At 50.5% G+C, this 138098-nt stretch overlaps 7 protein-coding genes and 1 pseudogene across 13 annotated transcripts; 3 read left to right on the top strand and 5 right to left on the bottom strand.

Annotated features, from left to right (window-relative positions):
* The first annotated feature begins 16632 nt into the window (after positions 1–16632).
* Positions 16633–21680, top strand: CTSF (cathepsin F). The gene is given in 14 exon segments (XM_032414840.1): positions 16633–16974; positions 17171–17269; positions 17557–17682; positions 17685–17795; positions 17924–17999; positions 18588–18701; positions 18824–18969; positions 19057–19153; positions 19234–19314; positions 20047–20166; positions 20253–20317; positions 20416–20506; positions 20951–21009; positions 21091–21680. Coding segments are annotated over 14 exon segments (1470 nt in total). The 5' UTR covers positions 16633–16764; the 3' UTR covers positions 21166–21680.
* A 121-nt stretch (positions 21681–21801) lies between these two features.
* ACTN3 (actinin alpha 3) lies at positions 21802–34935 on the bottom strand. The gene is made up of 21 exons (XM_032414821.1): positions 34789–34935; positions 31050–31164; positions 30759–30878; positions 30357–30443; positions 30187–30274; positions 29632–29710; positions 29466–29547; positions 28639–28724; positions 28221–28313; positions 27516–27746; positions 27241–27388; positions 26014–26164; positions 25315–25423; positions 25078–25218; positions 24649–24831; positions 24049–24183; positions 23774–23953; positions 23227–23373; positions 23073–23138; positions 22173–22331; positions 21802–22089 (listed from the first exon to the last, which is right to left on the bottom strand). The coding sequence occupies exons 1-21, from the start codon at positions 34933–34935 to the stop codon at positions 21931–21933; spliced, it is 2706 nt and encodes a 901-aa protein (XP_032270712.1). The 3' UTR covers positions 21802–21930.
* Positions 34936–35808: 873 nt separating this feature from the next.
* Positions 35809–42218, top strand: ZDHHC24 (zinc finger DHHC-type containing 24). The gene is made up of 3 exons (XM_032414994.1): positions 35809–36130; positions 37440–37717; positions 40884–42218. Exons 1-3 carry the CDS (start codon positions 35850–35852, stop codon positions 41177–41179), a joined length of 855 nt encoding a protein of 284 aa, XP_032270885.1. The 5' UTR covers positions 35809–35849; the 3' UTR covers positions 41180–42218.
* Positions 42219–44947: 2729 nt separating this feature from the next.
* LOC116638947 lies at positions 44948–45108 on the bottom strand (annotated as a pseudogene).
* Positions 45109–47966: 2858 nt separating this feature from the next.
* On the bottom strand, positions 47967–66283 carry BBS1 (Bardet-Biedl syndrome 1). Of its 3 annotated transcripts, none has more exons than XM_032414536.1 (17): positions 66192–66283; positions 65777–65853; positions 65643–65677; positions 62781–62953; positions 62620–62666; positions 62440–62478; positions 62248–62320; positions 60020–60151; positions 59404–59510; positions 57771–57891; positions 57448–57606; positions 56051–56120; positions 55457–55615; positions 52635–52768; positions 51538–51672; positions 50794–50880; positions 47967–50563 (listed from the first exon to the last, which is right to left on the bottom strand). In XM_032414536.1, the coding sequence occupies exons 2-17, from the start codon at positions 65833–65835 to the stop codon at positions 50477–50479; spliced, it is 1617 nt and encodes a 538-aa protein (XP_032270427.1). In that variant the 5' UTR covers positions 65836–65853; positions 66192–66283; the 3' UTR covers positions 47967–50476. The 3 variants fall into 3 exon arrangements, with proteins under 3 accessions (XP_032270427.1, XP_032270425.1, XP_032270426.1); XM_032414534.1 differs by having other exon boundaries at positions 62781–63053; positions 66192–66277; XM_032414535.1 differs by lacking the exon at positions 66192–66283 and adding an exon at positions 63314–63408 and having other exon boundaries at positions 62781–63053; positions 65777–65830.
* A 662-nt stretch (positions 66284–66945) lies between these two features.
* DPP3 (dipeptidyl peptidase 3) lies at positions 66946–106726 on the bottom strand. 4 transcript variants are annotated; one of them, XM_032414451.1, is made up of 18 exons: positions 103244–106726; positions 101910–102187; positions 91744–91833; positions 91063–91200; positions 90521–90595; positions 89811–89904; positions 86822–86952; positions 86579–86709; positions 86445–86503; positions 83011–83205; positions 82721–82833; positions 82307–82399; positions 80838–80900; positions 80616–80740; positions 80381–80501; positions 79093–79272; positions 70291–70453; positions 66946–67484 (listed from the first exon to the last, which is right to left on the bottom strand). In XM_032414451.1, the coding sequence occupies exons 1-18, from the start codon at positions 103293–103295 to the stop codon at positions 67312–67314; spliced, it is 2274 nt and encodes a 757-aa protein (XP_032270342.1). In that variant the 5' UTR covers positions 103296–106726; the 3' UTR covers positions 66946–67311. The 4 variants fall into 4 exon arrangements, with proteins under 4 accessions (XP_032270342.1, XP_032270343.1, XP_032270344.1 ...); XM_032414452.1 differs by having other exon boundaries at positions 101910–102184; XM_032414453.1 differs by lacking the exon at positions 103244–106726 and adding an exon at positions 102940–103230.
* A 97-nt stretch (positions 106727–106823) lies between these two features.
* Positions 106824–115555, bottom strand: PELI3 (pellino E3 ubiquitin protein ligase family member 3). 2 transcript variants are annotated; one of them, XM_032414455.1, is made up of 8 exons: positions 115433–115555; positions 114140–114289; positions 113533–113604; positions 111374–111503; positions 110626–110727; positions 109642–109836; positions 109132–109320; positions 106824–107828 (listed from the first exon to the last, which is right to left on the bottom strand). In XM_032414455.1, the coding sequence occupies exons 2-8, from the start codon at positions 114286–114288 to the stop codon at positions 107259–107261; spliced, it is 1407 nt and encodes a 468-aa protein (XP_032270346.1). In that variant the 5' UTR covers position 114289; positions 115433–115555; the 3' UTR covers positions 106824–107258. The 2 variants fall into 2 exon arrangements, with proteins under 2 accessions (XP_032270346.1, XP_032270347.1); XM_032414456.1 differs by lacking the exon at positions 113533–113604.
* A 10096-nt stretch (positions 115556–125651) lies between these two features.
* On the top strand, positions 125652–129447 carry MRPL11 (mitochondrial ribosomal protein L11). The gene is made up of 5 exons (XM_032414175.1): positions 125652–125855; positions 126217–126312; positions 126894–126987; positions 127074–127233; positions 128403–129447. Exons 1-5 carry the CDS (start codon positions 125733–125735, stop codon positions 128506–128508), a joined length of 579 nt encoding a protein of 192 aa, XP_032270066.1. The 5' UTR covers positions 125652–125732; the 3' UTR covers positions 128509–129447.
* Positions 129448–138098: the final 8651 nt, after the last annotated feature.

Below are 138098 nucleotides of genomic sequence, written 5' to 3'. Positions count from 1 at the left end.
CAGGGTCGTGGGATCAAGTCCTGAGTCGGGCTCTGAGCTCAGCTCGGAGTCAGCTTAGGATTCTCTCCCTCTCCCTCTGACCCTCCCTGCTGTGCTCGCTCTCTTTCTCTCCAAAATGGATAAATGAATCTTTAAAAAAGAAAAAAAAGGCAATTTAAATCATACTAGCTAACACTTATATAGTGATTATTAGGCACCAGACTTAGTTCTAAACATTTTACACACAGTAATTGATTTAGTCCTCATGGCAATGCAATGAGGTAGGTACTACTATTATTTCAAAGTCCAGATGAGGAAACTGAGGCACAGAGTGGTTATATGACTTGCCCAAGGTCACACAACTAGGGACATAGTCTAAATTCAGACCCAGGGGTCTGACTCCCAAATACATACTTTTAACCACTATACTGTTTCTTATCATAAAATCTAGAAAACAAGTCTGCCCAGTTGAAGGCCATGGATGATTCTGTATATGATCAAATTTCTGACTTTCATTTTTGCCTGTACCCTGAGGAAATCTGGCTCTCAGTCAACCTGATTCCCAGAAATGACTCTGAGGCCCTCAGCATGATTCTTTCAGGTCTAGAGCCCTTTGCCTGAGCCTCTCCCGAGGGCCAGATGCTCTGCCTGGGGGAGGGAGGTGGGAAACTGGAGGAAACCAGAGAGACCCACTCCCTGTTGCTGAGGAGTTTAAAGTTTAGTGGGGAAGATAATTTCAATAATGTAGCAAGTAAAGGGCACAGTGGGACCCCACAAAAAGGACATTCAACAGAGCTGGGGGTGATGGGATCGAGCCCCACATGGGGCTCCCTCTCCAGTCAGGAGTTGGCTTCTCCTTCTATCTCTCCCCCCACCCCCCACTTGTGCTCTCTCTCTCTCTCTCAAATAAATAAATAAAATTTTAAAGATTTTGTTTATTTATTTGACAGAGAGATAGAAAGAGCCAGAGAGCACAAAAGGGGGGTGGATGAATGGCAGAGGGAAAAGGAAAAGCAGGCTCCCCGTCGAGCAGGGAGCCTGATGCAGGGCTCAATCCCAGGACCCTGAGATTGTGACCTGAGCCGAAGACAGATGCTCAACCAACTGAGCCACCGGGTACCCCAATAAAATCTTTAAAAAAAATACAGACAGGGATGGGGCACCTGGGTGTCTCAGTCGGTTGAGCATCCAGCTCTTGGTTTTGGCTCAGGTCATGATCTCAGGGTCCTGAGACTGAGCCCCACATCAGGCTCCATGCTCAGTGCAGAGTCTGCTTGGGATTTTCTCTCTCTCCCTCTGCCCCTCCCCCTGCTCTTTCTCTCTCTCAAATAAATAAATAAATAAATAAAAATCTTAAAAAAACGCAGACAGGGCTCTCCCATGTTCTGGTGGGTGAGACACAGCAGTCGTACAGGTAAAACAAATTGTATGTGTTATGATGACAAATGTTATGAGGGAATAAAAGCAAAAAGGGCAATAGAAAGTTCAGAGAGTAGCAATTTAAAATAGGGGATCAGAGGAGGGAGTATTTGAGCAAAGACTGGAAGGAGTGGGAGGAGCCCTGTGATATCTGGGGAAAGAACATTCTAGGGGGGAACTCATGTAAGTGCAAAAGCCCTGAGGTAGGTGTGTGCCTGGTGGGTCTAAGGAGGCTGGTGTTGCTGAATGGCGTGAACCAGGTGGAGAATGTTTGGGAATTAGGTCGGAGAAATAATGGGGTTTTAACAGGCTTTAGTCAGAGAGGTGACATTTGGCGGCGCCATGGGTGATGGTTAGCAGGCTGCCAGGCTGGAGGTGGGCAGACGAGGGAGCACAGCCACTGCATTGGGATGATGAGCAGGAGTGGAGTGTTTCAGAAGCAAATTTGGCAGCATCTGGTGATGACTGGGTGTGGGGATGAGGGCAGAGAGTCAAGTGCACCTCCTGGGTGTGTCTGGCTTGGGCTCTGGTGAAGCCCTTCTTGAGATGGGGAGAGGAAGGGTTTGGTGGGAGTGGGGTGGGATGGGGGTAAGGGAAGATGTTGAGTTCAGCCCTGAAAAGGTTAAGTTTGAGGTGCCTGCCAGGCATCCAAGTGGAGATCCAGGGACACGTGTTTTTTCATAGACTCTGACAGAAACTCTGCTAAAGATAGGAATCGTCTTTGAACAGCATGCTTATCCACATATGCCTTGTGTAGCTCCTCTCATATCTCAAATCTGTAATTTTCTAGGCTATTTTTAAAGTGAAAGTATCAATCTGGGACCTAAAATACATGTAGAAATGATTGGTTTAAAATTTTACCAAGGCTAGGGGCGCCTGGGTGGCTCAGTCGTTAAACGTCTGCCTTCAGCTCAGGTCATGATCCCAGGGTCCTGGGATCGAGCCCCACATCGGGCTCCCTGCTCGGCAGGAAGCCTGCTTCTCCCTCTCCCACTCCCCCTGCTTGTGTTCCCTCTCTTGCTGTGTCTCTCTCTGTCAAATAAATAAATAAAATCTTTTAAAAAAATAAACTTTTACCAAGGCTATACTTTTTTAAAAAGCTTAATACGAAGTTCACCCAATACCTAATACCACTGAGTCGGGCATTGCTATGACTAAATGTTTGCGTCCCCTACAAACTCATATATTGAAGCTCTAACCCCCAATGTGCTGGTATTTGGAGGTGGGGCCTTTGGGAGGTAATTAGGGTTAGATGGGGTGATGAATGAAAGACAACTCACAGAATAAGAGGAAATATTTGCAAATTACATACCTGCTAAGGGAATTGTATCTAGAATATATTTTTTTAAAAATCTCTTACAACTCGATAATGAAAAGACAACCCAATTTTAATTTTTTTAAAAGATTTTATTTATTTATTTGACAGAGAGAGAGAGAGCACAAGCAAGGGGAGTGGCAGAGGGAGAGGGAGAGGAAGAGGCAGGCTCCCCGCTGAGCAGGGACCCTGTCGTGGGACTCAATCCCAGGACCCTGGGATTATGACCTGAGCTGAAGGCAGACGCTTAACCGACTGAGCCACCCAGGTGCCCAACAACCCAATTTTTAAATAGCATTTGAGAACATTTCTCCAAAGAAACGATGCTCAATATCATTATTCATTTGAGAAATGCAAATCAAAATTACGATGAGAAACCATTTCACAAACATGAGGATGGCTACAATAATAAAGGGACGACAACAAGTGTTGACAAAGATGTGGAAAAACTGGAACCTGCGTCCCCTGCTGGTGGGAATGTGAAACACGGCAGCCACCGTGGAAAATGGTCTGGCGGTTCCACAAAGTGTTAAACACGGAGTTACCGTGTGACCTGGCAATTCCAACTGGTAGGGATACACCCAAGGGGAATGAAAACAGATGCTCGCACAAAAATTTGCACATGAATGTTCATGGCAGCATTATCTATAATGGGGCATCTCAATGTAGTGATCTGAAGGGGCACCTGCACCCCAAAGTTTATAGCAGTAATGTCCACAATAGCCAAACTGTGGAAAGAGCCCAGATGTCCATCGACAGGTGACTGGATAAAGAAAACGTGGTGGATATATACACAATGGGATATTACTCAGCCATCAGATAAATGAAAACTTACCATTTACATTGATGTGGATGAAACTAGAGGGTATTATGCTAAGCAAAATAAGTCCATCAGAGAAGGGGAAGAGAGGAAAAAATAAAACAAGACGAAATCAGAGAGGGAGACAAACCATAAGAGACTCTTAATCATAGGAAACAAACTGAGGGTTGCTGGAGGGGAGGGGGGTGAGGGGATGGGGTAACGGGGTGATGGACATTAAGGAGGGCATGTGATGTAATGAGCACTGGGTATTATATAAAACTGATGAATCACCGACCTCTACCTCTAAAACTAATAATACATTATATGTTAATTAATTGAATTTAAATTAAAAAATATATATTATTATAATGGGGTGTTTCCGTACAATCGAATGCTATTCAGCAATAAGAAGTCACCATGCACTGACATTCTATCATGGATGAACTTTGAAGACATGATGTCCAGTGAAAGGAGCCAGGCACAAAGGGACACATCCTATATAATTCCATTTATATGAAATATCCAGAATAAGCAAATTCATAGAGGGAAAAAGTGGATTAGTAGTTGCCGAGGGCTGGGGGAAGACTGGGGGAAGTGGGGAATGACTGCTAATGGGTATGGGGCTAATTCTGGAATGATGGAAATATTCTAAAATTATTGTGGTGATGGTGGCACAACTCAGAATATACTAAAAACCATTGAGTTATATACTTTAAATGGGTGATTCATATGGTATGTGAATTATGTCTCAATAAAGCTGTCACATTAAAAAAAAAAAAAAAAAAGTGGTAGAGATTGGGCAACTCCAGAGCCTGTGTCCTTCTGTTACTACATGGGGAGGGGAGAATGAGACAACAGAAGATCCCTTTTGACATTGGTGCCCCCTTCCCTCTACCAGGGCCCAGTACTCATTGACTGTCTAGAGGTCCCCACTACCGACTGCATTCCCCCCCCCCAAGACTCTCCTCCAGTCTCCTAATTTGTGTCAGCTCTTACCTCTGAACTCAGCGAAGAGACTAGAGCACTGGTGTGCGAGGGAAGAAGAAAAACCAACCTTACAGAGCACCAACAATGTGCTGGACAAGTCACTGTGTCAGGTAGGGAGTTTCCCACAATCCTCTCATTTAATGCTCATGAGGATCCCCTAAATCTCAGAGCTCATATTCTTTTCGCAGAGCCATGCTGCCTTGAAGGCAGTGACCTGAACCAACCTTATTTCTGCCATTTAGGAACTTGGGCAGATCGCTTCTCTTGGTTTATATCTGTCAGCTGAAACGGTGGCTGCGGACCATCTCCAAGGTCCGCTCCAACTCTGACCTGCTCAGTCTCTATAAACGAGTCAAAAAAAGCTACTCACAAAAGTGTGACAGATTCATAAAACAAGAACTAACGTTTTGAAGGGTTCACTACACGCCAGGCCCTGTCCTGACAGTGTTTCAGGCATGAACTCTTTCTAACCTGCGTCACACCAACATCGGCCCCTGTTTCAGAGATGAGGACGAGAGGTACCATGGTTGGGTTCCAGGGTTCATAGCACGATTCAGGGCAAGAACACGGGCTCTCGGGGAGCTTTGCTGCAGCCCTTAGACAACTTAATCTCTCAGTCTCAGAGGCCACGAGCTCAGAAGAGCTAGGCTCTGGTGACAGAGGAGCTCTCCCTGAAGCCCAGGACTGGCTCAGGTGTTACTGGGAAATCTGTTTATAGAAAGATACCCGCTGAGGACCAGGATTTGGCCCTGGGGGAAGGAGGCTGCTGCCTGGAGTCTGGAGCCAGCCTGAGGACAGGGGCAGGGAGGAGCATGGCCAGAGGGCTTCCCAGGGAGGGGGGAGGAGGCTGGCACTGAGCTACACTGTGGGCATGAAAGGGACCCCGGCCCCCAAGGCTCTGGACCAGGACTTGGGGATGGGTGTGCTCTGTGCTTCTCCCCAGCAGATGGAAGCCAAGTGACTGTCATTTCGCACGGGTCTGTATTCCCCCCGACCCCAGGAGAGTCTCTACGCTAGCTAACCCCACACCACCTGTGGACGGCTTGGCCTACGACCAGTCCCACCATACTGTCCGATGCTGGTTTTCCTCGGACAAGTTGGTTTCTTACAGCGCTTGCACACAGACTCCCGCACTCGCTCCCCCAACCCCCACCCCACAAATGGTGGTACTGGCCTAGACTTGGGTCTAGTTTCAGATTTTTTTTAACTCTTTTTTTTTTTTAAGATTTTATTTATTTGAGAGAAAAAGAGAGAACATGAGCGGGGGCCGGGGGGGGGTTGGGGAGAGGGAGAAGCAGACTCCCCGTTGAGCAGGGAGCCCGATGGAGGGCTCCATCCCAAGACCCTAGGATCGTGACCTGAGCTGAAGGCAGGCGCCCTAGTTTCAGATTTTAAATTGCTGTACTTCATTTGACCAAACCCTGCAAAATAACAACTTGCTTAAAGCAGAGATTTAAGTGGTTTCCGTTGAGGAAGTCTTAAGACGTCAGCCCCTCCTAGGCCTGAAGGCCTCAGATCACCTGCAGATGACCTTTTTTAAATTAAAAGGTAATTCCTGCGAAGGGTGTAGCGCACCGCACCGAGTAAGCACTGGCTCTGCGTTGTTATTATTTCTGTGATTGGTGACTCTTCTTAGTTGTGCAACAGTGAGTTAAGGTCATTCTGGGGTTAGGGTGTAGCAGGAATCTTTTGAGGCTCTCCAAAGCTGCTGTAGCCTGGGATTTTGGCCACAAAGTAGGGAGGATATGAATCAATTTATGCAGGAAGATCTGGAGCACTTGGGGGCGGAGGCGGGAAAGGTCGGTACCCTGACCCTTAGCCTGATGATTCAGCCAGGGAGACCTGGAAGTGGACCATAGCTGCTCGCTCAAGGCTGAGTGAGCTCTCAGGCTGAGAGACGGCCCCTGAGATAAATTCACCTCCAGGAAAAGAGTTGGGGCTCAAGACCTGGGGCCCAGAATCGCCAGCCAGCCAGCCAGCCAGCCATCTGGTCATTCAGCAAATACCAGAGCAAACCCACTAAGGGTCAAGGCAGCATCATTTTTTGACCCTTGTTGGTCTTAGTTCCTCACCTCATACCTTGTCACATCTGCTCAAATGCGCCCATGTCCCAAATTAAATAATATTTTGCTGCAAAATGTTTTGAAAGGAATGTTATAGTTTTGCTTTTGAAATTATCTGACTTCATGTAACTTGTTTAAATTCTGATTTGCTGTGGTGTTTTTAAGCACTCATCCTGTATACTCCAGATGGTCTTGGGTTGAGAGATTATAACTCAAAAATCCTTCTTGGTTATACTGAAATATTTATGAATATCAAGTTCAGCAATATGGTTCACAAAATGACTTTATTCTGTAGGCATTCAGTTAAATAGAAAGCAATTTTTACTTTTTAGAAAACTTCGGATTCAGTAAAAGTTTCTGAGATAGAGGGAGGGGGGCTCCTTTAGATGCGGTGGCCCTACTCTGAAGAAATAGTGTTTAGGTGGAGACTGGACAGTTGGGAAGGAATGTGATGTCTACAGGGCAGAAGTCTCTCCAGGTAGAAGGAACAGACAGTGCAAACGGGGAAGCACTTAGCTTGTGGACAGGGAAGGGGCGACTTGTGGCAGGGGCATAGTGAGGGGAGGCAAGAGAGGCATGAGATGAGTTCAGACAGGAGTGAGGGACCAGATCATGCCCAGCCTAACAGGTCATGGGATGGAGCTTGGATTTCATTCTAAGTGCAGGATGTCACTTAGGCTGGGCTCCCCCGGGAGCAGATTCTGAGATGGATATTGGCAGGCAGGATGTCTGTTAGTGGGTGCTCTCAGGATCAACACCAAGGAAAGAGAGGGAAAAAAGGCAAGACTGGGCAGAGAGAGAGGTTGAGCTGCTATGCAGTCTCAGTGGATACTGTTCCTGACCCTGCAGGGGGTTCTGAAGCTAGGGTGACCCTTCAGATTTGTCATTAGGTGGCAGCTGCCTGGGGACGGGGAGCACGACAATCCCTGAGGAGCTGACAGGGAGGGAAGCACTCCCAGTAGCTGGACACCAAGTTCATTCACAAAGGGGGATCTGGTCTGCACATCATAGCCCACACTCGGTCCCATTTATGCTTAAGGAGGTCCCTCTGGCTGCCGCATGGAGAGTAAATTACTGGGGGCAGGAGTGGATCCAATCAGGCAAGCAATGATGGTGGCTTGATCATGAGCGGCCGCCATGGGAATGGAGGTAAGTGGATAAATTGGGAGATATTGGGAGGTGAATCCAGAGCACTTGAAAATGGGTTAGATGTGGGACATGGAAGGGAAGAATCAAGGACACTTCCCACCTGTGGACTGAACCACTGGGGGAATAGTGATGCCCTATGCTAAGATGGCGGATTCTGGAAGTGTGGCGGGGATTAAAACGATATGCAGTTTGGGCCAAGTTTGAGATCCAAGAGTGGACGTCAAGAAGCTTAGTGTGAAGCTCAGAAGCCAGAACACTGCTTTAATTTTTAGATGCGTGTAGGGGATGTGAATTCGGGCTAATTTTCATCCAGTGATGCCAGACTCCCCTCTGGCCCTGCCTCCCCGGCTCAGGGATTGTACTTTGGAAGACAGTGGCTGCGTAGGAGGTGAGCGGGCACAGGGATAGTGTCCCGTAACTTCTTGTAGGGATCTCGGCACTCGCAATGTCCAGGACCGAACCTCAAGAGCGCCACCGTGTGGCGGTGATGAGTCACAACGGCAGTCCGAGACTCCAGGCCCCTGAGTGGTGCGGGAGGAGGTCTGCCCACAGCCAGAGCCTCACACGCCCAGCCCCCATCACTCGCTATTTCGGACTGAATAAATCAGTGAGGATTCTGGACAACTTAGAGCCGGGAGGGAGAGGAGGAGCCTCAAAATACAGACATAGCTAGGCAATGGAGTTTGAGGAATTATTTAAGAAAGATACAAGAGTTTTAATATGAGTGCCATACAGAAATGGATTTATATGGTAAATGAATTTGAAGCTACCATTCAAGGAGCGCGTATGAGAGGCTGCGTGATCTCATTCAGTCTACAAGGACGCTGAGGCTCAGAGAGGTGAAAAGATGTGTCTCAAGTCACGTAGTAGTCAGCTTAGCCTACCAGTGGATCTCAACTGAGTCAGATCCAACAGGCCATTTAACAACAGATATTTTGCGGCGCCCTGTCTACACCCCCAGCATCTAGATAGTGCCTCCTGCATAACATGCACTGGCCTGTGTTTGTTAAATGAACGAAATGAAATTTATAGATATTATCCTACCTACCCACATAATTTTAAAAATCAAGGGAAAATAAAATGGAAATAATTTGTGCTATAGAAATCTGCATTTCGGGGCGCCTGGGTGGCTAAGTCGTTAAGCGTCTGCCTTCGGCTCAGGTCATGGTCCCAGGGTCCTGGGATTGAGCCCCGCATCGGGCTCCCCGCTCCGTGGGAAGCCTGCTTCTCCCTCTCCCACTCCGCCTGCTTGTGTTCCTGCTCTGCTATCTATCAAAAAAAAAAAAAGAAAAGAAAAGAAATCTGCATTTCCGCATGTACATGCCCAGTCAGGATCACAAGAGAAGATATAACTGAATCGATCGTTGTGAACTGAGTAGCTCCGGAGACACAGTCTCCTGAAATGGTGAATGCCCTTTGTAAAGATCTGGACTCATACGAGGAAAATTCTCTTGATTTACCCTTCAGTAGCATTTTTGAATAATTCAGTGTATACTAAAACACATATAACAGGCGTTAAGGTACTTGGTGCAGATAATTAGAAACAGGTTTTTCCCACTTACTTAAATGACCGGTGGTACATTAGGAAGTTGTGTAGGACATGGAACAATTCTTGGTAATGTGGATCCATCCCAAACATTGAAGGACGTTAGGAATCTCTGGTCCCTATCTGCTAAGGACAAGAAGAGCCCCATCAATGTGATAACCAAAAATACCCCTACAAATTTCCAATTCCAAATTTCCAGGGACAGCAGATGTCCCTTTGAGACTTCTGGTATGTTAAAAGCCCAAATGTCTACACTTAGCTCTGTTGATCTTTCCCTCTTTCAGGGGCCCTCCCAAAGACCTGGGCTTCAACACTCTTACTTCTCATGCCTCCCTTTAGGATTCTCTCTGCAAGTGGTTTTTGGTTTTGTTTGTTTTTTTGTTTTGTTTTGTTTTTGCTAGAAGGTTAGAACTGATGTGATAAATGATATAGTTTCGGAACATAGGTGAGGTTTGGTGGGGTGAGGTCCAGAGTTGACAGCCAAGAAAGAATTCTTGAGATGTCCTGGGTGCAAAATGGTGGTTTTATTAAAGCACGGGGACAGGACCCGGGGGCAGAAGGAGCTGCTGCATCGGGGTTATGAGGCGTGACTGATTATATACTTGGGAGTTGGGGCTAAGGAAAAAGGGAGGTTTTCAAACAAAATTTTGTATGCTAAAGAGGACCTACAAAATATGGGAGGCCTTGCCATGATCAAGTTAAGTTTGTTGCTCTCTCTAGCAAAACATTAACATTAAAGACAGTTGGGAGTTTCCTTCTGGAAGTTAGGTTATTGATAAGAATGCTTTTTCTTGTAAATCACGAAGACATTTGTAAACTGAGGGAGACACAGATCTTGCGGGACTGTGAGCTCTATGAGTTAATCATTTGTTTTTCCTTCCCTTAGCTTTAGGGCAGCCAGGAGTGCCTAAGAAACGTCAAACATATGCCGCCTGGGAGGGCGAGATTGCGGGATGTCAGTTTGTGCTTTGCGCTCAGCTTGCCTTCTGCTCCCTCATCGTAAATGAGGTACAGTTCTATCTTCCTATTTCTACAAAAAAAGACTCAGAGAGGTGAAGTAACTTACTCAAAGTCATGGAGCCAATCTGAAGTGGCAGAACTAGAATTAGAACCCAGGTCAGTCAATCTGACTCTAAAGCCTGGGATTTTACCATCTTTTCTAATCCTTTGTCACTGTCTTCCATTTCCCAGTCCCAGAAGATTTCTGTTATGGTGGGAACCAAGGCTCAGAGGGGTCTGGAATGTGCTGAGACCATACAGTTGTTAATCATCGTTCTCATAAATCAGGTCAGCATTTGCGGAAGGAAACCCCGCTGTTCGCTCCCCTGTCCTAGGAAGGTCTGTCCCATCTGGCCATGACTTGGGTATTGCTTCATCTCCTGGATATTTTCATTTCTGGGCAGCATTTGCCTCAGTGTAAATGGTGCAAACCTTCTCAGACCCTAGGGGCAGAAGAGAGTGAAATAAACCCCTTAGTCTGGGACTTAAGAATGAGCTGCAAGCAGCTACCATTTCATTGAAAACTCAGGTCTTAAAAGACGTGCTGCAAATTTTACACACCATCTTAAATATTTTGGGGGCATACCCTAATAGAACATACATTTTTAAAAAATGAAAAAAAAGGGGGTGCCTGGGTGGCTCAGTTGGTTAAGCATCTGCCTTTGGCTCAGGTCATGATCCCAGGGTCCTGCTCAGCGGGGAGCCTGCTTCTCCCTCTCCCTCTGCCCCTCTCCTCTGCTTGTGCTCTCTTTCTGTCCCTCTCTCAAATAAATAAGTAAAATCTTAAAAGTAAATACATAAAAATAAGATTAAAAAAATAAATAAAATGAACTTCATCCCAGTGTAGAAAATCATGTATGAAGGCGTACTTTTGCAAACACGAGTGCTCCTAAGATTCATCACGTATTCCAGATTCCTTACCTAGACCTCCTGAAGCCGAACCTGGGACCTTGCATTGTCAATTCCTCTCCCACCCTTCCCCCACCCCGTTGCTCCCAGGTGACCCAGCCCTTAGTCCATTTAGCTTGCTTGGAGGAACAATGCTCCCTTTATGCTCTGGCTTTCAATAGCCCTCAGGGTCTGCAGAGGCCAGTTTGAGAAGCAGAATCTTTATTGGTATTAGAACTGGATTCAAACCCTGCTTCCCTTATTTACCATTTCTGCAACTTAGGGAAGTTACTGATTCTCTTGTTGCCTGGGTTTCCTGTCTCAAGGGGGCGGTTGTGGGGTTACATGGGCTAGTGCAAGTACATAGTGAGGACACTGAGGGCCTAGCACATAGTTAGTGCTCACTTAACGTTAGCCATTATTTTTACTGTTAATATTTTGGTGTGCCGGGCACTCTCCTGGGAAACGCCTGTGGCAGGCAGGCACTAAGGTGATCCCCATGATCCCAGCCTCCTGGGATTCACATCTTTGTGTAGTCTGCCCTGTAGAGGCCGCTTTTAGGCAACAGGCTTGAGCAAAGGAATATAGAAAGGGCCCACAGCAACCACCACTGAGCTGAATACACCCACCTCCATAGGCCCTAACTGACCAACGGGCTACTTACAGCCAGGCACGGTTACCAAAAAAGGGAGAAGCCCCTATAACCCCTCACCTTCCTCCTTTAAATACGACCCCCACCCACGGCTTTGTTGCAGTTTCTGCTTCGCTGTCCCGTCCTCCGCTCCCTTGCTGTATTCATACACTTCTATCTCCTTTGTCCCACCTCGGGTTCACCGCCCACACCCCAGCTTCCTCCCTATCCAGCAGGGAGAGACACCACATTCCCCCCTCCCCTTGGGTGTGAGAGGGATCTGTGGCTTGCTTCTAAAACCGGTAAGAGTACACCACAGCAGGGCAGAGGTGATAGATACATGATAACGTGTACGTGATTATTTACAATCATTACAAGATTGTAACATCCTCACTTCCCCTTACTGGCTTTGATGAGGGAGCAGAAAGCTAGCTGAAGACAAAGCACGAGCTGACACCCTGCGACCTCCCCCCCTCCCACTCCTGGGTGGGACCTGTGTCACATTCTTCCAGGAATCTCCCAACTATCTTATTGTTAATACCTTGCTAGAGGGGAAAACAACCTTAACTTGACAAAACGGCAAGGCCTCTGGTGTCTTGTAGGTATTTTGTAGGTTAGTCCTCTTTAGCATGTGAAAGTTCTTTTGAAACCTCCCTTTTCCTTACTTCCCAACTCCGAGTATATAATCACCACTCCTCAAGACCGAGTGCAGCAGTTCTTTCTGTCCCCCGGGTCCTGTCCCCGTGCTTTAATAAACCACCATTTTGCACCAAAGACGTCTCAAGAATTCTTTCTTGGTCGTTGGCTCCGGACCTCACCCCACTGAACCTCACCTATATTCCAAAACCACATTAGCTTTGAGGAAGCAAGTCCATGTTGGGAAGGCTCGCGTGGCAAAAAACTGAGGACAACTGATTGCCAATCAGACAGCAAACAACTGAGGCCTCGGTCCAGCAGCCCTCAAGGACCTGAATGCTGCCAATAACCACTGAGCTTCCAAGCAGATCCTTCCCCAGGCCAGCCTCCTAGGACACTGCAGCCTTGTGAAGCAGGCTTGTGATTCATTTTGTAATGTTTCACACAGTAACAGGTAACTAATACACCACCCCTCACCTTCCAATCTCTTTGCTCCTGCAATTCTGTCCCCTTTCTCCTGAATCATCAGTATCTCCCTTAACATTTGGTCACTAACACCAACCCGTAAGCATGCTCTAGGGTCTGCCATCTTTTTTTTTTTTTTTTTTTTTAAGATTTTATTTATTTGTCAGAGAGAGCACAGCAGGGGGGGTGGCGGCAGACAGAGGGAGAAGCAGGCTCCCTACAGAGCAGGGAACCCAATGCAGGACTTGATCCCAGGACTCTGGGATCATGACATGAACCAAAGGCAGCCGCGTAACCGTAGAATCTGCCATCTTAAAAGATACTCTTCCAGTGCCTCTTACTTGGCTAGTTATCACCTCGTTTCTCTACTCTCCTACATGGCAAAACTTCTTGACATCCTTGTCTCTAGCCGTTGTCCACATTTCTCAAATTCTCCCCTCAACCCACCACTCTTAGTGAGGTCTCTAGTGACCTACATGTCACCCAATCCAAAAGTCACGTCTCTCTCATCTTACTCGCCTTCTCGGTGGCATTTGACACAGCCAGCCACCTCTTCTTGCTTGAAATACACCCTCTCCCACTTTGTGGACACGACCTTCTCAGTCCTCCTCCCCACTCAATGTCCACTTCCTCCCAGTCTCCTCTGCTACCTCCCTCTTTCCTACCCAGCTTCTGAATGTTGGCATGCCCCTGGTTTTGGTGCCGATAGGCCACGTCCAAGGACCCAGAGGGGGTCCCGCAGGACCAGCCAAGAGGGTCCCTGGCTTCACACAGGATGGAAATCAAACGCGAGCTGGCTGGAGGTGAAAGCAGAGTTCATTGAAGACACAGAGAGAGCAGAAACAGGTGGAATGTCCATGAGCCTCGGAAAGGAAGAAGAGTGAGTCTTTGGGGGTCTGGAGTTTTTATTGAAGATGGCGGTCTGGTGTCCTCCGTAAGTCACTTATACCTGGAGCCAGGGGTCTTGGCGTTAAGGTATTTGGAGTCAGGGGTCTTGGAGAAGTTTACGACCCCGCCCAGTCACTCCTTAGATGTTATCTGTTGTGCTGGAAGACTCCAAAGAAATTATTGACTCCTTGGGCACCTGGGTGGCTCAGTCAGTTAAGCGTCTGCCTTCGGCTCAGGTCATGATCTCAGGGTCCTGGGATCGAGTCCTGCATCAGGCTCCCTGCTCAGTGGGGAGTCTGCTTCTCCCTCTGCCTCTCCCACCCCCCCACTCCTCCCACCCCCACTTGCGCATGCTCTCTCTCTCACAAAAATAAATAAAATCTTAAAAAAAAAAAAAAGGAGGGGCACCTGGGTGGCTCATTCAGTTAAGCGTCTGCCTTCGGCTCAGGTCATGATCCCAGGGTCCTGGGATGGAGCCCCACATCTGGCTCTTGGCTCAGCAGGGAGCCTGCTTCTCCCTCTGCCTTTGCCTCTCCCCCTGTTCATGCTCTCTGCTCTCTGTATCTCTGTGTCTCAAATAAATTAAAAAATAAATTTAAAAAAAGAAGAAAATGTCTAAAAAGAAATAGAAAAAGAAAAGAAATCACTGACTCCTTGACCTTCACCCAGAGGACATACATTAAGGCCTGTGTAAGTCAGGGGTGCAGAAAAAGGAGCAAAGAAAAAAGCCCAAGCTTTTTCTCTCATGGGGTCCCCTCAGTTTCCCTGTCTCGGTTTCAGTTTCCTACTTAGAAGGTAAGTTGTGAGAATTGCCCAAGGTAACATGTGCACCTTAAAAAAATATCCCACCCCCTATTAATTATCGTTACGCTCTCTCCCCTCACTCTGGTGACAAAATGAGCCACCCTCTTCCCCATACACTCTTCAGGTGGTTCCGACATTCAGGGAACAAACTCTGAGAAAGATGACTGTTTCCCGCAAAAGCCAGTGTGGATCTCCAGAAACCTGGATCTAAGAAAAGTCCACTGCCTCTGCTGGGGACTCAGTAATCCCTATTTTTTTTTTTTAAAGATTTTATTTATTTATTTGAGAGAGAGAATGAGACAGAGAGAGAGCATGAGAGGGGGGAGGGTCAGAGGGAGAAGCAGACTCCCTGCTGAGCAGGGAGCCTGATGCGGGACTCGATCCCGGGACTCCAGGATCATGACCTGAGCTGAAGGCAGTCGCCCAACCAACTGAGCCACCCAGGCGCCCAGTAATCCCTATTTTTAATTCATTCAGCTTCAGACCTTTCAGGAGATGAAGTGTGTGTGAGCGTGGGTATGTGACCTGCCACAGACGCTAGTAGGGGGCCTGGGTTAACGATAGCAGGCATTTCCGAGATGCTTCACACCATTTATCTTTCTAGAAAATGAAGCTGTGCATTAAATAACAGTTGGGTGACATCATGTCCACTCCAGGGCTTGCCGAAGGAGTCATTGATTCATTCAACAAACATCTATTAAGCAGGCAGTAAGTGTGTTGGGCGCCGTGCTAGGTGCCGAGGAAGCGGCAGCGAACAGGACGACAAGGTCCCTGCCCTGACCAGCTCCTGGCCTACCGGAGGACAGCCACAAGTGAAAAGGAAATTGCAGCCCAGTGTGAGAGGAAGTTCAGGAGCTAGGCATCTAGGAGTACAGAGGCAGTAGCCCAGCCAGGGGCAGTGGGGGTGGGTCAGGGAGGGCTTCCTGGGGAAGTGTCCTCTACACTGCGAAATGAAAGGTGTCTGGGCATTGGGCAGAGGGAAGAACAGTGTGAAGTTTTCCGAGGTGTGCAAGAGCTTGAACTTCTGAGGAGTTAACAAACAGAGGGAGGCTGACATTTCAAGTGCACAGCACAGGACCGACTGGATGGCACTCGAGGGGCTTTCTTTAGACGCCGCATTAAGGACCTGGGATTGTCTCCTGTAAGAGACACAGATGGTGCCCCAAAGAGCTTAAACTGCATAGCAGGGAGAGATAAGCACCTGCTGGAATCCTTCAGGCCATCCCGTCTCAGAGCTCAGCCGGGATGGAGCTCAAAGCCAGCTCTGGTCTCGCTCCAGCACTTATTTCTGCGTAGCTGTCACTTCACCTTTTTAGATAGACCTCTGCTGCTGTTAACAAGTAAGGTTTGGACCGGGTGACATTTACTATTAGTTCTCCGCACTCTCTAAGCCTAAACGAACTCTCCATCCCCTTCTGGGATTTTCTCAATTCCCTTAAACTTCCTCTTCCCTGCTTCCCTCCCCAGCTGGGAACACCTTGCAGGGCAATTTCTCTTTCTCATCTGTCTCTCCACTAGAGTGCGAGCTCCAAGCCGGCAGCACCATGCCTAACGCATCTATTCATCTATCTTCTTGCTAGGCCCCGGCACACAGCTGTGAAAGCTTGAATAAACCGAAGCACAGTCCTACACCCGGCACCTTGCTTCAGTGGTTACCGAATGCTTGCGTGTTTGTGTTAGATCCCACAACAGCCGGAGGCTCTGCCAGTCCAGGGGATCCCACCTGCCATTTTGCTGACGAGTGGAGGAGCCTCTAAAGCCAACTGTTAGTTACTATCGTCATTCCCAGGCCAGTATCCTTTCCCCTCCCTAAACGTCTCTAAGACCTAAGAGGATTATTCCAAGACTGCAGCTCGGCCCGTGTGTCCACAGACCTACCGAACTGCTGCGAGACTGCAGGGTGCCCACCCCACCCCACCCCTCCCCTCCCCACCCCTCCCCTCCCCTCCCCTCCCCACCCCACCCCTCCCCCGCTTTGGCGAGGACTCGCCTGCGCCGCGCGCGCGCCCCACGTGCCTCGCGTAAATAAGCGAGTGCGCAGGCGCACCCGGCCCGCGTCCACTGGCCGGCGCCCCGCCGCCCCGGGAGCAGGGGGAGGGACGCCGGCCCCTCTGGCCACGGGCTGCTCCGCCCCGTCAGTTGGTCCGCGCGTCTGTCGGTCGGTGCGTACGGGCCTCCGGCTTCGCCCTCGCAATGGCACCCTGGCTGCCGCTGCTGTCGCTGCTGGGGCTGCTCCTGGGCGCCGCTCCCGCCCCGCCCCGCCGAGCAGCCGACGCTCAGGCCCGGGAGGCGGCGTACCCGGAGCTGCTGGGGCCCGCCCGCTTCGCCCTGGAGATGTACAACCGCGGCCGGGCAGCCGGGACGCGGGCGACGCTGGGGGCCGTGCGCGGTCGCGCCCGCCGGGTGAGGACGCGCCGGCGGTGGGGGCTTCCCGGGGCCGGTGCGCGGGGGCCCTGGTCGGAGGGTTGGGAACTTTGGCCTGGACGCCGGAGAGACGAACTTCTGGCGCTCGGGAAAGGGACGGGGGTAGGGCGGGGCTGTGGGAAGGACGGGCTGGGGAGGGAGTGGACGCGCCTGCCTCACCCGCCCCTCCATCCAGGCGGGCAAGGGGTCGCTGTACTCCCTGAAGGCGACCCTAGAGGAGCCTCCCTGCAATGACCCCACGGTGTGCCAGCTCCCTGTGTCCAAGAAAACGCTGGTGAGTGATAGGGCTCTTGTGATTCCCCCGCTCCCATGATGAGTTTGGGTCAAGTGTTGAGGAGGCAGCAACTACCCCACCCTGAGTCATTTCCCAAGGCTCTGAGGGCCAGAGACTAAAATGCCCTAAGAGTGGGCATGACAGGGTGCTGACTGCCTCACTCTGCACCGTGGGGGTGATCGCCTTGTTCCTTGGAGGTGGTCTTCACATGAGGCCCTTCCAGCGCCATCTGGCCAAGGCCGAGCTCCCATCCCAACACCCAGACTGGCTTCCTCCTCTCCCTTCAGCTCTGCAGCTTCCAAGTCCTGGATGAGCTAGGAAAACACATGCTGCTGAGACGAGACTGTGGCCCAGTGGATACCAAGGTTACAGGTGCTGGGAGAGCCCAAGGAGGCTGGCATAGTTCAGACCAGACTTCACGCAGGGTTCAACCTTGATTTCTTCTCTGTTCCAACCCTATTCAGATGACGAAAATGAGACTTTGAGTTCAGTCCTTCCACTGTTGAACAAGGAACCCCTGCCCCAGGTGAGGCGCCCATCTCCATCTGGCAGCTGGCTGCTGCTTTATTTCCTCTTCTCTTTCTCTCCCCCTGGCCTGGGCTCCCTGGTGGATCTGTGAAGGATTCCTTGTAAAGACCCCTGTGCCCTTTACAGGATTTTTCTGTGAAAATGGCTTCAATCTTCAAGGAGTTCGTTACCACCTATAATCGGACATATGAGACGAAGGAGGGTGAGGACCCAGCCTTGGCTGTACCTGGCCCAATCAGATCAGGACCTTCCCCCCACTTGGTACCTTGGTGTTGGGGAGGGGAAGGACACACGAGGCAGAGCATCCACTCAGGGACCCCTTAAATCCCCAAGTTCTTGCCCAGCCTCACAGGACTAGACCTCTACCTCAGGTACCTGGCCCCTTCTCCCATCTGTTTTTCTTATCAGAAAGCATGGGTCTTCATCATTCTGGATAGAATGGGAAGGGGTAAAGGCCAGATTTTCTCTGCTGGTGCCTCCACCTCCCCAGCATGATAGTCTTTTTCCCATGACCCCCTGTCTGAGGATGCCCTTTGGAGCCCATTTTGGTTATGCCTTCACTCCTGGGATACCATCAATTCAGTGTGGCCCCAAAAGTTGTTCCCACCTCCCCCTCATCACTTGCAGGTCTGGACCTCTCCTCACCTCCAGCCCTCCCCAGAGTTCTGTCCTTGAAAAGAGCTTCAGGCCTGATCCAGAGCCCACCTACTCCCCAGGGAAACCCAAGTGCCTTTCCTTTTATCATCTGCCTGGGGTCCAAGCCTTTCCTCTCCTGCTCCTTGGTTCTCAGAAACCCAGTGGCGCATGTCTGTCTTTTCCAACAACATGATTCGAGCGCAGAAGATCCAGGCACTGGACCGTGGCACAGCTCAGTATGGGATCACCAAGTTCAGTGACCTCACAGGTAGAAGTGGTGTCCAGAGCCCTCATGGAGCCTGGAAGAGTCAGGGTCTGCTCCCAAGGCCCCTGATCAGGGCTGCTTTATACTCTCCCCCGCCCCCATCCCCTGCCCGCCTTTACCCACAGAGGAGGAGTTCCGTACCGTCTACCTGAATCCCCTCCTAAGAGAGAACCGCGGCAAGAAGATGCACCTAGACAAGTCCGTTAGCAGCTCTGCCCCACCCGAGTGGGACTGGAGGAAAAAGGGGGCTGTCACCAAAGTCAAGGACCAGGTTGGACCCCTAAGAGGCAATGGTGGGACATGAGGACTGCACTGAGGTTGAGAGGGGACCCAGCCCGTCTCTGCCCCTCTCTTGCAGGGCATGTGTGGCTCCTGCTGGGCTTTCTCAGTCACCGGCAATGTGGAGGGCCAGTGGTTCCTGAAACGGGGGGCCCTGCTCTCCCTCTCTGAGCAGGGTGAGCATCCCACTCTACACCCTTGCCCCCCCGCCCAGCCCCTCCAGAGGGCTCCTCAGGACCAGCCTTCTGTCTCCTAGAGCTCTTGGACTGTGACAAGTTGGACAAGGCCTGCCTGGGTGGCTTGCCCTCCAATGCCTACTCAGCCATAAAGACTCTGGGTATGCATTCATGGGATCGGGAGGGGCAGTGGGACTTAGCATGAACTGGGTTCAGGTCTTAATGCTGACCCTTAATGAAGACCTTGAGCAAGTCAGCTCTTTGACTTCATCTGTGAAATGGGGCTCATCTTGCCCACTTCATAGAATTGCTCTGAGTATCAAGTGAGGAGGTAATACATAAAGTCCTTGATGCATAGCAGGGGTCTTGGTGTTTTTGCTGCTTGGAGGTCCATATTTCTGTAATACCACTGAGTCAGGTAGCAACACATCTCACCCTTGAGAGGAGGTAGTGACTTAAACTGGCAGTTCAATTCAGTGGTGGGCCTCAGCGGCCATGGGATGAAAGGCTGAGGGACTGGGGTGGCTGTACGGAGACTGGGAGCCTGGTGGGTCTGGGCCACACTGGGAGCAGACTTGTCTGAGCAGGACAAGCAAGCCAAGATGAAGAGCCCCAGGGGTGCCGGGATGAGTAAGGATCAGAAGTTGGGCATCGAGTCCCATCCCCCGCCATATTTCTCCCTGATTCTTCCCTCAGCCCCCTTAGTCTCTGTTTTGTCATCTCTAGAGGGAGGCTGTTGTTCAGAGGGCATGGCCTTGGTCTGGGGCGGGCAAGGACCTTAAGACCTCACAGAAGGGGCTGGGTGTAGCCCCTGGCTAGGAGAAGACGAGTGTATGGTACACGGGGGTCCATATTTTCTCTCCCCACCCCATCCCACCCCCACCATTCCCCAGGAGGGCTGGAGACAGAGGACGACTACAGCTACCGCGGCCACGTGCAGACCTGCAGTTTCTCCGAAAAGAAGGCCAGGGTCTACATCAACGACTCAGTGGAGCTGAGCCGGAATGAGGAGAGTGAGTGAGGGCCAGGGTGAGGGTGGGGACAGACCAGGTGGGGCTGGGGCCTGGCTGTCCCTGACGCCGTTCCTCGCCTTTCTCAGAGCTGGTGGCCTGGCTGGCCAAGAAGGGCCCCATCTCTGTCGCCATCAATGCCTTTGGCATGCAGGTAAGGCCCCAGCTCGGCTGCCCCTGCCTGTCCCTTGCCAGCTCCCTTCCCGCTTCTCCTTGGAGGTGGCCCCTACTCTTTATTCTCCCCACCCCCAGTTCTACCGCCACGGGATCTCCCACCCGCTGCGGCCCCTCTGCAGCCCTTGGCTCATCGACCATGCTGTGCTGCTCGTGGGCTACGGCAACCGTGAGTTCCACTGACCCCCTTTCTGCCCACCCCCCTCAGATCACGGGCAGAGGTTGAACCGCAGCCTCTCAGGACCTCTGGAGAGGGAAATTGAGGGAATTCCTGGGAACCCTGTCCTTACCCCTGCTGCGGTCCATGGGCCAGGCAGGAGTCATCTGTTCCCTCTCTGGATGGGAATGCTGAGGCAGTGGAAGGTTGAACTGTTACAAATAAATGACCTGCTAGAGGCGGGGCGGGGGTGGGGGGGTGGGGTGTGTGTGGTGCTGGGTGCCCTCCCCCACCCAGAGCCACACCAGGTCCCCAGGAGGGTGGCAGGTCGGCCTGTCTGCCTTTCTGCTCCTTTCGCAGTAGGCCGCAGCAGATAGTGGGAGAGCGCAAAGGGCTGGGGGCCCTGACTGGAGAATTGGGGGCCCCTGACCCCCTGCACTCTGCACTGCTCCCCAGGCTCTGGCATTCCCTTCTGGGCCATCAAGAACAGCTGGGGCACTGACTGGGGCGAGGAGGTGAGTGTTGTGTCCTTGGCCCCGGCTCCCCAGCCCCACCTTGCCCTAGCGCACTCACCAGCCCCCCTGCCTTCCCGCCAGGGTTACTACTACTTGCATCGTGGGTCCGGGGCCTGTGGTGTGAACACCATGGCCAGCTCGGCAGTGGTGAACTGAGGAGCACCGGCTCAGGACCTGGTGCTGACCAGAGCAGCCCCTTCCTCAGCCTGACCTGCGTGTCCAGGCGCCTTCCCAGGAGGCAAGCTGGCTGAGGGACAGGCACCGGGTACCTCAGGGTGAGCAAAAGGCCCTGGGCTAGGGCAACACCCCTACCCCTTTTCACCCCACCCCTACCCTGAAGTTCCCCAACGGCACCTTTGTTGATTTGTGGTAGCTAGAAGGCTCTTGGGGTAAAGGATGATGTCCTGGCAGCTGAAGCTGGCTGGGGCAAGAACCTTGGGCTCGGGTCAGGAGCAGGCTGGAAGAATTACGCTGGTCATAAACCCAGCTTCGTCCTCAGCAGGCTCTGGCTTTCTGCCCTGCCTTTCCTCTGTCTGATGCTCTAACTTTTCTGGTTCCCCCTGGATTTGGGGACAGTGTTTCTTTCCACATCTAGAGAAATTATTGTAACTTCCTTTTTCTAACAGCAATAAAGAGGTGTCCTAGGCCCCACTGTGGTGTGAGTGCTCGGTACCTAAGGGCAAAGAGGGGTGGTAGGGACTCCTGGAGGGTTGAGGTTGGGCAGCTGGTCCTGCCCAGGAGCCTGAGGACCCAGCTTCTGCTTCGGGAACTGAAAAGAGATGGAGAGACTCTCATGGATCGGTCTTTATTCAGAAGGACGTGGCTGGCCATTCTCTGAGGCCCTTGCTCCAAGAGATGGATGGGATCAGCCAGAGGGAGCTCCCTCTCTCCGACTCATGTAGAGAAGCGTAGGGATTGAGGTCAGAGGTCACTCTCCCCGTAGAGGGCACTGGAGAAGGCCATGTAGTCCAGGGCTCCACCCGGAGCCCCGGAGCCCTTGTAGGGTGTCATACGACGGATGCAGTACTCGGCCTGCTCAGCGGGGAGTTCCCGCCGCAGCTCTTCGGGAGTGATGTAGTTCTGGGGGAGAAAAGGTTGTTGAGGACCCACAGATCCTGTTCCCTGTCCCAGCCCGCCAGCCCCCTCCACCACCTGGGACTCACCTTATCTCCTGCCAGGATCTTGAAGGAGGCCACAACTTGCTCAGCTGTGTCGGTCTCAGCTGTCTCTCGGGTCATGAAATCGATGAAGGCCTGGAAGGTCACGACGCCGGCTGCGTTGGGGTCCACCATGGTCATAATGCGAGCAAACTCCACCTCTCCCTGCAGGGATAGAGGCCAGGCACCGTGCCCATCGTGGGTGCTAAAGCCAGAAGGCTCCTCATGTCCCCTCCTAGGGACTGTCCAGCTTTGGCTTGACAACCCGGGTTACAAAGTGCTCTCTTCCCTCCATAGACTGCCTCAGCCTTAGCTCTGGCTTTATGGGGAGTCCTTTCTATTAAGCTGAAGCCTGCATCCTGCCCCTGGCAATGCCCCCTATTGCCCTTTGACCCTGATCTTTTTCTCTGGAGCTCTCTGTAGTGCAGTTTCTCTGGGTAGAAACATTGCAAGCTCAGGCTTTCAAGTCACATACGACCAAGTCCCAATCCTAGCTGTGTTCTTTTTTTTTTTTTTTTTTTTAAAGATTTTATTTATTTGATAGAGACACAGTGAGAGAAGGAACACAAGCAAGGGGAGTGAGAGAGGGAGAAGCAGGCTTCCCGCCGAGCAGGGAGCCCGATGCGGGGCTCGATCCCAGGACTCCAGGATCATGACCTGAGCTGAAGGCAGACACTCAACGACTGAGCCACCCAGGCACCCCCCTAGCTGTGTTCTTGAGCAAGTTAATTTACCTCTCTGAGCCTTTGATAGCCCCTGCGTGAAATGGGGTCATTCTGCCTAGCCCCAGTGGGCGTGATGAGGGGGAAATGAAATGCATGTGAAGGTGAGAGGGATACAGTAGGTGATCACGATGTAGGGGAGAGGCACTGATGGGACTCCTGCAACGCAGTTGGGGGCACTCACCAGGTCATAGCCCATGGAGATGAGGCAAGCCCGGAAGTCGTCAGGCTCCATCACCCCGTTCCGCTTCTGTGGCGCATGAGTAGGTATCAGACTTGGTCATCCAACCCCACCAGCCCCCAGGTCCACCACCCCACAGAGCTGGGCCCCTGCTGACCCGGTCAAAGTGGTTGAAGGATGCCCGGAACTCGTTGAGCTGCTCCTGGCTCAGGCCCTTGGCATCTCGGGTCAGTACCTGGTTCTCCACCTCATTGATAGTGCGGGCAATGGAGGTGAGCAGCTGCTCCCAGCCTACGCGGATGTGCTGGAGAACGGGGGGGCAAGCCAAGTCAGTGGGCGGCCGGTGCCTGGCCCCTCGTTCTAGCCTCACTCCCCGTCCATGTGTGACCCTGGGCAGGTCTTCCCCCTGTTGGGCGTGAGTGTCTGCCAGCAGCCCTTCCTGCCTTGACATTTGATGACTTACTGTGTATTAAGTGTTGATCACCCAGTTGTGGCCAGTCCGGGCCTGGCTTCAGACTGCTACGTGACTCTGGACGGGTCACTTTCCCTCACCTGATCTCAGTGTCCCCGTGGGCGCACTGGGGGACCTGGCCAAGCTGAACCAGGGCCCCTCCTGGGGCAGACGTGCCGGGCCCAGCCATGGCTGCCCCGGGCTTCCCCAGCCAGTGCCGCCTCCCCGCCCCTTCTAAGCAGGTGCCTCTCACCTCCATGCCGTAGACTGTGTGCTTGTTGTCGAACACCAGGCCCTCCTGCAGCAGCTGGTGGTCACCCTCCAGCCGGTCAATGTTGCTCTTGTAGTTGATGATGTTCTGCTCCTGTTGCCGCAGCCCAGCCATCTGTTCTTCCAGAGAGCTGGCCGTCCCCGTGGCTAGGCGGCCCACCTCCTGTCGGGGGCCCGGGCAGGATGAGAGCTCCCAGCTCCCTGTGGCCCCGGCCCTGGCCTCGCTCCCCCAGGTGGGCCCCACCATCCGAGCCGTACCTCCACCTTCCCCTGGATCCAGGGCCCAATGGCATTGGCTTGAGCCGCAAACTGTCGCCGGAGCCTCTCGTTGAGCTGCTGCCGGGCGAGTTCTTCCTGCAGTGTCTGGTCACGGCTGGGCACCAGCTTCCGGACCTGGGAGGAAGGGTGCTTGTGCCTGGGGCAGCTCTGGGAGCCAGAAGATGGCTTTGAGGGGACATGGGCTCCAACCCCTAGCAGAGCCCCGGCTACTCTGAGCCAAGAGGTCTGGGCTTACGTGGACAAGCTCTGGGGCAAGTCACACGACCTCTCTAGGCTTGTTTCCTCGTCTGTAAAATGGGGCCGGTGATTTACTGTAGTGGTTTTATAAAGATGTCCACACCCCAGGCTTAATTCCACTTCACATCGGGCCCGACAGGAAAATGCTGCTTAATTAAGGCCATTTTGCAGCAGAGGCCATGACAGGCAGGGTGACCTATCCAGTGCCCCACAAAGGCTGTGACAGACCCCAGATCCGAAGGTGGACTGGAGTCTCCATAGCTTGGGACACGTGAGGTTCCGGGGTGGTTAGAAAGCACAGGAGTGGGTGAGAAGCAAGGAGAGGTCCCAGGCACCACTGACCATGTCCCACTTGGTGTTGATGTCCTGTGGTGTGAGGGTGATGTAGGGATTGGTGGAGCTGGGCCGCAGTCCGTATGTTTGGCAGATCTTCTGGATCTCACCCTGGATACCCAGGATGGCTCCTCGCTCTCGGTCAGCCTCTGGCAGCGTAGCCTTGAATTGCTCATGTGCAGTCAGCAGGCTCTGGGAGCGACAGGCAGGACCCATGAGCAGCACCCTCCACTTCCCACGGGCAACGGCGACGGCAACAGTGTGCTGCAGGCCACCCGGTGGGTCTGCTGCGGGCCTCCTGTCTGCCAGCCCAGCATTTGGGAACTGCGGTTTCCCAACCCCATTCCCCAGGAACCCAAAGAAAGGGCTGATGGGGTTCTAGGCCCGCTTCCCTGTCCCCCCCCAGGCCCCCTCCCCACTTGGAACCCCCACATCCACCTGGGTCTCCTCCACCGAGTGCACCAGCCACACGTCTTGCAGGTCCTCCACGGCCCCATCCAGCCAGTTGTTGAAGGGTGCTGCCCGCCGGGCAAACTCCAGCTGCAGCTGGTCGATGGTCTCCAGGAGCTTCTCCATCCGCTAGGGGCCACGGGGGTGGCGAGTCAGCAGCCTGCCCAACGGGCCCCTCACCAGCCTCTGGTCTCCAGCCCCCAGCTCCCTGGCCCCCAAACCCACCTCCAGCGCGTCCCTCCTCTTCTGGGTCAGTGTGCCCAGGTTGTCCCACTGGTCGCAGATGGCCTGGCAGCGGCTATTCACTGAGGCTGCCTCGTGGTAGTCCAGCTCACTGGGGGCGAGGAAGGGGATGACAAGGGGGTCAGACCACAGCCTAGATTTCCTCCTGTCTGCCCTCCTGGGACTGGAAGCTGTGCCCCAGGTGGTGAAGGCGCAAGGCAGCCAGGGCAGGTGTGGGTGAAGCAAGGCATTCCTGGGGGGTGGAAGTGGGGGTTCCAGTACATTCCTTGGGTAGGGGGAGCCTGCGGGTCCTCAGCTCCAGTCCTCTGGGGAGCTTCGATAGGGAGGGGGAGTGGGATTGTGCGAGAAGGGGCGGGTTTACAGGAGGAGGTGGGGAAGCCAAGGCTGATGGGGAGATTTTGAGCTAGCAGGCCAGGGCCTGAAGCTGAAGGGGGTGGCCAGGTTAGGGGTAGGCCACGGGGGTGGGGCCGGCCGAACACGGGTAGGGAAGAGTGTGGACCCCGCGATGGGGACAGGGTTACTGGAGGAGGGACGGAGCAAGTAGTGAGGGGGAAAGATGTGGAGGGAGAACTGGGGAGAACGAAGTTTGCGGAGGGCAGTGGGGAGCAGGGCGGGCGAGGGGAGAAGCCAGGTAGGGTAGTTGTCCCCCGGGGGGCGGGACCAGCAGCGGGCCACGCCTACTTGAGCTCCTGGGCCAGCGCGGCGATGTGCTCCACGCGGTCCTGGTGCGCCGCCAGGTCGCTCTCAAAGGCTTCGTGGCGCCGCAGCAATGTCCGCACCTCCTGCAGGGAGGCCGACTGGTAGTCTTGCTGGCTCAGCATATCCTCCTTCCCTACTCGGAGAGAGGCCCGGCTCAGGTCACCCACCGGCGGCCGCGGCGGGAGCTGGGGTTCGAGCTGAGCTGGGTGACCTTGCGGAGTCCTCCCTCATCTGTGAAATGCAGGTGATTACACCTGCTCAGCCTATCCTCAGGGTCTGTTCTGCGATGCCAGACTGATAAAGTTAAGTGAAACTCCTGTTCTGGGCATGGCCTGTAAATGGCTTCAGCGTCCCTGATCCTGCACGTCTGAGGGTGGCCCTGGTACAGTTTGGGTCTTACTGGATCGCAAACTACTTCCCAATGACTCTGAGCCCAGTGAGCCCCCGACCTGGTTTCCTTAGCTCACCAGTTTCCCCAGAGCCTGGCACAGTGCCTGGCACTTGGGAGACCTTCTAGGAATATTTGTTGGATGAATGAATGATGAATGTAAAAGTGCTTTGAGAATGAATTACATTACACAAATAAAACCATAATAATAATCGCAGCCCCTGCTATTTATTGAATGCCTCTGCATTTTGCAGAGACGCTAACAGGCTTAAAGATTCAGAAACCTCCTCAGAGTCCCATAAATAGCTGTATATTTAAGGAATTCTTGTTATAGCAAACCATTGTTATCCTTCATGCCCATAATCCATTATTAACGTTTGTTCATTATTTTTAGGCAGGGCTCGTTTATTTGTAGGATTAAAATCCCTGATAGAATACAGAATGAATGTTTTCATATAGAGTGATATATCTGACTCATGCAGTTTCTGCCATCAATATGCTCTGAGTCCAACATAAGTGCTGTTAAGGTTGGGGACTCACCTGCCACAGGTACAAATAAAATGCTACATGACCAATTAATCAGAGCAGACCTACAGAAGGCCAGAGCCAGGAGACAGGGGCCGAGTTTACAGATGAAGAAACTGGGGCCCAGAGAGGAGCAGTGACGGCTGCATAGCAAGTCAGGGTGGTTCTAGAAAACAGGTCCACCTTCCCAGCAGAACACCTACTCCTGACCTGTGCATTTTGCTAGGACCCCCACCACCATCATACCAGTCTCCACCCACCCCAGGACAGACTCAAGCCCCATGAGGTGTACCTACCCCGGGTCCAGGCTTCGTGCAAAGAGGCCTTCTGTTGGAATTTCTCCGCCAGGTGCTGGAGCCTCTGCAGGCGCCGGATCTCCGAGAGCAGCCAGTCCTCATAGCCCCTCTCCACTTGCTCCAGCCCACGCCATGCGTTGGCGATGTCCTGTGGGGCCGGCAGAGGCACCTTCCAACATGGTTTGCCCATTGTACAGGTGGGGACAGAGAGCCCCATGTCACCCGGAGGATGTGGGCAGAATGGGGGGGGTCACCCCCTCCCTGGCCTGGCTCACCGAGACGAGCTTGCCCTCGGAGGGCATGAAGGCGGGCCGGTGGCTCAGCCGCAGCTTGGTCTGCAGCGTATTGAAATTGATCTCCAGCTGGCACTTCTCCTGCACCCGGGGCGGCTTGTGCAGGCGCCGGTAGTCCCGAAAGTCCTCCAGCTTGCGCTGCATGGCACTCATGCTGGGCTCGCCCACACGGTTCTCCAGCCATGGTATGGTGCGGCGGATCCATTCCAGCAGCTGCCAAGGCCAGGCAGGTGCAGCACAGAGAGTTCTGAGCTGGCCTGCTCACCCCGCCCACCCCTCGCCACCCACACCCAGGCTGTGGCCAGAAGGCCAGGCCTCAAGCAGAATGGGGGGTCCCCACTAATCAGGGAAGGAGTCAGATGGTCAATGTCTGAGCCTGGTCAGGAAGCAGTATAGGCTGGCACAGAGCAAAGGGCCAGGAGATTGCCTAAATATGGGTGAACAGATAAAGGGACGAGGGAACGCATGAATGAATGAGTTCAGGAATGAACGAATGAGTGAATCCATGAATGACCAGGAGCTTGGATAGGCAGAAGGGGCAGGAGATGTGAAGATTGCAGGAGGAGGCAGGAGCAGGCCAAGGCCACTGTGAGGTGAGGGAGGCTCCACAGGCCCAGGCCTGGGCTGGCCAGGGTTGGGAGAGCACAGGTATAGGAAGGGGAGGGACTTCTTTGGCCTCAGACTCACCTCACTGGCAAGCTTCTCGTACTCCTGCATCAGCTTCTCATTCTCCTGGTTCACGGCCAGCACCTTGCAGATCCTATTGGCGGCTGTCTCTGCCTGTTGTGGGAGTTGGAAAAGATGGGCACTAGAACCAGCCGCTGCAGACACCCCAACCCAGCCTTCCTCTGTAAAGCCCTTAAAACCTGGGTCCATGCAAATAGGGCAGCACATCTTTTTAGATGAGGAGGGAGCTTCCAGGCCAGAAGCCTCTGCTCCTGAGTTCCCCAGAGACTGAGTATAGGCAGATGGGACAGTGGCACTCCCACCCACGTGGGACCCAGCACCTCCAAATGTTGGGATGCTACCACGGTTGGGCCCCTTGGTCCACACGCCCAGCCCAGGCAGCAGCAGCAGCGGGGAACGGGGCGGGGGGGGCCCTTACCTGCTCAGCCCCGGCAAAGGCATGGTAGAAGCAGGAAACGTAGGTCATGATGGCCTTCTCATCAGGCTTTGGGGTGTTCACGATGTCTAGGGGACAGCAGTGAGGTATTTATTGGCCAAAGCCAGGCTTGGAGAATGGGCTCACGCCCCTAACCAGGCAGAGAGCTCCCTTGAGACGGGAGGGGTGGAGACATCTAGTCACAGCCAGAGATGCCAGCTACCCCAAACCCAGCGTCTGCCTCTTCCCTGAAGCCCTCTCTGATCACCCCAGGGCCCAGGAACATGTTCTCTATGGGGTGAGAAAGGCGCGAGGGAGCGGGTGAGTGAGCAGACGCTGCAGCCCCCGAGAAGGACCAGCCCACGCTGCCTGGTGTCTCTAACCATCCCATCACTCTGTGGGTCCATCTGTCTGTCTTTTCCCCAAGTTCTCATCCATTGATGCCCACACATCTAGGGCACCAGACACAGTGGGTGCTCAGAAAACGTTTTCTCTGCCTCAGTTGACTAAAGCCTTGCTTGGGCAGAAGGACAAGAGGCAGGACCTGCCCCTAAGGAGCTCCCATGCTCCCAGGTGACCCAAGTAACTGAGATATGAGGCAGAGGGTGGTGCCATAAGGGAAAAGGCAGGAGAGGCTGCTTCCACTGGTTGGACAGGGGCAGGGGAGCAGGATAGAGGGCTCCTGGAGAGAGGGGCCTGGGACAGGAAGGATTTTTACTAGAGGGTAGGTGGAGGGGGAGAGCGTTCCAGGAGGAGGGAAGAGCAGGGGCAAAGAGGTGAGGGCTGTACCATGCCTCTGGTCAGTAAGTGGGGTCCTCGCTTCCTCTCACCTTCTGCATCCAGCATCCTAGGGATGTCCAAGTACTTCTCTGACACCTCGAAGGCAGTGTTTAGGTTGCCAATGGGGTCATCCTAGGTGGGAGGGAGCAGGGAGAGGTGAAATGTCGGCCGCGGGCAGAGGCTGGGGAGTCGGGGCTGGGGGCGGCAGAGGCCTACCTTGCGCAGTTTGGCATAGTCGATGAGGTCGGGGCGGTGTCGGTGGATGAGAGCACAGAGGGCCAGGCCATCCTTCCAGCTGGACAGGGAGAAGGGCAGTCAGGCCTGGATTCAAGCTGAGGCTGTGTCCCACCCTCACTCCAGGAGCATCCCCATCAGGACAGCGTCGTCAGTAAAATGCAGTCGTCTAAACTCCTTGGCTTGGCATCGGAGGCCCTTCATTACCAGATCTAGACCGTCTCCTCCAAGCGCATCGTGATTCCTTCCCATACCCTGTGCTTGGGCCACACCAGTATCTGGATGTTTTTGGCAGCCAGGTTTTGGCTCACAAAGTTCTCCCTGGCTGGCATGCCCTTCCAGGACGTCTCCAACGCGCGCGCTCAGGGATCCTCCCTCCCCCTCCCGGATTCCGTTCCACGTGGGCTGAGTCCTCCCACTCTCGGCCACCGTTCCGGGAGCCTGGCTGTGCGGGGCCCTTTCGCGGGGCACGCGGCAGGGAGAGCCCAGCGGGGGCGCGCGCGCGCGTGCACGCGCACATGCCGGCCGCGGACAGACCTGGTGTGGAAGTTCTGCACGTTGACGTTGCGGTACGGTGCTGTTTTCCGCTGGCACCACAGAAGCAAGCCTTCCTTGGCGGAGGTTTCTGGGTGGGGATGCGGGCAAGTGTCGGCTGGGGAGGGGTCTGGGCCAGCCCTCTCCCCCCGGCCAGCTTCCCCGCCACTCACCCTCCACAGAGATGTCCTGGATGGCGAAGCGGAGGATGATGGTCCAGATCATGCCCAGCGTCATCTTCAGGTTCCCGTCGACAATCTCTGTAGGGTGAGGAAAGGGGACAGGTTCCATCTGGCGTTCAAGGCCCGTGCTGCCCCAGCTGCCTCCCTCCCCTGCTCCATTCCTTGGCCCTTGACCCCCGTGCCAGAGCTCGGACTTAGTCATTGTTCAGTCATGGACACCTGCTACTCCCGGGTCCTGAGCCAGCACTTAGGGCACATTTGCCCCTTAACAGTCCCTCCCATGAGGCATGGACAGTTAACCCCACAGTTGAGAAGACAGGCTCCCAGAAGTGGCTTGCTGACGTCAGGACGGCCCTCCCCCAGCCCCAGGGCCTCCCCCTGCCACCCCCTCACCTTCAGCACCGATGGACACCAGCTTAACTCCCTTGCTGGCAATGAAGTCCAGGGCCTTGTTGACATTGGCGATTTTGTGGAAGCGCATCTTGCCTTTGTCTGGCCTGGGCAGCCTCTCTCCTGGGTGTAAAAGGCGGGGTCAGGGGTCAAAGGTCACAAGAAGAAGCTGAAGACATTGTCCTCAAACTTCCCCCTCCCCCACCACGTCCACTCCAGGTTCTCTCGTGTTTCCCCAGTTCCCTGGATTCCCCTAGGTCCTGGGGTCCCCATGCCTTGATTTGCACTCCTCACCTGAAATGACCTCCAAGAGCAACATGAGCTTGAGGCCATTGCGGAAATCCTCCTCCATGTTTTCAATCTGGGTGCCAGCCTTGCGCAGGTGGGAGTTGCACCAGGCAGTGAAGGTCTGGGGGCAGAGACAGCACTGAGACCCTAGCCTTGGGTCTGGGGGACATCGGGGTAGGTCTCAGAGCCCCCGCCCCAGAGTCGAGTCCTGGCTCAGCCACTGACTTGCTGTGCATCCAGGACCCAGTCCTTTTTCTCCCTGAGCTTTCGTTCTCCTGGAAAAGGACACATGGGCTCTAGGGCCCGCACAGTCCCAGTTTAGACTTGGGGTATGCCAGCTTTGGCCCGTCTCAAGCACTGGAGGGGTTTTTAGAAAATTGTAAAGCATATGCTCCAAAGTGTGGGGACCCTCTGACACACAAGGGCCAATGCAGGGTGATAACTGCTCTTCTAAGGCCTGCAAAATTCTGGACCAAAGCCTACCCAGTTCTGAGGGTTTTGCCTGAGGGATTGTGCACCTGTATTACTGTCCTCTCAGGCCCACTGACCGCCCAGGGCTGTTGTGAATTGGCCTCCAAGTAGAACGCGAGGGTACAAGAGCTTTGCAAGTCATGGAGGACCAGCTGGGCGCAAGGACCAGCCTGACCCAGTGCCTGGAGGTGACTGCCTTCCCCTCTCCCTAGAGTCAGCCTCAGCCTCAGCCTCCATCTGGGACGGGAGGGCTGCTATGCAGCTCTGTCTCTATTGGGGGTGGGGGTGACCTGAAGCCTGATAATACATTTCCACCAACCTACGAAGCCCTCAAGCCCTGCGTTCGGCCATCATCTGTAGGGTCCTTGGTAGAGTCTATACTTGGGCTCCAAGCCCGGCTGAGATGCTCACTCACTGTGACCTGGAGTATGCCCTTTGCCCTTTCTTGGGCTCAGTCTCCCCATTTGTATAATTAACTGGCCAGACTTCATGATGTCCCAAGGTCCTTCTTCCTCCAATCTGGTAGGATTCTAGAATTCAGAGTATTCCCCCCACCACCAAGCAATTAATCCTGGGAGATGACCCTGGAAGTTATTTGGAATTATTTCCCTCACCCAGCTTCCCTTCCTGAGACCAGCTTTTCAGCTGCCCTAGAAGCTGGACATGAAAGATGATGCTTTAAATATGTGAGGGACTGTCATTGCTGAGGAAAGGGAGTGAGCTTCCTATCACTGGAGGTGTATAAGCGAGTGCTGAACACTACTCGATGGGGCCCCAAGCACAGGAGAAGGTAGTTGGATTCTCCGTAGTTCCCTCCAGCCCTGGAGTCTGAGATGCTCTGGGTCTAGATAAAGCAGGGGGAAAGGCAGGACTGGGTGGGGCTTCCATGGTGGAGGAAAGGGCATCCTTCCATTTGACAAACACAACGTAATAAGATGTAGTCCCTGCCCTATAGGAGCTCGCAGTCAATCAAAAGGGTCGTGTTGGTCTGAGAAGTGCTGGGAGAGACTAGTGTCAGGGAGAAGAGGGATTCAGATCAGGTGGGGGACCTCTTGGGGAAGCTAATATTTGATCTGAGCTGCAACGGAAAAGCAGGAGTTATTCGGACAGAGAAGGGCAGGCAAGGGCATTTTGCAGCCACACAGGCAAATGCTCAGCAGTGAGAAACAGCTGCTAGGTCTGTGGGGTTACAGTTATCTGGGTGCCACTGGAATGAAGCTGGGGGTGTTGGGGTATAAGTGGTGAGAGGCAGGCCGGAGGGGCGGCAGGGGCCAGGTCATGCACGATCTTGGGTGCTAAGCCAGGGAGTTTCAACTTGATCCTGAGGGCAACAGGGCATCAGGGAAGATTTTGGGCAGAGGGAGGTGGGCAGAACCGTGTTTTAGAAATCTCTTTCTGGTGGCAGAGTGGAGGCAAATGGCTTGGCAGAGCAGGAGGGAGAAGTGAGAAGGTGGCGACTGGGATGGGGTGAGGGGGTAGGGGGGAGAGGCGGGGAGGAAGGGTGTCAGGAAGGGTCAGAGCGATGGGATAGAAACACTCTTCCTTGCTGAAGTATAAGCTTCCTAAGGCAGAGGACTTATTTTGTTTCCTGCTGAAGTCCTGACACCTAACACAATGCCTGGCCCCGAGTAGGAGCTCCCTAAGAAATACTGAATGAATGTTTTGGGATGAGGTTGAATGAAGAGGACTCAGGCATCAGGCAGGAGCTGGAGGGAGACACCAGGGGGAAGGGCAGGTGTAGGGCGGGGCTAAGCTGAGTACAGAGATGCTCAGGCTGGAGGAGAAAGAAACTCCGGAATGGCCAACTTCCAGGGATGCTGATTAATTTACAGAGCATCTACGGTTGTGCAGCCGTTGAATGAATGGATGAAGTGGGTGGCCGTAGGTTGGGTTGGAAGGGTATTCCTGATATTTTGTTAAATGATGCAGGCAAGTCACAGACTAGTGTGTGTCTCCTGAAGGGCATGTGGACCTGGATCTGAGGGAAACCTGGTGGGTGCCAAGCAGATGGCAGCTGGAGCCAGGGGCAGGGATGACATCACTGGGAGACTGCCAGACCCAAGGACCGCAGCCCTGCTTGGAGACAGGTGCAGGAGGAACTAGAGGGGAAGCATGTCACCCGGGGCGCTCCAGCCTAGTCAGCTGAGCCTCCCGGACTCTGGGGTCATCTCCTGTCATCTAACCCAGTAGAAGTGCTCTGATTCTAAATCCTGGGATTCTCAGATCCTGCAGATTCCACTGAGCACTCCTGTTCCCTGCCCTTTCCTGGAGTCACACACTGTTGGCAAATGCTCAGCAGGGTCCAATGACTTCACGGCATCCTCCCTCCCCCTGGCCTGCCACTCCCCAAAGTCTCCTCACTCCAGCCCGGATCATTTTCTCTTTTGGGAACCCAGGTGTCCTGCCCCCTCCACTTGGGAAAGTCTGGGAGTGAAAATAGATCAGGGAGGGGGCCCCAGTGCCCTACAAGGCTGGGCCTGGGCAGCAGCTGCCCATGTGCCCCACTCCAGCTTCCCCAAGCCGCTGCCTCAGCACAAAGTGTCCATCTGGCCGGAGAGTCAGGTTACTGTGTAAGGGGACCCAGGCTCCCCTCCTCCTTGATCTTGTGGCCTTTTCAGCAGACTTAGGGCCCCTGGGTTGGGGGGGGGTATCTTGGGAAGGAGTGGGGGTGGGGCAAGCAAGGGGCAAAGACCCTCAGGTTGTGGGGGGGTGGGTCCTGTTTTCTGACAGTATATGATTTGGGTCCTATCTCTGCCCCTTTCCGGGCCTCAGTTTCCTCATTTGACAATTGGGATGGAGTGGCAATGAACCCCAGGGTGGAGAGAATAGAGAGGAGAGAGTGGGGAGGGGTCTGGGATGGTTCTCTCCTTCCCCACACTCCCAAGTCCACTAGGTGCCGGCTGCAAGTCCTCAGGGTGGGGTCTAAGATATTTAACTAGAGAGTCAGGGGCCTGGGGAGAAAGATTATTTTCCCGACACCCCCCAAACTTGGATCTCCTGGGCTTCACCCAACCCCTTTTCGCCAGCAGAAGTGGGACAGTGGGCCCAGGGTAATGAACTCCCGGGGGGTGGGACCCCAGAAACTCTCCTTGTTATCCTAAACCCCTCATGAGGGCTCCCAGCCCTCTCTTCCAGCTCTGGGAGACAGCGGAGGACTGATGGGCCGAGCTCTGGGTCTAGACGGACTCGGCCCCCGACTTGCTGAGTTGCCAAGGACAAATCGCCCGGCTTCTCAGGCCTCAGTTTTGCCATCTGGAAATGGGTGAGCACTCACTTTCCGCTGCTGCTTCTCCCAGGCCGGGTCGAGCAGTAGGTCGCGGTCCCAGTCCTCCTCCTGTTCCATGTACTCGCCGCCCCCGCTGACGCCCACGAAGGGCCCCTCCCCGACCCCCAGACCCTCGGGCTGCATCACCATCATCATCTTGCTCGGGCTCCTGGCTCCGCTCCGCTCGGCGCTCTCCGGAACACCGGGGCCGCGTTAAGTAGCGCCCGGCCCAGCCCCGGATCGAATTCGCGCTAAATATGGGGGAGGAGGGTGGGGCCGGATGGGGGCGAGGGCGCTCGGGTCGGGACCAGGCAAGAGGTTGCCCTGGGACCAGAGGACTGCAGGATTTGGGGGCGCTGGGGTGGATCCCAAGGCGAAGATTCGGGGTTCCCGTTCTGGCTCCGCCTCTTGGGCGCTGTGTGACCGTGAGAAAGCCGTGGCCCTCTCTGTTTCCTCACGTGTGCAACGGAGATAACGATAATAGTAGAGACTGGAGACCGCTCTAGAAGCGGTCCCTTAGGCCTCCTCCTGACCCTCTCCTGGTGCCGCGCAGGTGGGAAACAGAGAGCCCTATCCCCATTTCACAGTCAGACACACCGAGGCGCCGACCTGTTTGAATGTTTTCTGGGGTGATGGAGACACTCGAGCATGGGGAGGGGTTCCAGGCCAGCTGGATGAGGCGATGCAGGGCTATTAATATCGGGGCGGCTGGGGGCTGAGGGGGAATGTGCTGAGCCGGGAAACCCCGACGCCACCGAAGACTGCAACTCAATCCTCCAAACCGGCTAGCGAGACCAGAGGGCGGGGCTTCTGCGGGAGGGGCGGGGCTCCGCGGCTGGGCGTGGCTATAACGTGCTGCCCTACCCGGCTCTAGCGCCAACGGGATTCCAAGCTCGTCCGTGGCTCATGCGGCCGTCCAATCACATGCCTGCATCTGCCGGCAGCTCCCGGTGACTCGAAACTCCCTTCGGAGCTTCTATTGGTCGTAGCAGGCGTCCGTCTGCCACTATCCCCGCCCCAATACGGAAGCGGAGGGGTACTCGGGATCCGACAGCCGGTGGGTCCAGGCCATGGGGCAGCTCTGGGCGGTGGGGAGCGCGGAGGGGGCGCCCGCGCGGCTGCCTCTCGTGCTCACTGCGCTGTGGGCCGCGGCTGTGGGCCTGGAGCTGGCCTATGTGCTGGTTCTGGGTCCCGGGCCGCCCCCGCTGGGACCCCTGGCTCGGGCCTTGCACCTAGTGCTGGCCGCCTTCCAGCTGCTCAACCTGCTGGGCAACGTGGGGCTCTTCCTGCGCTCGGACCCCAGCATCCGGGGCGTGATGCTGGCCGGCCGCGGTCTGGGCCAGGGCTGGGCGTGAGTGGGGCGCGGGATCTGGGGGCTGGCGCGGCGGTGGGGGGGGGGGAAAGCAGGAGCCTTGGACAGGGGGAGGTGCCCTAGAACCAGAAGATATTAGAACCAGATTACAATAGGATCTGCTTGTTAGAGCCAGAACACTCTTTTACAGCCTGGGATGGTAGATCCAGAAGAAATATCATTCATTCACTTACAAATATTTAATGAGCACCTACTATGTGCAAGGTACTCTTCCGGCCACTGAAGGTTCAATAAAATAGATTCCTGACCTCCTGGAGCTGATTTCAGTGGGGGAGGAGGCAGATGATAAGCTACAGGCATAATAAATAAGGAAATTATATAGAGTGTTAGAAGATGGTGGTATGGAAACAAAAAGTAGAGCAGGGTAAAGGGTGTGCAGGTTGCAGTTTTAAATAGGGTAGTCAAGGTAGGCATTTGAGCAAAGACTTTAATTTAAGGATGTGGGGGAGTTAGCCATGTGGGAATCTGGGGGAGAGTGTTCCAGGTAGAGGGGACGACAGTGCAAAGACTGAGGCAGTTATGTGCCTTGCATGTTCAGGAACAGCAAGAAGGCCAGTGTGGCTGGTGTGGAGTGAGAGAGGGAGGGGAGGGAGGGTAGAGATAGAAAGACCTTGTGGGACATTGAAGGTTTAGCTTCTTACTGGCAGTGAGATGGACAGCCATTGTAGGGTTTTGACTTAGATTTTTTTTTTTAAAGATTTTATTTATTTGAGAGAGAGAGGGCATGAGAAGGGGGGAGGGTCAGAGGGAGAGGCAGGCTTCCCGCTGAGCAGGGAGGCGGACATGGGACTCAATCCTGGGACTCCAGGATCATGACCCGAGCCAAAGGCAGTCGCTCAACCGACTGAGCCACCCAGGCGCCCCTTGACTTAGATTTTTAAGGATCAGCCTGGCTGCTGGGGTGAGACCATACCAGGAGGAACCAAAGCTGGAATCAATCAGGGAGAGTCGTTAAGAGTCTCAAGCAGTAATCCTGGGGAGAGTGCATGGTGATTGGGACCAATGTGGTGACCGCGGAGGAAGTGAGAAGTTTGCCCCTGGATGTTAGAGGCCAGAGAAAGGCCTTAGGACTGGGGTGTCTGAGCTGCAAGAGCCCTCGGACCCGCAGTGCTAGAACTGGAAGGGCCCAGGCAGGGGTGTTCGGCCTGCGTTTATGTATGATGGAGCTGAGGCTTACTGAGGGCAGTGGCCTGCCTGCTTCCCCAGGCTGGGCTCAGAGGCCGACCGGGCATGGTAGGGGGCGCTCAGAGCTGCTGGCAGAACTGACGCTGTGGTTCCTTCCCTGCAGTTACTGCTACCAGTGCCAAAGCCAGGTGCCGCCCCGCAGTGGGCATTGCTCCTCCTGCCGCGTCTGCATCCTTCGCCGGGATCACCACTGCCGCCTCCTGGGCCGCTGTGTGGGGTTCCGCAACTACCGGCCCTTCCTGTGCCTGCTGCTTCATGCTGCGGGCGTCCTGCTGCATGTCTCTGTGCTGCTGGGCCCTGCCCTGTCAGCCCTCCTGCGAGCCCACGCGCCCCTCCACACCGCCGCCCTCCTCCTGCTGCCCTGGCTCATGCTGCTCACAGGTGGGGAGCTTGGGAGGCGTCCACAGACGCAGAGGCCCTTGCAGTGGGCCATTCTGGTGGGGGGTGGGATTTCCCGCTGGTTCTCCTGGTGATGTCCGGGGATCCCAGTTCCAATGTCATTTATGGGGGGTGAGGGCAGCCTGAGATTCAACTGGGTGTGCAGTACAGTAAAATACTGGGCCTTGACCCAGGTACAGAGTTCTGGCTAGGAGAATCAGGCAAGGATTCTAGGTGTTGGCAGAGAAGGAAGGACTGGTGGGAGTTGGGGGGCGGGGGTTGGGATGGGGAGGGAGCATTCTAAGTGGGGGTGCATTCTAAGTGAGGGTTGCAGACAGAACAAAAGCGTGGAGGTTGGGCAAGGAGTAGGTTCAGACTGGATGGTGGAGACCCTCCCTGAATGCTGGTGTGAGGAGAGAGCCCTGACATGGCTGGACAGTAGGGAGCCAGTGAAAGCTATAGGCAGAGGGAAGTTCCAGTCTTCGGAAGCTGGGAGGGGAAGACATGGATCAGGAGGCTGAGAGGCCATGTTCTGGATGACAGATTTATTCCTCTTTCTTCTGACACCCTCCCCTCCCTGAGATAAAAGCCCCACTGTTTTTTATACTCTTTGTTGTCTCCGCCTGAAATGCCTTCTCTCCCCTGACCCCTTCCTCCTGACCCCTCCATGGTCCCCTCTGTAACCTTGTCCTGCAGTGACTAAACTCTCTGAGTACTCTGAGTAGTCGCTGTGTCTCGTCCTATCCAAGCCCAGCTCTGTCCCTACAGCCCGGAGGGGTGGGCGGGGGAAGGGCCTTGGGAGGCCCAGTGGGCTTGTCACCGTCTCGCTCTGACCACACTGGCTCCCTGAGCAGCCCTCCTCTGCCTCCTTGATGACCCTGTTTCCACTGAGACACAAGCCCTCCAGCCGCACCTCCCTGCGCCCCGCCCCTCTGCAGCCATCGCCTTCTCCAGCCCTGGGCCCTGCTGAAATCGTGGGCATCTGGAAGTCTGGGCTAATGGCCCTCCCAGTGCCCAGTTGGTCAGCTTTTGACCTTCTCTCCATTTGACTTCCTTTACTTACTCCCACATCCACCCTACACCTTGTCAGAAGCCAAAGCGTGTCACCTCCCAAATCACGCCATGAGCCATTCACCCCTCTCCGTCTGCTCCCCACCTCCTCTCCTAGCCAGCTCTCACACTTCTACCCCATGAGCTCCTGCCCTCACCTTTCCGTCAACACTTTCCCTCTTCACTGCCCCCACATCCAGCTTAGAATCCTCATTTCCACCATTCTCCTGCCAACATCTCAACCCTCTTGGCTCTGTCTTCCACGGTGCCTTCCTGTCTTCTCTGAGTCTGCCGCTGGTCGCTGAGAGCTGGTACTTGGTGGCAGTTGGTCCCATGCCACATTCATGGCGCTGCTGACCCCAACAGGCCTTCAGTCATGGGTGGCCATCCTGGTTTCTCATAAGCTTGCTCCCCCGAATGACTGCAGCTCCAACCTTCCCACTCTCCTGTTCTCCAAGCCCCCACCTCTCTTGAAATCCATCACAGAAAATGAGATGTCAGTGGGTACATCCAGAATTGTCTCATCCTCAGATCCGGAAGCCAGGCTGACTGCCCCCAGCTTCTCCTGGTGTCTGGCCCTTCCTCCCTGCTTGGAAGCCTCACTATGGCCTGCTTCTCCTCCTGCTGACCCAGTCCCCCTTCCACTGGCTTTCTTCGGCTTTTCCCACCTGTACAAACCCTCTCTTCACCCCACATCCTCCTCCTCCCTACCTCTTGCCTCTTGGCTCTTCTCTTAGCAGCCAAGCTTGTTGAAGGACTTACCTGGGCTCATAGGCTGCTTTTCCTCACCTCCCACTCACTCCTGTACCTGCTCCAAACTGGCTTCTGTCTCCCCTCCCCTTCCTGAGAATGCCTCGGTCGCCACAAAGCCCAGAGGACCCTTTTGAGTTCTCTTTGCTTCACGAGACCTTTCTGCCTCATTAATACTGCTGGCCTTCAACCTCCTGGAAAGGCTGTACCCTGGGCGTCTCCAACAACTCTTACTGCAGGGTTTCCTCCTAAATTTTTGGTTTCCCTCTCTTTTCTTGATCGGGTCCCAAAGGACCTGGTTTCCTGATGCTGAGGGCGTGGCGCTGCTCCCATCCCACTCTACACTCTGGCGGGTCTTGGAACTGCCAACCACCTGCAGATCTGCGTGTTGGGCCTGGGCTTCTCTCCCGAGCTTCCAGAACCATCCACATACTCGTCTCACAGGCATCTCTCCATCCTGCCTCAGGACCTTCAAACAGAGTGTTTTCTCCCCTCTTCACCTACCAAATACCTCCTTCAGATGCCACCCAAGATGTACTTAATTAAAGCAGATGAAATCCACTTCCTTTAGCCTCCTAATAAGTCAGCTTGGCATTTCCCCACATAGCCTCTCTTTTTTAATGAAGTAGAATTCATATAACATGGAATTCATCATTTTAACCACTTCCTAGTATATCATTCAGTGGCATTTAGTACCTTTACAATGTGGTGCAACCATCACCACTATCTAATTCCAGAACATTTTCATCACCCCAAAAAGAAACCCTATTATACCCATTGAGCAGTCACTCCCTACTCCTCCCTGAGGCCCCCAGCTCCTGGTAACCACTCATCTACTGTCTGTCTCTGGATTTGCCTGTTTGGGACATTTCACAGAAATGACATCATCTATGTGCCCTCTGTGTCCGGTGTCTTTCACTGAGCAGAATGTTTCATGACATCCTGTAGTTCATTAGTTCAGCAGATACTTAGTAGCTACTGTGGGCCAGAAGGTGCTGTACTTTCCCATTGGAACACACATCACATCCGTAATTAAGTAACTGAGAAGTCGTCTCTTAACTACTTGTCTGTGAGCTCCCTGGGGTCAGAGCTGGTGTCCACCGTTCATCCTGGTGCCTGCCACCGCGTCTGGCACGTGGGAGGTGCTCACAAGTTTGTGATGAATGCAAGTCGGATGTTGGGCAGAGGGCTGCGTCTGCCCAGGTCACCGGCGTGGGCTGGCCCGGGAGTAGCCACTCAGCGTTGACTGAGCAGAGGAAATGAGCCCTGCTTCGTGGTGGAGGGTAGGGAGTGGAAGAAGGGCGGGAGCTGAGCTTTGGGAGGGCTGAGCCCACGGCTGCCCCCTGACCCTCTTGCTTTCTTCTTGCAGGCAGAGTGTCTCTGGCTCAGTTTGCCCTGGCCTTTGTGACCGACACGTGTGTGGCAGGTGCACTGTTGTGCGGGGCCGGGCTGCTCTTCCATGGGATGCTGCTGCTGAGGGGCCAGACCACATGGGAGTGGGCTCGGGGCCAGCACTCTTATGACCTGGGCCCTTGCCACAACTTGCAGGCGGCCCTGGGGCCCCGCTGGGTCCTCGTCTGGCTCTGGCCCTTCCTGGCCTCCCCATTGCCTGGGGATGGGATCACCTTCCAGACTGCAGCTGATGCGGGCCTCGTGGCTTCCTGACTCCAGAAGGAGCCGGAGCTGTTCAGGGAGAGGGTAGCAGGAAAGGAGGCTCCTAACTCCTTTCGGGCCCATCCCCAGCCTCCCGTCCCGTCCTTGGCCTTGCCCCTGCCCAGCCTGGACTCCAGTGTCCAGGGCTTGGGTCCTGCAACTCTGCCTCTGTTGGCCCCCCGAGTAGAGTGGACAGTTGGTAAGGGGCTGCTTGGCCAGCCCAGTCACCCCTTTGCTGGGTTAATAAAGCGCCCACTTGGTTCTTGGACTCTCTCCATCTTTCTGGGTTTCTGGTCCCTTGCTGTTGCCCAGGCTGCTGTTTCTGGTTTCCTCTGATTGTCACGCATGGGAACCACAGAATGCCTGAGGGCTTAAGGGACCAGGGCTCTTCCTGTGGCTTTGGTGTGGGGGGCTGGGGCACCAGCAGACCAAGGTGGCGTGTGGTGATCCAGGGAACGAGAATCCAACATTCTTTCCCAGGTTCAGTGCTTTGTGGTTAGAAGCCTCTCCATAACACTCACTGTGCCTCCCTCTGGCTACTCTGGTACCGGGGGGCAGCAATTATGACGGTTGATGTGAGAAGATCATGGGGCAGTGAATGGAGGAGTCAGGATTTGAACCCAGATCTTTGTGCTTTCTCCTTCACCCTTGCACAGCTGAGGAAAGTGAGTAGGAAAATCGAGGCAGAGAAATCAGGTGGATGTTCAAGCATCTGCAGGATGGTGCTCAGAAGGCTAAGCTCTTCCTCTCTGAACTCTTCAGAAGCTACCTGTTAAACATTTTTATTTAAATATAGTAAATAGACTTCCAGTTAAATGTAGCAGGTTTAAACACATGGGTTTACCTCTGTTTCCTTTTAAAATCTAAAATGATAGTAAAGACATGAAACAGATATAAATTTACAAGGACAAAGAAAATAGAAGGGAGACAGGAATAGATCAAAGAGCCTGATGACATTCTGAAAGATGGGAAGTGGATGGGGGCTCATTTCCTCTCTTAGCAGAGAATTGGAAGTTAATTCCTAGAGGGAGGGGCCAAGAGGCAGCCAAACTGCCCCCCCCCCCCCCCCCCCCCGCCCCCAGGGCCCTGGAGAGGCTCAGGAACTCTCCTGGCACCATGGAAGGCAGGGTTTGGGACTTACAGTAGGGACTGACCCAAAGTCTGTATGAGGAGCAGCTAATTGCCCCTTCCCCCACCCCGGGGCCCCCTTGCAGCCAAGCAGCTACCCCTCTGAGGTACAGTTGGGGGCTATTCGAAGAAGCTTTGGGTCTCAGGGGAGGGTTGGGGGTGAGGGGCTGGACCAAAAATGGGGTTAAGTGAAAAAGTCTACAGATGCTGCCTTGGGTGGTGGAGATGTCATCCAAGGACATGGCAGGCTTGTCACCCAGGAACCCTCAGAGAAGCCCATCCTTCTGAGAGGCCCTGCCCATACCCACAAACCTTTGAGCTGCTAGGACTTCTTTGTTTTCCCAAATGGCACTTTGTTTTTCCCAAATGGCATGTTCAACTGCTAGTTCTTAATGGTTAGGAAAGTGGTGTGCCTGGCACTTTGTGCTGTACGGAAGCATGGGCCGACTTCTTGTCTCCTCCTCCGCTTTCTATTGTTTTTATTAAATAGTAAGGAGATGCAAGAAAATATTTATAAAATAAATTCCCTCCTTCCCCCCATTTAAGAAACGGATACTACTTCCTTTGAAGTCCCCACTGTGCCCCTCCCCGGTGGAGAAAACACTGTACTGTCTGAATCATTCCCTTGCTTTGCCTTGTAATTGTATTACCTAGGTTTGTATTGGTTTTGCATGTTTTTGAATTTTATATAAATGGAATCATACTGTGCTTATTCTTCTGTGACTTGCCTTTTCACTCATTATTATGTTTCTGAGATTTATCCAGATGAACGTGTAGAGCTGTAGGGCATTCCTTCTCCTTGCTGTATAGTGAGCCATTGACTATACCACAACTTATTTTTCCACTGTCACCCCTACTGTAGGACTCCCTAAGATCTATTCTTGGTCCTTGCTCTTTCATATACATTTTAGAATCCACTTGTCAAGTTCCACCAATAAAAAATACCTTTGAGATTGTGAATGAAACCCAACTGAATCTAAAGATCAACATCCATATGAAATTGAAATTGCATTTTTCAGTTCATGAACATGGCGTGTCCATTAAATGTTTTCAATAAAGTTATATACTTTTTCTCATAAAGATCATGCCTTTTTTGGTTAGATTTATTATTATTATTATTATTTAAGGATTTTATTTATTTATTTAATTGACAGAGAGAGAGAGGGAACACAAGCAGGGGAAGTGGGAGAGGGAGAAGCAGGCTTCCCGCTGAGCAGGGAGCCCAATGCGGGACTCGATCCAGGGACTCCAGGATCATGACCTGAGCCGAAGGCAGTCACTTAACCAACTGAGCCACCCAGGCGCCCCTAGATTTATTATTATTATTATTATTTATTTTTTTTAGAGAGAGAGAGAGAGTGCACGAGTGGGGGGAGGGGAGGGGCAGAGGGAGAGGGAGAGAGAGAATCCTAAGCAGTCTCCATGCTCAGGATGGAGCCCGATGCAGGACTCAATTTCACGACCCTAAGATCATGACCTGAGCTGAAATTGACATCCAGACGCTTAATGAACTGAGCCACCCAGCATGGGTTTCTTTTTAAATAGATGCCCCTTAAGTTCCCTTCTAGTCCAAATATGTTAATAATTTGTATTCTTTTACTTTCAATTGTTTTGTCTCTTGAGATCAGCCTATAGATGGATTTTTTTTTTTTTAAAGATTTTATTTGAGAGAGAGAGCACGAGTTTGGGGAGGGAGGGGCAGAGGGAGAGGGAAACGCAGACTCCCCGATGAGCAGGGACCCTGACATGGGGCTCAATCCCAGGACCCTGGGATCATGACCTGAGCCGAAGGCAAACACTTAACTGACTGAGCCACCCAGGCGCCCTGTAGATGGAGTTTTAAAAATCTAGACAAGACTGTCTTCCAGTTGAAACATTTGGTCATTTATATTTATTGCAATTAATGTACTTGGGTATATTTCTACCACTTTATTTTGTGCTTTCTGTTTGTCTCACTTTTTGTAGTTTTTAGTTTTTTACCCTTTTTATAATTAAAGTTACTTTTTGCTGGATGCAGAATTCTAGGTTAATAGTTATTTCCTCTCAATGTTAAAAATATTATTCTGTCTTTTGGTTTCCATTGTTGCTGTTAAGTCAACTGTCATCTATTGTTTTTCCTTTGAAGATACTTTTGTCTCCAATGCTTTTAGGATTTTTTGTCTTCAGTATTCTGCAGTTTACTGTGATGTGCGCAAGTGTGGTTTTCTTTGTATTTACCCTAAAGAAATTCTTTGGGTTTCCTGATTCTATGAATTGATGTCTTTCATCAGTTCTAGAAGATTCTTACACTACATGTATTTTCTCTGTCCCTAGTGAAGCTCTGATGAGACCCTCCTATTCCATCCTCACATTTTCTATCTCTGTTTCTGGCATTCTGGATAATTTCTCCAGCTCTACCTTCCAGTTAAGTCTTTCTTCAGCTGCAAAACCAATCTATTGAGTTTTTTTCTTTTTTAAGTGGTTGTGCCCATTCACCCATGAGTTTTACGTGTCAAATATTTTATTCTCGTTTCTAGTTCTGTTTGGTTCTTTTTCAGATTTGCTTGGTCATTTTATATCCTCTCTTGCTCTCTACTTATATTTCAGGGTTTTTGTTTTTGTTTTGTTTGTTTGTTTGTTTTTGCTTTAAATATATTGAAGACACACATCTTACACTGTTTAGTAATTCCAATATCTTAAGTCTTTGAGGCCTGAGTACGTGGGCTATTGTTTATGGTGGCTCCTCTTCACAATGTCTTTTTTTTTTTTTCAATTAGCAATAATTGCGCCTCAGATAAATCTCATTGGCTACGATACTGCCACTGCGCAAAGCTATGTCTTTTTTTTTTTTTTTAAGATTTTATTTATTTGACAGAGAGACACAGCGAGAGAGGGAACACAAGCAGGGAGAGTGGGAGAGGGAGAAGCAGGCTGAGCAGGGAGCCCGATGCGGGGGTCGATCCCAGGACCCTGGGATCATGACCTGAGCCAAAGGCAGACGCTTAACAACTGAGCCACCCAGGCGCCCCCACAATGTCTTATTTTCTTGCAATTTGTGGGTTTTGACTGTGAGTTCCTTTTTCTTGGCATTTTATCAAGGGGATTGTTTTTGAGATTGGGTCAACAGTCAGTAAATTCCTCCAGAGAAGATAGGTGTTTCTCAGTCATCTGATGACAAATCCTGCACCACTTTATACTAAATTTTCAGCTATGGGTCTTTTGGACCACCCAGGTATTGTCAATTTAGGTGTAAACCTATTCAGGCTGGCTGTGGTTAAAAAAATCTCAGGAGAGGTTTTTCTCCTGCTTCTACCTTGCACTTGGCTTGGAGATAGACAATTACCCTGCTGGTTCTGATGAGATTTCCCAGAACGAGCTTTTGGTTTTGTTGATTTTCTCTGCTAATTTCTGGTTTTCAATTTTAATTGATTTCTGCTCTAATTCTTTTTTTTTTTTTTTTTTCCTGCTTACTTTGGACTTATTTTGCTCTTATTTCCCAAGGTGGAAACTTAAATTATTGATTTTAGATCTTTCTTTTCTAAAACATGCATTCAATGCTATACATTTCCCTTAAAGCACTGCTTTGCTGTGTCCCACAAATTTGGTAAGTTGTGTTTTCGTTTTCATTTAGTTCAAAAGATTTTTAAATTTTTCTTGAGATTTCGTCTTTGACTCACTTGTTATTTAGAAGTGTGTTGTTGGGACGCCAGGGTGGCTCAGTCAGTTAAGTGGCTGCCTTCAGCTCAGGTCATGATCCCAGGGTCCTGAGATCGAGTCCTACATCGGGCTCCTTGCTCAGCAGGGAGCCTGCTTCTCCCTCTGCCTGCCTCTCCCCGTTTGTGTTCTGTCTTGCTCTCTGACAAATAAATAAATAAAATCTTTAGAAGTGTGTTGTTTCGGGTGCCTGGGTGGCTCAGATGGTTAAGCGTCTGCCTTTGGCATGGTTCATTATCCCAGGGTCCTGGGATTGGATCCCACATGGCACTCCTAGCTCAGCGGGGAGTCTGCTTCTCCCTCTCTCCCTGCCTCCCCCTGCTTGTGTTCTCTCAGTCTCTCTCAAATGAATAAATAAAATCTTTTATTATTATTTTTTTTAAGATTTTATTTATTTGACAGAGACACAGCGAGAGAGGAAACACAAGCAGGGGGAGTGGCAGGGAGAGGGAGAAGCAGGCTCCCTGCTCAGCCGGAAGCCTGCTTCTCCCTCTCCCACTCCCCCTGCTTGTGTTCCCTCTCTAGCTGTCTCTCTCTCTGTCAAGTAAATAAATAAAATAAAAAATAAAAAATAAAAAATAAAAACAGTTCCAGAGAAGAGCTGAAAGTTAAAAATCCCTCAGAAAATAGAAAGACAATATGAGAAAAGAGAAGAAAAACATGATCAATCCTGTTCTCTCTGGAATTAACCATTTATCAGGTGGTGCTGGGTTCAATGAGAATTCCAGAGAGAACAGAGAAAATGGGAAAAAATCACTCAAGAAAACAAAATTTTGTGGGAGTGAAGGATATACATCTCCACCCAACAGCACAACGAATAATGGCACACAGTCAGGCACGTCCTGACATTTCAGAACCTCAGAGAAAGAGAAGGTCAGGAGCAAAAATAGCATGGAACTTCTCAACAGCATTACCAAAAATGTGAACACAAGGGAATACTGCCTTAAAAATGATTTTCTTGTGTGAAAATTATTTTCAACTTCAAATTTTATGACCTGCTATCACACGTGTATGAATGGAATAAAGATTTCTTTAGACCATGTTTTAAAATTTTTAACTCTAGTGACTTTTTAGAGAAGGTACTTGTGGATATGCGTCACCAAAGGAGGGGTAAAAGATCTATGAAAGATGAAGACATGGGGCTCAGGAATCAGAGGATCAAAATCAGGAGAAATGCTCTGCAGCAGTTCCAGGGAGCAAACAGTCCTCACTGAGCCAGGGGATGAAGGAAAGCGTCCGGATAAAAAGAGGAACCGTAGGGGAAGAACTAACAATTGGTATATACAAAAAACTAAGCAAATGAAACAGAAGAATGGCAATTTTTAACTCAACGAAAAATTTAGAAGTAATTTAATTATATCCCAATTTTGACTCTGCAGTGGGTAACTTTCACATAGTAATATAAATAGCTATTTAAACAGTGAGTATTGATTTACCTAAAAACGGGGGAGAGAAGGGAGCAAGGTCCTGTCACAGGAGAGCTCAAGCCTCATCTGTTACAACAGAGAGCCGACAGGTGGTGTCTAGAATGACAAGTCAAGCAAGAGTAGTATAAACAAATATATTTTTTTCCTTAGCTAGAGAACATGAGCAGGGGGCAGAGTAGGAATAGAGGGAGACAGAGAATCTTTTTTTTTAAAGATTTTATTTATTTGAGAGTGTGAGCGAAAGAGAGCACAAGCAGGGGGAGGAGCAGAGGGAGAGGGAGAAGCAGACACCCCGCTGAGCAGGGAGCCTGATGTGGGGCTCAATCCCAGGACTCTGGAATCATGACCCAAGCTGAAGGCAGACACTTAACTGACTGAGCCACCCAGGCACCCAGGAGAGAAAGAATCCTAAGCAGACTCCTCACTCAGTGTGGAGCCTGACACAGGGCTCGATCTGACCCTGAGATCATGGCCTGAGCCAAAAATCAAGAGTTGGATGCTTAATGAACTGTGCCACCCAGGTGTCCTGAAGCATATTTTTTAAAATAAATAGCTAATGGGGAACCTGTCTGGCTCGGTCAGTGGAGCATGTGACTCTTGATCTTGGGGTCGTGAATTTAAGCCCCAGATTGGACTCAGAAGTTACTGAAAAAAATAACAGCTAAGAGAACTGAAAATGATTGTAGTAAGAGAGCAGTAGTGGGGAATGGGGAGAGGTTATTTTCTTGTTATAAACTAACTCCATAGTACTAAGTAGGTACATGTAAAAGATACCAACTCCCCTCATCCGTAATGTCCACAATCTCTTGAAGCTCTAACTAGTGAGGACACTGGGTACCATGCACTGTCCCTGATTTCATATTGCTTTATGTATACTTGTCCACATCGACACAGTTCACATCGGTATGTAGTATTACATCATACAAACTCTCATTAGGCGCTGGAAGTCTCTCCATTTTCATCATCATGAATAGCTACGAACAGAATCCAGATCACACTTTTTGTTCCAAGTTCACATAGTCATCACTTGATTGGGGTAGAAGAGATTCTACGGTCATGTGGCCCAGCACACAACCCTGTGAAGCCCAGCCCCAGTGACAAAGGGCTCATTACCTTGTAGGGCAGGCCTTTCCATCTCTGATAAGCTCTCTCAGGAAGTTCTTCAGGTTAAGTTGAAATCTCTCTGACTGACAGTGACACTCCCTTTATTATTCTTTCCATTTCCAGGTTAAACCTCTTGCTTGTTCTAACTGTGCCTCACTTGGCTTGATCTAGAGACCCTTCACCATTCTGATCCAGTTGATCTATGTCTGCGAGTGGCCAGACTGTGCACAGAGGAGGGGGATGGGCTCTTTCTTTGGTCCAGACCCCATGCTTCTCTCTCTAAGTAGGTTCCACACCCAGCTCGGAGCCCAACGCGGGGCTTGATCTCACCACCCCGAGATCAAGACCGGAGCTGAGATCCAGAGTAGGACGCTCAACCAACTGAGCCACCCCCCTCCCCCAATGCTTCTCTTAACCTGGCCCCAGAATGCATTCCTTGGAAGAGTTAGGGAGTGGGCTGTGAGCTGTGTCACCCCAATCCCTCACTGGTGTCCTGGACACAGAGGCTATTGCCTGGCCACGGCAGTTAGGTGGGGCCCTTGGTATCAAGGGCAAAAGCTCTGCAGTTACTCCTGTTAAATATCCCCTTTCTGGAGTCGTCTCCTCATCTCCTCTAGAGGCTGCTCAGCTCATAGGATGCTAGAGCTGAATCTGGTCAAACTGCCTCATTTTACATGTGGGGAAACTAACCCAGAAGGATTTGGTTACTTCCTACAAGCCTGAGATACCTACCACATGCTAGGCTGCACCTGGTCAGACAGAGGAAGATACAGGTCCTCAAAGAGCAGGGTTCCTGGCTCACAAAGTGGCTCAGGGCGGCCCTGGTAGCACGAGCCTAACAGAGGCTGAGAGTGGGCCAGGCAGACCGGCCAGGGCTCCCGGAGGCACCGAAGGCCAGGATTGTGGGTCTCTGGTCCTTGTGGTCTAAATATGTGCCTTCCCTCAGGGTTAAGCCTCACTCAATGCCTCTGGTCCATGCCTTTCCAGCTCATTCTCTCACACTATGGCCCTGCCCAGTGAACTTCCCACTTACGTGACTGACCTGGGCTCCAGGGCATAGAAGAGCTGTTCCGGGCTTCTGCCTCCTGTGCCGCTTCCCCAGGATTCCAGAAACACCTCTCCTGTGCACCCTAGCCCCACCTCTGCTCTAACTGGGCCTTCCTCTCCTGGGATGCCCTTTCTGGGCATAAAATCCAAGTCAGGGGCAGAAGCTGTGTGGTCTTCAGAAGCCTTGTGGGGGCGGGGGTCACTAGCTCCCTGCATGGGCACTCTATGTCTTCCTGCACCAGTTCCTCCCTTGGCAACCCTCATGGAGCATCACAGGCCTGAGACCTTGGTTGAGCCCAAATTTCAGGAAAGCCCCCTGTGGGGAGGCAGCTATTCCCTGAGCCCCCTGAATAGAAAGAGGGGGTCCCTTGTTTAGCTCACAAGGAGAGATCAGAGCATGTGTTTTGCCTGTAAGCTGAGCTAGCATCAGCCAAGCCTCTGGAACCCCAGGCAGCAACAGAGGGCTCAGTGTTGCCCAAGAAAAGCCTCTGATTATCCCAGGTCAGGCTGTAGCCAATTCTGGCCTGGGCCTGCAGCCACACACGAGTAATGTGACTAAGGAAAGCAGCAAAGGAGAAGACTGGGCCTATGCCCCTCATCACACATTAACCACTTCAGAGATATTCCTTCGGACCTGGTGTCATTTCTGGAGAAAAGTGGGGAGGATGCAGAGAAGTCCCCTGGGATTTCCTAAGGGGGAAGGAGCTGAACCTCACTGACCTGCTTCTATAGGTCACCCAGCAGTCAGGGTGGTGAGAAAGGAGACCCTTCGAGGAGAGAAGGAAACTGTAGCCCCAGCACACTGCTGCTCGGGGAATGGGCCTGGGGCCACTGGCTCTGCCCAGCTCAGTGCAAGGGGCTGGATCTTCCTGGTCCTGATTCCGCAGGGGCTTCAACACCAGTCCGGGGGTCAGGCAGCTGCCAGCCCCTCGCTCACGGGCATGTTGATATGGGCGCTCAGCAGGGGTGCGCTCTGGCCTTCACGGAGCACCAGCACCTACAGAGGAGGTACCCACGGCAGTAGGGGCAGGCCCCTTGTCCTCCCTGCCCCCTGCAAACACAAGCCTGGCCTGGTCTGCACTGGGCCCAGTCACAGGTGACCAGTGGCTGTAGCCTACTCAAAGGGGACGGGGCTGCAGATACCCACTCTGAGCCAGCAGCCACCCGGGGGCCTTGTCCACCTCACTCTCACTGTCCTCCCCCTTGTAGTACCAATGGGCCACCTACCTTGATAATGTCTGAGATGCCCTTGTCACTGAGACTCTCCACAAAGGTCTCCAGGGGGTAGCTGAGTCCTGGCACCAGCAAGGGGACCTGAGTTTGGGGACAAAGAGGTAAACACTGTCTCATGCCTGGACAGTGTTTAGCAGATTCCAGGGCGCTCTCATGCCTGCTATAGAAGCTGAACAATCCAGGGGGCAGGGCGAGCAGGGCTGACAGGCCCATTCACGGGGCATGCGGTTCAGTGAGGGGAGTGGACGCTCCAGGACCACATGTATGTCCAGGATTAAACCCAGACCTCTTGACTCCCAACCAAGTCCCAGAGTCTTTCTCAGTTTCTGGTCCTCCCAACTTAGGGTCAAACCTGGACCCTGGTGGGAAAGCAGGCCCTTCACTGTGGAAAATTCTCCTTGGGGCAGAGAGAAGCTCCCACTCCCACTGCAGGTATGGCTGTGAGGCAGGATGGGCTCTGGGATCCCAGCACCAACAGGCTCCTGAGAGAGGCCCAGGTGGGAGCCTGACTCTAGCTGTTCTCCCAGAACCTTCTGTGTGGCTCCCCAAGACCTCTCTCAGGCAGCGAGGCAAGGCTTGGGCATTCTCCCCAGAGATCTCTGTCATACGCCAGCCTGGTCTGTGGCTGTAGCCACCCGCCAGTTCCCTCACCACTGATCTGTTCTGGCTCGGTGGGCACCTCCTCAGGCCCCGGCCTGGTCTTTCTCACGCCATGTCTCAGTGAGGTGGGCCCAGTACCTTGAAGAAGGCCCGGGGCAGGGCATAGAGCACCTCGTTGTACAGGAAGCAGACCAGGAGCCCCAGGATGGGTCGGGCTGCTGAGGTGTTCTGCAGGTGAAGTGTGAGCTTAAAGGTGGGGCCCAGGCCCTGAACCTGTGGAGAAGGTGGGGTGGGTGGAGAAAGCCCTTAACCAGCAGCCCTGGGCACTGAATCTGATGTGCCCTGGTCCTGCCCTCCGGCCTTCTCATCAATGTCCTCGTGTCACCTTCTTCCCCACCTGCTCTAATGCTTTGTCCTGCCCCTCATCAAGGGGCCCCTGGGAAGCACAGAAGGCTGGCTCCTGCCTGTACGGGGATCAGCAAAGGCCCAGAGAGGGGAAGGGGCTTGACGCAGGCCACTGAGCAAGTCGGTCGGAGGCAGAGCTGGCCCGGGGGTGCATGCCCCACTCCCACCCGTGGACTCACCACTGTCCCTGCCCCTGTCTTCCCAGGCTCTCTCCACTGCCCACTCTCGTCCTGTGGTGGCCACAGTGACTTCGTTTTCCTCTCTCTTAGCCTCAGTTGCTCTGCAGCCTCCTCCTCTCTCTATCTATCCACTTCCTTTAGGGAAAGAGAAATCGGAAACCCAGTGGGTCAGACGGCACACCTCCGGGACGCACTGAGCACTGGCCAGAGCCCAGATGACCTCTTGGTCACTTGTGTCTGAGTGCAGGGGCTCCTCCTGCTGTGCCTGGGCCAGTCCCAGGACCTCCCTTCCCTGTACCAGGCAGTCCTAACACCTCAGGCTGCCCGCGGTTACTGGAATCAACAGCTTTTTTCCTCACACCATTGCTGTGAGAGTCCCTCCAGTCCTGGGAAGAAACGTCCCAAGGTGACTACTTGCGTGCTCTGCCCCAAATCTGGGGGCTTGTCTGAGGCACAGCACGGGCCAAAGGAGCTGGAGGGTATGGCCCACTCTGCGGCTTGGTCTCTGGGCCTAGGGGAGGTGAGAAGCAGACACAAGGCCTAGTGGGCTCAGAATTGGCTCTGGGGCTGAGGGGTTCCTACTCACCCTTGACCTCTGCCCCTCTGGCCCTGAGGTGGCCTGATTCCCCCCACACCTGGGTATTCACTCACCACAGCGTGCAGCTTGAGGGGCTCCCGGGCCGTCACAGACACAGGGTTCAGGCTGGACTCGAGGGCCTGCACATAGGCACGGGCGGCCCGGAGGCGCAGCAGGTAGAGGTCGGTCTGGAAGGTCCGGTGCATGGCTGAGGAGAGGGACACAAAGGGCTGGTGCTGGAGGTCAGGAGGGTAGGAGGGGCAGAGGTGGGGGAGAGGGGTGTCCTGCGTGGGCAGCTGCTCAGACACGCAAGAGGAAGGCCGGGTCTGCGGGGACGGGGAATTGGGGAAAGGGAGGACAGAGTGCAATAGCCTGGCCTTCCAGTGACACAGGATGCTCTGGGCCACACGCTGCTCCCTCCTTCCTGATTTCCTACCACCACGCTACCCGCACGCACAAGCCCAGTCTCCTGGATGGCTCCTGCGATTCTGCCTTAAGGGCTGGTACCCCCTTGAGTCTTGTTCTCCATCCTCCTCCTCTGCCCTGCCCCAGTGTGAGCACCCCAATGAGGAAAACCTCGAGCTCCTGAGGGCGGGGACTCGTCACTACTGAGTCTGCAGGGCCCCACTTGGGCCCGACCCACGTCCACTCTCAACACTGTGCGCTGCATCTCCCGCTGCTTGGTGCCTGGGCCCGCCTCCTGCTGCTAACTGCCTAATGGTCCCCTCCATCCGGACGTCCCACCAACACCTGACACTCAGCACTGCGGAAACCCACCTCATCGCCTTACCTCCGTCACCACGTCCCCATCCACCAAGTTACCCAGGTTCTGCCCTCACGGCTAGTCATTTGCCAAGGCCTGAGGCCTCTTCCTCAAAGCCGTCTCCAGAGCCTGTGCCCCCTCTGTTCCCGCCGGGACACTTCCAGACTTCGCACGCTCGTTTCCCAGCCTGTTCCTGTTCCTTTCCTTGTGTGAGGGGCCTTCTACCACTCAGAAGTTTTATGTCTTTATGGTACCCCACCCATTAATCTTTCCTTTTTCCTCTGGTACTTTTACAACTTATTTTTAATTTACCCAGAATGAACGTTTGTGTTTGGTTTGAAGTAGAATTCTGTTTGTTTTTCTAGAAGCAAGTTGTCCTAATCATGCTTTTTGGACAGTCTCTCCTCTCCCCCGCTAATCTAAAATGACACCTTTAACACATACAGACCTTCCACATGGAGGAGGGTCTGTTTTTGGACTTTCTAGATGTGCCCTGGATCGGCGGCGGTTCCTGTAGTCCTACCACACCTGCCAATTCCTACAGCTTCAAAGGTCATTCTGCTGACCAGCCCTCATTCTTAAATCCCCCCCAAATTTCTTAGATTTACTCTTAGATTCAACTGGCCAAGTCCTCAAAGTAAACCCTACTGGGATTTTCCCTGTAACATCACTATGTTCCTAGATTAATTTTAGAAGCTATTAATTAATCAATCAGTAGCTTTAAGGCATTGGGTCTTGCTACCCTGAGACTTGGGAAGTCTCATCATTGAAATATTCAGGTGGTCTTTTATGTCCTAGAGAGTTCTGTAACTTTCTTTCTTAGACTGCCATTTTCTTTTGTTAAATTTATTTCTACGGGGGCGCCTGGGTGGCTCAGTTGGTTAAGCAACTGCCTTCGGCTCAGGTCATGATCCTGGAGTCCCAGGATCGAGTCCCGCATCGGGCTCCCTGCTCGGCAGGGAGTCTGCTTCTCCCTCTGACCCTCCTCCCTCTCATGCTCTCTGTCTCTCATTCTCTCTCAAATAAATAAATAAAATCTTTAAAAAAAAAAAAAAAAAAAAATTTATTTCTACGGATTTTCTTGCTATTGTGAATGGAAACTTTGCATTATATTTTCTGACTGGTTACAGTTGGTATATACCAAGTTATTGATTTTTGGTATATTTTATATTTGGTCACCTTAGATAAGTTCCTAATTATTTCTCAAATGTTTCAATTGCTTCTCTTGGATTCTCTAGGCTACAAGAGCCTGCTAGCTCTTTTATCCTCATAGTTATCCCTTAAAAGTATAAGCAAGGTCCCTTTATGAGATAGAGATGGTTGAGTTACTGTATTTTTATGTTTGACATCTTTCCCAGCCCCCACCACCTAGAATCAACCAATATCCTAGCTTTGCATTCCAGGCCCTTCCAGAGCCAGCTCTGACCTGCCTTGCCAGTCTGTGCTTTGGCCATCCAGCCTTCCTGCACGGCGCCTGTCACTACACGGCAGCTGTTGCTTGAATCCAGCTAGGGTCCTGTGCCTCTACTCACACCTTGGCCTGGATCTCCTTTCCTCACCCCTTTTGGCTGGTGGACTTGTAATCATTTCAGGGCGAAGTCCAATGTCACCTCTCTCTGAAGCCTCGCCCAGGCTCCCAGGCCAACTTCCTCATTCCTGTGAGCCTCACCAGAGACCCCTTCTACACCCACCATGCAGCGTGAAATTAGCGAGGGAGACTGAGCTCCTCAAGTCGGGCCTAGCCTATTTCAAGGCACCTGGCAGAACGCCTGGCATAATCCCAGGTATTGAATGAATGGAAGAATGAGTGCAAGAGTGGATAAAACCGAGGAGGAAAAGGAAGAACCCTGGTCCAATTCTATTTCTCTCATGAGAATTTCTGCATCTAGAAGCAACTGTTCTCTCCTCTGCATTCACAGGGTGCTCGCCCTCACCCACAGCGTCTTCTACCGTGAGACAGGTATTGTAGGCAGAGTATACCTCCTAGGCTGTCTCTGGACTTCCAGAGGCAGGAGACCTGCCTGGCTGCTCAGGTCTCCCAGTGCTTAGGGCACGAACCAGGGAGGGTTCACCCGTTTCTCGCTGCTTCAGAGCCACAGAGAAGGAAGAGGAAGGACCTGGTCTGAGTCTCACCAGTGCCAGCCTCCCGCTCTCGCAGTGTCTGATCCACATAAAGCCGGGTCTTGCGGGGCACACTGAGTTTCATCGCCTGGGCTGGTGGGGGGCCCGCCACACCTCCTGCTTCCACAAACACCGCTGTACGCTTCAGGATCTTGATGATCAGGCCACCGCCTAGGAAAGTGGACAGACAGAAATAGATCTGTCCTTCCTAGTTCTACCCAATATTCCCAGTCTGTCCTCCCCAAACCATCTGCCTCAGATAGAGCCATCTCTGTCCATGTCTGTCTTCTTGCCGAGATTCTGGGTTTCTAGAAGGAATAAAGTGTGTCTTAACAATGTCCTACCATTCATTCAGCACTTACTTATTGACTGTGATGTTCCTGGCATCGTGGCAAGCTCTGAGACTGGGGGGACCTGGAGACACTGGCCCGTGAGTAGCGCAATCACACTGATGATGAGTCAGCCCCAGACAGGACATGTGTCTGCAGGCCTTGCTTTCCAAACCCAGGCCTGCCTGTGCTTCACAGCCACCTCTTGCTTCCCAGGATCTGGCCCGTCACCTTGGTGCCTAACTCGAAAACCCCTGCCAGGTCTGAGTCCGCTCACCCCGAGTAGTCATGATGAGGGTGTTATCCTCCCGCCCGTAGCGGCCAAAGCAAAGGCTGGTCACTGCATCCTAGGATGGAGACACCAGAGTTTAGGGGGGGAAATATCTTGGAGAGGAGAGCAAGACTGGGGTGGGGTGATAAGTTTGGGAGACCCAAGATATGATATGATGAAGAGATGTGAGGTAAGGCCTGGGGCAATGCTGCCTCCGAAATATTCCCTGTATTTCTCATCTGCCTTCCAACCTCACTGCTACGGCCAGAGTTCCAGAATAAATGTCACCGGGCTTCTGGGGTCAGCTTTCTAATAGGCCCTCAGCCTAGTGTTTCTTCCCAGTCTGTCCTTCACATTTCTGCCTTTCAAAAATACAAACATGATCATGTCTATTTTCTGCCAAAAAACTTCCAATGGCGTTTGTCCTCCTTGTTAGAACAATTCAAGGCTTTCCACATCTGACTCCAACCTGCCTTTTCTGTTCTCCTCTACCATTTCCCCAAACCCCACCTCACCTGTCTCCCAGAAGCCTGCGGTCTAAACCAGCGGCTTTTAAACTTGATACTGTGACATAGGGCACTTTATACATACATATACACAAGTTCACATGTGATATACTCTGAGCTTTCTTTTTTCTTTTGCTGGTTGTGACCCATTAAATTAATTTAATGACTCACAACTTAGTGTTTGAAAAACTAGTCCAAACTCATCAAGCCACCTGGATTCCTTAATCAAGAATACCCATGCCTCTCAGCCTTTGTTCATGCTGTTTCCAGTCTGGAATGTTCTTCCTCCATGTATCCACTTGGCAAACTGTTTTGAGGACCAGTAGAATTGTCACTTGCTCTCGGAAATGACTCATGAGTTCCACCCCCATCTATCCTTCACCACCACCCCAGTCACCAGGCCCTCTCTGTGCTTTGTCAGTATTCTGCTCTGCTTTAAGTCTCGGTTGTATTTGAATTAGCTGTGTCTCTGTCTGGCTGTCACCTTAGATTATAAATTCCGTGAAGGCAGGATTTAGACATCATTTTTACCCCCACACAACAGTGACTTGTGTTTATGAGATGCTCAACAAATGTTTTTGAAATACATCAAGGGACACCTGGGTGGCTCAGTTGGTTAAGCATCTGCCTTCAGGTCATGATCTCGAGGTCCTGGGATTGAGCCCCACATCAGGCTCCCTTGCTTAGCAGGGAGTCTGCTTCTCCCTCTCCCTCTGCCTGCCCCCCCTCTGCCCTCCACCTCCGCTCATGCTCATGCTCTCTCTCAAATAAATAAATAAAATCATAAAAAAAAAAAACACATCAAAAGTCAAGATTATCAGGTGGAGTGGGATCAGAAGAGGCAGCTAAGAAGCCCCAGAGGCGGGAATGGGGGGCAAAGAGGAGTGAGCAGCTCACCGGGGCACGGATGACATTGAGCAGGGCCTTATCATGGTAAATGCGGACTTCACCATTGGCCAGCCCAGCCATGACGGCCTGCAGGCCCCGCGAGCGCTGCTCCAGGAGGTTCATGGTCAGGATGGCTGCTGGCATCTGCACTGTCCACAGCTTCTTACCCTGGGAAGGAAGAGCTTCTTACCTTGGGAGGGTTCAGGGCACAACGTGGAAAGGGTGGCTGGAGTTTGCAGGGAAAGGGACGCCAGAAGGAATCCCTTGCTAAAGGGGAACCAGGGAGACATACGTGGAGGGGGTGGGGGATGATGCTTGCCCGGAAGCCGCACCTTGTGGGTGAAGCCATGCAGGCTCTCTTGGGTGCTGCCCACCACCAGGACCTTGAGTACCCGGACAAGCCCCACAGGCTGGGCACTCAGCTCGATGCAGTACTTGGGGTGCTTGGAGTCTCTGTGGAATAAAGACACACTCTCCAAGCCCCAGAGAAACCTCCTCTCCTTCCCTGGCTGACCCTCCTCTTTCTCATCCCCACAAACTATCCCAGAAGGAACCTTGGACCAAAAGTAGATGACCATAGTATTATTTCCACCTTTACCACTTAGCCCCTGTGTGACCTTGGATAACATGAAGTGTGCTTTCTTTCCCGGTCTCCCTGCTGCCTTTGCTGCAGTGATTTGTGTGAGAACCTGGCACTGAACAGTTTACAGTGAGTGTACCTTAGGCTAGATGAGATGCTAGCGGACTTAGGCAGTTTAGCAACTCATCAGAAACGCACGAGAAGTCTGCTCTGTGTAAATGCACTGTTTTCAGTTTCCTGGCTTCTGAATCTTAGTTTTTCTCATCCAGAAAGAAGGGGTAATTCCAGCCTACCAATCACAGGCTATGGCTCCCCTTTCTTCATAACCAAGTCTGATGATCATATCCCATCTGATGACCCATCTGAGAGCCTCCCTCTGGTCTCTGGGCCTCCTTCCAATCCACTCTCCACCCAGCAGAACAATCTCTTAAAAATATAAATGGCTCACATCATTCTTCTGATTAAAACCCCATAATAATTTTCAAATTCTAAATCCTTACCATGTCCTAACAGGCCATGCATGAGCCAGATCTGGTCTCCACACACCTCTTTCTGCCCTCCTCCTTGCCCATCAAGCTTGAGGAGCACACATCAGTGTCTTTTCCATCTTGAATTTGCTCAAGTTTTCTCTGGCTACAACACTTCTTCCCCACTTTTATTTTTTATTATTTATTTATTTGACAGAGAGAGAGCGAGAGCAGGAACACAAGCAGGGGGAGTGGGAGAGGGAGAAGCAGGCCTCCTGCAGAGCAAGGAGCCCAATGCGGGGCTCGATCCCAGGACCCTGGGATCATGACCTGAGCCGAAGGCAGACGCTTAACAACTGAGCCACCCAGGTGCCCCTTCCCCACTTTTAGAACAACTGGCTGCTTCTTAACCTTCCACATCCTCTCCACAGACAGGTGTTCACTGATCACCCTAGCCCCGTTATTTCTTCCCATGGAGCTTGTATTTTTTCCAAAGCACACAGGGACTATGTTTATGTCGTTTAACAATACATCAATACATTCCTGATACCTTATATAATGCTTAATACATAGTGGGTGCTCAAAGATATTTCTTGAATTAGAAGATGAATGTTGTAAGGAGTATCAACCTAATGCGTAGAGAAGTGTTACATACCTATAAAGCCTACAGCAACAAGAGGCTATTTTTACTTCTTCCCATCTCTGACAGCACCGCTCACGTGTAATAGTCACTCTGCCCAGTCTCTCACTTTGCCAGTCCCCATCATGCAAGCCTCCAGATGGCCCCCTAGGCACGTGAGCTCAGCCTTCTCTATGAAGTTCCCAGCTCTTTCCACTCCCAAATACCAGCTCCAAAGCCCCTAACATCACCCGGGTTCTGAGATGTTCCTCCTGGCCCCGAGGCCACGACGCGGCTACCTTCTCAGGATATAGACGTTCCCGTTGCGGCAGGCAGCAGCAAGCCGGAACTCCACATCAAACTGGCCAGAAACCTCCAGGAAGACGGGCACGCTGGGTAGGCTCATCTGCAAAGGAGAGGCTCAAATATCCCAGGTTTTCTGGCACCCCTGTCCTTCCTTACCTTGAAGTAACTCCTCTGAGTTGGTTCCTTGTCCAAATTCCCAATCTCCTCCCTCACTGTGGGTCGTAGTTTAAATTTGTTCAATTTTTCTGGAGGGAAACTCAGCAACATGTAGCAAAAGCCCACAATGATGGGCTACTAGTATGTAAAAAGAGCAGGTTACGTGATCCTCTACCACTAAGTCATTTTTGTAAAAAAAAAAAAATGTATTTATAAGTTATATATCTGTGTCTCAATATGAAAATTCTGGAAAGACACACCAAAACTTTAATAGTAGATATTGTGGGTGGTGGTATTTTCTTGGACATGTATTATTTTCTTTATGCTTATCTACATTTTATAAGTTTTCTACAACATGTATTACCAAGAACTACGGGCAGGAGATGTAGGGGAACAGAGGGAGGGAATGCAGCCTGGGCCTCAGCTGTGCCGAGGGCCAGGCCCCACACTGACCTTGGCCAAAATGGTGAAGGCCTCCGGGTCCAGCACCAGGAGCTCCTTGTTCTCAGTGCCCAGCACCAGGCAAGACACAGCATCCTCGTCAGCCAGGTTCTTCTTTAAGGTGGTCATGGTTGTGATGACTGTCTGCAGAAGGACTTCAAGAGTCACCCAGGAGATCCCCACACACCATCCCCACAGACACCCCCAGGATACCAAAGGAGGGAAGAAAGATGGCAAAAGAGGAGGAAGAGTACCAGAGATGTGGCAGAAGTTTTATGTACAAAAGTGTTTATTGCAACAAACCTAACTTTCTAAAAAAGAGGCTTAAGTCCATTACAAGTTTCCATTTGATCAAAAGCCATGTAAAAATCACATTTTAAAAGAAGCTTCAACTGGGGCGCCTGGGTGGCTCAGTCGTTAAGCGTCTGCCTTCGGCTCAGGTCATGATCCCAGGGTCCTGGGATCGAGCCCCGCATTGGGCTCCCTGTTCCACGGGAAGCCTGCTTCTCCCTCTCCCACACCTCCTGCTTGTGTTCCCTCTCTCGCTGTGTCTCTCTCTATCAAATAAATAAATAAATAAATAAATAATCTTAATAAATAAATAAATAAAGAAATAAAGAAAGAAAGAAAGAAAGAAAGAAAGAAGCCTCAGCTTCTAATGTTTTGTAGAACACTTCTAATGTATTAAGAAAAAAAAATAGGTAAAGTGTTATGTTAGTATAATCCTAGTTTAAGAAAATATCTGAATAAAAAAACATGCTGGAAGGCATAAATAAATACTCATAAATACAAAAACTGGTTATCTCTGGACAATGAAATCACAGGTGATGTTTAATTTCTTCATTGTGCTTTTCTAGAATTTCTACAGTGGGCACATGTTCCTTTTGTGATTATGACTGGAGAAAAAACAAAAGAGAAGAGGATGATCCCTTTTTTAGGAATTTCTCCTATGAAAATAATTTAGCAGGACCAAAATATTTCTTTGGATAAAGCTGCTTATTGTGTGATTATCTTTAAGATTAAAAAAGAGGAATCATTCTCAATGCTTAGTGGAAAGAGGTTACAGAAACATGGATGGTAATGGTGTCCAATTATATAATCATGACATATATATCTTGGAAAGATTTCCTCCCTCCCCCAAACTGCATCTTTTAAGCAATAATTAATTCACTTCATGATTTTGTAAGAACTCAAAGATATTGATAACTGTGGATCTGAGCTGCTGATCAGCAGAAGAGAATAGCACTGGTCTAAGGCTAGCCAAAAACTGAGGCATGCATTGGTCCATGCATTTGGTTCAAGTGGCTTCTACAGGAATTGGAGGGTTCCCATGAGGCTTTCTAAAATACAAAGAGCAGGGCGCCTGGGTGGCTCAGTTGGTTAAGCGACTGCCTTCGGCTCAGGTCATGATCCTGGAGACCCAGGATCGAGTCCCGCATCGGGCTCCCTGCTCAGCAGGGAGTCTGCTTCTCCCTCTGGCCCTCCCCCCTCTCATGTGCTCTCTCTCTCTCTCAAATAAATAAATAAATAAATAAATCAAAAAAATAAATAAATAAATAAAATAAAATAAAATAAAATACAAAGAGCAGCCCTGGGACTAGACTGAGGGTCAGCCCCCAGGTCAGTAACCACCAGAGTTTAATGAATAGGTTCATCAATAAAACCATTAAAATTATAAGAAAAGAAAAAGATGAAGTGAATCTAAAAGGGATACATTTCTTATCCAGTATACATGAATAGTTACATAAACTATGAATGAAATAATTAATAATCAATGAAATAATTAAGGGGCCATTAAGAATAGAGTTCTTAAAGACTATTTAAATGCTCAAGATATAATGTTTTGTACTCAAGGGAAGCAAATTATAAAGCATATTTATCAAGAAAATGTACCAAAATGGTAAGAACGAGTACCTCTGGATGGTGAGATTATAGTCATTTATACTTCTCCTTTATACTTCTCTTTATTCTCTAATGAAAATATGTTACCTTTACTCTTAAGACAATAAAAGTTATATAAAGTTGTGTAACTATATATCAATTCAAAGCTGCCACTGTCAGCTGGAAATGTAGAAGGCTCTGCAGCTTTGTGACCGTATTATGTGTGGCACAGGCTGGAAAGGAAACTGCAAAGTGAAACTAGTCGGGTTTGGTTGTAGAACCTACCACTGATGTTACATTGTCTATTTTAAAAATTGTCCATATTCTTTACAGGGAAATAAAGAGAGAAGGGATGTTACCTGCCGCTTGATGGACTTGGACTTGTGCTGGCTCACAAATGCCTCCATTTCACTCAGCTCCAGCTGTAAAAACCTGCACACACAGAGAACTGGCATCTGCATGGCCTGGGCTACTTCCCTCCACAGGCCACTCCTTAGCCACTCCCTTCCCCCTGGAGCTTCCGGAGCCCTGGCCCCCCACAGGGCCCTTACCTGAGTGACTGAACAGACAAAGGCACCTCTGCCTTCTCCCTGAAAGGAGAGGGGCAATCATGGCAGATTTAGTTGAGGAACAGGACCCTGGGGGTCAGACGGAGAGCATGGGCTGAAGAAGAGGGGCTGGAGGATTAAAGGAGGGGTGGGAAGCATACGAAGGGATAAGTGGGTTCTCACCGGATGCCTTCCAGCATCTCCTTCAGGGTCAAAGGGTCAATCCGGTCCTATGACAGCAAGGAAAAAGGGTAAGCCTGTGAGCTCCACAGTCAGGCAGGGAATGAGGATGACTCAGTGGCCGCCATTTTTGCCTTCTTATTCCCATCCCCGACATCACTTACCTCCTTGGCCTGGTTCCAAAGCTCTTGTTCCAGGGGGTTTGGAGGCAACTGGGGCAGGCTGAACTTGAAGTAGGGCCTAAGATTCTTATACACATACACACAAGGGCCTGAAGCGAGTGCTAGAGCTGGTGTCCGGGGCTCGTGCTGCTCCATGAGGAAGGTGGCGGCGGCAGCTGGCAGTGCAGGTAAGGGACTTTCAGTCAGCACTGTGGGTCCTTTGAGCACCTTCAGGCGGGGATGCTGCCCACCGGGGCCAAGGTCCCCCACCACCAGCTGTAGAAAGAGGCTGGCTTATTCCAGGCTCAAGGTCTAAAGACCCCTCCACTGACTCCTTTTCACTAGTGCACATTTATTCACTGCCACACTGGTGCACCAAGTGGGGGGCAAGGAGAATTTGTAATAAGGCTTGCAAGATGTGTGACCTTGGGAAAGTTGATTAAACATGCTGACCCTCAGTCTTCCACCCACAAAATGGGAATATCTACCTCATGACAATTGTAGTGAAAATCAAATGAGATAATGAATTACGGAACCTGGTGAGTGCTAGTGAGGACTACGTGGCAGATGATGTTTTCATTATTCATTCAGTAAACATTTCTTCAGAGTCTGCTCCATGCCAGGCACTATTCTGTACAGTGGAGAGTGGCTGAAGTCAGTGGGGTGCCAGAAACTCCTATCTGGGCCTCTGAGGCCTGGCTTCCAAATGGGAACAGAGCTAAAGAAGCACACGCATGCATGCAGATTGGGATGTGATCTGTGGACAGAGAGGAGAATCAAGCTCCTCAGTCTCTCTTTTCCGCCCTCTAATCCATCCTCCAAGCCACTGTGGCTGCCATGCAAGCCCATTCTCTTGCGTGAGGCTTTCAAGGCCTCTCTGATCTGGTCTCCAGTTTGTTTTCCATCACCTTCCCATCCATGCTATGCTCCAGCCAGAATGGGGGCTGCCACAGAACGTCTGGATTCTGAGGATGCACAGTGTACCAGGAGCCACACCAGGAACTACATGCATCCTTTCAACAATTTATGAGACAGGTACTATTATTAGCCCCATTTCACAGATGGTGAAGCTGTGGCTCAGAGATGTTAGGTAAAAGTCATTCAAGTAAGTTGGGGAGATGGGACTGGAATCTAGGTTTGTCTGAATCCAAGCCAGTGGTCTTAACTACTATTTTATATTGGTTTTCACTTTCTAACTCCAAATTACTCTTTCCAAATATGCTACAAACTTCTAAGCCTCTGCGCCTCCACTTGTGCTGTTCCCTCTGACTGGAATGCCTTCCCCCTCCTTCCCTCTGTACCTTCTTGATACATTTCATTCATCCTTCAATACCCGGTTCACGTATTACTGCCTCCTGGTACGTCCCGATAGATCTCACCATTCTCTCCCTGCTGCTCCCATACTTTTCATATATTCGATTTTAGCATCCACTCATTTACTCCACAAATATTTACTGACTACCTAATTTGTGCCAGGCACTGGGCTAGATGCTGGGAATCAACAAACTAGCCATTAAAGAAATTATTACACAAAAGCATCTTATATTTCATGCTAGTTATTGAGGCTGTGATCTCTATACCTTTAACTGCCAAGCACACACTAGGTATTCAGTCAATATCATGGATAAATGATAAACTAAGGCCAGCGTCTGTATCTCCTCCCGACTGTGTACTGATTCATTTTAGTTTCATGTCGGTACAATGCCTGACACACAGTAGGGGTTCGCTGTACACTTGCCAAATTGCAGAATGCTTTATGGACAGGAATTTGGAGTCAAAAGTCCACCGAATTCTACTGTACTCACCACGAAGGGTATGATTCCAGAGCTATCTTCTAATGGCCCAAACAGCATGCCCACTGTGGGTTCACTGCCCACGGCTGAGCAACAGTGGAACAAACACATGACCGGGAATGTGACAGGCCCAGGTCTGTCACTTTTTACAAATTTACTAAGCTTACTCATCCTCTCTGGATCTATTTTCCCATTAACAAATTGGTAATAAATAATATCTATGTATGTGAAAATGCTCAAAGAGGGTCTAGCCCAGAAATGGACACTAAATATAGGTTTAATTTCCTTTCTGTAAGCCCAAAATATTTCTCGATCTTTTAAAAACCTGTCCCTTTAATTTTTAAATCAATTAATTAATTTACATTTTATTTATCTTTATGTTTTAAACTTAAAATTCAACCTTTTTATTATGGAAAGTTTCAGTCATATACAAAAGCAGAGAGATTCATATAATGAACCTCCAAATACCTGCCATCCAACAATGAAGATTAGCTTCATGGCTAATCTTAAATCTTAAAATCTATGCCCTTTTAATAAACATAAAACTTTCACTTCCCTTTCTTCTACTTTCTCTCCAGATTCCAATGCCCCCCCCCCCCCAGGGATTTGTCGTTCCAGCAAAGAATTACAAGTTAACAAAATTAAGAGGCTTTGTCTTAGCAGAATCCCCAGCAGCATTTGTTCTGCTTTCCTTCTGCAGTCTGTATTACGGAATCAACAGGTTCTCTTCACCATCCACATAAAAATAAAATTTAGGGGCGCCTGGGTGGCTCAGTCGTTAAGCGTCTGCCTTCGGCTCAGGTCATGATCCCAGGGTCCTGGGATCGAGCCCTGCATCGGGCTCCCTGCTCAGCGGGAAGCCTGCTTCTCCCTCTCCCTCTGCCTGCCGCTCTGCCTACTTGTGCTCTCTCTGTCAATTAAACAAATTAAAAAAAACCCACAACACTAAATGTACTTGTTCAGGGTACACATGGGTTCCAGATGATGCTGAACTCCTTTGGAGCCATCAGGAAATCTCACTTCTGATGCTTCCCCGCGCCCCAATTCTCTTTCTGCCGGGTGATATGCTTACCTTGTACTCCCCATCCCCATGCAAATCTGCCAGCGCTGGAAAACACAAAAGGGCCATAAGCCAGGGTTTCCCAATCCTTGAGACTTCGCTACAGAACCGTCATTTGACTCCATTTCCTGGTCCCAGAGACTTACCCAGGCAGGAGGAAAAGGTGTGGATGTTGGCCGTGGGGTCGTAGTGTGCGTCCAGCCATTTCGAACTGGCCTCGTTGCTGGCAGAGAAGGGAAGAGTTGGCGGCTGAGTCCCAAGGGAGGGGAAGAAAACTTTGCGGGAGCTAGTCTCTGAGAGTGGGGTGTGTAGGGGGCTCTGAAATGGGGGTACGGACGTCTGGGGCCAAGTCCAGGCTCCACCATAAGCTCACTGAGTGACCTAGAGTCACTCACACACGCACATTCATTCACTCTTTGGGCCTCAGTTTCCCTGTTTGAACCCTCAGATCCCTTCAAGGACTGCCAGCGCTTTCTGAGAAGCGCAGGAGCCCAGATCCCGGGGCCAAGCCCCCCTCTTTACGTTTGTAGGAAAGGAGGGCTCGAGGACCCCGGCCTTCACCTCTCAGCTCTGCCGCTGTCGGAATCCGACGAAGACGCAGCAGCCATCTTTGCAGGCGTCGCCGTGGCAACCGGCTCCGGCCAGCTGCTGCGCAACGCCGAAAAGAGCCCGGGCTCGGGAAGCGTGCTGGGAAGAGCGCGTACAAAGGTTCCGGGCGCTCGGCCTTCCGGCCCGGGGCCAACAGGCCGCCATGCAGGATACGCTGGCCTTAGTTGGGTTTCTGCCTGCCGAGGCGCGATCCCTCATCCCAGCTCGTAGGATTTATCTTTGCTCCTTCCCAGCCGGAACCTCTGGGCCCTGCGATCTCTGGATTATTGGCAGGACCCTCTGGCCTGGAGAGCAGCCTTTCTAGCGTTTCTGAGGAGCAAAACTAATACCACACCCTCTTCCTCCTCATGGTTAACCCGGTTGAAAAGGGGCCATGTCGTTTCTTCCCATCTTATTCTAGAGGTCTGGGCTCAGAGAAACAAAGCACGGGGTTAAGAGATTAAATCCTAGGACTGACTGAAATTGAGAGTTTCCAGTTTTTAGGTTCCTGGAGTATTTTAAAATACAGGAAATGCCACAAAGGACTGTAAAAATTGTGCCACGTTCCTCCTTGTGGCTGTGCCTCGTTGTTTAGAGGTGATACCAAAATCCTGTTGTGGAGGGGAACCTAAAACTGACCTTCCTTCCCTTCCCCATCACCCTGCTGGGAGCAAATGAGAAATGTGGCAGAGGCAAGGATTCACACAAATCGCAAAGATGGTGGTGATTTCTTATGTTTATTTTCTGGTTATAAAAGTAATACATGAAGAGCACTGGATTGGGAGAGGCTTTGAGTCCTGTAGCATCTAGATAGGTCACTTCTCAGAACTTCCATTCCCTTACCTGGGAAGCAGGATAAGGAGCCGGGCCTTGCCCACTCTACCAAGGGCAGAGCAGATCAAATGAGATAACACAGGAGAAGCACTCGGTAAATTGGAAAGTGCCGACAAATGGAAGGGGTTAGCGTCACCACCCTCGGCTGAGGTAGCACCAAGGTCCGAGCTCCTGCTCCTCCCCTGGCACACACAGGAAGGGGGGGGCCACTGGCAGCCCTGGTTTGATGGAGCTGGGGGAGGAGCCGCATAAATCTGTCTCAAGCCTGGCCAGATGGGGCCTCACTGGGGGACTTCCAGAACCGGGCATCAGCTGTGGCCAGCTGGGTGAGGACCTCCTCCAACTCGGGCCCATCCTCTGGGAAGCGCTCGGAGAAGGATCGGATGAGGCCAGCAGCCGAGGCCTCATACTCGAGAAGCTGAACTTCTGAGCCTGGGGAGACAGAGAAAAAGCAGCAGGAAAAGGTTTTAATAGGAAGCAGAGAATCACAATCATAATCATAGGAGCAGGTAGCTCTTCCTGAGCTCTTATCTTGTGCCAAAAATTGTATTCAGTGTTTTATCATTTAATTTAATCAATAACTCTATGAAGAAGGAAGCATTAAAGGGGGAGGATTCAATGAACTGTTGCATTCATTCATTCATTCATTCATTCACTTAATAAGTATATACTCTGGTGCCATGTTAGGTTAAACACACAGTCCTCGGGCCCCAGGAGCTTACAGTCCAACAATTGCGTTATCTCTATCTACTGTGGGACCTTGGGCAAGTTTCACAACCTCACTAAGCCTCATTTTCCTCACCTATAAAGTGGGGGTGAGCACAGTACCCACAGTGATTAGATACAATAATGCCCTGAGTGAATTCTCAAGTGCTAGCTATCACTAGCATCATTATCTCGAGCACCCAGCAGAGCCAAAAGGGTACCAGTTTAACTCATGGGCTGTTCCAAGGGTCCCTTGAATACTCACGGGAAGCATTTCCCTCTAACATACTTCCACTGCTCTACCCACTCACAGAGCCTTGTTGTGCTCTGTGGCACTGTGGGGTGTATTTAGCTAAGAGCACAGGCTTTGGGTTCAGACAGCACACGTTCAAATCCTGGTTCTGCCACCCACTAACTGTTGACCTCAGGCAAATACATGGCCCCTCAGTGTCTCAGTTTCCAGCTGAAAAATGGGGGCAATAACTTCCCCCTGGGGTTGTTGGGAGTTAATCCATGCAAAGTTTTACCCAGTGACTGGCACATAAAAGTCCTCCAAAGTTACTCATCATCTTTACCATCATCACCATCATCACCACCACCATACCTTTGAAAACCCCACCTGCTCTTCAGGCTTAGTTTAACCACTTCCTCCTCAGAACCTTCCCTGATTCCCTCAAAGGGGAATGTGGTCTTCCCTTCTCTAAGTGTTCTGACCACCGTTTGGGCCTCTTGGGTGCTTATTAATGCTCCCTGGGTGTGATCATTTCTCCCTAGGTCATATTCCTAATGGACTGCGGACTACTTGAGGCAAAGGCCTGGGTCTGATTCACTTCTCCATCCCCAAGGGCCCGCACAGGGCTGGACAATCAAAGCAATGATGTTGTAATGAGCACTTACGATGTGTCTGGCATGATTTGTCCATTTACTCATTTGACATGCATTGAGCAGCTCCTGTGCCAGGCCCTATGCTAGCTACTTGCTGCTCATGTGGAAGCAAGGCAGACGGGAAAATAGCAGAGTGACAGTGCGTGAAGGGATTGCTTTAGGTTGAGGGGTCAGGGACAGCCTCTCCCAGGAGGTGTCATTTAACAGAGACCAAAATGACAGGAAGGACCAACCAAAGATTGGGGGAGGGCTGTGCCCAGCAGAGGAGACAGTGAGTGCAAAGGCTATGGGAGTGGGGCGAGCTCAGGGTGTTGGAGAAATGGAAAGGCCATGAGCCTGGAGGCCAGTGAGCCAGGAGGGGTCCCTGAGGCCTGGCAGGGGTCGGGGCCAAATCCCCTGGGCCTCTGGAGTGCAACATAAAGAGTTGGAAATAAGCCTTTCAAATGTGTTTTCCTTGCCAGTAGGAGGTAATTATTTCATTTAACCTTCACAACTGCCCGTGACTGTGGGAGTGAGGAGCGCCCTTAATCTGACTCTAGGCCCCTCCGGTAAAGAGCTGTAAGCCTTGAATGATTCCGTCTCTGTGCCTCAGTTTTCTTAACTGTAAAATGTAAACTGTAACTACCTCATTGGGTTATGGTGAGGATTCATTTTATTCTATTTTATTTTTGTAAGTGCGCTCTATGCCCAATGTGGGGCTTGAACTCACGACCCCAAGATCAAGAGTCACATGCTCTGCTGCCTGAGCCAGCCAGGCGCCCCTGTCGGGAGGATTTAAAGAGTGAAGCCATGGAAAGCAGTAAGAGCTTGAAGGAAGTAGCTAATTGTCAGCACACAATCCACACTGGCTTTATGGATGAAGACAAGGTCACGGAGCAGCTGCCTGGCACCTCCTCTGCTCAGGTACCTCACGTGACGGGCGTCAGCAAAGATGGGTCAGGAGGTGAGAGGAAAGTGAACGCAGCACAGGCCTCTAATACAACAGGTGACAGTGCAGCGGAGACAGGGTCAAGGCTTTTGGAAACAGAGTCATCACTTGAGAAGGGAGGGGGCCATGGGGCTGCTGATCTCTCTCCCGGGCTCTGCAGTCACATTGTCCCTTGGGTTCCACCAGCCTGCTGGGTTCCAACTCATGCCTGCCCCTCACCTTGTCCCCAGGCACCGACAGGCCTGATCCTCCAGGAACGTGCCTGGCCTCCCTGTAAGCCTGGGGTCTGTTTGTTCCACTAGCCCCTGCTCTGTGGGCCTTCTGGAAACCTCTGGTTGCTGTCTTTTTTTTTTTTTTTAAGATTTTATCTATTTATTTGACAGAGAGAGACACAGCAAGAGAGGGAACACAAGCAGGGGGAGTGGGAGGGGGAGAATCAGGCTTTCCGCGGAGCCCGATGCGGGGGGCTTGATCCCAGGACCCTGAGCGTCTGCTCAATGACTGAGCCACCCAGGCGCCCCTGGTTGCTGTCTTACAAGCAGCACAGCCCTGCATGTGTGGGGTGGTGGTAACAGATGCCAAGGTTTGGGGCCTAGGGTTTGGCATGGGGAAGCCTGGGGCAGGGAGGGAGAGAGGCAGGAGTCACCCCAGGTAGCCCTTCCTGAGCCCAGGGATGGGTTCCAGGCCTCTGTCCATCAAAGAGGGCTCGGAGTCCATTACCTTCAAGGCGAGTGTTGGGCTGAACGATGAGCTTCCTAGATTCCTTGCGGAGTAGCACTGTGTCCCTGAGGGTGAGGAAGCACTCAGGGGACGCATCAGTGACCGCTGCGTACCCCTCATACAGGGCCCGGCCTCCAGCCACATCTCCTGTGGACTTCAACACCTGTGGGAAGGCAGAAAGAATTAGTGCCTATGATGGGCACCCCTCATGCCTCCATGGGGCTTTGCCAGGGGCCCCAGCCGGTTGTGCTCACCCTGGATGGTATCTGCTCTCTCACCGTGTTACTGTGCTGAATACAGGAGAAATACAGATCAAGGGCTTAGCTGATAATAAGTGCCTAGTAAAGTGAAGCTAATGTTTCTCATTTGGTTGTCTCATTTGAACTGGAGACAGAGAAAGCATTACCATCATCCTCTTTAAAAAAAAAATGATTTCACACATACAAAATATATAGTATATACATATTAGGTTATAATAATAGGTTATAAAGAATATAACACATAGGTTATAAAAAACAATAAGACACCCATATAACTAGCACCCAGCTTAAGAGTTAGTTCCTTCCTTTTTTAAATTAAAAAAATTTTTTTTAATTTTTATTTTTTTAATTAAGTAGGCTCCATGCCCAATGTGGGGCTTGAACTCACAACACTGACATCAAGAGTTGCATGCTTGGGGCACCTGGGTGGCTCAGTCAGTTGAACCTCTGCCTTCAGCTCAGGTCATGATCCTGGAGTCCCAAGATCGAGCCCTGCATCAGGCTCCCAGCTCAGCGGGGAGTCTGCTTCTCCCTCTGCCCCTCACCCCTCTCTCTCTCTCAAATAAATAAAATCTTTTTTTTTTTTTTTTAAGATTTTTTATTTATTTATTTGACAGAGAGATATAAGAGCACAAGCAGAGGGAATGGCAGAGGGAGAGGGAGAAGCAGACTTCCTGCTGAGCAGGGAGCCCGATGTGGGACTCGATCCCAGGACCCTGGGATCATGACCTGAGCCGAAGGCAGACGCTTAACCATCTGAGCCACCCAGGCGCCCTAAAATCTTTTTTTTTTTTTAAAGATTTTATTTATTTATTTGAGAGAGAGGGAGAGGGAAAAAGCAGGGGTGGAAGGGTAGAGGGGGAGAGAGAGAGAGAAGGAGACTCCCCGCTGAGCAGGGAACCAGACGTGGGACTTGATCCCAGGATCCTGGGATTATGACCTGAGCTGAAGGCAGATGCCCAACCGACTGAGCCACCCAAGCGCCCCTCAAATAAATAAAATCTTAAAAAAAAAAAAAAAAAAAAGACTCGCATGCCCTACTAACTGAGCCAGCCAAGCACCCCAAGTTAGCTCCTCCCTTGACTGCATCCCGGGGCTTCCTGTCTGAGGAAATAAATAGTCCTCGATTCTGTGCTTATCATTCCCTTATGTTCCCTGAATTCTGCTCTGGACCACGTTATTTTAACTTTTGCTTGTGTCCTGTGATTTGCTTTTTCCGCTTGAGGTATATGTGAGATTCGTCTGTGTTCGGGCATGCAACCATAGTTCACCCTTCTCACTGCTGTCCACTGTTCCACTTAGAAACACCCCACAGGTGAATCCCTTCCCATGATGGGGGCAGCTTGTGCTGTCTGCCATTCAGCATCGCCATGGACACCCTGCGCGCCTCCTGATGGACAGAAGGACGAGATGCAGGTTTCCCCGGGAGAATCAATGGTCTGGCGGTCAGGTGAATGCTCCACCTTAGACAAGCCCACATTGCTCTCCAAAGTTGTTGCACCAGCTGACATTCCCGGAGGCAGTGCTGGCAGTCCTCACCGCTCTGTATGCCAGGTGGTGTTGGCAGTTTTCCATTTTTGCCAAGCTGGTGGGTATAAAGCTCATGTGGTTTAAGCTGTGCTTTCCTGATTGCTCAAGAGGCTGAACGTCTTCCCACAAGTTGATGTGTTATTCATTTTCCTCTTCGGTTCATGAGTTTTGCTTATTTTCCTGCAGGGTTGTCTTTTCTTCCTGTTTTTTTTTCTTTTTGAGTTCTTTATATATTAAGTACTAACCTTTTGTTCACACATTATGTGGTAAATACCCTATCTTAGCTTAAGACTTCTCTTCTCACATTCTTTATGGTAACTTTTGATGAATAAAAGCTATTTTTATTTGTATTTTTAATTTTATTTATTTATTTATTTATAAAAGACTTTCTTTTTAAGTAACCTCTACACCCAATGTGGGGCTTGAACTTAACAACCCCGAGATCATGAGTCACGTGCTCTACCGATTGAGCCAGCCAGGCGGCCCCCCAAAAAGCTATTTTTGATGTAGTTAAAGGAACCGATCTTTTCCTTGATGGCTAGTGCTTCTTGTGCTTAGAGAAATTTTCCTTCACTCTGAGGTCATAAAGATATTCTTCTCTGTCGGGCACCTGGGTGGCTCAGTTGGTTGGGCGACTGCCTTCGGCTCAGGTCATGATCCTAGAGTCCCGGGATCGAGTTCCGCATCGGGCTCCCTGCTCAGCAGGGAGTCTGCTTCTCCCTCTGACCCTCTTCCCTCTCGTGCTCTCTATCTCTCATTCTCTCTCTCTCAAATAAATAAATAAAATCTTAAAAAAAAAAAAAAAGATATTCTTCTCTGTTAAAAATTTTGCCTTTTCTATGTAAGCTGTTGATCCTGGGATTGACTTTGTGTATGGTAGAAGGTAGAAATCCAGTTCGTCTCAGCATGGCTTATTAAATGGTCCCTCCCTCTCTAGTGGTCTGCAGTGTCCCTTCTGTCACATACCAGAGTCAATGCTGATTCTTGGCTCTGTTCCACTGGTCAATTTGTCTATTCCTGCCCCAGGGCTACACTGAACTTAATTATCTTAGAATAAATTTTGGTATCTGGTGGAATGAGTCCCCCAGCTCGTTTTGCCTCAGGAGTGTCTTGGTTCTTACTGGTGCTCCTTTAGGCTTCTGTCTAAATTTCACAATCAGAGCACCTGCGTGGCTCAGTCAGTTGAGTGTCCAACTCTCGACATCGGCTCAGGTCATAATCTCAGGGTTGTGAGATCCAGCCCTGCACGGGGCTCCACACTCAGTGGGGAGTCTGCTTGGGATTCTCTCTCTCCCTCTGCACCTCCCCCCTACTCTTGCACACTCTTAAACTATAAATAAACAAATAAATAAATAATAAATTTCACAATCAGCTTGTCAAGTTCCATGAAAAACCCTCTTAGGACTTTTTTCTTTTAAGACTTTATTTATTTTGAGAGAGCAGAATGAGCAAGAGAGAGCACATGAGTCGGGGGGTGAGGTAGGGGCAAAGGGAGAGGGAGAAGCAGGCTCTCCTCTGGACCGGCAACAGGATCCCAGAACCGTGGGATCATGACCTAAGCCAAAGGCAGATGCTTAACCGACTGAGCCAACCAGGCGCCCCCCTCCTGGGACTTTATTCAACCTTGTGAAACTTTTATTGATTTCATCGGTTTGTTTGTAGATTCTTTTGACTTGCCTAGTCATATAATCTGCAACACGAAGAGTTTTATTTCTGCCTAATGCCTAAACTTTACATTTTTTATCTTGTTTCCTTTCAAAAGCTAAGCCCTTCAGCAAACTGTCGATCAGAAGTGGAAATAGGGAGCATTTTTGTCTTTTTTCTGATTTTAAAGGGAATGTTTTAGTGTTTGAACAGACAGTTACTGTACTTTCAATTTCTGAGACATTCTTCATCAGTTAAGAAAATTCTTTTTGGGGTGCCTGGGTGGCTCAGTCAGTTGAGTGTCTGATTCTTGGTTTTCGCTCAGGTCATGATCTCGGGGTCATGGAATTGAGACCCGAGACTCTGCACTCCACTCAGCGGGGATTCTGCTTCTCTCCTTTTCCCTCTCCTGCTGCCCCTTCCCCATCTTTACTTTTTTTTTAAAGGTTTATTTATTTTTATTTATTTTTAATTTATTTTTGAGAGAGAGAGAGAGAGAGCAAGCACAAATGGGTAGAGGGGCAGAGGGAAAAGCAGACTCCTCAATGAGCAGGGAGCCCTATGTGGGACTCGATCCCAGGACCCTGGGATCATGACCTGAGCTGAAGGCAGCCACTTAACGGACTGAGCCACCCAGGTGTCCAATTTATTTTATTTTAGAGAGAGTGTGAGTGAGCACAAGCAGGAAGGGCAGAGGGAGAGGGAGAGAGAATCTTAAGCAGACTCCAAACTTAGTGTGGATTGTGATGCGGGGGTTCAACCTCAGGACCATGAGATCAGGACCTGAGCCAAAACTAAGAGTCCAGCACTTAACCAACTGAGCCACCCAGGGGCCCCTCAAATAAATAAATCTTTAAAAAAAAATTCTTTTCAATTCTGAGTTTTCAAAAAAGTTCTTATCATAATGGATATAAATGACTTTCAAGAGCTTTTTAAAAATCTATTGAGATGATCATGGTTTTTCTCTTTTAATCTGTTAATATGGTTATTTTCAAAAATATATTTTCTAATGTTAGATAAACCTTGCATTTCTGGGATAAACCCACGTTGGTATGTTCTGGATTTGGTCTGCGAGGATTTTGTTTAGAATTTTGGCATTTATATTTTTCCTTTCTGGAACTATCTTTGATTTTGGTATCCAGGTCAAACTAGCATAATAAAATGAGGTGGAGAATATTCTCTCTTCTTCTATTACCTGGAAGAGTTTATGTAAAATTGATACCGTCTGTTACTTGAATATTCTGAAAGATTCACCTTTAAAACTCTGTAGGCTTAGTATTTTTTGTATGAAGACTTTAGATCATTGATTTAATTTTTTTTTATTTTTTAAAGATTTTATTTATTTGACAGAGAGAGACACAGCGAGAGAGGGAACACAAGCAGAGGGAGTGGCAGAGGGAGAAGCAGGCTTCCTGCTGAGCAGGGAGCCCGATGCGGGGCTTGATCCCAGGACCCCGGGATCATGACCTGAGCCGAAGGCAGACACTTAACGACTGAGCCACCCAGTCGCCCCCACTGATTTAATTTCTATAATGGCTATAGACTGGTCAAGTCATCTATTCATGAGTGGACTTTAACAAGTTTTATTTTTCTCAGGAGTTGTCCAGTTCACCAAAGTTGTGAATTTTATTGCCATAAGTTACTGTTATATTTGTAGTTATGTGCCCTTTAAGTTTCTACTCTTATTTGTGCCTTCACTCTTTTTTTCTTGACAAATCTTGTCAGATGTTTGTCAGTTTCATTATCTTTTCAAAAACCAACTTTGGGCTTTTTGGTCTTCTCTATACTTCTATTTCAGCTCCTGTGTGTCAACTAGTATATTTGTAATTTTCCTCCTTCTATTTTCTTTTTGTTTTTTTAAGTTAGGCTCCTTGCCCAGCGTGGAGCCCAACACAGGGCTAGAACTCACAACCCCAAGGTCAAGACCTGAGCTGAGATCAAGAGGCAGTCCCTTAACCAACTGAACCACCCAGGCACCCCTCCTCCTTCTATTTTCTACTTAATTTCCTTCTCTTTCCTGAATTCTTAAACTTGATGAATTTATGAATTGGGCCTTTAATCAGCTCTAGGAAATTCTCAGCCATTATCTCCTTTAATATATGCCTTTTCCCACCTTCTCACTCTCCTTTCATTTGGAGCTTTGTTTACGTACCTTAGACCTTTCCACACCGTCCCCCACGACTCTTCACTTCTCTTAAATTTTCTATCTTGGTCTCTGTGCTACATACCGTATATTTTCTTTTATCTTTAGCTGGATCTCAAACCTGTTTATCCTGCCTATTTTTAGTTTCAGTGGTGTTACAGTTTATTTCTGGGAGTTCCATCTGGTTCTTTTCCAAATATCTGACATTTTGTGGGTCTGATCCTTACTTGTACTGATTTGAAGGTGGCAAAGTAGGACTCCTACTATGGCTTCCTCCAGGTAAGACCCAGGGTTATAAGGATTCTCCAGGGGATGGGGGGGAAACTCCAGAGGGACAGTTAAAGAGAACATCTCTTCCTTCTCTCTTCCCAATAGTACTGAGCACACAGAAAGTAGCGGAGACACATTCATCAAGCCGACACATTAGATCCCACCAGCTTAAACCAGACAGCTGGTAACATCAATGCCAATGGGAGGCAGGACAGATAATAGGGAGGAGGCTGGCAAACTGGAGAGTCATGCCATGTCCAAATGCCCAAATGTGGTGGCTACTGCTCAGTTTCAGCCAGTTGTTTACATGGGATTTGAGCCTATTAATGCCAGTCCTTCCAAGAAGCCAGAAATACAGATTTACACCCAACCCTGCCAATTTTCACAATACAATGTGGGCCAAAATGGCCCATGTTTGTGACGCTGGCAGAAGCCTCTCCTTGTAGAAATGCCTTCATCTTCCCTACTTGCTACTTGCTGTCTCGTTGCTGTGCTCTTGGCTTTTGCTAGGGGGCTGGTAAGACGAACAGCCACACCAACAATGCTTCCATATTCCGTATCTTCTATAAAAAAGCTATTGCTGAGGTGACTGTCCTGCTGAATGACTCCTCTCGTACAGAGACCCAACTGGTTCACTCCCTAGAATGGAACATTCTGTGCTTGTTCAATACTAAGTCACAGTTCAATATTGGACTAGGATTTGGCAGATTTGATTCCTTCATCTAGTGACTTATTATCATTAACAAACTAGAATAATTCAAGATAGATAGAAAAGTTGCAAAGATAGAACAGAGAGTTTGTCTATGCCCCTTGTCCAGTTTCTCCTGTTAACACTGTACAAAATTGGTACATTACTATCAACTAAACTCTAGGCATTTTTAGATTTCACTAGTTGTCCCATTAATGACCTTTTTTCTATTCCAGATCTAAGACCCATATTGCATTTTGCATCTACTGATTTTTTTTTTAAGATTTTATTTATTTATTTGAGAGAGATAGAGTGTGCATGAACAGGGCGAGGAGCAGAGCGAAAGGGACAGGGAGAGAATCTCCAGCAGACTCCATGCTGAGTGCAGAGCCCGATGCGAGGTTCGATCCCAGGACCCTGAGATTATGACCTGAGCTGAAATCAAGAGTCGGACACTTAGCCGACTGAGCCCCCCAGGTGCCCCCTACTGATATTTTTTTTTTTTAAGATTTTATTTATTTATTTGTTTGACAGAGAGAGACACAGGGAGAGAGGGAACACAAGCAGGGGGAGTGGGAGAGGGAGAAGCATGGACCCTGGGACCATGACCTGAGCCAAAGGCAGACGCTTAACGACTGAGCCACCCAGGCACCACTACTGATTTTTTTTTTTAAGATTTTATTTATCTGAGGGGCTCCTGGGTGGCTCAGTCGTTAAGCGTCTGCCTTCGGCTCAGGTCATGGTCCCAGGGTCCTGGGATCGAGCCCCGCATCGGGCTCCCTGCTCCGCGGGAAGCCTGCTTCTCCCTCTCCCACTCCCCCTGCTTGTGTTTCCTCTCTCGCTGTGTCTCTCTCTGTCAAATAAATAAATAAAATGTTAAAAAAAATAAAATAAACAACACACCCTGGGATCATGACCTGAGCTGAAGGCAGATGCTCAACCTACTGAGTCACCCAGGTGCCCCTGATTTTTAATTTTTTTTTTTTTTTTTTAAAGATTTTATTTATTTATTTGAGAGAGAGAGAGCATGAGAGGGGGAGGGCCAGAGGGAGAAGTAGACTCCCCGCTGAGCAGGGAACCCGATGTGGGACTCGATCCCGGGACTCCAGGATCATGACCTGAGCCGAAGGCAGTCGCTTAACCAACTGAGCCACCCAGGCGCCCCTGATTTTTAATTTCTAATTTTATTGTATTTTAATGGCCAAACACATATCTTTTATTAAAAAGTGCCTTAAATCCTTTCTGGAAATAGGTGGGAGTATAATCATGGAGGTATTTGCTGAACTGAAGGCTGGGCCTTTTATCAGTTGAAAAAGCTGGCAGGACCCAGTTCCACTGGAAGGTACTGCAGTGAAGAGTGGGCCTTGAGTGGTTCTCAAACTTTGCTGAATGTCAGACTCACCTGGCAGGCAGGTAAACATGCAGATTCCTGGGTCCTGCTCTCACAGTTTCTGAATCAGGTCTGGGGTGGTGCCCAGGAATCTGCATTTGGAGGCTGCTTCTGGGTGATGCTGATGCTGCTAGTCCGTGGACCACACTTAATGTCACACGGGCTTGGATTCACAACATTCTATTTGCTCAGTATGTCGTGTCATTTGCTGTCTGCCAGGTGAGGTAGGCAATGTATCCCATTTAACAGATGAGAAAAGTGGGGCCCAGCAAGGCAGAGTATGTTGCCCCAATTACGTGGCTGGTTAATACTGACATCAGAACCCCAAACGGTCCCGACTCTAAGCATCCCTACGTGGGAGGGAAGCCAAGGCCATGCTGACCACTGTCCTTCACCTACTAAGCTCCAGGCTTCCTTCTGTCCCTCAACCCACAAAGCTCAGTCCAGTCCCCAAACCAGACTTTGTGCTTTGTTTCTTCTGCTCTCAGACCTTTTCATAGCTGGTTCCTGCCTGGCACTCAAATTTCAGCTTAAACGCCATCTCCTCCAAGAAGCCTTCCCTGACCACCCAGGCTAAGGAAGCTCTGCATTCCTTTCCCCTCCAATTTCACTTGCTATCGTATCACCAAGTTTTATTGTCTTTACAGCTCTCGTCTCATTTGCTTATTGTTTACATGTTCGCTACAACATAAGAAACTGCTTACAACTTATGCTCAGTGCCTGGCATATGGTAACACTCAGTATACACACTTGTCTGATGAATGAATGAATGAATGAATGAACGAACGAACAAACAAAAGGATGATCAGAAGGCTACGAGGCAGTACTAGAGGGGAGGAGACAGGGTGAGGCTGGAAGGCAAGAGGGCTCCGCTTACCTGAAGTTTCCTCAGGAACCGCTCCAGGGCGGGCTTGCCCACAGGCCGGATCTTGTTGCGGTCAAGGCGGACCCGGGCATCTGGGCGCCCATCAGCGCCTGTGGTGGGAGTGACAGTAACGAGTCCCTCGCCAGCCTCCAGCAAGACCCTCAGGATCACAAACCGGGCCTGCATGTGGGCCTGCCGGAGCCAAGAAGAAAGGAATTATTTACATCCCTGAGATAAGACATATCAAAAGCTTGGTCCAAAGCCTCATACACAGTATGTGCTCATTAATTGTCAGTTATTCTTACCCCTTCATTCTCCCTCACCCCTGTGGGTCTTTTTCTGCCTATTCCTCTCCCCTTAAATGTATCCTCCCCTCTCTGCTCTTAAGGGAAGGCAGGCTGCCCTGGGAAACAGGAAGGCCATTTCCAGGCAGGTCCCAGAGCCCTGTGCCCCCCTTGCCAACCACCATGCCCTTTGCTGCTCCAGACCCCACCCTGATGATAGCAGATACCCCCAGGGGTCCCCCACAATCCAGGTCACCAAGCACTTTCTCTTCTACAATCTTGTTTGCATTCAACAGTGGGACCAAGTGGGCATCATGAACCCCAGTTTACAGATGACAAAACAGAGGCCCAGAGAGGTGAAGTGACTTGCTCAGGGTCACACAGCTATTAAGGGAGATCAAGGACTCAGACCTAAGTTTCCTGACTCTAAAACGTGTATTCTTCTGATGACATAAGATTGCCTCCTCGAAACAGACTTGTATGACTTTTAAGAACATTCCTGTTGTTTACCCTATTTCCAAAGTACATCTCATAACTGAGCAGCCTAGCCTAACAGCTCTGGAGATAGACTGCTTGGATTTGAATCCTGGCTCTGCTACTTAACAGCAAGTTACTTAATGTCTTTGTGCCTCAATTTCCTCATCTCTAAAATGAGAGTAATAATAGCACCTACCTCCTGAGGTTGACGTGGGGAACAAAGAGTTAATTCAGATAAAGTGCTTAGAACTGTGTGTTGCAGAGTTAAGTCTGACGCAAGTCAGCTATTAGCAGTCATATAAAATCACCTCATCTGATTTCGCCCTCAGAGGTGGGCAGGGAGATTATTATTCCCATTGCACAGACAGGGACACTGAGGCTCACAACAGTGTGACTTACCCCCATAAGCAGTGGAGTCTGGGATTAAACCCACTTCAGGTGCCTCTTAGGTAGATAAGGTTGTCCCATCCTTACACCTAGAATCCTGACCTTGGCCCCCCCTGCAGGCCTCCCCCTGCCGGCTCTCTGCTGGCTCCCACCTGTCTCCAGCTGGAGGCCTCAGGGGTGTAAAACTCCAGAGCAAGCAGCCCAGCCCGAACCATGTTGAGCCAGTTCACATAGATCACATCTTCTGCATCAGCCCCCTCGAAGCCAAAGATCCTGGGGGAGGGACAGGGAGGTGGCAGGGGCAGTCAGAGGCTGCCTGGGTCCTGACCCCCGCCAGGACGCCCTCTGTCCACAGGGAGGCCCACCCCCCATGCCTGTTGCCCGTACTCCAGAACTTGGGGGTTGAGGCAGAGGTAGAGGCCCACACTTTCAGCCCGGCATTCTTCGTAGCTAGAGGCGATGGTGCTGAACTTGCTGTCCCAGGTCTCCCCGCTCCGGTACCAGCTCTGAATCTGGGAGGGGAAGCCCGGGAAGTAGGCTTAGGAGTAGCTGCCACCCCAGCATGCCCAGCCCCCCAGCACCTGGGGGCTCCGCCGAGGCCACCCTCACCTGCTCCCCCGTCTCTGGGTTGATCACTGTCTCCTGGTCAAAGTTAAATGCTCCTTTCTCATCCTGCAGAAGGGTCAGGACATAGGGCAAGTGAGGGAAAGGTGCCTCTGCCCCAGCCCAGTGCTTCAGCCCAGGGATTTGAGCGCCATCCTCGTGCTGCCGCCTCCAAACCAGAGTCCTCTGACCCTGGCTGCCCTCTCAGAGCCCCCAGCACGTGAAAACCCAGACCCAGGATCTCTGGACCCCAGATATGTGCCAGTGGATGGGCTAGAAAGCTGGGATGCTGCTCCCCTACGCGCTTCCCAGGCCCTCTCCCCATGCTGGCAGAGGCCACAGCCCGTGATTCTCTACCTCCAATAAGCATCAGCCTTGCGATCCACTCCACGTGCCAAGTGTCTTTCATGCTCCATCCATTTATTCCTCACAACCACGTCCCCCCAGGAAGGTTCTATTACCTCACTTCACAGAGGAGGAAAATGAAGTCCAGAGACTATGAGCCCCAACGTGGAATCAGAGCACATAACCTCCACGCACACTATCTCTTTACAGTAAACCCGTTTCCAGAGGGCCTACTGTGTCAGGCAAGCCCTAGGGCTTTGCTTTTATTCCTCATGATGGCCGATATGGTAGGAGTCAGGGTCCCTGTTTCACAGATGGGCCAACTGAGGCTCAGTAAGGAGAACTGACTTGTGCAAGGACACAGAGTGGCCACATTTGTCCCCATTTCCCTGTGACTTCAAAGCTTGGACAAGGACAGTTTGCCAGGCTGCTGCCCCCATTAGCTGCTCTCTGAATCGTCCTGACCTCCAGCCCCTCCTGATTCAGTGACGTGCCCCACCTCACAGGGAGCAGACCCAAACCAGAACCCCGCTCTCTCTGATGCCCTGGCCCTACACCCCCCCAACCCCCCGCTCCCCGCTGGTCATCTCGTCTGTGCAGCTCCATGCTAGGGGTCCATCATGGGCTCTCCTCAGCCTGGCAGAAAGGCTGTCTGTCTTCTTTGTATCCCCTGAGTGGGTGTCCCAGGGGCTCCAGCCACTCTGACTGGCTGGCAGGAAGGGGCTGCTCTTGCAAGAAGTGACTCACTCCCTGTTAATACCTGGAAAGGTACAGGTTCTAGGGAACGGTAGTCCAAAGACAGACCATGCTGCAGCCTCAGGACTGGGAGCCTGCAGAGACTGCGCCTCACAGCCTCCCTGTCCCTGGGCTGTCGGAGTCCCACCTCCAAGGCAGGCTTCCTTGGCCTGAGCCAAGCCACTCCTCCTGTGAAGGAGACCTCAGCTGGACTGTCCTGAGGGCCCTGCACCCTTGGGGCTCCTGGGACATCTCGGGGGAGGGTGAGATAGGAACTTCCCTCCTTTAGGGGCCATTTTCCCCACCTAAGCCAAAGCCCGTGAGGACAAAGACGGAAGCAGCGTCACCCTGGTGGGGTTGATCGTGGGGGAGGCGAGCTGCGGGCGCGTTCTCACCTGCACGAAGAGCTTGCCGCTGCCGTGGCCCAGCAGCTCGTGCAGTCCCACCTGCACATCAAAGGAGGGCCCCTTCCAGCGGATGTACAGGTCCTGCCGAGACAAGCAGAGGCCCATGCCGCCTGCAGCCCCACCACAGCCACACGGCCTGCTGATGCCCCTGCTGCCAAACCGAGGGCCTGTAGCCTCCTTCCTGCCGGGCTCCACGGGGGCCCCCGCGCGGCCCATCCCATCCTTACAACAACCTGGAGGAAGGGACTGCCTCCACAGTTTGACATGTGAGCAAACAGGCCAAGTCTCAGGGCCACCGGGCTGGCAGCCGTGCTCTTTCCTCTCCCTGCGCTGGGCCCTCCACCTTCTTGTGTCAGCCGTCAGGCCAGGCCCGCCCCAAACCCTCGGGCGGCTGGTGCCCACCTTGTCCTCCTCCTCCAGGAAGGTCAGCTTCTCCCGCTGCGTGGCGTAGGCCACAGCCAGGACGTTCCCCAGTGACACATTCTTGAAGCCATCCGTCTGCCTCAGGTCGTCATCTGGAGAAGGTAGGGAGGGAACCAGGGAGAAGGGGCAAACATCAAGGGCCACAGATAAGGAGTCTAGACAAGAGGACCAGGCTGGGATGGAGAACGGAGCGGGGCATGGGGCCAGGGCAACTGTGTGCAGGGGGAGGGGCGACTCAGGGGACACTGTTGCAGCTTGAGGAAGCTCACAGTTGGGGATGTTGATGCCAGCAGGGATGCCAGAGCCAGAGAAGGTGAGAACATCCAGGGAGGTGAAGTCGGGGGTGAGGAACTTGTCCTTCTCGAAGGTCGGGGGCCAGGGCAGTTCCTTCAGCAGCTGTTCTGCACTTGCCACCAGGCACTCAAACTTGGCACTCATGGCCTTGTTCACCATGGCCACAAAGCCTGTAGGGAGAGAGGTGGGCTGTGGGCTGGCAGGGTTTGGGAGGGGTCCCGTACCCCACTCAACTCCGTGACCCCTCTGGCCATCATGCAGGTACCACATGTCTGCTGTGTGCAGTACCCTTTGCGGGCCAGTGGGGAGAAGAGGGACCCAGGCCTGGTCTCGTCTTTGTGGAGGTCACTGGGGTGGGTGGGATATAGAGGCGGCTTCACTGGGTAACATCTGAGATGGATCTTAAAGGAGATGGCAGGGAGCACATAGAGGGTGGTGGGTAAAGATCAGATTCCCAGTGGAAGGGACTGCAAGAGCAAAAAACATGTTCTTTTGGGGGCAACTGAACTGTCCTGCAAGGCTAGAGCGTCCGGCTTATGAGGTGATGACTGAGGCAGTATACTATGCAGGAGGCCTGGGACTGATCCTTTTAGGTTTAATGCGGTTGGAGATCCTAGCTTCTGTTTCTGTTTCCAAAGTTGCACTCCGTAACATGTAGTTTCTATGAGAGCCTTCATAAAGAAAGAGCTTCCTGGTCAAATAAGTTTGGATAATACTATTTGCTCTATCTCTAACTTCTTAGAGATTCTTTTTTTTTTTTAAAGATTTTATTATTTGAGAGAGAGAGAGAATGAGAGACAGAGAGCATGAGAAGGAAGAGGGTCAGAGGGAGAAGCAGACCCCCCGCTGAGCAGGGAGCCCGATGTGGGACTCGATCCCTGGACTCCAGGATCATGACCTGAGCCGAAGGCTAACTTCTTAGAGATTCTTAATGTACATTTGCATATTAGAGGTACTGAAGAGTCCTGCAGGCAAGACCCCTTACTGCTTAGAACTGAACCCTTCTTGGTGTAATTCCTGTGAACCCTGCACGAGCTATGCCCTGGAAAGGCCTGGCCTAGACTACTGCGTGGTCAGGCTCCTGCAAAGAATGGATTAACTTGGCCAAGGGTTAGACCTGGCAAAGCCTCCCTGTCTGGAGCCACTGGGTCGGGTGGAATTGGCATACCAGGTCAGGAAGACAGGATGATTAAAACAGCAAGGAAGAAAACGCAACCTCCGGGATTGGTTAAATAAATTAGGGGGCAGCCATACGATGGCATACCATGCAACTGTTAGTCATGTAACAATAGCAGATGTCATGGGAAATTATAATATTACGCAGCTATTAAAAAGAACATGGGGGGGGGCGCCTGGGTGGCTCAGTTGGTTAAGCGACTGCCTTTGGCTCAGGTCATGATCTCAGGGTCTTGGGATCGAGCCCTACGTCAGGCTCCTTGCTCAGAGGGGAGTCTGCTTCTCCCTCTCCCTCTGTGCTCTCTTGCTCTCTTTCTCTCTCAAACAAATAAATAAAATCTTTAAAAAAGAAAAATAAAAAAATAAAAAACAAAAAGAACATGGGGGAGTCTGGCTGGCTCAGTCGGTAGAGCATGTGACCCTTGATCTCAAGGTCATGAGTTCAAGCTCCATATTGGGCGTGGAGCCTATTTAAAAAAATAAAGAAGTAAAAATAAAAAGAACATGGTAGGTCTATACATACTGATATGAAAAGATATCTAAAATACATATTTTTTTATATCTAAAATATTTAGTGAAGAAAGCAAGTGGCAAAACAATCCATAGAGCATAATCTAACCAACCTGGATAAATTAAAAGTTTTGTGCGTGCGCTTAAACAAAGCTCTAGAAAGACCTGTACTCAACTGTGTGAACTGTGGTGACCTCTGGAGGGGAGTGTCACAGGGGACCAATTTCACGTTCTATCCTACATATTTCTGTATTGTTCCAATTACTTAAAACAAACATGGATTTTTTAACACACACACACACATATTTTTAAGCATTTATAGCTCTACATAAAAACAAAAAACAGGGGCGCCTGGGTGGCTCAGTCGGTTGTGTGGCCAACTCTTGGTTTCAGGTCAGGTCATGATTTCAGGGTCTTGGGATCGAGCCCCGCATCAGGCTCCCTGCTCAGCCTGGGAGCCTGCTTGTGGATTCTCTCTCTCCCTCTGCCCCTCCCTCTGCTTGCACTCTATCTCTAAAATAAATAAATAGATAAATCTTAAAATAAATAAATAAAAACAAAAAAACCCCACAATGTACACTCCCAATTTTAACCTTGAGGTGGGAGCAATCACGGATGATTTCTTTAGTATGTTTTCCAAAATCTGTGACCGTGAACATGGACTACTTTTCCTTTTTTTTTTTTAAGATTTTATTTTTAAGTAACCTCTATACCCAATGTGGGGCTCGAACTCACAACCTCGAGATCAAGAGTCACATGCTCTACTGACTGAGCCAGCCAGGTGCCCCTGGACTACTTTTCTAATAACTACAATGAGTTAGGTACAGAGGGGAGCCTCTGAGATCAAGGCTGCTTAGGATGTTCTGGGGTCTTGGCCCTCGGAAAGGCCTGGAGAATCAGGACCCAGGCAGGGAAGCTGCAGGTGTGCACACCTGTCCTCCCCTCTGGTCCCTGTACCACCTGTGCCCTGGGCCTGCATCTTTGGGCTCAGATCTAAGCCCCCCACCAGCTGTTGGGGCTTTCCTCTCTCCTCCCAAGCTAATTTCTCCGGCTTCTAGCAGTTGGATTTTCCAGACTCTATCCCCAGGGGCTGGGGAGGATAAGGCTTGGCATAGAAGTCTAAATCCTCGGGCTGGATGCCCTGCCTCGAACAGGTGGGTCTGGTGGGGGTATGGCTATAGGCGTGGGGGGCCAAGGCGGCCTCCCACCTGCCCTGGGATGACAGCAGCCAAGTCAAGTTCACAGGCATGATGTTAATTATGCTCCCATTCACCCAGGACCTTTTATGTGCCTGGCGCTGTGCTCAGCAGCCTGCATATAATACCTCACTTCCCACGACACCCAGAAGGGAGTGACCGATGCTCAGATATGGGGTTTACCCAGCTGGGGAGGTCACACAGCCGGTGAGTGGCAAAGCTGGGCTTGGAACGGCCGTAGCCTGTGCCCGGATGAGACAGCAGAGGCAGCAAAGTGGCTCAGAACCAAGGTGCCAGGCTCAGCCACTCGCCAGCTCTGCCTCGATAACCACTTCCATAAAGTGAGGATAGTAATTGTCACAGGACAGTGTCCAAACAAGCTCCTATAGCTAAGTGCCCAGTGCCTGGTAAATCATCAACACTGGTTCTGATTATTTGTATTATTATGGACAAGGGGGGAGGGGAGAACCTTCAGGGGACACCAGGGTAAGCGTTTGCAAGCTGACCCCCCTCCTCCCAGAAGTTACCTTCAAACTCTCCACGGGAACCAAAGGGGTCTCGGTAGCTCTCGATGAACCCGATGTAACTGGGGGAGTAAAGGGCAGAGATGGAAGAGGGGCAGGCAGGAGGGGGGCAGCCAGGGTGAAGGCTGGTGCCTCACCTCTCCACGATGGGGCCTTTGTCCTGTATCCAGAAGCGGGAGCCCCTCTTGTGGGCCTCGATAGAGCCCTGGGTGAAACTTTCTATGTACTGAGCCAGCATCTGTTCCTGCTGGCTGTTGGCTGCATACGCCTGGGGGTGAGCAGGGGTCGGTCAGCCTCAGGCCACCCACCTGTCCCGGCGCCTGTCTTTGCTGCCCAGAGGGATCTGGAGCTTGCACCCCTCAGCCCCCAGCCAGCCCTACCTTGGCCTTCTCCAGGTGCTCCACCACCTTCTGGAGGATAGGGGCATAGTCCCCCCGAGTCACCTGGAAATGGCTCCCCTGGAATTCGTAGCTCTTCAGCTTGGAAGTCATTTCAGAATGCAGAGCAGGCTCTGAGGGAAGAAGGATCGTTCAGGGAAAAGGCTAGCGTAAGACATCCCAGCAAGCTTCTCACTGTGACACTCTTACTTTAAGATCTTCAATGACTCCCCACTGCCTACAGAAATTAGTATAAACTTTCATTTTCAAAAAATATGTATATAGTTAACTCATTTAAGCCTGACATCAACTCTGGGGGGAGTTATCTCCATTTTACAGATGGGGAAACTAAGGCATGGAGAAGTAAAGTAAGTTTCCAAAGGTCACACGGGCAGCAAGTGGCAGAGCAAGATTCAGACCTAGGGTGGCAAACTGTATTTAGAAAGACAGCCATCACCGAAATGTAAGGAGCCTTATAAGGAGATGAGAGGGTGAACAGGAAGTAGGAGGTAGGGTGAGAGAAGATGCTGGGGGGGGGGGGGGGGGGGACATGAGCCAAGGAAAGCAGGCAGCCTCTAGAAGTTGAAGCTGAGAGAGGCGAGGAAACAGATCGCCCCCTGGAGGCTCCAGAAGGAACTGGAGTCTTGTTTCAGACTTTGGACCCCCAGAGCAGTAACAGAATAACTTTATGTTGTTTCATGCCACTACATTTGTGGTGATTTGTTGTGTTTTGCTTGTTGCCGCTGAGCAGTAGGATATATTTCTAGGTTATGTTGTAAAAGAAAAAAGATAAGCACAGTGTCTCGCACCTCCCAAGGTGACATCCCCCATCAGGAAGTGGGGGCTCTTGGCCCTCCTCCTGACGCTGGGCAGACTTGTGACTCTAGCAGAAGTGATGCCACAGGACTGCCGAGGCCAGGTCATAAAAGGTGACACAGCTTTTGTCCACCCAAGATGGCTCTCTTGGGGTGTCCACCAAGCCACCCAAGGTGGCTCTCTTGGGATGCTCACTGGTGGAGGCCAGCCAACATGGGCAACGTGAAGAAGCCACGTGAGGCGTTCTGGCCCATAGCCCCTGCGGAGGTCCCAGGTGACAGCCAGCATCTTTGGCCGGCCGTGGGAGTGTGTCTGCAGGTGATTCCAGCCCCTGGAATGGCACCCCAGCCTCCGAGTCTCCCCAGCTGTGGCCTCGGACATTGTCACCTGGCACAAGCTGTTCCGATTGTGCCCCATCCCAATTCCTGACCCACAGAGTCTGTGAGCGTGAAGAGGTGGGTTTATAACCCTAAATTTGGGGGTCATCCGTACATAGCGAGAGATACACCAGGAGCACTCAGGCAGCCTGGCTCCAGAGCCTCACTCTCCTCGGTCAAATCCAACGATGTGCCAATCCCTAAACTTTCCCTCCACCATGCTCTGGGACTCACACCGTTCCCTCCATCAGAGGGTGCCATCTTCATCTATTCCCACACCAAAGATGAGTTTCTACCAAGTGCTAGCCACTGGGGAGACAGTGGTCAGTGAAACACACAATTCCTCCTCTTGAGGAGCCCGCAGTCAACAGCAACAACAAAAAAGCCTGGGCAATTACTGGGTGTGCTGATGGGAAAAGAGAAAGTCATGGAAGGACAGGGCAGGGTGCTGGGGAAGGTGATGAGCAGGTGTTCATCACGTGAATGTGTAGACGAGAGGGAGGACTTCGAGGTGGGAAAGGGGACAGACCGTGCAAAGTTCTGCACTTGATCTTAGCCAAAAGGCCGAGAAGCAATTCAGACCGTGCAAAGTTCTGGACAGCAAATGTGACAGCACGGGGTTTTCAGTAAACTACCAAGTACGGCTGGGGCACAGAGTCTAAGTGGGAGGCGGGCAGGGATATGGGGCTGGGGGCTGGCAAGTGGAAAAGGGAGGGCCAGGCTGCAAAGGTCCTCATAGGGGTCTGGACCCCAATTTTCCTCTGAGAATCCTCCTCCCCCCACCTCCAATTCAGGTGCATGGGAGGGGCTGACCTCATCGTCACCTGGCTCTGAGGCAGGCTTGGGATCAGGGTCCAGACAATCAGAGATCTATCTGTCCCTTGACCACAGGGATTGGTTCACAGATAAATACGGGACCCAAAATAGAGAAACTAGAGCCACTCCCAGACCTTATTGAAGAAACTTCTGGGAGAAAAGGGCCCTCTTTCTGCTGGAGTGGCCAGGCTGGTGTCTATCAGGCCCTGTGTGGGAGGAACACGCCATGGATGAAGTGAGAGAGCGGAGCCCAGACACAGAGAGAAATCTCTCGGAATACCGTCCGAGCAGCTGGGTCCAGCTGTGCTTGAAGCCATCCTACTCCGGGCTTCTTAATTACCCAAGCCTGTTAAGTTCCCTTCTGGTTTAGGCAAATGTACAATAGAGTCTTCACTTGTGAAGAGTTCTGAGTGATAGAGCCCTCGGAGATGGATTTGGGCTTTACCCCGAGGGTACTCTGAGAGATATTTAGAAAGCGGACTCCAGTACGTTCGCCATCTCCCGCTTTCTATTCTCCCGAACCTCCAAGACCCATAGCGTCACCTCTTCCACTAAGCCTTCACTGATGCGCAGTTTGGATTTCTCTTCTAGCCTGTTACGGGGCAGGTGGCCCAGCCTCTGTTCCCATTGTTCACACGGATTGTTATCCTTTGTGACACTGCCTGAAGGACGGGGACCGTCAGAGGCTTGCGGCAGTAACATCCACCAAGTGGCCTGGAACCCTCTCCCTGTCCTCATGTCTCCCCCTGTATCTTTACTGTCGCAGCCAGCCCCGGGGCTCGTGTCCCCCTCCTAGGTACCACCGGACGCAGAGCACAGCAGGGAGCACGGCGCCTAGTAGGTCTGCAGTCAACGTGTGCCGGAACTATTAGGTCCATCACTCCCTGGGGGGCCCGGTAACCCCTGTCCTCAGTCCGGCCCCCTCCCCCTCCCCGGGCCAGGAGTGCTGAGGAGGGAGTAAAGGGGTGTGTGAAGCAGCTCACCCATGCCGAGCACAGAAGCCAGCCGCACCTCGTAGCAGGGCTTCCCATCCTGGCTGACGCCCTTGAAGAGTCGCGTGTTGTAGGCACTGAGGTTCTGGAAAAGACCAGGGCAGGGGTTTGGGGAAGAAGAGTAAGTCCAGAGGGGGCCGCAAGGCGGGAGGAGGGAAACGGGTTCACACCAGGGAGAAAGGTACAGAGGCAAAGCAGGCTAGGGCGTCCGGGGGATCGTGCCTGAGTCCGCAGCGATGGGGAGAGAGCAGGTGGGCAGGCCAGGCCGGGCTCCCCGAGACGCTCCGCTCTATACGCTGAGCACTAAGTTTACTAAGCGCTGACCCCACTGTGTCAGCTGACCCAGGGCTACGCGAGGCGGGCTACGCGAGGCAGAGCACGTGGAAACTGTTGCTGGGAGGTAAACCCCATGAGGGACTCCAGGACCTAATCGGAGCAGCTCTGATGTCTCCGCTGTCCTGCCCTCAGGCTGTCACGAAGGCCTTTGGCCTGGGGCGGGCAGGGGCAGCTCCATCACTGGCACGTGTGGGAACGTCTTCCTCGCTGGAGCCAGGCCAACTCTTAGACAAGGATTCCCAAGTCTTTTCTACTTCAAACGCCCAGGATGCCGTGTCTCCGGACCCAAGCTGAAACCTGGGAGTGGGTGCCGATGGCGAGGGGGCCCTGTCAACCCACTGTCCCAAGTTCCCCAACCCTCAAACCTGTGAGTCCAGAAAGTCTTGGGCCAGTTTGGCATCTTCCATGGTGCAATCCCCAGAGAAGTAGGTGGTGATTCCCTGTCGGGGAAAGGGACAGATGGGAGGAGGAACTGCCGAGGTCGGGACACATTGCCCCTAGCCCCTGGCTTCCCGCACTTCCTCCCAGCAGCCTCCACCCTGCTCCCTCTCATCTCTTTCCAGGGGAGAAAACCGTAACACAAATCACACACAGAGGCCCATCTCCAGCCTTCCTGCAGCTCTGCTCCAGCCTTTTGCCGGCTGGCCCACCCCGAAGGCTTGCTCCTTTCCCATCTTCCCCTCCTCAGCTCCCTCGAGCTCTCAGCTCTTCTCTTCTTCCCTTCTGCACACACCACCCCAGGCTGTCAGAACCAGAAGGGCATTCAGAAAGCACTCCATCCAACTTGCTTCCTAGTTTACAAATGACAAAACTGAAGCCCACTGCCTCCTTATGCAGTATCCTTCCCTCCATGCCAGGTGACTCCAAAGGATGCCCTCCACTCTCCTGTACGGTTGGGGGGCCTCACCTCCTTCCCCAGCCCGAGGTGTCGAAGCCTTGGCTCCAGAGAGAACATGAGCTCCCTGCAGGTCTGCCAGAGGCTCCGGACTTCTTCCGGGTGCTGCTGAGCCGCCTTACTCCCCAGGATCACACGTTCCAGCTTCTCCTGCAGGGGAAGAGGCCATTGGCTCGGCCACACCGCCAAGCCTGTCTTCTGGACCTTCCACACCCACCCCCCAGCTCTTCTCCTGCAGTCTAAGACCTGGCTCAAAGTGCAGCTGATGGACTAGCAGCATCGGTATTGCTTGAGAAATGTTGAGCCTCAGGCCCCACAGCAGACCGGTTCAGTCAGAAGCTGCATTTCAACAAGATGGCCAGGCAACTTGTGTGTGCAAGTGCTGAGAGCCCAGGTGTAAGAGTGGCCTCTGCCCGAGATGGGCCCAAGCTCACAGTGCCAGTGAGGGACTCACCGTGCCCGGGCCTCTCCACCATCCCCAGTGATGAGATGACCAGGCTCCATTTTCGCAAGCACTTAAGTTCATACATCCTCCCCTTGTACGCCCTCAGGTCAGCATAGTCAGGAAGAAACACTGCTTTCCCTTTATATGTGACAGGCATGGCAGTGACAGGGTCAAGGTTCCACTTAGGCCCCCACTCCCATCCCGCCGGCCCCAAATTCCTCACCTTCCCCAGCCGTCCCTCAACTCACCTTGGGCAGGTTGGGAACAAACTTGGTGTCGCCAAAGGACTTGTAGTTGCCCATGTTGGAGTAGATACCTGCAGCATAGACCAGGAACGCCTGGGGGGAGGTGGGCATCAGAGATCCGGAAACACAGCCCCCCCCACAACCGGACCCCACCCCAGGGAGGTTCCCTCCTGAGATGTTAACACCCAGAGGAACCAGTATAGGCAAGGCTGGGAAATCTGGGGGCAGGACCCAGATCCCGGCAGGCCCCAGTCTGGCCCCAACATACTTTCACAGACCAATCTTCACACACCCAGTGTCCAGCCAAACCAGTCTTCTCAGCAGCCCCCAAACACACCCACCTTTGTTCCCGCTATGCCCAGCACCCTCTCAGCCTCCCGCGGCCATTCCGTATGAGCTCTGAAGCCCTGCTGAAACACTGCCTCTGCCTCCTTCTGCAGAAAGCCTGTCTTCTGCCCCCAACCAGCCAGGCAGCTGGAACTGGAAGCATCCAATGTTAGAGCTGGAGGGGCCTTGATCATCTGCTCTATAGCTTTTGCAGGCCGAAAACTTAGTCTCCTTCCTCTGGCAACAAGACCTCAATCTTCCTCTTGGGAAGGGAGGATCTCCCTTCCCTGACTCCGGGGGTAGTCCCAGGCTCAAGCTAGACAGACAGTAAGAGCCCTACCCAGGCATTTCCTAGTGGCAAAGAGCCTCTGTTTTTATACTAGGGATCATGGAGCCTGGAGCCCCTGGAGCTCCCCTGTTGGAGTGAAGAAAGAAAGTAGGGCTGAGAGATGAAGATTGCATCAAAATGGTATCCCTGATCCCCTGAATCCAGCCGTGACTGAAGCCTGCGCTAGCCCTGGACTTTTCAATTATGTGAGGCAGTAATGCTCTCTTTTTTAAAGTAGACTTTATTTTTTAGAGCATTTCAGATCCACAGCAAAACTGGGAAGAAAGTATGCAGATTCCCCATGTACCTGCTGCCCCCCGACACGAACAGCCCTCCGTATTATCAACGTCTTCCACTGGAGTGGCACATTTGTGACAACTGATGAACCTACCTGGACACATCATCACCCAAGACCACAGTCTACATTAGGGTTCACTCTTGGTGTACACTCTATGGGTTTGGACAAATGGATGGCATATATCCACTCCTACATACGATACATTATACTATAGAGTAGTTTCACCGCCCTATATATCCCTCCCCTCAATGCCCGGCAACCACTGATCTTTTTTACGATCTCCATGGTTTTGTCTTTTCCAGAATATCATATAGATGGAATCAAACGTATGTAGGCTTTTCAGATTGGCTTCTTTCACTTAGTAATATGCATTTGACTTCCCCCTGTCTTTTCATGGCTTGATACCTCATTTCTTTCTAGCACTGAATAATATTCCATTGTCTGGGTGGATCACAATTTGTCAACTCAGCTAGTGAAGGACATCTTGGTTGCTCTCACTGTTGGCAGTTGTGAATAAAGCTGCTACAAACATCCATGTGCAGGCTTTTGTGTGGACATAAGTTTTTACCTCCTTTCGAATTTCACCTCAGTAAATAGCAAGAAGCATGATTGCTGGATCATATATAGTAAGAGCAGATTTGTTTTGCAAGAAACTGCCGAACTACCTTCCACAGTGGCCGTATGAGTTTGCATTCCCAGCAGCAATGAACAAGAGTTCCTGTTTCTGCACATCTGCAACACCATTTGGTGTTGTCATGTTTTGGATTTCGGCAAAGCTAATGGCTGTGTAGTGGTTATCTCATTATTTTACTTATTTGCAATTCCCTAATGACATAGGACGTGGAACATCTCTTCACACGCTTACTTGCCATCTGCATTTCTTCTTGGGGAAAGTATCCGTTACAGTCTTTGGCCCATTTAATTGGGTTGCTTGTTTTCTTACTGTTGAGTTTTAAGAGTTCTTTATATATTCTGGCTAGGAGTCCTTTATCAAATATTATCTTTTGCAAATATTTTTTCCCAGTCTGTGGCTTGATTTTTTATTCTCTTGACAATGTCTTTCACAAAGCAGGACTTTTTAATTATATTGAAGCCCAGCTTATCAACTATTTCTTTACGGATCATACTTGGTGTTGTACCATAAAAAGTCATCTCCATACCCAAGGTCATCTAGATTTTCTATGTTATCTTCTGGGAGTTTTACAGTTTTGTATTTAACATTTAATTCTGTGATCCACTTTGAATTAACTTTTGTGAAAGATGTAAGGTCCATGTCTGGTCTAGATTCTCTTTCTTTCTTTTCTTTTTTTTGCATGTGGATGTCCAGTTGTTCCAGAACCATTTGCTGAAAAGACTATTTTTACTCCATTGTGTTGCTTTGCTCCTTTGTCAAAGATCAGTTGACTGTATTTATGGGGGTCTATTTCTGGGCTCTTTATTCTATTGCATTGATCTATTTGTCTGCCCTTTTGCCAACACCACACTATCTTGATTACTGTAGCTTTAGAGTAAGTCTTAAAGTTGAGTGGTGCTGATCCTCCAACTTGGTTCTTCTTCTTCACTCTTTCCCCAAAATGTGTTGAAAATAAAATAACTTGCTGGGATTTTTAATCACATTGCATTGAATCTATAGATAAAGTTGGGAAGAACTGACATCTTTTTTTTTTATTTAAGATTTTATTTATTTATTGGAGAGAGTGAGAGCACAAGCAGATTGAGGGGAAGAGGGAGAAGCAGATTCCCCACTGAGCAGGGAGCCCAACATGGGGCTTGATCCCAGGACCCTGGGATCATGACCTGAGCCTAAGGCAGACGCTTAACCAACTGAGCCACCCAGGCGCCCCAAGAACTGACATCCTGACAATACAGAATCTTCCTATTCATGAACATGGACTATTTATTTAGTTCTTTGGTATCTTTATTTATTTATTTAGTTCTTTGGTATCTTCCATCAGCTTTGTAGTTTTCCTCATTTAAGTTTTGTACATGTTTTGTTGTATTTTTATACTATATATTTCACTTTCTTGTGTGCTATTTAGAAATGGTATTATGGTTTTAATTTCAAATTCTTTTTTTTTATAATTTTTTTTTAAAGATTTTATCTATTTATTTGACAGAGAGAGACACAGCGAGAGAGGGAACACAAGCAGGGGGAGTGGGAGAGGGAGAAGCAGGCTTCCCACGGAGCAGGGAGCCCGATGCGGGGCTCGATCCCAGGACCCTGGGATCATGACCTGAGCCAAAGGCAGATGCTTAATGACTGAGCCACCCAGGTGCCCCTTAATTTCAAATTCTTATGGTTCCTTTCCGGTATATTAAAAGCAACTGACTTTTGTATATATATATATATATATATTCAAAATTTTTCTTTATTTGTCAAAGGGGGTGAGAGAGCACAAGCAGGGAGAGAGGCAGGCAGAAGGAGAAGCAGGCTCCCTGCTGAGCAAGGAGCCCAATGTGGGACTCAATCCCAGGACCCTGGGATCATGACCTGAGCTGAAGGCAGACACTTAACTGGCTGAGCCACCCAGGCATCCCCTGACTTTTTCATATTAACTTTGTACCCTGCAACCTTGCTATAATCGCTTATGAGTCCCAGGAATTTTTTGGTCAGTTCTTTTGGATTTTGTACATAGATGGTCAATCGTATTTTCTGCGAACAAAGACAGTTTTGTGTCTCCCTTCTTAATCTGCATACGTTTTATTTCCTGTTCTTGCCTTACTGCATTAGCTAGGACTTCTGGTACAATGCTGAAAAACAGTGGTGAGGGGACTTCCATGCCTTGTTCCTGATCTTAGTGGGAAAGCTTTGAGCTTTTCACCATTAAATATGATGTTAGCTGTAGGGCTTTTGTAGATAGGCTTTATCTTTATCAAGTTGAGGAAGCTCCCCTCTATTCCTAATTTACTTAGTTTTATCATGAATGGGTGCTGAATTTTATCAAATGCTTTTTCTGCATCTATTGATATGATCATGTGGTTTTCTTCTTTAGCTTGTTGATGTGACGAATTATTTATTTCCAAATGTTGAACCAGATTTGCACACCCAGGATAAATCCTACTTGGTCATTGGTTTTTTATACATTGTTGGATTTGATTTGCTAATGTTTTGCTAAGGATTTTTGCATCTATGTAAATGAGAAATAATGGTCTGTAGTTTTCTTTTCTTGTAATGCCTTAGTTTGGTTTTGGTATTAGGATAATGTTGGCCTCACAGAATTAATTAGGAAGGATTCCCTCTGTTCCTCTCTTTTTGAGATTATAGAGAACTATATAATGTTGTCCTTAAATGTTTTGGTATAATTCACCAGTGAACCCATGTGAGCCTGGTGTTTTCTGTTTGGGAAGATTATTAATTATCGATTCAATTTCCTTAAGGCCCATGGGATTTATAGTGATGTTTCATCTTTCATTTCTGATATTAATAGTTTATGATTTTTCTCTTATTCCCTTAGACTGGTCAGAGGCTTATGAATCGTTGTGGTCTGAATGTTTGTGTCCCCCATCCCAATTCATACATTGAACTCTAACCCCCAAAGTGATGGTATTAGAAGGTGGGGCCCTTGGGAGGTGGTTAGGTCATGAGGGCAAGAGCCCTCATCATTGGAATTAGTGCCCTTACAAGAGACACCAAAGAGCTAGTTCATCCATTCCACCATGATAGGACACAGTGAAGTCAGCAGTGTGCAAATCGGAAGAGGGCTTTCACCAAAACTTGACCGAGCTGGCACCCTGAACTTGGACTATCATATGAGAAATAAATTTCTGTTTATAAGCCCCTCAGTGGTATTTTGTTATAGCAGCCCCAAAAGACTAAGACATCAATTTTGCTGATCTTTTCAAAGAACCAGCTTTTGGTTTCATTAATTTTCCCTACTGATTTCCTGTTTTCAATTTTATTGATTTCTGCTCTAATTCTTTTTATTTCTTTTCTTCTGCTACTTTGGATTTAATTTGCTCTTCTTCTTTTTTTTTTCCTAAGGTGGAAACAGACGATTGATTTTAGATCTTTCTTCTTTTCTAATATATGCTTCAATGCTATAAATTTTCCTCTAAGCATTGCTTTTGCTGCATCCCACAAATTTTGATAATTTGTTTTCATTTTAGTTCAATATATACATATATATATATGCATGGGGGTGGAGGAGGCAGAGGGAGAGGGAGAGGGAGTTTTAAGCAGATTCTGTGCTGAGCCCAGAGCCCAACACGGGGCTCAATCTCACAACCCTGAGATCCCGACCTGAGCCAAAACCAAGAGTTGGATGCTTAACTGATTGCGCCACTCAGGTGCCTGTAAAAAAATACATATATTTTTAAGTAGTCTCCACACTGGGCCATCAATGCGGGGCTTGAACTCACAACCCTAAGATCAAGACCTGAGTTGAGATCGAGTCAGCCGCTTGGGGGTGCCTGGGATCGAGCCCCACATCAGGCTCCCTGCTCGGCGGAGAGCCTGCTTCTCCCTCTCCCTCTGCTGCTCCCCCTACTTGTGCTCACTCTCTCTCTCTGTCAAATAAATAAATAAATGAAATCTTAAAAAAAACAAAACAAAAAAAGTCAGCCACTTCACTGACTGAGCCACTCAGGCGCCCCTTAGTTCAAAATATTTTTAAATTTCTCTTGAGATTTCTTCTTTGACCCACGGATTATTTAGAAGTGTGTTGTTTATTTTATTTTTTTTAAGATTTTATTTATTTATTTGACAGAGAGAGACACAGCGAGAGAGGGAACACAAGCAGGGGGAGTGGGAGAAGGAGAAGCAGGCTTCCTGCTGAGTAGGGAGCCCGATGTGGGGCTCGATCCCAAGACCCTGGGATCATGACCTGAGCCAAAGGCAGACGCTTAACATCTGAGCCACCCAGGCACCCCTAGAAGTGTGTTGTTTAATCTCCAAGTATTTGAGGATTTTCCAGTTATCTTTCTGTTACTGGTATCTAATTTAATTCCATTTTGATCTGAGAGCAGACATTGTATTACTTCCATTCTTTTAAATTTGTTAAGGTGTGTTTTATAGATCTGAATGTGGTCTATCTCAGTGGATCGTCCACATAAGCTTGAGAATACATATTCTGCTGTTGTTGGATGAAGTAGACTATAGATGTCTTGATATCCAGCTGACTGATGGTGTTGTTGAGTTCAACTATGTCCTTACTGATTTTCTGCCTGCTAGATTTGTCTGATAGAAGGGTGTTAAAGTCTTCAACTATAGTAGTGGATTCATCTATTTCTCCTTATAGTTGCATCAGTTTTTGTCCCGAATATTTTGATACTCTGTTAGACATACACATTAAAGACTGTTGTCTTCTTGGAGAACTGACCCTTTTATCATTATGTAATGCCCTCTTTATCCCTGATAACTCTCCAGGCTCTGAAGTTTGCAAAATTAATATACCTACTCCCACTTTCTTTTGATTAGTGTTGGCATGGTATATCTTTCTCTATCCATTTATATTTAAGTGGGCTTCTTGTAGACAAGATATATTTGTCTTGTTTTTTGATCCATTCTGACAATCTGTCCTTTATTTTTTATTTTTAAAATATTTTATTTATTTGACAGAGAGAGACACAGCGAGAGAGGGAACACAACCAGGGGGGAGTGGGAGAGGGAGAAGCAGGCTTCCCACTGAGCAGAGAGCCCAATGTGGGGCTCGATCCCAGGACCCTGGGATCACGACCCGAGCCGAAGGCAGACGCTTAACGACTGAGCCACCCAGGCACCCCAATCTCTGTCTTTTAACTGGTACATTTAGACCACTGTCATTCACAGTGATCACTGATATGGTTGGATTAGTATCTACCATATTTGTTACTGTTTTCTATTTGTTGTCCTTGTTCTTTGTTCCTATTTTTGTCTTCCATTCTTTTTCTGCCTTTTGTAGTTTTAACTGAGCCTTTTACATGAGTCCATTTCCTCTCTTTTCTTAGCTTATCAGTTATACTTTTTTACTTTTTAGTGTTGCCCTAGATTTTACAATATGCCTTTATAACTAATCCAAGTCCACTTTCATATAACACTATATTGCCCCATGGATAGCATGATACCTTATAATAACCTTATAATAACAAAGTAATTCTAATTCCTGTCTCCTCTCCCTTGCATCACTGCTGTCATTTATTTCACCTATATAAAAGCACACATAAGTTTTATATAGGTATAAATATGTAAATTACATATAATGTAGATAAACATAAGCATGCATAATCAAATACACTGTTCCTATTATTTTGAACAAATGGGTATCTCTTAGATTAAGAATAAAAAAAAAAGTACGTTTTTTTTTTTACCTTCAGTTTTTCCTTCTCCAATGCACTCCCTTTCTTACGTAGATTTCAGTTTCAGACCTCTATCGTTTTTCTTTTCCCTGAAGAACTTTTGACCTTTCTTGCAAAGCAGGTCCACCGGCAATACATGACCTCAATTTTTGTTTGTCTGACAAAATCTGTTTTTCCTTCACTTTTGAGGGATAATCTCACCAGGTACAGAATCCTAGGCTGGTAGCTTTTTGTATTAACACTTCAAATACTTCAATCTACTCTCTTCTTGCTTGTGAGGTTTCTAAGGAGTTGGATGCAATTCTTATCTTTGCTCCTCTAAAGGTAGGATCCATTTTTCCTCCAGCTTCTTCTTCTAGGACTTTTACTTTGATTTTCTGTAGTTTGAAAATATGTAGTTTTTTTGGCATTTAATATTCCACTTAGTGTTCGCTGAGCTTCATGGATCCATGGTTTATTATATGACATTAATTTGGGGAAATTCTCAATCATTATTGTTTCAGATATTTCTTTGTTTTCTCTTTCTTCCTCTTCTGGTATTCCCATTACATATTCGTTATACCTCCTGTGGTTGCCCTACAGTTCTTAGATACTCTGTTCTGTGTTTTTCAGTCTTTTCTCTCTGCTGGTCAGTTCTTAAGATTTCTATTGGGATATCCTCAAGCTCAGTGAGTCGTTCCTCAGCTGTGTCAAGTCTACTAACAGAGACTATTAGTAAGCCCAGCAAAGGTATTCTTCATTTCTGTGTCTTCTGACTTCTAGCGGTTTGGGTTCTTTCTTAGGATTTCCATCTCTCTGCCCATCTGTTCTTGCATGTTGTCTGCTTTATCCATTAGAGCCCTTAGCATATCAGCCAACAGTTGTTTTAACTCCTGGTCTGGTAAGTCCAACATCCCTGCCATGTCGGAATCTGCTTCGGGTGCTTTCTCTGTCTCTTCGAACTGCATTTTTTGCCTTTAGTATGTTTTGTCATTTTTTCCTGATAGCCAGACATGATGCACTGGGTAAAAGGAACTGCTGTAAATAGGCCTTTAGTAATGCGATGGTAAGGTGTGGGAGCCGGAGAAGCATTCTCCAGTCCCACGATTAGGTCTCAGCAGTCTTTCAGTGAGCTTTTACCTCACTGAACTTTACATGTGCTTCTTAGTCCCGCGTCCCCACCCTCCCCCTTAGGTGGGACAGGATGACGAGAACTGTCTGGAATGGGATATTTTCCTCCACCCAGGTCAGTTAGGCTCTGATAAAACCCTAGCAGGCTAGGTTCTAGAGATATAGTTTCTCCTGAGAGCAAACTGTGAAGAACAGAAATGTTCTGGCATTTTTTCAAAAATGATTCCCTTTCCCCTCCCCCTGCCAGAAGCACAAGGGGCTTTTTCTCTGAAATTCATTGTGAAGACCAAGATCCTGGAGGTAAAATTCCCCAAATTCCCAAAAGTGTGGAGGCCCCTCCTCTGCGTGGGTCCTCCTGGAGTTTTTAACTCTCAGAGCTGTCCACACTGAGCCTCCAGTGATTTGTCAATCACAGTTCAGGTTTTCCGACTCCAGCACCGGCTCTGGGGGAGGCTTCTGTTCGTGAATTTTTACGCTGGTGAGTTGTGATTCTCTGTACCCACCTGTCTGTCTCTCCAATTTGGGGGCAACAGTTAGCCCTGTGCCCTCACTTCTCTTAAGGACATAAGAAACGTTATTGATTTTTCCAGTCAGTTCCACATTTTACTTGCTAGGACAGACTGGTGACTTATAAGCTACTTACATGCTGGACTAGAAACCGGAAGTCATGATTTTTATTTTCACTTAAGCCAATTTGAAGTGGATTTCTGCTATTCGCAAGCAAAAGTATCCCACTGAGAACAGTAATACTTAGCTTGCACTTTCCCCAGCCATTAACTCTTTTAATGAGTAAGTCAAGGTCTAGAAATGGGATGTGATTACTAAGTTAAAGAAAGGGAGAAGAAACAGCCTGGGCCTCAGCTCAGAGATAAGCAATCCAATCCCTTTATTTTACATGTAGAAACACAGGCCATTTTCTCATACATTCTTGGTGAAACTTTTGTAAAGATGGTTTAACAACATCAATCACTTATAAACGTACAGAGCCTTTGATCCAGCAACGCTACTTCTAGAAATAGATCCTACTCACACAGGGGCACAAGTATGCTCACTGTGGCACTATTTCTAGGAAGAATCAAGAACAATCCAAATGTCCAACAATAAGGAAAAGATTAAATTGATTATGGTATACACTGCAGTGGAGTGCTTCACGGTCAACAAAAAGGATGAACTGGATTTATATGTACCCCATGGAAGTTCTCCAAGACATGGTGTTCAATTAAAAAAAAAAAAAGAAAGAAAAAAGCAGAACTCCTAAGAACATGGAGAGCATAATCTCATTTACATAAAAGACAAAATGAGGAACCAGTGCACGTGTGCATGTACATGTGTAGGAATGCAATACACAGACAGAGGACTCAAAAGGGTGTACACCCCACCATCCAACGGGTGACGTTCGTGTTTCATTTTGTGCCTTTCTGCATTGCGGCAATGCACTACAAATACATCTAAGCATTACTTGGCCAACAGACCCACAAACAAACAAAAGCCAGGGGACAGGCAGGGACCCGCAACATGCCAGAGAAAGATCTGGTTCGGATCTCAGACCTCCTGATTCCTACCCTGGACTCACTCCTCTACCATCTCTGAGTGTCCATAGCTGTTTCCTTTACTCACAGCGGCCACCATTTATCTTGGAGTCAGGTCACTGCAACCCTAGGAGGTACAGACCCTCACGCACATTTTCTAGATGAGAAGACTGAGGCTCCAGGAGAGGTTCCTGTATTTGTAGCCCTTGGTCTAATCTACAGAGAAAGACCTTTGTACCTCTGCTTGTGGTCCCTCATACCCAGAAGCCACTCAGGAAATGCCGGATGACCTAAAAGAACTGACCTGATACTCCTCCTCGGTAAGGCCCTCAGCCAGGGCATGCTGGCGCAGCTGGTCGGGGTCCTGGGCGCGGAAGAGGCGGCTGAGCAGCGCATAGATGTAGGGGGCCTCAGGGGAGGTCTGCAACAGCACAGCGAGGCCTCCATACCAGGCGGCCCGTGACAGATGGTGGGCATAGAGGCGCTCTGTGGGTGACAGCAGGCGGAAGGCCTCCCGGCAGTCCAGGCTAAACACACCGATGTCATTGGGCAGGATGTACTGGGCGTCCGCCATGGGCCCTGCTGAGAACCATCACCATCATCACAGCTATCATTTACCACACACCAACTACACACCTAGCTAAGCACTCTCATGGTCTCATTTAATCCTCCCCCAAACCCATTCACAGATATGCTAACTGAGGCTCAGAGGTTAGGTGACTCATGCGAAGATATTACAAAATACACTGGTGGGTCATATTTGGCCTGGGGCCCCTCAACCTTAAAGATTGAATTCAACTACCTAGTATTACAGATAGGGAAACTGAGTCCCAGAGAGGCTAGGAGCTTTGCCTACTAACACAAGGGAGAGGTCAGAAGCAGAGACCTGCATCTCTAGACTCCCAGCCCAGGCCCTTCAGGCTCCCCTTCTCCTTCTCTGACTTCTTAGCCTCCTCTTGAGAATTCTCCTGTAAGTTCTTCAATTCCACTCACTACTGTGTTCACAAGGATAGAGTTCCAGGCTACCAGCTGGAAGACCCAGGTTCCAAACCTGGTTTAACCCTAGACTCCTAAAACCAAGTCAGTTGTTTCACTTTTCTGTGCCTCAGTTTCCACCTCTGTAAAATGGGGGTGATAATAAGGCCAACCTCACCAGGAGGGCGCGCAATCTGTCTCACTCTCATCCTTCTAAATGCCTTTTCTTTGGCCCTCCCTCCTCCCACCGTCTCCCTGTGCTTCGCCAGGGGAGCTCCAGAGCCACATTAGTTCGGAGCTGGAAGAAAACTCATTTTACAGACAGAGAGACTGAGGCTTAGAGAGGCCACGAAACTTACCGAAGTCTCACAGTTCCGCTGGGACCCGGGATCTCCCAACCCAGCGCATTTTCCACACCGCCCTCCCTTAACCCGAATGAGCGTCCAGCCTCCCCCACCACTCCGGATGCTCCGCCCCAGTAGCACAACCCTCGGGGTTAACTCTTTGCTGCCCGGGAGGGTTCCTCGGCCTCGGGGCCGCGATGAATGTGGAAGGGGTACTGGATGAAAGGCAGAAAGAGAATAATCTTGCGTTCGGTCCAGACTCGCCCTGTCCCCCGAGGATGACGCATTGTGACCCCGAAACCCGGGCGCCGCTCCTCACCTGCAGCAGCTGCTCTCATCGCAAACTCACTTCCTGCTTCCGGCTCCCCCATTCATTGGGGCTCCACGAACTCCGCCCCCCGCGGCCAATTGCCGGGCTTCGGGGCCCGGATGAGCGTGAGCTCCAGCCAATAGGCGCACCACGGCGCGCTCCGCCGGCCCGCGGCTCCCCGCTCCCCGGCCCTACTGGGCCGCCGGCGGGACGGCCCCTGCGGCCTTAGCCTTTGTCCGCGAGGGTGCAGGCTCGGCGGCCGGGAAACTGAGTGGCCGGCCTGGGCGCGGCCCAGTCCCGGCAGACCGGGCTGACAGGGTCCCTTCGAGTCCGTGCGGGGCGGCATGGGTGTCAGGTACGGACCGGCAGGGACTTCCCCACAGAGCCCCAGCGCCGCTCTCCTTTGGGTCCCCGGACCTCAGTTTTGCAGGTACCTGCGCTCTGGAAGTGATGTGACTCCCTCTCCCTCACTGGATTCGAGGGTTAGGGGTGGAGACTCTTAGGACACTGCGAACCTACAAGGCCAGCTGCCGGGCCTGAGCTGAGGCGATCACCCCCGTGCGGGGACAAGTGCTTCACTGCACCGCCATCGATTCGCGGGGGCTTGGAAGGCAGCCGCTAAACATCTCTGAGCCTCAGTTTCCTCAGCACAAAGGGGCGAGGGGCCTGGAGTTGGTTGGTGCTTGCCCGATGCCTGATGGAAGGGAGAGCTGCCTGTGACCCCAAAAGGCTGCCCAGGACAGAACTGGGCCTGAGGTCCACCTTTGCACGTCTGGATGGACTCACAAGAGGACGACCTGGGTTGGGCATGGCATGTCCAAGTGCTGGCACCAGGCCCGGGCTCAGTGGGGAGCATTAAGAGGGGCCTGGGTCAGCATGGGCAGAGGCAGGCCATCTAAGGTCCAATCAGGCCCCCATCATCTACTGGCTGTGTGGCCTTGGGTGGGACACTTTACCTCTCTGAGTCTTCCTCAGCCAGAAAACCCAGCTAACAATTGACTCCACTCCGAAGGATGCTGTAGCCCTGAGTGAACTGATGACTGGGTAGTCTGCTCCCTAGTGTTATGCCCAGAGGGGCTGGAGAAAGGGAATACCTGAAATCCACACACTCTCCTTGCCCTACCTTTGCCATACCTGTGTCTGGGCTCACAGCAGCATCTGCCCACCATTGATGCCAGTTTCTCATTTATGAAAGTGCCCAAAGGCCTGCTTGACACAACAGTGCTGCTGTTGGCTCCAGTGACCATTATCATCACAGGGAGGAGCTCAAGCTCAATAAATTCTCTGTGTCCTTAGGAAAGTCCCACCTCTTCTTCCTATGCTTCAATTTTTATTGTCTTTAAAATGGGTATACTCCCCTGACTTGGGTGAATTTGAGATGGGCACCAGCAAAGGAGGTAGTGCTCTCTAGCCACCAATGGGCAGCTCAGGCTAGTAAAAGATCCCAGTATTCCTGGCATTCTCAAACAAGCAGCGTTTTTATGTTCACAGTTAATACACGAAGTCCTGTGTTAACAGCTTGACATGGAGGATATTTCATTCTTGTAACAACCCTGATAGGATATCATCATTTTACCCATTGTAGGAGATGGGGAAACTGAGGCTAATAGGTTCATTGACTTCCCTAGGACACCCAGGCTATCCTCAGGTGTCCCTGAACCGGGATCTAGCCTTCCTGAGAACTTCCACCACACTGTCCCCTCCACTGGCCCCAGCGCACACACGCATATAATCATACGAAGTCTACTCACTGGAGTCACGACCATCCCTAGGCTTGGTTCTTCCCTGTGGAAATGCAGGAAGGGAAGGTGAGGAAGTAACATTAAATACCTACTGTATTACAGGGCTCTCAGTACATTCACAGCCATCTGGTGATATAAGAATTGCTATTCCATTTAACAGGTGAGGAGACTGAGGCTCCAAGAGCTGGAAAGGGGCAGAGGTGGGCCAAGATCAGGGCTGTCTTACCCTCCACCACTACCTCCAAGTTCTCCCTGGGGTGGTACCATGCTCTTTGCTTGTCTCTCCTCCTTCCTCTCCTTGCTGGAAACAGAAGCGGAACATCCCCTACCTGGCTCCCAACAGGGTCAGAAGAGAGAACTGGATTCCCAGTGGTATGTGCGTGTGTGTGTGTAGGGGTTGCAGTATTCTCACATCTGCCTGATCAGGCAGCCCCATCTTGGCTCCCCCACTGTGGCATGTGATGCTCCGGGAGCCGGAATCTCATCACATCCCCTTTTCACCACCCACAGGAGCCCTCTGTCCTATTGAGAGCCCTGGGTCTGGTCTCTGTGGCCCCCACCACCTGTGTGAGCTGCAGCAGGCCCTCCCCTTGGAATCTATACTCCCTAAGGCTCTAGCGGCTGTCTTCAACTGGGGATATGCCCAGGTCAGGCCTGTACTTAGAAGCCTCATTTTCAGAAATTTTTTATACTCCAGAACCTCCATCTGCCGGTCTCCCTAGCTTGCTCCCCCCCCAGGAATTGTCTGAAAGCAACCCCAGCAGCACACTGAGCCTGCCTTGGCTCTCAGGGAGAGGTGCCACTTAGCCAAGATGAGTAAGGGTCCAGTTCGGACTTGGTCTCCATGGCAACTGAGGGCCACCAGGCCTCAGCCCAATGTCCTCACACCCCATGTCTCTTTTCTGCTGCTCCAGACCGGGCCCCTTGGTCGGTCAAGCATGTTCCCTGCCACATGTTTGCACATGCAGTTCCGGTGACCTGAGCTGCCCTCCCCATTCTCCCACCCCCGTCCAAGGAAAGCAGCACAGTGTGATGGAGGAGGCCAGGCTGAGGCCTGGCAGGCAGTCGCGGGTTTGAATCCCGGCTTGGCCACTTTCTAGCTGTGTGACTTGGCGCATGTGCCTTAATCTCCCCGTAAACAGAAATGGTAACACCTCCCCCTCCCCGGGGTTACTGTGAGGATTAAACAGCAAAGCCTCCTGGTTCGTGCTCCATTAACGTAGTTATGAGCAGAAGTAGCACCGCGCAGGGCATGGTGGGCACTTGGTAATAGTAGCCCTTCCGTCACAGCCAGCACTCTGGGAGCGCAAGTCCTCTCTCCTCCCTCCGCTCCTGACTGTCCACAAGCGAGGTTCCAAAGCCTCCATCCAGCATCTTCCCCATCAGCGTCAGCGCGGCCCGTAACCTCTTGCTCCAGCCTTCTTTCTGCCCCCACTACTGCCTCTGCTCCAGCCGCTCAACCCCTCACTCAGGTCCCTGCTTCCTCACACCTGAGCCTGTACTCAGCCTCCCCCCTGCCCAGAGCGCCATCCCCTTCGGTGGGGAGTTCCCACGCAAGCCCCCCTCACTCTCCCGCCCGCTTGGGAGACCTGCTCCACAGCCCTTGATGACTCTCTACTGCTGGGACACAGGAAACTGTGTTGTCGTCCGGCAATTTGGTCTGTCGTCCGCTAGACTGTGAATTCCACCGGGCAGGGAACCAAGTCTGATCGTCTCTGTGTTTCCAGAGCCCACTTGGCACGGAGTCCAGCCCATAGTGGGTATCAGCAGATGCCGGCCCCAGCCTGCTGCCCACCCGTCACTCATGCGGGGGCTGGCGGCACTGCACGCATGCTGGACACGTGGGATTTGTGAGGGCAGCTGAGCAGCAAGGTTTATAGAGGAACCCAGGGCAGCAGCAGGGTGAATATCTGGAGCTGGGTCGGCAGGCTCAGGGCATAGCCAGCCTAAGCTGGGGGTCAGGGACCCATGGCCCCTTCACTCCCCCAGGGACACAGTGTAGGCGGCATGATGTGGGACACCCCAGGAAGGGCCAGGGCATAGGGGTGGGCTTCCCTCCATCAGCCCAGGACAGAGCTGGTGCTGAGGGCCCCGTCATTCTGACTGGGGTAGGGGTTTCAGGGACCAGAGTTAAGAGGGGAGGAGCACAGCCCATCCAACACGTCCATCTGGTGTGGCTATGCACCAGCGGGTAGAGTCCCACATGCAGAGCTCCCTCTGGGCTGCAGGAGGTGGGGGACCTAGGTGGGCAGGTGGGCATGGCAGCCGGGGCCTGGGGGAGCCTAGTCCAGCGGTCCCTGGAAAATGAGGCGGACGCAGCCATGCTCGCCAGTGAGCCAGGCCCCACAAAAGGGGCAGGCAGCATGGAAAGCGTGGGTGCCATGGGGCAGTGGTGTCTGGGCCCAGTAGCGGGCAGTCTTCTCGGAACAGACGTGGCCGCAGGGTGCAAAGGCATGGCTGGGTGGCCCAGGGTCCAGACAGAGGCCGGCCTCCTGGCCAAGCCACAGGGGGACATAGGGCCCCACGAGGCGACAGAGAGGACACTCTCGCTCCTGGGGGCCCCGCTCTCTCCTGCAGCCCCAGCCGTGGTAGCCGTGGACGTGGCCACACCGGACGTAGACCCAGGGTTGCTGCTTGTCAGGTGCCGTGCGGCCCCGGGCCGGACTGGGGAAGGCCAGGGTGCTGAGGCCCACAGGGCACTGGGGCCGGGCCGCGTTCGCCTCCTGCCGCTGGGCCTCCAGCTGCTTCAGTGTGGGTGCCCTCAGCAGCCCCGCTGGTGTGCGCCACAGCAGAGTGGCCCCACACAGGTCAATGAGGGAGCCGTCCTGCAGCACATTGGACTCGTTTTCCACCTGCCAGAGACAGCAGAAGGGCCTTACTGCTCAAGAGGGCACCAAACCCCTGGCCGTCAGGCAGCCATCACCCCAGCCAAGCCACCTGTCCATCCCACCAAACCTGCCTGGACAGAACACCCTGGACAGGGGGCTAGGGCAGAGGAGAGGGGAGGCCTGGGGCAGAGGAGGGGTGAGGACGGAGGCAGAGGAGCCAGGAGGGCTGAGAAGCCACGTGGGAGGGCAAGTCAATGCTCCCAGGCATGCGCTGTCCCTCACAGTGGGACGTGGGCCTTGATCACTTCATCTGTCAAATCAGGAGATCTGGACCAAAATGAGACCCAGGCTCTCCTCTGAGGGCACAGTGGGAAACTCTTCTATCTGAAACACGGGGGACTCGGCCCATGGCAGCTGTCCTCATGGCTGTGGTTAAAAGCAAGGACTCTAGAGCTAGCCGGCCTGGGTGTGAATTCTGGCTTCACTGCTGACTAACTCTGCATCCCTGGTCGAGTAACTCAACCTCTCTGGGTCTTAATTCCCTTATCCTCAGGATGGATGCTACTTCCCATGCTTTCCGTTATCTCAAGTGGTTCTCACGGATCAACCATTGCAAACGCTTGGAACGGAACCTGGAACATAGTAGGTACTCCACAAGTGAATGCTAGTGAAATTCACAGGCACAGTTTTTAAAAATAACGTTTCCCCAACTCTCCCGGTAGAATCGATGCTCTGGAGAGAGAAGCCGTGCTCTTCCCTGAGATTTCGCCTCCACTGGCCCCATGTGCTCATACGCTGGAAGGGCTCTGCATGGCCCATTTGAGCAGCCTGGCCACATGACCTTGGGCTGGCCCCGACGTCTCTCTAGGACTCTCTCCTGGCTCCGAACCTTGGTTCTCTGATCTGTGCCACCGTCACCTGTCAGAACTCCTCCAAGGGCCCTTCCCCGCTAGGCGAGGATAATAAGGCTAAATCCGTCTGAACGTGAGAGACATGTTACAGACTGTCAACACTTTAGGCTATAAACTGCTCACACATGGGCCAAGTGTCATCCTCGTAAGAGGCTGTGATTTTTTCAGCTGCCGGCATCCCTAAAGTCACTTGGTACCGCAGTGTTTATGTCTGCTCTACCACACGCCACCCCACGGACCTCCAGCAGTATGTGGGCTATGTTTTGGGGACCGTGGTCTGGCCCTCTCTGTGGGGCAAGTGGTGCATGGCCCCCAGACGGAGCCTGCTGGGGCTCCCTTGTATCGGAGGGCAGGAGATCAGGGGGAAGGGCCCGGGAGGGATGGGGGGGGGGGTGGGCATGGAGCAGGCCACCTACCAGCTTCCCTCGCTGCTGTGCGGAGCGGCTGTCCCTCAGAGAGTACACGTTCCCACAGACCGATATCTCCCTCCAGACACCCGGGGCCGAGTCCTCAGAGAAGCCACCCGCTGGGTGCATCACCAGGACCCCATTGGTGGTTAAGCCGTCCATCAGACCGTCGGGGGTCCGCCACTTGGCCGCCCGCTCCTGGGACCACATGTGGGATCAGATCATATCTCCGAGTGGCCCCCGGCAGGCTGTGAGCCAGGGATGCTGCCCCTTTACCCTCATGGTCAGAGGTGGCCCAGAGAGGACTAGAATGGACGCTGCATGGCCACGGGCATCACCTGAACTCTAGGAGCCTCACGGTGCTCATTTTTTAAGTGGCATCACTAATGCCAGCCCAGGTCATGGTTAGGATGACTGCCGGGCTGGTCCATCCCCCCAGGGCGCTGCCCCTCCCTCCCCTACCCCTCTGCTCACTCTCAGATGAGGTGCCAGTCCCTGTCTGGGGGTGGGCTCACTCACTCCAAGGAAGATGTTGCTGGAGGCATCGAAACCAGCGGCGTAGATGCGGGCAGTATAGGGTGGCCGGCGGTCACAGAGGATGCGGCAGGCATAGCGGGAGATGGTGCTCTGGGCTGAGGGGCCCTCGGCAGCCCCTCCTCCAGGGGATGTGTCTGTTACCACAAAGTCGATCATGTTCTCCGTGGAGCGGCCAATCTGTGAGGAAGGGGAGAGCAAGCACAGGGGTGCCATGTGTGCAGGTCAATCCCACGGGCTTCCCAACCCTCCCACCGGGTTCCCAGCAGCTGCTCTGCTTGTAGGGTCACCAAACAATGAGGAGGAGCCCTCTGGGCTCTCAGCTGGAGTCGCCAAATCCAGTCACTGGGGTCTGGGGTCTTCTCTGTCTCCCCCACTCAATAAAAATGAGTTGATTTATTTGATAGACCAGTGAAAAGGTGACACCCAGTCTGGGAGTGCCCAAACATTAGCAGCAAATAGCAAATTTTTTGTATGTACTAGCTACCATGCCAAGCACTTCATGTACAATACCTCCGCTAATCTACCCGATAATTCCATGGAGTGGGTACGTTATTGGCCCCACTGTACAGATGAGGAAACTGAGGCCCAGAGCGAGTACGTTAAGTGACTCTTGCCCAAAGTCACCTAGCTGGTAGGTGATGGAGCTGGGATCTGACCCAGGCAGTATGACTCTCACGCCACACTCTGAACCCCTAAGCTGCATGGCCTCCCGTGGCCTGGGTGTCGGGTCCTGGGTTTTAAATTTTGATGTAGCCACTGATTTGCTGTGTGACTCCAGGAAGTCAACAGCCCTTCTTGGACATCCCACTTCTTCATCTGGAGTGTAGTCGATTACACTGAGTGCCCCCAAAGCAACTTCACCACGGCCTTCAGTCTTCCAGGTTCACCCTGGAATGCCCGCAGAGCTGCACATCGAGGCCTGGTGGCCCAGTGGCCAAGAGGCGCACAGAGGGGCCTGAGCCATACCTGGAACATGTCCGTGTCGCTGTCATGTGTGTACTCGACGATGACCGAGTGGCTCCGGGACAGCGTGTACGAGATGCTGTGCTGGCCGCGGTTACTCAGTGCCTGGTGGGGAGAAAGGAGAAGTCACTTCCCAGGGCATGTGGCCAGGAGAAGTGTGAGCCTCGGAGCCAGAGGCTGGAACCCAAAGCCCACTGGCCAAGGCCAGCGAAGGGGCAGCTCTACCCTTGCCGAGGATGTACTGGGCAGCCGGCACTATACGCAGGTTACCTTATTTGACCCCTATAGCCACCCCAAGAAGGAAACATCATTATCATGCCCATTTTACAGTGGAGGGAACCGCAGCTCAGAGGGGAGAAGAAACTGTCCTAAAGACACACAGCTGGACACGGGAGAGCCTGTATCTCAACCCAAGTCCTCTGAAGCCAAAGGCTTTTCCTTTGTCATTGCTGTGTGATTGTCACGTCCCTTCTCTGAGCTGTGGCTGCCTCGAAATGATGCTGATCATTTTCATGCAGTGGCTGGGGTCTGGTCATCATAGAAACATTCTGCAAACTGTAACGCATAGTACATTACAAAGGATCTCCCCTCGGCACCATTTCTCTGGTAGCCCAAGGCAGCGAGTGAGGACACGGTGGGCTCCCCTATTCTGGTGGGGCCGTGGGTGGGTAGGACCGGGAAGGCCGAAGACCTGGGACTTAGGTGGGGAGCGCAGGACCTCTGTCCAGGTCCACTGGGACAAGCTGCTTGCCTTGGATACGAGCGGTGTGGAGATGTGGTGCATGACGTCAGGCTTCACGCCGTTGGCATGGGGCCGGCGGCTCAGCGCCAGGCGGCTTCTCCGGCGACCCTTGTCCCCACTTGCCAGACACCCGTTGTAGCTGTGGATGTAGGGGTTTAAAAAGAAGGGGTTGCAGGGAGAAAGAGAGAGAGAGAGAGAGAGAAAGTGAGCCCCTGAGAGATTTGGAGGAACTGCCAACTTCTGGGCAGAGTCTCCCTTCATAAATAAGCCCTACAACCACCTGAAACTAGGAGACCCTACGTTATCAAATCAGTGCGCTTGGGGAGTAGGGTGAGGGGCAGAATATCTTAAAAGGCCTTTCATTCAATTATCCAGGTTTCCTGGACACCTGACTGGTCAGCTGCTGGGCCCTGGGGTGCCACAGAGCGCACATCGCAGGTCAGTTCTGTCCCCTCGCTGGCAGAGAAGGGGTGTCCTGAGTTTTTCAAGGAAGCTGGGCACCAACTACACCACAGGCCCAGAGGCAGGAGAAAGGAATGCTCGGATCAGGTTTCTGAGAGGGCTAACCCATTTACTAGGCCTTGAAGAACTGGAAAGGATTCACCTTTACAGCAAACTGTCATTTACGACACAAGTACGACTGGAAACCAGAATGAAAGAAAAAACAGACCCACAATGCCACCACCTCCATATATCCATACATGTCAAATTTCTACCTTCCTTCCAGCTTTTATCCGGAGGGACTGACTGTGGAAGGCAAAGATGGGGTGAGTCACAGCCTTGATCACTGCCATGTAGTGGAGCCTCCCGTGTTCCTGGTGCTTCACGTTATTAATTACTAATGGAATCCATGCAATGTCCTGCCAGGCAAGTATCTTTCTTCCCATTTTACAGATGAGGAAAATTGAGGCTCAGGGAGGTAAAATGACCTGCCCGAGGTCCCAGGCTAGTAAGTGAAAAAGTCAGAGATTTGAACTCGGGTCTGTCTGACTCCGGCCTCTCTTGCAGAAGCCCTTCCAGAGGGAAGGCTCACCCCAAGCAAAGGGCCTGAGGCTGGCAGGGTTTGGTGAGATCAGGGAGTGGTGACTTGGGTGTGAGCTTAAGTAGAGGCAGATGAAGCTGGCGGAAGGGCCCTGAACACCAAGCTTAGGAGTCTGGACTTTATTCTGCGAGACTAGGGAGCCACAGAAGGTTCTGGAGCAGGGAGTAGCAGGATGAAGAGCTGCTAAATACAGACAAAGACCACTTGAATCAGAGTTTTCTCTTGAGCTTGTTAAAATGTAGATTCCCTGGCTCCACCCATGGAGATTCAGATTCTGTAGGTTGGGGATGGGACTATCAGTGGGGCTTTTCAATATGCTCTCTGGGTGGCTCTATAGCCAGTGTGGGGCTTCACTGCTCTACTGAGAAAAAACAGCTGCCAAGAGGGCCTCTACCCTTAGGTCTGCACTCTCCCTCATCGGTGGCCTCGCCCTCAGCTGGAAAATCTGCCCTTCCTTTGGGACACCAAGCAGCTGTTTTTCTCCTGCGAGCAGCCCTGAGAGGGGCAAAATCACTTTTGGCCTCAGAAGTTCTTCCCACTTATGGGGTGTGGGGCAGTTCTGGACACAGGCTCGGGGCTCAGATGGGCCTGGCTTAAATCCTGGCTCTTCCACTTATCACATGACCTCTGTAAAATGGTGCTAATTAATCAGGACCTACCTCGCAGGTTCATTGTGAGAACTAAATGAGATAAAGCATTTAAAAATGCTTGGCACAGGGTTTGACATATATAGCAAGCCGTTGATAAATGTTAACTTATTAGGAAAAAGCACATGGTATATACATGTCAGCAAACAGTGGCCATTATTATTTCTAAATAATCATAATGATAGCATAGCTTATCAAATATCTTCTGGGCAGATGGCAGAGAGAGAGGCCAAAAGGAGGTGTGGATGGGGGAATAAGAAGAGGGATCTGTGCCTGGGGGCAGTGCTACTGGGTGATGCAAGGATCCTGGTCAGGCAGAGACCAGGAAGGGGTGAGGTCTAGCCACCAACTCACATCGCTTCCCCTCTCCTGGCCTCAGGTTTCTCATCTGTAGCATGAGGGTCAGCTGCGGCTTAGTCAAAGTGCACTAGACCTAGAGTAAGAAAGACCTAGGTCCAAATCCCAGCCCTGCCACTTACCAGCTGTGTGCCCTTGGACCAGTCACTTCCCCTCTCTGAGCCTCGGTTTCCTCACCTCCTTCCTCACAGCATCTTTGTGAAGATTGAAATGAAATAATGTCCGTGAAAGGGCTTGGCACAAGCCTGCCTCCCAGAACACTGGATATGTGCCAGGCACCGTCCTACGTGCTTTACAGAAATCACCTCATTCATTCCTCTGACAACCCTCTGAGGTATTATTATCGTCCCTATTTGTAAGATGGGAAAATGGAGGCACAGGGAAGTTAAGCAACTTGCAGAGGCAGGATTTGAACCAAGCATTTTTGCTGGAGAACCAGAGTTCTTCACCCCAGACTACGATACGCTAGGTGCTTTATGAAAGGCAGATGGTGCTACTTCTTTTCTGATCAGAAACTTAGGTGGGCAGTTAGAGTTTTCTCAGCAATTTATAAAAAATGGGAAAATAAAATAACAGGAATTGAGGTGGGTTTGGTCAATTCTGTCTCTCAGTTGGGAAGGTGAGAAGGGACAAACAGCAGAAGGTCATATGTGGGGAGAGCTGGGGCCCTTGGTCTGGTTGCCCTGGGGGTGCCTGGTGCCCTGCCCCACCTGGACCAGGGTCGCTCACCCCAGGACTATGAGTTCGCCATACTTGATGGGCTCCTCGCCTGGCTGTGCATCTTCACCAGAAGAGAGGACACAAGAGCCCTGGCTCCCTGGATGCCGGAGATCTGAGGTTCGGGGAGACCCCACTTCAGGGTTTCCTTCTAGCACCATTCTGGGCAGAGTGGGAGAGGAGAAAAAGAATTTTGCAACCTCCCATCCCAACCCCCTCAACGCCAGCTCAGGCCTGCTGCAGGGCCACCTAGGCTAAGGCCAAAGTGACCTTTCACCACCTCTGTTGCTATGGCAACTGCTCCACCTCTGCCTCCTTTAAACTGTCCCGGGGTTGCTGGGATACCAGAGAAGGGAAATGGGTGGGATGGAACCAAGAGGAGAGGGCCCCACATTCAGAGGGTCAGGATGTTTGGTGGGGCCAGCCGGTGGACCAACATGGGGTGGCCAGAGGCTTCTTTCTGGCCAGGACACCAGCCTGGGATCTGCTTGGAAGAGGGACACCTCAGGAGTTAGAGAGGACCCTTATTCCTCATCTTAGACTCAGCTCCTGGATTTGGCTCTTGGCCCCAGTGCCTCTGAGTAACCCTTCTGTCGGGTTTTGGGCATCTATCTATCCATTTTAATCATTCAGCCCCTTTGCAGGTCTAGGCCTCTGTCTGTCTGTCTTTTTTCTCAATGACTCTCTGTCCTCCTGGACTGTCCTTTTCACCGTCTCTCTTCCCACCCTCCTCCCCATCTCCGTCTGTCTGGCCACATTCCTCTCCCCATCCATCTGCCTCAGTCTCCCCACCTTGGCCTCACCCGGCGGGCAGGCCTCTGGACCCCTCCCGGGTGCGCGCCCACTCCCTCCCCCAGGTGTCTGTCTGCAGTCCCAGAGCCGCCCGGGTCTCTGGAGGCCTGTGGGGGCGGCGCTCCCCCCTCCAGCTGGGGCTGCAGCAGAGCCCGTCTCCGCAGGAAGCCTGTTTGGAAAACATCCCCGCGCAGGAGGGACTGCGCTGGGGCAGGCCCGCGCCCCGCGCCCGGGGCAGGCACAATGACGGCCCAGCGCATACGCAGATACACACCCGGCGGCCCCTCGCCACAAACACGCGCGCGCACGCACACAGTCCCGCACACCCCGAGCCCCGCGGGCAGTGCCCAGACGGGCGCCGAGCCCACCCGGGACCCGAGAGCGCGCAAACAGCCCCCCACGACCGCCCTGGGACCCACTCCCCCTGCCACCCCCAGACACGCAAACACGCCCCCCGCGCCCGCCCGGGCCCGCCCGGCGCAGCCCCCGCCCCCTCCGCCCCGGCGGTCTCACCTGGCCGCGCTCCCGGTCCCTCTCGGCGCCGCTCCCTTCGCGCCTCGCCCCTGCTCGGCCCCGGGGCCGCTGCGGCGGGATGGGCCCGGCCCGCGGCGGCTCCGCGCTGCCTCGTCACGGGGACACCCGGGGCCGGGAGAGGGGGCGAACGCGAACCGCCACACTCCGCCCCCTGTCCCGATGCCCCGCCCCGTTGGGACCGCCCCCGGAGCCCCGCCCCACCCGAGACTCCGCCCCTTGCGGCGAGGCTTAACTTTAGTCAACAGAGCCCGGCCCCTCTGGGGAGACCACGCCCCCTCCCTCACCCCGCCCCAGACTCTGGGAAGCTCCGCCCACCACTCTGTCTCAGGAACTCCCTAGCCAGTCTTCGCTGGTTCGGGGACTCTCCGGTATCTTTGAGCCTCATCCCCCGGTTCAGGCTCCCAGACCCAGCCCTCATTTCTGGGGACTTCGGGGTTCTCCCAGAGACAGGGGCGCCCCCTCTCTCATTGCAAGCCGGAGTCTTCGCACTGGGCGTGAGGCCCCTTTCCCCACCTTTGGCTGGGACTCTCCACCTCCAGGCTGAGACCCCGCCTCCCAAACGGGAACCCGCGGAATTAGAGGAGAGAAGAGGGGGCTGGAAAGAGAGAAGGAAAATACTAGAGGAATCGGAGGAGGGGGTGTCCGTTAGCAGGGAGGCCGAGGAAAATGCTGCAATTGACTCGACTCACAGACCTGTCTTCAGCCTAGCTCGGCCACTTTCTCGCTGGGTGACCTCTGGACGGCTCTGGGCCCCGGGGTGTCCGGGAACACCTCCCTCCTTCCCTCTAGCACACACACACTACCTGAGAAGCCACAAAGGGGATGGAGACCTTTGGGAGCACGCAGCTCCTTCTGGGCCTGGGCTTTCAAGAGATCTATCAGTCTATGCCAGGTGCCATGCCCTGTGCTTTGAGCAAAATAAGGCCTTTAATTTCTGGGAGGCAGGCACGATAATCCCCCATTTTACAGATGAGAAAACAGAATTGTACAAACCTAACTTGGATGTGGTTATCTTGCTAGAAAGGGACCAAGGGCAGATCTCAGCTGTGTGACTCCAAAATCTGGACTCCTAACTTCTATACCTTGTTATGATGAAGAATGGCAGGCTGGGGATCAGAGGTGCAGAGCAGGAGAGACCCAGAAATGCATCAGATAAGATCCCTACAGCACATTATTTCTCAGTATGTTTGGAACCATAACCAAGGGCTGGGGGAAGACCAGAAGATAGACCCTTAAACTGGGTCTTTGGAGTATTTACTGAGGAAATCAAGGAAGGTTGTACAGAGGAGGTGTCCTTTGGCCCCAGTCATGAAGGAGAAGTGAAAGTTTGCCCATACATTCCTGAGAGAGAGCATCCTTCCTCCTCTCCCCCCATCTTGTTGCTTGTGAAGCTCCCTGTCTCCTAGATCCCCCTGGGCCCCACCACATCCACACACCCCACTAACTCCCCCACCTAAAAATAGTCCATGATACCAACTGCTTTGCCAACTGTTTGGGGGCCCCAGCAGCCAGATGAAACAAGAAGGCAGTTAACAGCACGTCCTTTAGGGACAAAGGCACTCATTAAACAAAGAGAGGCTCCCTGAGAGGCCACCACTGAGAAGGCTGGACTGCTGGGCTGTCAGCAGCAGATCATACAAATCCTACACCACAGGAGAGCTCCCATCCCTGAATGCCTGCTGTGTGCCCACCTCCATGCCAGGTTCGCACAGCCACCATGGGACACGGGGACAGTGGGACAGTCTCACTCCCCTTTGCATTCCCAGCTTCCAGCACATTGCCTGCCAGAGCAGGCCCTCAGTGAACACGTGCTCAATAACTATTAGAATCTCCAGTTTACAGATGAGGAAACTGAGGCTCGGGGAATGGGGGAAGAGATATTTGCCCCAGGTCACACAGTGATGCAAGCACGTAGCTGAGGATTGATCAGAGCCCCAGTGCTACCATCTGACACCAGAGTGCAGGGAGGAAGGATTGAGAGAGATTCCGGAGTACTGCAGGAGACAGAGATTTCTCCTGTGGTATAGTGCACGGGGACCAGAGCTGCATGATGAGCACGGCCAGACCACAAGGGGCCTCCTGAAACCTGGGGTGAGCCTGGTCCCAGCATTGTCCAGGTGGGGGAGAGGAAGGGAGAGTTGGGACACCATCAAGAGACACAAGTGCCCAAGTTCCAGCCTTGACTTCTGGCTCTGTCTCAAGAACTCTAGCTTCTCAATCTCTCTAGACCTCATGTTCCTTATTTATAAAATGGGAATAATAAGGGGCGCCCGGGTGGCTCAGTCAGTTAAGTGCCTGCCTTCGGCTAGGGTCATGATCTCAGGGTCCTGGGATGGAGTCCCCCATCAAGCTCTCTGCTCAGCGGGGAGCCTGCTTCTCCCTCTCCCTCTACTTCCTTGTTCCTGGTCTCTATCTATCTCGAATAAATATATAAAATCTTAAAAAAAAATGGGAATAATAATAATACTGCCTACCTATCGTGGGATAAAAATTTGCAGTATTGTTCTGAAATCCCTTTGTTCAACCCCTGCCTTCTCTCTCTTCAATCTAGATCTTGCAAAAAAAAGGGGGGGGCAACAAAGAAAGGAACAAGATACAATCTTTATTTCTTCAATTCTTGGGTTCAAGTGTCTGAAGACAAGTGGCTGGCATAAACAGTTTGGAAGAAGATTTGTGTATCTATTTCAGAAAAGATGTTGAAGGAAAAACAACAAGGAACTCTCTGGCCTAAGAGATTTGGAGAGAAGCAGGAAGGGCTAAGATGCTGAGTTCTGCCTTTGAGCTCCTTGTAAGTGGGAATGGGGGCTGGGAAAAGATTGAACCCTCAGGTAGATTTGGGGATCCAAACCCTATTCCTTTAAAGAGACCAAATTTGATTGGATCAGTTTATGGAGCAATTTATGTCCCAGGACATTGTTGAAAACAATAGAGACTCAGCCAGCATTGAGTGGAGCTTAACAGCTAGGTGTGGCCAGGGAAAGAGTCAGTCAGGGAGAGCCCAGATGACTGTCATCCCAGGGTGACTGTGGGCATATCCAAGGCTGCACTTCCTGAGGATCAACACAGAGGCTTTATATTTAGACTGGGAAGTGGGGGGGAGGGCGGAGATAGACTTCACTAAAATAACCCAGCCAGTCACTAATCAGACAAATGACAGTAACAAGCCTCAGAGGGGGTAGACTAGTACTGAGTTGCTACAATATATTAATTAAAATCTTCAATTTCCCACAACAAAAAAATATAATTCAAGCAACGAAACAGGAAAGGATGACCCATAGACTGGGATAAAAGCAGGCAGGCATTGTCCGGATGTGGGGAGTTTGGCATCCTCACACACTGCTCAGGGAAATGTAAAATGGTGCAGCCGCTTAGGAACAGTGCCTCATGCAGTTAAACATAGAGTTACCACATGAGCCAGCAATTCCACTCCTAGGTGTATACCAAGAGAAATGCAATGTTAGAAATAAAGAAAGTCAAAGAAGTCAATAGCGCAAAAATCAGGAAGGTGGTCATTAATTGTGAAGGAGCTCGTGCGGGAAAGCATCAGGGTGCTGTCCGTGGTGCTGTTCAGTTTCTTGACTGAGTGGTACTCACCTGGGTACTTGTTTTATAATAGTCAACTGTACATTTATATCGTGTAGGCTGTTTGTTTGTTTATGATATTTTAAAATAGAAGTGTTTAAAATAAGATGAGCTGGTTCAACCAAAGCCTTACACTCTGCAATTTGAACAGGCAAGGACTTGTTCCAGCTGAAACTACAGGGGCTTTCTTTTTCTCTTCTTTTCTTTCTTTCTTTCTTTCTTTCTTTCTTTCTTTCTTTCTTTCTTTCTTTCTTCCTTCCTTTCTTTCTTTCTTTCTTTCTTTCTTTCTTTCTTTCTTTCTTTCTTTCTTTCTTTCTTTCTTTCTTTCTTTTTTTTGCCCATGAGCATTAGTAAGAAAGACATTTTTATTATGGTCCAATGCACACACAGGCACACAAGGGAAACACCAGTGTGACAAGACAACACATATCTTTACTCCTTGTGATGTACTTGGCTATTTTCTATTCTGTTCCATTCTATGTTGTTAAAAATGACAGTTGAGGGGCGCCTGGGTGGCTCAGTCGGTTGGGCGGCTGCCTTCGGCTCAGGTCATGATCCCAGGGTCCTGGGATCAAGCCCCGCATCGGGCTCCCTGCTCCACAGGAAGCCTGCTTCTTCCTCTCCCACTCCACTTGCTTGTGTTCCCTCTCTCGCTGCGTCTCTCTCTGTCAAATAAATAAAAAAAAATCTTAAAAAAAAAATGACAGTTGAACTCAAAAAATCAATGTAATAACCGACTGATAGGCCCCAATGCTAGTTTTTAAGAAGTCTTGTCTGAGATCAAGGTGTCAGCAGGTCTGGTTTCTTTTGAGGATTCTCTTCTTGGCTTGCAGATGGCCACCTTCTTGCTGTGTCCTCATGTGGTCTTTCGTCGGTGCATGTCTGTGTCCTGATATCCTCTTATAAGGACATCAGTCAGATTGTTAGGACCCAACCTAATCACCTCATTTTAACTCACTTACCTCTTTGTTTTATTTTATTTTATTTTAAAGATTTTATTTATTTATCTGAGAGAAAGAGTGCTCAAGAGAGAGAGCACAAGCATGGGAAGGGGTAGATAAAGTGGGAGAAGCAGAGTCCCTGCTGAGTAGGGATGGGGGCTCGATCCCAGGACACCAGGATCAAGAACTGAGCCCAAGGCAGACACTTAACTGACTGAGCCACCCAGGCGCCCCTCACTTACCTCTTTATTTTTTAATTTTTTTTAAGATTTTATTTTTTCATTTGAGACACAGAGATACAGAGAGAGAGAGAGAGCATGAGCAAGGAGAGAGGCAGAGGCAGAGGGAGAAGCAGGCTCCCCACTGGGCAGGGAGCCCGACGTGGGGCTCGATCCCAGGACCCTGGGATCATGACCTGAGCCGAAGGCAGGCACTTAACCATCTGAGCCACCCAGGCGCCCCTCACTTACCTCTTTAAAGGCCCTATCTCCAAACATAGTCACATGCTGAGGGGGTTAGAGCTTCAAGATATTACTTCAGAAAGGAGAGAATTCAGTGCATAAGTGACACCTTCCTGAGGGATAGGGAGGCAGAGGAGTCAGGAGGAAAAGGGAGAAAGAGTGTCCATGTCTGTACGTCTACAAATGGGGAGGCATTCAGGGCATCAGGGAAATGTACACTCTGGTTGGTTGGACAGTGAGGTAGGGAGTATGAGGTTGGAGAAGGTGGCAGGGGCTATGAAGTGTAGACTTTAGTTTGAAGAGTGATGAGTCCCAGCAGGATCCCCTGGGACACTGGAGGGAGATCCCAGAAAGCCGAACTTGACGAGTGTTTCAGATGGACCAAGACCCACACTCTGGGAAAAGAAGCTGTAGGTGTCACTGACCAGCTTCAGACGGGGCCCGACACTGGCTGAGTTGGAGAGGATAGACTGGAGGGGCTAGAATGGAGGCAGAGAGGGCATAGTGGGGGCTGTCCTGAGTGTCCAGCTGACAATACTAGTAGTTAGCTTTCTTAGAGTGCTTACTCTATGCCTTAGTCAGGCCTGAGCTAAGTACCCTGTCTACGTAATTATGTTAAATTCTCTCAACAGTCCTGTGTGGTTGGTACTTTTTAATTCTTATTTCACAGTTAAGAAAACTGAGGCCCAGACAGCTGTAGGGACTTGACTCAAGTCACACAGCTAGGGAGAAGTGTTTGTTTTGGGATGACAATCACAGAGGAGATGGCAGAATTGGTGAGAGCCGTGGCAACGGAAGTGGGTGGGATTCGGGACAGATTGAACACGGGGGCTAAGGTAGAGGGGTGAACTGTATGTGGGCAGTTCTAGGTCCCTAACTCCCTATATCTGCAATCAAAAGTGGAAGGGAGCTCAGCTTACTCCTTCTCCCTCTGCCTCCCTCTTCTCTGCCTGCCCTTCTACGCTGCTCCAGGGGGACTCCCAGAGTACCAGGAACAGGGCTGAGCATTGTTTGTGTGACAGGTACAGATCTTAGTTCATACTTGCTGCATATAAGATACAGAACTTTTCTCTGACTCAACTTCATCTCTGTTTCCATTGGTGGAAATTTGGAGTTCCTTCCCCTTACCCCAGGAGGACACAACTGGCACCCAATGCTGTCTGTTCACACGGGTCCCTGATGAGATGGCCCAACTGGACCTCCACCCTAAGAAGGCCTCTGCTCAAGCAGCCTTAATCTCCAGGGCTGGTGGCTTCTCTGCTCTCTCCACATTACACTTCCAAGCATAGGAGCCTTTCTGCTGCACAAGCGCACAGGATTTCTGCCAAGCATGCCTTGGTCACTACACAACTGTTCCCTCTTAAGGTCTTGCTGCCTCCTTGGGGAAGGGGATTAGCCACCCATTGACTCCTGGCCTTAACTGCTTTTCTGGGGTCCACTACTCATCTGGAGAGCTGGCTGCAGGCTTTGCACCTGGGACCTCCTAAGTCTCTCTCCCTGTCACTCCACATCCCTCTTTGCTCCTCCTCCTTGCAACCCAGTGAATCTTTCTATACTGTGTACATTGGAGGTCACAGTGTAAAACCCGCTACTTGTAATGTATTGTCCAGGCTTCTTCATTTTCTGCTGGGCTCAGGCTCAGTTTTAGCTTGATTTCTACTTCTTCACTTCTTTTTCTCAAACTGTTCTCCTGCAGCTTCAGATCCCCCATCTCCTGGCCTTCTAACCCTGTGGCTGCTCCTTCTTGGTTTCCTTTGCTCACTTTCTCTTCTCTTCTTTCCCCTCTTTAAATGCTGACTTCTCTTCTTTCCTCCTTGGGTGAGCTCACTCCTGGCCTTGGCCCCAAGGACTATCAGTCTCTATGCTACAGATGCCAGCATTTCTGTGTGCAGCTCAGGCTTCTCTCCCAGACCAGGCCCCGTGGCTGGTGGCCCACAGGCACCCCTGTTGTGTGCTGGTCTCAGTCACTGACAACCAATGTTGTGGCTGGACTGGCCTTGTGGGTTTTTGTTTGTTGTTGTTTTTTAGAGAGAGAGAGAGAAAGCGGGGGAGGAGCAGAGGGAGAGAGAGAATCCTAAGGAGGCTCCACATCCAGTATGGAGCCTGAAGTGGGGCTCGATCTCAGCACACTGAGATCATGACCTGAGCTGAAATCAAGAGTCGGACGCTTAATGACTGAGCCACCCAGGTGCCCCACCTTGTGGTTTGTGAATGCAAGATGCCCTCGGTAATAACCATTAGAGAACTTTGGTTTATTACTCACAGGTCCTGGAAATTGCATGGCAGACCTGGGGCCACACAGACAGTTTGCAGAGGGAGAGAGAGAAGGGGGAGCACCTTGGGTTCTGCTTTTATTGGGGTCCTGATTGGGGGCCTAAAATTTCACAGGCTCACTATTTATTGGTGAATTTAAAACAGAAGAGCTGGAATTTAAAGCACACGAAGAGTAAAATCACGCAGTTCGAGTGCTCAGTTACCAAGATCTCTAAAACAAAGAGCCTCAGGGGGAGAGGGGACTTGAGCTGAGCCTTTTTATCTAGACTTGTGGCTGACAATGTATTTAGATAGCCATCTCTGAAATGGATGTCTCTTTGAAGAGGATGCCTCCTCAGTGAAAGCTTAAGCCAGGCCCTGACATTGCAAAAAGAGAAACCAACTGTCAAGGCTTACACCATACTTCCTAACACAACTCACAATCTTCTACCCACACTTATAGCTCCCATGTTCCAACACTGAAAGTAAAAGACCTTATCATTCATTTGCCCAAACTCTCCATGCCAGAACCCAGAGCATCACCCTGGATGCCTCTCTCCCCCTCCCCCGACAAATCACCCACCAAGCACTAAGTTCTGTTGATTGGCAAGGCAGCCTAGGGAGTGGTTAGGGGCACCAGAGCCAAAGGTCTGGGTTCAAATTCTGACTCTGCCACTTTCTAGGAGCATAAGTTTGGACAAGTGATTTGACCGCTCTGGGCTTCAGTTTTCTAGTCTGTAAAGTGGGGAATAATAATAGCACCTATACTTGATAGGATTATAATGAAGTTTACATGAGTTACTATTCATAAAGATAGACACAGTACATATTGCACAAGCATTTCTTGACTAAAATATATTTCTATCTTCTAAGTATCTCTTGAATTGGTCCCAAGCCACCAACATCTCTCCACTGTCTTCCTGCCCTGGCCTGATAGGTCTTCCTGCATCCGGGCTTGCCCTCCTCCAATCCCTCTACATACCCAAGCCAAGGTCACCTTTCAAAATGCAACTACTTAACCCTCTCCAGTGACTTCTACTGCAAGCCACAGCCTTACAAAGGGCTGACAAGACTTGCATGATCTGACCCCCACTCACCTGTCGCACCGCATTTTCACCACTGAACACTCTGACCTCACACATTTCCAAAGCTAGACTAGGGAGTTGTTTCCTTATAATCTGCAAGAGCTGGAATAATCAAAACTATCCTTTCATTGACAGAAAGTGGACATTGGCAACAGAGCCCAGTGTCCCAGGCAGCATTCTTGGCTCTCTGAGCATCTACCATGCCCATCTGTTTCCTGATTCCTTCATTTAGGAAGGATCTATGTCTTTATTTGTAAATAAATTTGTAAATAAATGCTGGGCATTGTGGGGCACCCAGAGATAAATCATACCTAGCTGGGCATGTTCTGGGCCAGGCTCTCTTCTTTTTTTTTTTTTTTTTTTTTTTAAATTTATTTATTTGACAGAGAAAGAGACAGTGAGAGCAGGAACACAAGCAGGGTGGGGGGGGAGAGGGAGAAGCAGCCTTCCCGCCGAGCAGGGAGCCCAACGCGGGACTCGATCCCAGGACACCGGGATCATGACCTGAGCCGAAGGCAGACGCCTAACGACTGAGCCACCCAGGCGCCCGGTCAGGCTCTCTTCTAAGTGCTTTACCTGAATTAACTAATTTCCTGGGACATTGGTACTATTATTAGCCCCATGTTATTAGTGAGTAAACCAAAGCACAGGGTAGTTAATTATTTTGCCTAAGGTTTTACAACTAGTAAATCAAAGAGACAGCTTGATTCCAGAGTCTTGCTAAAGCTAATGAGGTAGAGCGTTATAAAGAACTTGATAAACTTCAGAGGCAGGAACAATCACATTTAATTAGCAGGAGTTCAAAAATATTCATAATAAAAAATCTCAGTTTACAGTGTGGTTTAACACAGATTATCTCCTCTTACTAGATGAGGCAATATAGAATCATGGTATATGGCACAAGGTCTAGAATCAGATAATACCAATATTTATTTCCCAGCCTTGTCACACACAGGGTAGGTATTTTTAACCTCCTTTTTGTGCCTCAACATTCTCATATGAAAAGGGGTATAATAAAAGAATTTACCTCATGCCATTGTGAGGATTAAATGAGATAATAATGCCCTTCAAGCGCTCAGCAGCATGCCCAGAATGTAGCAACTGCTCAAAAAAAAAAAAAAAAATTAAATGACATAATAAGATGCTGGCTTATTTTTATTTTGTTATTTTATTTTATCAGGCATGATGTATAAAATATGTTCTGGGCCTGTTAAGCCTCACAACAGCCCTGTGAAGGTTTTGTCCTCGTTGTACAGTTCATAGCACATGCTTACTAGGTGCCAGGCATTGTTCTAACACACTTTGCTAACAATCCTCACAACAATCCCTAAAGCTATGTCTACATATTATAATCCTCTTTGAACAGGGGGAGGAAACGGAACATAAGTAATCTGAACAAGTTCACAGCCAGCAAGAGGAGCAACCGGGTAGTTGCTTCCCGGGTCTGTACTCTTAACCATAAGTGCCTTTCAACAACAGGTGAGGAAACAGGCTCAGAAAGAAAGAGATTCTCATGCCTGAGAAGGAGCTCTATGTTACTTTCAAACCCAAGGATTATAATCATATCCAGTAGATGGCGTCCCAGAGCATAGCAACGTGCGAGATTTGCATAAGCGGTCAAAACTACCATGCCCACAATGCTGTGCGGGATTAAGGTCCTTCTCCAATTTAGCTGTCCGAGGTACTGCCTAAGTGCTCTTCAGGAGGAATGTGTGCATCTGAACCATTGGGCGTTCCCCTATCTGCATATCGCGAGTTAAAAGATTTTTCCCCTTCATATTACTCTCCTTGTCTTACTGGTTGGAGGATAGAAGGGCCGAAACAACGCTTCTTTTTATTGGCTTCGCCTGCCCAAACCTAATGTGAGGACCCTTGACCTCTGACCCAGGATGGCGGCGCCTGAAGCTGTTGCTCTTGCTGTCGCCTTGAGGTGAACTAAGGCCAGGAACCCGGCGTCATGTCGAAGCTGAATCGGGCCACTCGGGCCCTCAGGAAGCCCGAGGCCGGCGGCGTAATCCGGACCATCGTGCGGGCAGGCCAGGCCATGTCCGGGCCCCCACTAGGTCCCATCCTGGGTCAGGTGCACCCGTGGCTGGAATCCCGAGCGGGAGGCGCCGTGGGGTGGGAGCTCATACGCGGTGGAGGGTGCGGGCTCCGGACCCAGGGAGGCTTCGGTTTAAAGCGCGGCTCTGCTGCCCACACGGTTTTTGTCTTTGCGTTCGTTCCACGGCCTCTTCGGGACTCAGCTTCCTCGGTCCTTTCTCAGCGGGCTGTTGGGAGGGTAGCGGGATGATGCATACAAATCATCTGGCGCGTAAAGTTAGTTGAATCTGGGTAGCAGAAGGAGGATGGGAACGTAAGGAAGTGAAGACGGAGGAGGAAACGGATAGAAGAATCTCCTGGATGTCCTCCCCACGCTAACGCCTGTGCTTCCCACCCAGAGAGGGGTTTCCATCAACCAGTTCTGCAAGGAGTTCAACGAGAAGACAAAGGACATCAAAGAAGGCATTCCTTTGCCCACCAAGATTTTTGTGAAGGTGCACAGTCGGGACTCTGATCCTGTTTGGTTTTAAGTTTTCATTTGAATTCCAGTCAGTCAGTATACGGTGTTATATTAGTTTTGGGTGTACAATATAGTGATTCAGCAATTCCATACATCACCCGGTGCTCATTGCGACAAGTGCACTCCTTAATCCCCATCACCTAGTGATCCTGTTTTTTTCTTTCTCGCTATTCTCCTTAGTTCCTGAGGGCTGGTAACCTGGGGTTGCTACTCTGCTTCTAACTTTGGGCGAGGCTCTTCCTATTATGAGTCCCACTTTTCCCGTTTACACAGTGGAGACTAGACCGTATCTTTTCTGAGCCCATCCTGCCATATTGCAGTTCCTCCCTTTGCCTCTCCATTTCACTGGGGCTTCTAGAGCAGAGTTGGGCCTGGACTAGGGGTGACAAAGCTGTTAGCTACAGATTATTTTCCCTGTGGTTTCATGGTCTGTTAGAGGGACACCATTGGAAGATGAGTCAAGGGAAGGGAGGACAGAAGTTAGAAGTTCTCTGGGCTGAGGCGGTACGGGTTAGGGGAGACAAGACATATTCTCATATTTTCTTTCCTATTAAGCCTGACAGGACATTTGAAATCAAAATTGGACAACCCACTGTTTCCTACTTCCTGAAAGCAGCTGCTGGGATTGAGAAGGGGGCCCGGCAGACAGGTAAGGGTCAGGACGGGCACCCGGGATTCTGGGGGCTCTGGAAGGAAGCAGGGACACCTGAAGGTCTACTTGTTTCTTCCTCCCAGGGAAGGAAGTGGCAGGCCTGGTGACCTTGAAGCATGTGTATGAGATTGCCCGAGTTAAAGCCCAGGACGAGGCCTTCGCCCTGCAGGATGCGCCCCTGTCCTCTGTGGTTCGCTCCATCGTTGGCTCTGCCCGTTCCCTGGGCATTCGTGTGGTGAAGGAGTGAGTGTCCTGGGAAGGTGCAATGCGAGGGGAGGGCTTGGAAAGTTCTTGACTCTGGGGCAAAGCTGAGAGGGCCCATTACAGTGGGAGAGTCAGCTTCTGAGTCAAGGACCTTAGATTTTGGGAATGGGGAGCCTTATTCATCCATTTGGAATAAGAATATTAAGTACTTGTTATGGGTTAGACATTGTTCCGGACATTGGATACCGCTAGGAACGAGATAGCCATGCTTGGCCCCACTCTGAAGGAGCTCAGAGGTCAGAGCTGGAGGCAGATGCACAAGTGGATCATCAGGCTGCTGGATGGTCATTGTTGACAAAAGGAACTGCAGGTGTCTTGAGAACAGAGATTAGAGCTCCTGATTTGGCCTGGTGTTTCAAAGAGGACTTCATAGAGGAGGTGACATCTAAGCAGAGACTTGGAAAAGGAGGTCAAGCATCCCAAGAAGTGGAAAGATCCTGTGAAGGACAGAAGGTGACAAAGTGAAGCAAAGAAGTGCAGTGTGCTCTGGCATATGGTGCTAGAAGCATAGTGGGGAATAGGAAGAGAGGTGAGACGGACCAGCTGGGAAGGCTGAAGGCCGTTTCCAGCTGCAAGTTCAGAACTGATCCTGAGGCCAACAGGGGGCTCTCTCCTAGAGCTTAGGATGACCTCAGGAATTATTTCTTTGAAGTGAGATGCTGGATGGGGGGGGCATCTGACTCAGACAACAGCAGGGGCAGCACTTGTCCCTTCACGGGCCTCTTGCTGCTCACGTCACATCCCATGCTGAGGCCAACGGTTGTTTCCAGAGAAGTGGGGGTTAAGCACGGTACAGGGATAGACTTGACTTTTCGCAAATCTTTACTTTTACTAGGAGTGCAGAGGTGAGTCAGTCTGACTCCCGCTTGTGGGGAGGCACAGGGACAAAGCCCGATGACTTCTTTGTACAAAGTGTTTGGGGGCCAGAGGAAGGGGCATTTAATCTGGACTGGGGTATAGCTGAGGCCTCAAAGGACCGGTGGGGCTTTGAGAAGGGAATATAAGGTAGGGTTGGGGGCGGGGTGGCAAAGGGATGGAGGCTGGGGAGTCCAGGGAGGGAGAAGGGGCCCTGAGACAGTGCTGTGAGCACTCGTGAGCTCCCCAGCAGTGACTGGCCACTCACTCACTCTCTTTCCTTGCACCTGCAGCCTCAGCTCAGAAGAGCTGGCAGCTTTCCAGAAGGAGCGAGCTGAATTCCTGGCTGCCCAGAAAGAGGCAGATTTGGCAGCGCAGGCAGAAGCTGCCAAGAAATGACCCCTGTCCCCCACACTCCAGGATTTTGAAGCTGGAATGGAGGCCAGTTGGAAAAGCTGTACCAAAGGGGCAGAAGGGAGGCGACACCAAGCTGATTATTATTTCCCTGACTTTAAATTATATATTTTTACATGTATGACAGTCTCAAGAGATCAAGCTTAAATAAACAACCTTTTGTCACCCACCCTTGGCTTCTGTCTTGGGACCCAAGGGGAAGAGGACCAATGTCAATGGTAGCCAACGTGGGCAGATACCAGCTGCCCGAAGGAGGCCGGGTCTTCATGCTGCTCTCATTCTGTGTAATCCCATGCTCAGCCAAGCAGAGCACCTTGCCCAGGTTTTGAATTGGGGGCAGAGGTAGGAGTTAGAGCTCCAGCCTTCTGATTCAAAGTCCTGTGTGGTCCTCCTCCCCAGGGGTGAGAGAACAGGTGGGGGCCATGGATACGGAGGCTTAGCTTGTGCCTCCATCAGAAATCTCTCTTATCTCTTTGGGACTTAGCACTTCCACAGAAACAGACTGCCATGGGCACTAAGTCACAGCCCCAAGCAGACTTACTGCCCAGGGCACCTTAGATCCCAAGGGCTACTTCAGCCCCCTCTACCAAGCTGACCCTTGTCCTGGGGCAGGTGGTAGCTGAACATGAACTATTGTGGAGTTCATGGCTGCAGACCCACAGAAGAAGCAAAGCTTCAGGAGGCACCTGCCCAAGTTGGGGGAGGTCTTTGGGAACCCCCTGGCCTTTTGTTTTTCTCATTATCCAGAACATCAAGGGTTCCTGTCTTCTCAAAGAGAGGAGGAGATGGGGCGGAAATGGGATTCACATTTACTGAGCATCTGTTCGGTGCTAGGCACTTTGTTTTACACTGAGATTTGGAAAGCATAGAAAAACACCTACAAGAACTAAAAACCTCATGTAATCCCACCACCCAGATGAGACTTCTGCGAATATTTTGGTGTATATCTTTTCCACTGTGTTTCTGTGTGTGTGTGTGTGTATATATATGTATATATATAAATTTATATACAAATATATAAGACATATATAAATATGTAAGACTTTTTTTTTTTAAGATTTTATTTATTTATTTGACAGATAAATCGAGAGAAGGAACACAAGCAAGGGGAGTGAGAGAGGGAGAAGCAGGCCTCCCACTGAGCAGGGAGCCCCATGCGGGGCTCGATCCCAGGACCCTGGGATCATGACCTGAGCCGAAGGCAGACACTTAATGAAAGAGCCACCCAGGCGCCCCTATGTAAGACTTTTTTAGAGAGAGTGTGTGTGAGTGAGGGTGGGGGAGAGGGGCAGAGGGAAAGAATCTTTTTTTTTTTAATTTTTAAAAATGATTTTATTTATTTATTCAACACAGAGCACAAGCAGGGGGAGATGGAGAAGCAGGCTCCCTGCAGAGCAGAAAGCCCAACGTGGGGCTCAATCCCAGGACCTGGGATCATGACCTGAGCCAAAGGCAGACGCTTAACCAACTGAGCCACCCAGGCGCCCCGAGGGAGAATCTTCGCAGGTTCCACATCCAATGTGGAGCCTGTCGCAGGACTTGATCTCGCACCCTGAGATCATGATCTGAGCCAAAATTAAGAGTTGGATGCTTAGCCAGCTGAGCCACCCAGGCACCTCTATATATAAGACTTCTTAAAAAAATAAATTGGGGTCATACTCTGGATACTGTTTTGTTCTACTTTTACTTTTTAAAAATATTATTTATTTATTTTTATTAAGTAAACTCTATACCCAACATGGGGCTCAAACTCAACCCTAAGATCAATAGTTGCTCTACTGGGTGAGCCAGCTAGGTCCCTCTATTCTATTTTTGCTTTTAACTTGGTAACTATTTAGAACATTTTCTGTTATTATCTTCCTCAAATGACTGACTTATTTGTTTATTTATTTATTTAAATTTTATTTATTTATTTGACACAGAGCGAGCACAAGCAGGGGGAGCTGCAGAGGGAGAGGGAGAAGCAGGCTTCCCGCTGAGCAGGGAGCCTGATGCGGGGCTCGATCCCAGGACCCTGGGATTATGACCTGAGCCGAAGGCAGCTGCTTAACCAACTGAGCCACCCAGGTGTCCCCTCTAATGATTTTTAATGACTTCCTAGTATTCTGTCTTATGAGGACCATAATTTATTTAACCAAGTCCTTAACTGTTGGGTATTTTATCATTTATGTTAAAAATATGTATACATGCACCCTGTGGTGAACATCATTTGGGAAACAGTTTTGAGTGGCTTAGGTATCAGGCGCTGGGTTTTTGGTGCTCTTAGGACTGAGGACACAAGAATAAATGTGAGAGACAGTTCCTCCCTTCAGAGATGGCCACTTAATAATAATTACACTCAAAAAATTAGTTATGGTTACCACTGTGACAAAAGAGAAGTATGACAGACTGGGAAAGTGTCCAAGGGGAATAGCCAAGCCTGGGGATTCAGTGAGGAGTTCCCAGGGGAAGTGATTTGAAACTGAGGGATTGAAAACAAGACCTGAAGGATGACTGGGACAGCTGGGAGTGAGCGTAGCATGGGATCTCAGGCAGAGCTGTGTAGAACAATATTAACACACATCTAGTGGCTTAAAACATTGTAGGTCAGGAGTCTGGGCATAGCTTAGCTGGGTTCTCTGCTTCACTGTCTCACAAAGCTGCAATTGAAGCGCTGGCTGGGGCTGTGGTCTCATCGGAGTCTCAACTGGAGAAGGATCGACCTCCAAACTCTTGTGGTTGTTGGTAGCATTAATTTTTTCTTTTTTTCTGGGCAGTAGGACTGAGGGCCTCAGTTGCCAGCCAGAGGGCACTCCGAGTTCCTTGCTATGTGGGCCTTCCCACCATGGCCACTTGCTTTCTAAAAGCCAAGGAAAGAGAGTGTCTCCTCCCAAGAGGAGCATTAGTCTTATGTAACATGGTCACAGCCACATCATCATGTATATCCTGTCACCTTTGTCATTCTGTTGGTTAGATGCAAGTCACAGGTCCCACCTACACTCAAGGAGAAGGAATTATACAAAGATGTGAATACCAGGAAGTGGGGACCCTGGGCCACCTTAGGGTCTGTCTGCCACAAGAGCCAACAGCTTGTGCATAGTGGGACCATGGTCACTGAGTGATGCTCTCGATGTTTCTGCTCTTCCTCTCCCCTTGGGCATTGCACTAAGCTGCCTTTTGAAATTCAATGAGGCTATTTGACTTGCTTTGGCCAGTGAAATGTGAGCAGAAGTAATGTGTGCAGAATTATTTACTAGACAGCATGAGGCTGCAGTGCATTTTCCCCCCTGCTGCAGGAAGCAAAAGCCCATGTTGATGTGGCGATACATGCTGAGCCGCCCTGGGGACAGCTGCACTGGAGGTTTGCCTGGACCTCTAGCTGTCTTTGTGTGAGGGAGAAACGGACCTTGTTAGTTTAAGTCTGGTATTTTGGGGCTTATTACAGCAGCAAAATTTAGCCCATCCTGATTGTTTGGAGACAAGCTTGTTAAGTTGAAAAAAATGGGATGATGAAACCCAGTGCAGTACATCTCTGGTTATTTCCTTTAGGGTAAATTTATTTTCTTTCTTTCTGTCTTTCCTTTCTTTCCTTTCTTTTCTTTCTTTCTTTCTTTCTTTCTCTTTCTTTCTTTTTCTTTCTTTTTTCTTTCTTTCCTTTCCTTCTTTCCTTTCTTTCTTTTTTCTTTCTTTCTTTCTCTCTTTTTCTTTCTTTCTTTCTTTCTTTCTTCCTTTTTTTTGGTAAATTCTTAGAAGTGGAATGGCTGAGTTGCTCTTCATTTTTAATTTCCTCAGGAATACTCTTTTTCTTTTTTTTTTTTTCTTTTTTTTTTTAAAGATTTTATTTATTTATTTGACAGAGCGAGATACAGCGGGAGAGAGAGCACAAGCAGGGGGAGCAGGAGAGGGAGAAGGAGACTCCCCGCTGAGCAGGGAGCCTGATGCGGGGCTCGATCCCAGGACCCTGGGATCATGACCTGAGCTGAAGGCAGACGCTTAACAACTGAGCCACCCAGGCGCCCTTCCTCAGGAATACTCTTATCTCCATTTTGTAGATGAAGAAAATGAAACATTGGTGCCAAGTGCTGCCCGGGATCACAGCTGGCCCCTTGCTTCACTTGAGGAAATAGAAACCATCAGATGGAAAACTCCCAGAGCTTTGACGAAATCTACAAACCTACCATCCTTCTCTTCTTCCTGCCTGTGAGTACGACTTTTTTTTTGTTCCTTCAGAGACAAATCCCTTCACCTCTGCTAAGGGCCCTCTCTTTCACATCTTACCCCACCACCCTCTGTCACCAGTTTCTCCCAGATGCAGCAAGGTGTGATGGTTCAGGCTGCACAGGAGCTCCATGCTCCTTAGCTGTGTGGTCTTGGGCAAGTTACTTAACTACTCTTACCTTAGACTCATCTGTAAGACAGGGAACATTGTGCTTACCTGAAAAGGTTGTTGTAAAGATTAAATGAATTAATGCACATATAGTATTCAGAACAATGACTAGCATATTGCAAGTCCTCAATAAATAGTAGCTGTTATTATTCCTGGATTATTTTCTTGAGCAAACATGCATACTCCAGTATTTTTTTTTTTAAAGATTTTATTTATTTATTTGACAGAGACACAGCGAGAGAGGGAACACAAGCAGGGGGAGTGGGAGAGGGAGAAGCAGGCTTCCTGTGGAGCAGGGAGCCCGATGTGGGGCTCGATCCCAGGAGCCTGGGATCATGACCTGAGCCGAAGGCAGACGCTTAACGACTGAGCCACCCAGGTGCCCCCATACTCCAGTATTATTTAAAGAAACAAGCAATTTCTCTGGTTTCACATCTCCCTTTAGCTACTGGCCCATTTCTCTGTTTTCTTTCACTGTAAAACCTAAAAGAATTGTCTAAATGTGCTGTCTGTACTTCGCATCTTCCATTTACTTGTTAAGTCTTGTAATGCAGGGTGCCTGGGTGGCTCAATTGGTTAAGGACCGACTCTTGATTTTGACTCAGGTCATAATCTCTGCATCGAGTCCCACGCTTAGTGGGGAGTCTGCTTCAGGATTCTCTCTCTCCCTCTGCCCCTCCCTCTGCTTCTGCATGCTCTCTCTCTCTCAAATAAATAAATAAATCTTTTTAAAAAAAAAGTCTCGTAATGCTTTCTGTCTTAAAGTCTCTTGTGTCTGTTATTAAATTTATCAACACTAATCTCTCTTTTGGTTAGCATTAGTATGACTACTCTTTTTCCCATCATCTCAACCTTTTTCTATGCTTATGTTTTAGATGTTCTTGTAACACCTTTGTTGGTGTGGTAAGCCACCCTCCAAAACTGTCCCCAAAGATTCCCACGTCTTAGTCATTAGCACCCGCCCACATTGTTCCAGGGTTGGCCTATGTCACCTATAGACTACGGCAGAAGTGATGTTATGTCACTTCCAAGATTTGGTTATAAAAGACCCCACAGCTCCCATCTTGGTTGCTTTCTCTCCTTTGTAGTCACATCCTCACCCCCTCCCCTGCTATCCCTGGTCCTTGCAACCACTGATCTGTTCTCCACCTCCGTAAGAGGGAGGTCTTTGTTCTCATTTCTAGAACGTTATGCAAGTGGATTCATACAGTATGTGTCCTTTTGAGATTATCTTTTTTCTCACTCAGCATAATGCCTTTTTTAAAAAAAAAAAGATTTTATTTTTAAGTAATCTCTACACCCAATGTGGGTTTGAACTCACAACCCCGAGATCAAGAGTCACACGCTCCACCAACTGAGCCAGCCAGGCGCCCTTCAGCATAATGCTTTTAAGATCCACCCAAGTTGTTGTGTGTATCAGTAGTTCATTCCTTTTTATTACTGAGTAGTATCCCAAGGTGTGGATGTACCACAGTCTGTTAATCATCCATCTGATGAAAGGCATTTTGTTGTGTCCACTATCACAAATAAAGCCGTTATGATTATTCTGAAAGACATAATTTTCATTCCTCCGGATAAATGCCCAAGAGTACAATTGCTGAGTTGTATAGTAAGTGTATGTTTAGTTTTTTAAGAAACTGCAAGATTTCTTTCCAGAGTAACTGTATCATTTTACATTCCAAGCAGCAATATGTGAGTGATCTAGTTTCCGCACATTCTTACCAGCACCTGGTGTTGCCATCATTGTTATTATTTAGTTGTTCTGATAGGTGGTTAGTGATATCTCACTGTGGTCTTAATTTATGTTTTCCTAATGGTTAGTATTGTTGAATATCTTTTCATGGGCTTACTTACTATTCATATATGTTCTTTGGTGAGATGTGTCTTCATGTCTTTTGTCCATTTTCTCTTTTTTTTTTTTTAAAGATTTTATTTATTTATTTGACAGAGAGAGACATAGCGAGAGAGGGAACACAAGCAGGGGGAGAAGGAGGGGAGAAGCAGGCTTCCCCGCGGAGCAGGGAGCCCGATGTGGGGCTCGATCCCAGGACCCTGGGATCACGACCTGAGCCGAAGGCAGACGCTTAACGACTGAGCCACCCAGGCGCCCTCTTTTGTCCATTTTCTAATGGATCGTTTGGTTTTTTTACTGTGTGTCTCAAGAGTTTTGGGTAGGAGTCTTTTGTCAGATATGTGATTCACAAATATTCTCTCCCACTGGGTAGCTTGTCGTTTTATCCTCTGAACAAGATCTTTCACAGAGCGAACGTTTTGAATTTCAGTGAAGTCAGTTTATCAAATTTTTTTTTCTTTTTATGGATTATGCTTTTGGTGTCACAACTAAGAACTCTTCCTCCAGCCCCTGGTACCTAAGATTTTCTTTTGTGTTTTCTTCTACAAGTTTTATATTTTATATGTTTTTTGTTTAGCTCTCTGTCCACAGCATAAAAACTTAATTTACTATGGCCATGTCCTCTTAAACCATATCCAGAGTATAATTATATTTTACATTTAAAGCTGTTATGATTATTCCTGAAAGACATAAATTTCATTCCTTTAATTTTTGTAAAAGATGTGAGGCTTAGCTTAAGGTTCTTCCCTCCCTCACCCGCCCCAGCCCCAACGATACCTTATTTGTACCATTTGTTGAAAAAACTATTCTCCCTCCATTGAAGTGCTTTTGCAGTTTGAAAGGCCTATTTTTCTTTGGCTCTGAAAGACTAGGGGAATTCCGTTCTGCCCCTCAGAGGGTTTGAGCTTAGCATTCTTCCCCATGCAAGTTTGAAATCTGGCAAATGTCTTGATGGGGAGACTGATCACAAGTCTGGGCAGGCTCTATGCCTCTTAAGGGTCTTTCTTCTTCAGCACCATGGGACCAGGGGGGATTCTCTTTGTCTTTTAGCTTTCATCTCAGTCTCCCAGTCTTCCCACACCCTAGTCCAGAATTTAGCAACAAAATTTAACAAAAATTTTAACAAAACAGACCATGCATTTGGGAGCTCATCCAATTTCCAATCCACTACACCAGCCCCTGATGGTCACCCCAAAACTCACTACCAATGGATTCCCTCTGCCTGGACTAAACCAATCCACCTGCACCCAGAATAGGAAAATTTCTCCAAGAAAGAAGATGATGGGATCATCAGCTCACGCATGAAAAGGCTCTTTCCTCTCTGGAATTTTACTTCGTCTACTTCTTGTTGTTTCTACATTTTCCACACAACTGCCAGAGGGATGACTTAAACATGTAATCATGTCATTCCTCTGCTCAAGTGTACTCAGTGGATTCCTATTGCACATGAAATCAAGTCTGAGTTTCTTACCATGGTCGAAGGCCCTCGGTAATCTTTTCTCTCCTTTTGCTGACCTTGGTTCAGCCACACTGATTTCCTTGCTATTCCTTAAACAGGTCACATCCTTTCTTTTAAACACCTCTACTCTTGCTTTCCTTTGGCCTGGAACATTCTTATTTCTATTTCTCACATTTTAGGTCATAGCTCAGTGTTACCTCATTTTTTTTTTAAGATTTAAAAAAATTTTTAAAGTAATCTCTACACCCAACGGGGGGTTCGAACTCACAACCCTGAGATCAAGCCAGCCGGGCACCCCAATGTTACCTCCTTATAAAGGTTTTCCTTTCCTTTTTTTTTTTTTTAAGATTTTATTTATTTATTTGACAGAGAGAGAGGGGGAACACAAGCAGGGGGAGTGGGAGAGGGAGAAGCAGGCTCCCCGCGGAGCAGGGAGCCCAATGCAGGGCTCAATCCTAGGACTCTGGGATCATGAGCTGAACTGAAGGCAGACACTTAACTGACTGAGACACCCAGGCGCCCCAATGTTACCTCCTTATAAAGCTTTTTCTGACACCCACTCTAAGTTAGAAAACTCTAAACTGGAGCTGTGGTTTTCTCTCACGGGACCCTGGTTCTTTCCCATGTTGTACACACTGTATCTTCTCTCTTAGATCGCTTGTTTACTTTTTGTTATGTCTCCCCACAACTAGAATATGAGCTCTGTGGGCCCAGGGACCTTGTCTGTCTTGTGCGCCGCCGCATCCCCAGCACACGGAGCTGCGGAGTCAGCACCTGAACTCAGTCTTTGACCCCCAAACTTGAGCCCTTTCTCCTACATTCTGCTCCCAGGGCAGAGTTGGTATTGGTGGAAAGGGACCTGGCTGAGAGTAGAGCTGGCTTCTGCGGTGACTCTGGGAGTGCCATCGGGCAAGTCCTTTCCTCTCTCCCAGCCTCAGTTTATCTGTTTGTTCTTAGCTGTGCTGCTCTGAGCCACAGGGACCTTCCTGGTGAGAGGAACAGAAACAGATCCCTCTCTTTCCAGCAGGGGGAGCCGTTGGCCTTCGTATTATTTTCCTCTGTGCTGGACCATGGTTCCGCCTCCCGGGGATCTCGGGTTCTCAATGATCCCTGGTGCCTCCTCATCAAAACGCACAGTCTACTATCACCCGCTACCATAAAAAACCACCAGTGATGCGCTTCTTTTTTTCTAATATGTTTTCATTTTTAAAATTTTCACTTATTTGGTTTTACTTTTTTAAAAACTTTTAATTTCAGAATAGATTTAGATTTCTAGGAATGTTAAATATACTCCATGCTTATTATTTCCCCCATTATTAACATCTTACACTTATTGGTACACTTGTCACAATTAATGAGCCAATACTGATACATTATTATTAACTAAAGTCCATAATTTATTAGGATCTCTCTCTCTCTCTCTTTTTTTAACCTCTGTCCTATTTCTGTTCCAGGATCCCATCCAGAATAACACTGTATATTTTGTTGTCATTTTTCTTAGGCTTCTCTTGGCTGTTTACAGCTTCTCAGATTTTTCTTTCCTTTTTGATGACCACCAGGGAGGTTTTTATATGGGACTCCAGTGGGTATCTTGAGCTTATGTTCGCTTAAGATTCGTAGCTGAGAGTTAAAACCCTTTGCCTTCTGGAGAACTCAGGAACAAGTTTTTGGGGGTAGAAATTGATGACTTTATACTCAAATCCTTGGGCTGCTCTTCAGAAATTGTCCTCTCCATCAAATATTTCTGGTGGGCCTGCTCAGCCCTGTGCATGGTGTCAGCAGGGGAGTGGAGCTAAGACAGCGTCCTGGGGCTTACAGTTCAGTTCTTCTGTCCAAGTTGGAGGACAGAGCACAGGAAGGCAAAGGGCAAGACTTCACCTTCCTGTTTCTCCCAAGGA

This window comes from Phoca vitulina, unplaced genomic scaffold (assembly GCF_004348235.1).
Source record: "Phoca vitulina isolate PV1807 unplaced genomic scaffold, GSC_HSeal_1.0 scaffold16, whole genome shotgun sequence".
Classification (NCBI taxonomy): domain Eukaryota; kingdom Metazoa; phylum Chordata; class Mammalia; order Carnivora; family Phocidae; genus Phoca; species Phoca vitulina.
Note: the sequence above shows the minus strand (reverse complement) of the source record. Positions and strands in the feature narration are given on the sequence as shown.

Bases quoted from the DNA above. Each gene is read 5' to 3' on its own strand.
- PELI3 (XM_032414455.1), bottom strand. From the start codon at position 114,288: ATGGTGCTAGAAGGAAACCCTGAAGTGGGGTCTCCCCGAACCTCAGAT. The intron at 111,504-113,532 runs GTAAGTGGCAGG...CTACATCCACAG, and splicing joins GGTCCAAGGGCACACAGCTG to CTACAACGGGTGTCTGGCAA. The intron at 110,728-111,373 runs GCAAGCAGCTTG...TCTCCCCACCAG, and splicing joins CCACACCGCTCGTATCCAAG to GCACTGAGTAACCGCGGCCA.
- ZDHHC24 (XM_032414994.1), top strand. From the start codon at position 35,850: ATGGGGCAGCTCTGGGCGGTGGGGAGCGCGGAGGGGGCGCCCGCGCGG. The intron at 36,131-37,439 runs GTGAGTGGGGCG...CCTTCCCTGCAG, and splicing joins GGTCTGGGCCAGGGCTGGGC to TTACTGCTACCAGTGCCAAA. The intron at 37,718-40,883 runs GTGGGGAGCTTG...TTCTTCTTGCAG, and splicing joins CTGGCTCATGCTGCTCACAG to GCAGAGTGTCTCTGGCTCAG.
- ACTN3 (XM_032414821.1), bottom strand. From the start codon at position 34,935: ATGATGATGGTGATGCAGCCCGAGGGTCTGGGGGTCGGGGAGGGGCCC. The intron at 26,165-27,240 runs GTAGGTACACCT...CTCTCCGAGTAG, and splicing joins GCACGAAGCCTGGACCCGGG to GGAAGGAGGATATGCTGAGC. The intron at 24,184-24,648 runs GTCAGTGGTGCC...CCTTCCTCCCAG, and splicing joins TCAACACCAAGTGGGACATG to GTCCGGAAGCTGGTGCCCAG.
- BBS1 (XM_032414534.1), bottom strand. From the start codon at position 66,238: ATGGCTGCTGCGTCTTCGTCGGATTCCGACAGCGGCAGAGCTGAGAG. The intron at 55,616-56,050 runs GTGAGCGGACTC...CCACTTTCCTAG, and splicing joins CCTCATCATGACTACTCGGG to GCGGTGGCCTGATCATCAAG. The intron at 50,881-51,537 runs GTACTGGGCCCA...CCCCAAACTCAG, and splicing joins TGCCCCGGGCCTTCTTCAAG to GTCCCCTTGCTGGTGCCAGG.
- MRPL11 (XM_032414175.1), top strand. From the start codon at position 125,733: ATGTCGAAGCTGAATCGGGCCACTCGGGCCCTCAGGAAGCCCGAGGCC. The intron at 126,313-126,893 runs GTGCACAGTCGG...TTTCCTATTAAG, and splicing joins CCACCAAGATTTTTGTGAAG to CCTGACAGGACATTTGAAAT. The intron at 127,234-128,402 runs GTGAGTGTCCTG...TTGCACCTGCAG, and splicing joins GGCATTCGTGTGGTGAAGGA to CCTCAGCTCAGAAGAGCTGG.
- DPP3 (XM_032414451.1), bottom strand. From the start codon at position 103,295: ATGGGGGAGCCGGAAGCAGGAAGTGAGTTTGCGATGAGAGCAGCTGCT. The intron at 91,834-101,909 runs GTCAGTTCTTTT...ACCTCCCCCCAG, and splicing joins TTACCGAGGAGGAGTATCAG to GCGTTCCTGGTCTATGCTGC. The intron at 86,953-89,810 runs GTGAGCTGCTTC...TTCTTCCCTCAG, and splicing joins GGCTTCTGTGCTCGGCATGG to AGCCTGCTCTGCATTCTGAA.